The sequence below is a fragment of the Phocoena phocoena genome, chromosome 8, assembly GCF_963924675.1.
Source record: "Phocoena phocoena chromosome 8, mPhoPho1.1, whole genome shotgun sequence".
Classification (NCBI taxonomy): Eukaryota; Metazoa; Chordata; class Mammalia; order Artiodactyla; family Phocoenidae; genus Phocoena; species Phocoena phocoena.
The window spans coordinates 31,357,087-31,501,265 of record NC_089226.1 but is presented as its reverse complement, the minus strand read 5'-3'; the positions used below and the strand labels follow the sequence as shown (position 1 = coordinate 31,501,265).

Genomic DNA, 144,179 nt, shown 5'->3' with positions numbered 1-144,179 from the left:
AATGGATAATGCAGATGTGGCACATATATACAATGGAATATTACTCAGCCATAGAAAGGAACGAAACTGAGTTATTTGTAGTGAGGTGCCTGGACCTAGAGCCTGTCATATTGAGTGAAGTAAGTCAGAAAGAGAAATACAAATACTGTATGCTAACACATATATACGGAATCTAAAAAAAAAAAAATTGTCATGAAGAACCTAGCAGCAAGATTGGAATAAATATGGAGACCTACTAGAGAATGGACTTGAGGATATGGGAGGGGGAAGAGTAACCTGGGACAAAGTGAGAGAGTGGCATGGATATACATATGCTACCAAACGTAAAATAGACAGCTAGTGGACAGCAGCCACATAGCGCAGGGAGATCAGCTCAGTGCTTTGTGACCACCTAGAGGGGCAGGATAGGGAGGGTGGGAGGGAGGCAGTTGCAAGAGGGAATAGATGTGGGCACATATGTATAACTGATTCACTTTGTTATAAAGCAGAAACTAACACACCATTCTAAAGCAATTATACTCCAAGAATGATGTTAAAAAAAAAAAAAGAAATATAGGGTTCAACCAAGTTTCTAGACACTGATTAGCAAACAAAATCTATAGATCCCAAACACCAGGTAACAATCAATTATAAAGTGAAAGAGTAAAAAGGTTTTAATCCCTTTAATAACAGAAATACATGGCCCCGATGAAGAAATCTAAAAATGATATGCATGCAATGCTTGTACTTTAAATCCATAAATAAATGTGAATTTTACCAGGGAAAAAAAGGTGCTTTCTGGTATAAAATGTCATCCTTTTCATCTTTATGCTTTAAAGGAAAAAAAAAGGCCAAAAAAGTGTTTGCCTTCTGCCAGTCTAAATTCTTAATTCCAAATGATGATACACAGGACGCAGAAAATGGTTTCCTTGAAGGATTCAGCCTCTGAATGAAACAGGCTGTGCTCAAAGTCTGGCTAGATATGTCCCACACCGATTTCAATCCAATCAGTACCACCCCAAATCTAATACCCTCATATGCAATCAAAATCTCTAATTTGATCCCACATATTTTTCAAGTCCCTTCCAACTGACACACTCCTTACCCAGTTCTAGAAACCCTCTCATTCCCATTAGATCACAGTGCACTAAATGAGGTGCTTTTTCCTGAAAATCTATGTGATTTTTACCAAGAAAATATTAAGAAAAAAAATTAACTTCACAAGTTGGAAAATAGTTTAAAAATAAACACTCAAGGAAAGGATATCCCAATGTATAGTAGTACCCTCTCTCTCGCTCGCTCTCTCTATATGCATAGTGTCATTTTTTAAAACTTCTGGTAGGAAAATAACTCTTTTGCTCATAGGCACAAATTACAGAAATAGAGTGACCTACCTTCCACCAACAAAATCCTGATTCCAGTTGGAGATATTCAAGGACCCAGAGAGAGAGAGACAGTGTTCTCTGGGCAGCTGGCCTCCAAATGCAGACCCACGTCCTGATGGCTCTGGCTTTCTACCTGGGCAAAGGTATAATTTGATCAGCACCAGTCAACGGTAATTGCTCTCGTTGGTCAGCCCACTTTGTCTGCGCCCCTTTGAGTTTTTAAACCAGTCTTACAGCGAACTAGGAGGTTGAAAATAAAAGGAGTGGGAAAGTCAAACCAAGCAATTATTAAACAAAAGAAACCTGGTCTAGCAGCAATTAATATCGAATGTATTTATAAGGTAAAAGAAGGGCAGCTTTAGTTATGAAAAAGAAAACCTCCTGGGGAAGATTACAGTGATGCACTTTACGCACCTAGACACATAGCACTGAGACACAGAACTCAGAGACTGAGAATTACAAGGTAAAACTGACATATCTGCAATCATGGTGTGAGGTTCTTTCTTCAAACACCGTTCTTCCAGAAACTGATACATGAGGAGAGAAGAAAATTAATAATGTTATAACAGTATCAACAATAAAGTTAACAACTTTGATTATATTTCCTGCAGCAACCACATAGCAAAATGCTTTTCAACACATATAAAACATTTACAAAAATTTACCGCTGTTAAGAGCACATAATAAATCTCAATAAAAATTCCACAGAATCTATGTATCGAGTACCCTCTTGATCAATCTTTTATTTCAATCATGAAATAAAATTGAAAGCCAATAATGAAAAAAGGGAACACCACATATTTATTTAAAAATGAATATCCACATAACATCTACAACAATATCCATATAATAGCTAAAAATCTATTCATTTTTATGTTGTCTGCAAGTAGTTAGTAAAAACTAAACCAAAATACCTCAGAATTATTTCAAAGAAAAAAAAGATCAAAATGATAAAACAATTCAAAAAACAAAAGGGAAAACAACCATATACAAAAGTATAAATGATTAATAAAATAGAAGTCTGTTACTTAAAAAATAAAATAAAGAAAGAACTGGTTAATAAATTATATAGTACTCCGTGCTACAAGAAGAGAGTGCTCCTTGCGTGTGAGAAGCTGGTGCAGAGTGGCAAGTGGTGATGGGACTCCGGGAGGGGTAGTCATTTTATAGAGGTGGACCCTGCCAAAAACCATTTTCACCAGGTCAACATCAAGAGTCTTAAACTGGGAATTCCCTGGCAGTCCAGCGGTTACCAATCCAAGCTTTCACTACCTAGGGCCCAGGTTCGATCCCTGGCCAGGGAACTAAGACCCCACAAACTGTGAGGTGTGGCCAAAAAAAAGAAAAAGCCATAAATTACTTTGATGGTATATGTCCTTGATATGATGTGATTAAAATGTGACAAAATTCCCTCCATAATCTTCCTCCAAAAAACACAGAGAAACCCAAGATAATCATAATAAAAGCATCAAATTCCAATAGAGGGGCATCCCACAATATACCTGACCAGTATTCCCCCAGACTGTCAGGTTTCTATACAAATTTTTGGTCAAAAACAAGGAAAGTCTGAGAATCTGTTACAGCCAAGAGAAACTTAAGGAGACATGAAACCTAAATGTAGTTTGATATTCTACATGAGATCTTGGAACAGGAAACGGACATTGGGTAAAACGTGAGGAAATCTGAACCAATGATAGCCTTTAGTAGACAATAACATATTCACATTGGTTCATTAATTGTCATCAATATACCATGGGATTTAAGATGTTACTGATAGGGGGACATGGGAGTGGGGTCAGGTCAATACTCCCTGATCCATGTGCTCAATGTTTTGTAAATCTAAAACTGCCCAAAAATTTAGGTATTACTAAATATAATATTGTAAATAATAAACAAACAGGAGAAGGCATCAATAAACAATATTAGAATGAAAAAAATTTGAAACATAATCTGAGTTTTGGAAACAGTCTACCATACAGCACATTATAAACCAAATGATTCTATGAACCACTATGTGACATAATCCTTCAGAGCACTTTTTAAAATAGTTTAGATTATGAAATATAAAGTGTTCACAGAAATTTATAAAGCATATATGTACACTTAAATAACTGAGTGAGCAGAAGTGGAAGCACTACCCAAGTCAAGAAATGCAACATTACCAGGCACCTGGCTGCCTGACTTGTGCTCTTTTGCCCAGATAACAAGCCCCTCCTGCCTCCTGGACTGACCTTATCCTAACTATTCACATGGTAATTTTGGGTAACATTATAAAATTAAAACTCTGTCCATTTTTGAAATCATTATATAACCTAGAAGAAACACAATTGTATTTATGTCCTTTAGTGTATTTTTGGTGTAGTTTTTCATCACTTACGTCTTTGCATGCTGCTGGACTTTTCTGTTTCAGTGCTGTAAAGTATTCAACCATATAATCGTGTTGGGCCGGGGCCTGTGAGAAGGGGGTCTGTCGCGCTTCTGGGGTGTGCTCCCTCCTTCCGGAGCCCGATGGACAAGCCTGGGGGCGGCAGAGGTTGTGCCCCCGGCTCTGGCCGCGAACGCTCCTTTGGGCCGTGTTCGTACCCATACCACAGACGCCCCCCCCACCACGCCCAGTCGTGGACTGGGCGGCTCGTGGAGCGACTCCGTGGGCCCAAAGGGAAGAGTCGATGGGTGGGGGTGACGCACCGTCGATGAGAAAGACTTCTCTAGCTGTCCGAGAGGGAGCCTTGGGGTACCGGACCACAGCCGCTGCCCCTCTCAAGCGTGCGGTCACGGTGGCGACTGCCAGAGCACGTGGGCAGAGCCCCTCGCCTTCGCGGGAGGGCTTGCGCCGGCCCTGCGGTGGGGCCTAGCACCACTCTTTGCCTACCACAGGCCGCGCCTCCCGCTCTGAGTCGTGGGAGTGTCCCGCCAGGCCTGCGTCTGGCGCGGGGCCGCGCGTATGCGTGTGCGTGCGCATGCGGTGACCCCGGTGGCGAGCCCAAGGGGGCGGGGACGCCCGGATGTCCCGGCTCCCCAGTCCCGCAGCAGCGAGGAGCCCATCACGCCAGCCCTCTCCGCGAGTCCCAGCGGAGTGTAAAAGAGTGTAAAAACATAAGCATAGGGCTTCCCTGGTGGCGCAGTGGTTGAGTCCGCCTGCTGATGCAGGGGATACGGGTTCGTGCTCCAGTCCGGGAAGATCCCACATGCTGTGGAGCGGCTAAGCCCGTGAGCCATGGCCGCTGAGCCTGTGCTCCGCAATGGGAGAGGTCACAACAGTGAGAGGCCCACGTACAGCAAAAAAAAAAAAAAACAAAAAAAACAAGCATGAGAGAAAAGTACAAGCATATCATGTTATAATAAAACAGGGGACGCAGATAAAATTCTACCATTATAGAAAGAATGCCTATGTAAACAAAAGCAGGAAAAATGTACAGAACACAAATATACACATCCTTAACAAGCATTATCCTTAATGTGTAAATACTTGAAACATTGTGATTAAAATCTAATCATTAACTTTCATTGATAGACAAATTATTAGAAATATAGGGTTCACACAGAATGGGAGAAAATAGTTGCAAATAAAACAACTGACAAAGGATTAATCCGCAAAATTTGCAAGCAGCTCAACATTATAAAAACAAACAACCCACTCAAAAAATGGGCAGAAGACCTAAATAGACATTTCTCCAAAGAAGATATACAGATTGCCAGCAGACACATGAAAGAATGCTCAACATCATTTATCATTAGAGAAATGCAAATCAAAGCTTCACTGAGATATCATCTCACAATGGTCAGAATGGCCATCATCAAGAAATCTACAAACAATAAATGCTGGAAAGGGTGTGGGGAAAAGGGAACCCTCTTGCACTGTTGGTGAGAATGTAAATTGATACAGCCACTGTGGAGAACAGTATGGAGGTTCCTTAAAAATCTACAAATAGAACTACCATATGACCCAGCAATCCCACTACTGGGCATATACCCTGAGAAAACCATAATTCAAAAAGAGTCACGTACCAAAATGTTCATTGCAGCTCTATTTACAATAGCCCGGAGATGGAAACAACCTAAGTGTCCATCATCGGATGAATGGATAAAGAAGATGTGGCACATATATACAATGGAATATTACTCAGCTATAAAAAGAAACGAAACTGAGCTATTTGTAAGGAGGTGGACACACCTAGAGTCTGTCATACAGAGTGAAGTAAGTCAGAAAGAGAGAGACAAATACCGTATGCTAACACATATATATGGAATTTAAGAAAAAAAATGTCATGAAGAACCTAGGGGTAAGACAGGAATAAAGACACAGACCTACTAGAGAACGGACTTGAGGATATCGGGAGGGGGAAGGGTAAGCTGTGACAAAGCGAGAGAGAGGCATGGACATATATACACTACCAAACGTAAGGTAGATAGCTAGTGGGAAGCAGTCACATAGCACAGGGTGATCAGCTCGGTGCTTTGTGACCGCCTGGAGGGGTGGGATAGGGAGGGTGGGAGGGAGGGGGACACAAGAGGGAAGATATATGGGAACATATGTATATATATAACTGATTCATTTTGTTGTAAAGCAGAAACTAACACACCATTGTAAAGCAATTATACTCCAATAAAGATGTTAAAAAACACACACACACACATTCTTAAATTGCATCTACTAGAACTGTTACAATTAGAAAGACAGACAGTTTCAAATGTTAGCGAAAATGTGGAGCAACTGAAACTCTCATACATTCTTGTAAGAGTGTATAATTAGAGAGTCACTTTAAATAATTTCTTTGAAAAGTAATGTTATACAGAATTATGCCCTATGGCAGAACAATTACACTCCTAGGTATTTACCCAAGAAAGATGGAAACATATGTCCACAAAAAGACCTGCACAGAATTGCTCATAGCAGCTGAATCTAGGTAGCCCATATGGGACACAGTCCAGCTGTTTGTAAATAGGAGAATGAATAAGCAATTTGTAGAACAGTCCCATAATAGAACTCTACTCAGCAAGTAAAGGGAAGAAACTATTAACACACACAATAACATGACTAATCTCTAATCGTTGTACTGAGTGAGAGCAGCAAGGCAAATGATGAGGGAAAATCATAAATTTTTCTATGACCGGAAAATCAAACTAAGAAAGGAAGAAAATAATATGCCCGCTTTGTGGTAGGCCTTTCCCAATGTGCAATGTGCATCTGTATTGTACATTAACCAGACCTCCTCAAACAGGAGGATGTAATCAACCTTTAAGAAAAATGGCTGCTTTATTCAGACACCAACGTTGTAGTTTTAAGGTTATTTTAATTTCTTTTTCATCCCATACAGAGAGCTGTATTGACCAAAACATCTTTGATCAACTTTATGTAGAATGCTAACCTGTCAATATAACACAGAAATTCTTTGTCTCAGAAATATATAAAATTGCATCTCTAACCCCTGACCAATGGAACAGCTCTCAGAGCTTCTCCAAATCTGTTCCCTGGGTTATAATCCTCAGTTTGACTCAAATAAAATTCTCTTTTCTTTCTTCTTAGCTTGACTGTTACTTGATTTTCCACCAACACACAAAAGAATAGTTACTATCTGATTCCATTTATATGAAGTTCAAAACCAAACTAATCAATGATGACAGATATCAGGAAGTGGTTGCTTCTAGGGGGATATGGCAAAAATTGACCAGAAAGGGGCACCAGAGAACTTTCTGGAGTCATAGAAATGTCCTATATCTTATTTTGAGTGATATAGATACATGCAATTTAAAACATTTATTGAATTAACCTCTAACTTGTGCACTTTGTTACATGTAAACTCCACCTCAAAATAAAAACACATTTTCTCTCATTTCTTCAGATTTAAGAAAAATAAGAGCTATTTTTCCTTTTTTCCGCAAAAAAATAAATAAATTCAATTCTAAATGTAAATTTTTTACTTAGGATGTTTCTGATGATAGTCAAGCCCTTATCTCCCTATTGAGTGGTACTTCAATATGCCCAATTGTCTATTAGCAACTTCTTGGAATATATCCTAGGCACCTCAAACTCAGTATGTCCAAAACTGAATCTACTTAATGTTAAATATTATGGTAGGAGACATAACATTTTAAAAGACATTAATAAATTATATTCAACTCTTTCAAATTTAACTTTCTTATAAAAAGAAACAAAGTACTATGCAAGAATCTGGGGATTTACTGTAAAATCTCAGATGATAGTTATACACACTGCTTTATTATTATTATTATTTATTTATTTTTTTTAATTTTGCGGTACACGGGCCTCTCACTGTTGTGGCCTCTCCCATTGCGGGAGATACCTCTTTAATTATTGCTTGTATGTATAAGGAAGTTCTCTTTGTTATTTTTATTTTATTGCATGCATTTTTACCTCTGGCATACCTTGTGGAGAAAAGGCACTAAAAGGTGGAACATCTGAAACATTTTCATATCCTGGAGGAGGTGGTTCAAATAATGATGTGTTGAAAATCTAGAGAAACAAAATATAATAATCAGAGGCAAATCAGGTAAAGTTTCATTACTATAATCAAACAAGGAAATGTGTACTATCTCTTTCTGTCAGTAGATGGTTAATGAAGTCTTTGGTATTTTAAAGATACAGATCAAAGAGCCAGCACTGTGCTAGAGGCTATGAGGATTTCATGAGATGAATAAACTTAGAGACCCTTAGAGGATGCATAAGCACTAGCTTTTTTTTTTTTTTTTTTGCAGTATGCGGGCCTCTCACTGTTGTGGCCTCTCCCGTTGCGGAGCACAGGCTCTGGACGCGCAGGAGCAGCGGCCATGGCTCACGGGCCCAGCCACTCTGCAGCATATGGGATCCTCCCGGTCCGGGGCACGAACCCATGTCCCCTGCATCGGCAGGCGGACTCTCAACCACTGCGCCACCAGGGAAGCCCCAGCAGTAGCTTTTGATTTAGAAGGAAAACTTTAAATCTCAAATAAAAATAACAGCATACAGTATTCTTAGTCACTTGTAAAAATGCTAAGGTAATTACTTGGGAGCAAATTAATGTGAAATTCACTTTGAACCAAATATAATATAATCTTTTAAGTGTATCACTGACATGGCTAAGTAGGAATCAATTTTTTTCTTAAGGTTCCGAACCACTACCTCTAAAAGAGAGCTCCAAGCTTCAGGAAGAAGAAACTGACAGAATTCCAAAGGGAAATAAAAATAATCCACCACTATAGTGAGATAATCTAACATTCCTTTCCCAGCAATTAATAAAGATTGCAGACAAAATAAGACTACATCAAGGATAAAGGCGATTTTAGCCAAACAATTAACAAACTTGAACTAATGAACAAATATAAGATCATTAAACTCAACAACTGAATACATTTTTTTCAAATAAACACAGAACATTAATAAAAACTGACCACATAATAGGCTATAAAGGAAGCCTCAACAATTGCCAAATGACTAGTGTCATACAAACCACATTATCTGATCACAATGTAGTTAAGTTAGAAAATCAGATCAAACCGATAGTGGAATAACTTTTAAATTTGGAATTTTAAAAATACCCCTAAATAGCTCCAAGGCTCAAAGATGAAAACATAGAAATTAGAAAATATTAAGATATTAATGATAACTAAAACACTTCTCCAAACTTGTGAGATCTAGTTGAAGTGGCTCTTAGAAGGAAATTTATGGTTTTAAATACTCATATTAGAAAAGAAGAAAGGTTGAACATCAATAAATTAAGTATTCAACTGAAAATGTTACAAAGAAAAGCAAAATAGACACCAGGAAGGTAAAAGAGGAAATTATATTAAGTAGGAACAGAATTAATGAAACATAAAACATATATACAAGAAATGATTACCAAAGCTGAAGATTTATTCTTTGAAAATACAGGTAAAATTGACATATCTCTGTCAATGTCAATAAGAAAAAAATATGAGGTAAGCACAAATAAATAATGTTAAGAGTTGAAAAAAAGTCATATCTATAGATGTTGCACAGATTCAAAAAGGTAATAAGAAAATACTAGGAAGAACTATGCCAATAATTGAAAACTTAGATGAAACAGAAAAATGCATTTTAAAAAATTTATTAAAACTGACATAAGGATGCATTTTTTAAAATCTAAATAGTCCTATAACAATAATAAAAATTGAATAAGTACTTTAAAATCTCTCACAAAACAAAGTATCAAAACCAACTGGTTTTCCTTTGAGTTTGAAAGATGAAAGTAAAAGATTGTTTAAGTATAACACAACCTATTTCAGAGATTAAAAACTCAGCTCATTTTATAAGGCAGGTCTAATCTAGAAATTATACCCCAATAGGCAAATTGCAGAAATACAGGCCAAACATGCTATGAATATAAACTGAATATATATAGATATATGAGTTGAAAACTCTACTACTGACTAATATTACAAATTTCAAAAATATAAGATTAGTCTAATATTAGAATATCATTTAATATAATTATCATTGTGAAAAAGAAAAATTATATGCTCATCTCAAAAGATATCCAAAAAAAAGAAAAAAAGTGTTGATAAAATTCAACATAAATCCATGACAAATAGTCTTAGTAGACTTGGAAGGGAAGTGAATTAACGTAACCTGATACAAATATGAAAATTAAGGTGAAACATTAAAAACATTCAAGTCAAGGACACCTGCTATCACCACTCATTTTTCATGTTAAACTATAAGTCCTAGTCCGCGCAGTAATGCAAAGGGTTGTGGGAGATGGGGAGTGACTCTGAGCTGACATTATATTGTACTGACTAGAGCACCAGTTACCTACTTCTGATGCTGACAGAACCTAAAATGAAACCAAATCAACTACTACTCTTCAAAAATTCCCATATCTTCCATCTTTCCCATAATTTTTCTGGGGTCCACATAGGGTACAAATGCAGCTGAATCACTAGGAAAGATTATAAGAAAAACTATACAAAGTGCAATAAAAATCCATCTAGAGACAAAGTCACCCCATCAGCAAGTCTTTCAGCCAAGGAAGTACTCAAGCTTGTCTCACTTGATTTGCCTTTATGGTAATCTTCAATTTTACAACACCACTGAGCAGGTGGATTTTACATCAAGTTTATGAGTTATTCTAACAACTAGGAAAAGTTTCTTAAGGTGACGGAAAAGAGTCTTTTGGGTGACTTTATCAAAGGTAGACAATACACCAGTGAGCACTGCTCACTATCCAAAATTCACTAATATAGCCTCAAATTATGTATTCTGAGTATAACTAAAATAATTTTGGTTTACAAATTTCTATTTACTTTTTGTGACATAAAAAAGGCAATATATATAGTTCAATCCATATGGCACGTTATCCTTACGTAAACAAAGATACAATAATGCATATAGTATTAAAAATATTTCTTGCAGAATCTATAAAATGCTAATCATATTTGTTGCCTGTGGGAAGGGGAACTCCTCTGTGTCGTGCAGGAAAGTAAAAGTTTGCAGTTTACCACATAGCTTGGCTATGAATAGTCACAATAATTAAACTGGGAGATGGGGACACAGTAAAAGAGCATTAGTAGTTGGGGTGAGAATACAGCTGAACTGTCACAAGGTCAAAAGATAATGCCTGAATCTGAAACACAAGCAATGCAAGCATGTCATTTAAAGAAACAGAAGTAAATACCAAAAGAATCAACTCAGTGTTGAACAGTGATTGCCTCAGGGAAGGGGGATATAGAGGGGCCCTTTGGAGAACTGTGTGATTCTTTATGTGCAGGTAAAACTTGGGTAAAAATAAAAATGATTTAATGATATAACTTCCAAAAAAGTTAATAAGCTTTTGGCAGCTAACACCATTCAGGAAAATCTCCAAAATGAAACGTCTACAAGATAGGTTTATATTAAGTGACAGGTTTTAGAAATTTCATAAGTGCTTATAATAGCAAAAAGAAACAACGAAATGAAATAAAAGCAAAGGTACAGTCAAAATTGGAAGTGAAGAGGAAGGAAAAAAGAAGAGAATTGAAAGTTTGCTATTTTCCTCATTGCACACAATTGCCAAATTTGATAGATCAAATTTGGTTTAAGTATGTGTATTTTGTTAACATCACCAATATTTTATTACATCATTAAATAATCTTCCTAAATATACATTTAAAGACCCCTTAATACTTAATTATATAGATATGCCCCCGCTTATTTAATAAAGGTTATGGGACCATAGGAAGTATATCAGTATTCCCCATACCTACCTTAAAAATATTTTTTAAATTCTGAAATAGTTTGATAATATTTTTAAAAGTTAAACTGTATTAACTACTATAATTGAAAATAGAGAATATGGAAACTTTCAACTCATATCAGGAAATTTAGCATGGGATTACATCACTGACTGTAAAACAACATATTAATTATTAAGAAGAGGCTGATTCATTAGTCAATAAGCGGAGGTGATTAAAAATTTATATATACTTAAATCACATGACATTTTTAGTTGACTGATCAAACTGGACATATCTGAAGCTACATGCAATTTAGAAGGCACAGCTAACCATAGGACTGAAAGAAGCTATCCAGAGGAAAAGCGGCTACTTTAAAATGGTAGCTGTAAGGCAAATAGGGATGAATATTGAGTTATATTTGATGAGCTTTCATATTGAATATATATCGTGATAAGAAATACCTCAATTACTTGTATTATCTTCTTTCCCAAGTGCCCTAACTAGCAAAGAAGATTGTAAATTCTTTAGTGTAGATATAATTCTATAGTACTTCTCTCCAAATTCTCCTCCTTCCAAATGACCACACCCAACTTCTGGGCACAGAGCTGAACACATGATCATGTGAGATTTAATCATTAAGTACCAATAAAAACCTGCTAGCTCAAACAGCACTTCTCTGAATTTTCTAGCATCTTCAAATCTATGCATGATCTTTTATAGTCCGAACCTTTCAAAAATGTATCAATTTAGTTGATTAGAAGTTTACTAATATATCATATTTTACATTAGTGTACAATACTAAAACATAGAAAATAGCAAATGTCATCAAACATCAATTTTTCAGAATCTTTCCAACATCACATAAATTCAAACATCATATGAAAGAGTTGGCACCAGTATTAAGATTATAAAAGGCATCATTCACAAGTGTCAATATTGATTTCTATCAGTATTTGGAGATGGTAGAGAGCATTCTTTCACATAAGGTATTTCAAAATAGTAGACCAGGGGAGCTTATTTTTTCTTTCTTTCTTTTTACCTCATTTCCATCTTCATCAATTATTCAGATGTAGTTGGGATGAGTCTTATTTGGATAGGACAACAGGACATCGTAATGGGCTATCTCAACAGAATCCAGGCCAAATTCTTTCCACTGAGATTGAATTTGCTTTGCAAGCTGAAAGTTTTGTTCTGTTCCAGCTAAATGTGGTATCCGTGTAAAATTACTGTTGAACAAAAATTAAAGTGGTTAGAAATTTTTAGTCAGACTTTATCTTAAATCAACAACCAAATAAGGCTGATTTACATTAAAAAATACTTTGAGGTGTTATACTTTAAAAAAGCAAAGTGGGGGCTTCCGTGGTGGCGCAGTGGTTGAGAGTCCGCCTGCCGATGCAGGGGACACGGGTTCGTGCCCTGCTTCGGGAAGATCCCACATGCCACGGAGCGGCTGGGCCCGTGAGCCATGGCCACTGATCCGGAGCCTGTGCTCCGCAACAGGAGAGGCCGCCCGCAACAGTGAGAGGCCGGCATAACACACACACACACACACACACAAAAAAAAGCAAAGTGGCACTATTATTGCATCAAATAGATTTTCAAGTGTGTCTTGAAATTTTCATGCTCCAATTTATACTCATTCAAGAGAAAAATTAGAAAAAACTGATCTTTGTAGAGAATTGTTACATGCAGTCCTGTAGATGTATCTCTATATATCAGATGAGGAAAGTGTTATATTCTTTCTTAAGAAAGAATGCATGTTTGAACTTTCATGGAATCATATGTTTACTTCACCTTGTAAAATATAATTGGAAGATAAAAATATTTTCATCCAAAGATCAAGCTGTGACATGCCAGGAACTACTGATAATTACATTTATTTTGAAATACTGAAAGTTATAGCCAAGTGAGAAACCTTTTCATTAGCAACCATTTTAAAGTGCCTTCTTTAAGGAGTAATCTGAACATACTTACACAAGTTCAAACTGAATCTTTTGTACTCCATTCACCATATATACTTATTAAGTAGGTATAATACTTAAAATCAACGATGAGAATTAGTCTGACCACAAATATCTTTAACAAATAAACTATGTGGCTAAAATGTTAGCTACCACAAATACTTTCATGAATAGAGTAATTTCTCATTTAATATGTCCAGACACTGGTGCTTTTGTTTGTTTTAAATTTCTCTCTCTTGGAAATTTGTTGTTTCCCTGAAGATTCAGTTCATTGGTATTTTCAAACCCCTTCAAGAAAAAACAAAAAGTCCCATACGACCAAGCATCATGTAGCATGATAAGACGCTGATTTATTTCTAGCTCATGAACTTCTTGAACTTCATGAATTTCTGGTTCTAAATATGTAGATTTTTCTAAACTCAACATACTGCCATCCTGATGGTGATTTAAAAATAACTAATAGCCAGCATGGCTATGATGATCCCAATTTCAAATGTTTGATTCTATTGTGTATCTTTAAAAAAAAAAGAGGAGGGGGATTCTGGTGATTAATTAATAATTATATTAAAATCATTTACATTGTATTTACAAAAATAGTATTAAAATTCTCATTCAATAATTTTTTTTTGTTTTTGTTTTTGCAGTACGCGGGACTCTCACCATAGTGGCCTCTCCTGTTGCAGAGCCCAGGCTCCGGACGCGCAGGCTCAGCGGCCATGGCTCACGGGCCCAGCCACTCTGCGGCATATGGGATCCTTGCAGACCAGGGCACGAACCCGTGTCCCCTGCATCGGCAGGTGAACTCTCAACCACTGCGCCACCAGGGAAGTCCTCATTCAATAAATTTTTAGGGGCTTAAACCTTAGATGGGATTTCTAATATGTATTTACAAAATAAAGTAATGAAAAGAACACAATTTTAAGAGCCAGCTGAGGAGTCTGTATATCCCTTCATCAATGGATACCTGCAAAGAAAACAGAAAATAGCCAACAAGTTGCTATTTTCTTCCATATTACACAAATCCAAACTGGTAACAGAACTAGATGCAGATTATGCATATTTCCTGAAGTCACAGCCAGAACTCTATTCTTATATGAGAGAAGAATTGTTATGGGAGTCTTGAACCTGCTCACACACACACAGAGGAGATCATTATTAGACTTTATTATTGAAACTGAGTCCCCCTAAAACCGAGCTCCCCTGCCAAGTTTATGATTAACCTCTCTAGCCAAAGCTTTATTCTCTTTCTCATTCTGCCCCTGGTCCTCTCAGGATTAAGAAGTATCAGAGAAAAGGGGGGACTGAAACCAAGCAGTACCCTGCAGGCCCCTCCCAGGTACAAGAGCTCCTCAGTGTCCCCCGTTTCTTTTTTGTAGTAAAAGGCTTTAGTCTTCTAGGCCTTCCATGGGTTCCAAAGAGCAGACTCAAGCAGTAACTAATTAGGGAAGTGAGGGAATAGAGAAACAAAGGAAAAGCGGTCAAGCAAGACAGTAATGATAGCTTAAACAGTATAACAACCTGATGCACACCTTTGGGCTCTTCTGCAGAAACTAAGAACCCCACCCAGGTGGAGGATGCTGACTACATGCTGTCCACAATCACACAGACCCTAGACTAGTTGGAACCAGAAGGTTGGTGATTCAGATTTCGAAAACATCACCCTGTTACCTCACCACCGACCAATCAGAAGAAAGTCCATGAGCTGCAACCCTCACCCCAAATGTTGCCTTTAAATACCCTCTCCTTTAGATAGCTAGGAAGGAGTCGCATAGCACAGGGAGATCAGCTGGGTGCTTTGTGACCAGCTAGAAGGGTGGGATAGAGAGGGTGGGAGGGAGGGAGACTCAAGAGGGAAGAGATATGGGGATATATGTATACGTATATGTATAACTGATTCACTTCGCTATAAAGCAGATACTAACACACCATTGTAAAGCAATTATACTCCAATAAAAACATTAAAAAAAATCAAATGGGAAAAATATTTTAGGATCGTCTAAAGTATCTTGCCTATAAAAATAAAGGAGAGGGCTTCCCTGGTGGCACAGTGGTTGAGAGTCCGCCTGTCGATGCAGGGGACACGGGTTCGTGCCCCGGTCCGGGAAGATCCCACATGCTGCGGAGCGGCTGGGCCCGTGAGCCATGGCCGCTGAGCCTGTGCATCCAGAGCCTGTGCTCCACAATGGGAGAGGCCACAACAGTGAGAGGCCCGCATACCGCAAAAAATAAATAAATAAATAAATTTTAAAAAAAAGAGAGAAGGAATTATATATAATGCTTTAAAAAAAAAAACAAAAAAACCCTCCCTGAAAGCCACCTGGGATTTCTGGTCTTTTGAGCATAAGCTGTCTGTTCTCCCTATTTGACGCCCTACAGTAAATGCTGGACTCCTTCACCTCAACCTGGTGTCAGCAGACTGGCTTTGCTGCACAGCAGGCTAGCCCACCCAACTTTGGTTAGGTAACATTATGAGTGAAATTCCTGGTAAAAGTTTTGTCATTACCCACCAAGATGCAATGGTGTTCCATGATCAGGTTTAGAACCCACTCATCTGGAGCAAAGTTAATCCTGAAAATGATGAGTAGGAAAAAAGGTTTGTTTCCAAGGATAAGTAAATCAATTGGCTACAAAATCAGTGTATTACAGGTTTTGCCACTAACTTGTGTAATCCTGGCCATGTCTTCAATTTCTCATCCATACATGGGGAGAATATTGCTACCTCAATAATTCACAAAGATTTGAGGCTCAATTAGACAACTGCTAAGAAACAGAAGTTCATTTTTTTTTTGTTTTAATCAATTGAGAAGTGTGTCACACTGTCTTGATTCCATTAGAATATCCAGTTATTTTCTAATAAGAAGAATAATTTACAAATTATCCAAAATAGCGAACAACATGTATTAACAAAACAATTAGGCTCATTCATCTCTGTCTGGCTAGAAAAGTTTATATATGTTCCAAGTATCATTATGTTATCTCAATTAATAAAGGGAGCTATTGGTATTCCTGTTTTCATACATTGCATCTGGTTTACAAATGCACAGTGCTTGGAGAAGTTAGATGACTTAAAGACAGCCAGTGAAAGATGGAACTGGTATTCAAAAGTAGATCAGTGAAAGCTAAGACACTCTTCTGAAATAATCTTGTCTTTTAGAACAGGGTGGAGAAGGAAATTCCCTCTAAAGACATGCAAAATAGTGAACAGATCTGAGAATTTAACTAGATGTTACAAAACAAAAGGGAAAACATAGGACAACCTTGCACCCCAAGGGAGACTGAAAAGGCAGCCCCTACTTAACCCCCCAGCCCAGTCACTATTGAGGGTCAGGTGACTTAGAAGTAGTAGAGCATTTTTAGTAGTAAAGCAAAGGACTAGAAAGGGGAACAAGACAGAGGATCTGAGGCTTTAATGACCCCTAACCTAAGGGTCTAAATAGACTGAAAGCACTCTGAGGGACAAATGGCAAATTGGAATTCTGGAGAGTCCAGGAGGCTTCTGGAGGTTCTGTGGTCCTTGGAGGGGTGAGTGGGGGGTTCTGTTAATCTCTTTCTTTTGTTTGTTAATGATGAAAACCCTTGAGTTCTAAACAGTTAGAGGAGCTTGGTCAAGGCCATGGAGAATTAAGTAAGAAGCTGACAGCCAAGAAAGTGAGCTAGAGGAAGGCATTCAATTTATTTCTTTGCTGGTCACTCCATCTCACAGGTTAGAAAAGGAAAAATGAAGCAGAGGCAGGACCCCTGTCTAGCAGTAAAGATTATATCTCGCCAGACTTCCACTTTTATTATACCTATTATACATAATTATAGTAAAAGAAGTGCAAGAGGCAGAAGGATTTCCACAAAATTTAAGCTTCTGGGTCTCTCACTTGAAATGGCCCTTCCAAAGACTTGATAGGTGCCTTAGCAAATTTTATTCATAGTTTTAATTCTATCGTAATTAAATAGACATATGTGTTTGTATGACTATGTGCAGGTACATCTATACATATATATATATATTTTTTACTTGACTGTTTTTACATAAAATTATAACTTGTATTCACTAAGGAGTCCTTTAATCATTATCAGGACTTCAAGTATGTCACTTTGAAAAAGCTAAGTATTCCAATCAATTATTCAATAAAAGTGTTTTATTTTTAGCTGCCTTGCAAATACTTTTTATATTTACTCATTTACCTCTTTTTCCCTACACCAGGGATAGCTATTTCAGGAAATAGGGAGCTGGTGTTTACACTAGGTCACACATATGCTCTCTAATTTCATGCTCATCAGAACCATATCACTATCCCCATTTTATAGAGGTGAAAATGATGGCTCCGGAAGGTTAAGTATTCACTCAAAGTTACTTTAGTATCAGTGGGCGAAGATGGAATTTAAACGTGTATGTCTGACTTTGAAGTCCAAAATTTATTCTTTTGACTAAAATATACTATCTTCCTCTGAAACAGGAGTCAGCAAACTATGTTTCACTGACCAAATCCAGCTCACTTCCTTTCTTTGTACAGCCCACAAGCTAAGAATGGTTATCACATTTTAAATAGGTGAAAATAATCAAGAGGAATAATATTTTGTGACATATCATTTATATGAAATTTCAATTTCAGTGCCTACAAATGAAGTTTTATCGAAACTGTCACACTTATTCAATTACGTATTTACTATCACTTTTTTGGTGATAGAGCTGAGTAGTTGGGACAGAGATCAGCTGGCCTACAAAAGCTGGACCTTTATAGAAAACGTCTGCTGACACCTGCTTTAAAACATCTATCATGATAAAGTTCAGCTGAAGGTACAATCCTCTCCAGATGAAACATGATACAAGATCTTCCGTAATAAAACCTTTTTAAAAAGTCAGTTTCTGTTTATGAAATATTAGACCAAAACTTCTAAGCAGAATAGTAAACTTTTAAGTATATGCTTACTATAGGAACGTCTTGATGTTCTCTGCTTTCAACTCATCCAAAAATGCTTTCTTCACATTATGCTGTGGAATGTTAGTAGCTTCACTGGAGGATTTTATAAACCATCCTGTAAAATACAAACAAATATAGGAATGAGATATGAGCTTATAGACAGGGCCTATCTTTCCTTATTATTGTATTTAACATATATAAAACATAAATTATCAATGTCCTCTGGCATAAACTGAGATTTTCTGAAGTTTCATTGCTCTTGCCTACTTCCATTGGAAAAAAATCATGCAGACACTTAATTACAAATCAGCTGCAACATATTTTTTATTCCAATATCAATAAGTATTGCTGTTATTCTAAGAAATGTTTTATGAAATTAGCACTAAAATTGAAGATGGTTCAACTGATGGGAAAAATGAAGGCAAAGAGGAGATCCACCTTCTTTCTCCTTAAAGCTTCTATCCCCAGTGATGATGCCTCTGCTGACCCAGAATAAGCATTTAGTAAATGTCTGTAATGAATTAATTATGAGTATATTTCAAGTACATAAATTATTTCAAAGAGTTGAAGGCAATTCAGACTTGTAATTTGTTCTGGTTCGGAAACTAAAGCAAAATATGCTTAAATATTTTGTGCTTGCAGTTGAAGTAGGCTTCAAAAGTTCAACTTCAGAGAGCTACAGTGAAACTCCAATTCACCCAACATCTCTGCAAGACACACAGTGAACACAGAGACTAGAGGCAATGGGTAGCCAGATCGCATAGAGCCATTAGCCCAGGTAGTTGGCTTCGTGACATAGTTTATTTAGATAAATGATATGATCTGTGCATAAAATGGTTACCAAAATCACCCAGCTAGCTCTCATGGAGCTTTCCAGTTATTAATCACATACACGTTACACACATGCATAAATACACGCATATTGAAGTAAATGGTTGGCAGCAAATGGAAATACAGTTCCACCAGTATGTAAAATAAAGGGACGTGGATTAGACTGTAAGATAAAGGCACTCAGAGGATGAAATGCTTGAATCGAGATCTAAAAAATGAGCTGGATAAAGAGCACGGAGGCCTGTGGGAGGGAGGGAGCAGAGAATCCTAGGAAAAAAATTAACAAACATTAATAAAGAACCCACAGCCATTGAGCAGTGAATATAAGGATGGGGCTGAGGGCAATACTGGGACGAATAAAATGCTTTTAAAAGATGCAGAAGATCTTAATCCTCATGCTACCCTTGCCCATGTTGTACAGCTGAGAAAACTGAAACTCAAGTAGAAGTGTGCCCTTAACGAGCACACTTATCTAAGCCCCACAATAACCCTAATATCCACATGCTAGTTATGAGCAGTGTGGCTCAAAGGTTACACAACAAGCAAGAAGAGGCTGAATTTGAGCCAGCTTAGTTGGTCTATGCCCTGGTCTTCTAAATCCCAGAATGGGACCCAGAATTCAGAGTACGGCCGAACTACCAGGCTATACCTTAACGCTAGTCCTGTGCATTAATGTCCAGTTAGAAGCATCTCCTCACCAGGAAAGACTTTTTAAAAAGTGCCAATACCCCAGTACTGTGCCAGGAGCTTTAGATGCTATTTCGTTTATGATTCCCACTAAGTTACAGATAGTATTCTTACGAAGGTTGACAAACTGTGGCTCAGAGAGACTCGGTAACTTGCTCAAGGCCACAGAGAAGTTGCAGAGTTAAAATTAGAATATAAAAGAGTCTCAGCGAATCTGTGCTGCTCCCTGGTTATCATGGAGAGTTGGGTTAAGTCTGCAAATCAGTACACAGGGGAAAACGCTCAAGAACTGCTATTAAGGATCTGTTCAGAGCACTGACAATGTCAGCCAGTTAGCTCCTAAACGTTCCTCTTTACTTACTCCTCAGGACGAAAGAATGAGAGAATAGGGTTCCCACGCAGCAGTGCCCTGAGTTCTACCTACTGTATACACGAAGCAGGTCCAGGTACAGTCACTAGATAAAGACCCCAGACAGGTAAGAGTTGTTTCTGGCAAAGCTCCTTGGACGACCTAGCAAATGCCCCCAGAGATCCGGCGCTCCTGCTAAAACGTACCGATTGCTCGCAGGGCCTCAGCAGTTGGAACTTTCTCAAGTTCAGTTTGAGTCTCTCCGTTCTACTCCTTACCCTGGGTGACTGTCCTACAGTAGTCCGTCCAGAACCCAGCTGTGCACCGCCCCCAGCAACTCCCACCTAACTCGCGGGTGCTCGTCCCCACTTTCCCCCACCCCCGCGGGAGACCGGGAGACCAGCAGCTGCCCCCACGCGGCAGCTGGCCCGGGAATCCCGCGAACCGCTGAACAGCCGGGTAGGCTCGGGGTTGTACGTGGCGAGGGCCCCCGTACCGAAAAGGAAGCCGAGGACGAAGAGGCAGGCGGCCAGCACCAGGGCCCCAGCGCACAGCCAGCGCGGGCGGCGCCAGGCGACAAAGGTCGAGTTGGTTTCGCGCAGGGGATTCCACATCTCAGCGTGTGGCCGGCAGGCTCTCCGGGGACCGGTGCCTCTGCGTTGGCCACCCTGCTACCTCGCTGGCGGCGGGGCAAAGGCTTCCTCCTTCGAGGGCCACTCTTAGCAGTTCCGCAGCCTAGAGTCCACTCGCACTCCCGGGGCACTCCCAGTTTCTCCGCCCCTGAAAGTATTTCTAGTTTACTCTCAACCAATCCCGGAGAGCAAGAGGCAGCATCAGTCCCCAGAAGAAGAAAACCTGGCCCCTTCGGAGAGGTGCATAAAAAAAAAAACAAAAAACTTTAGCTTGAAAATTTCTAGCACTTATTTTAAAATAAAAGGAAAAGAAGGAAGAAAGGGAAGGAGGAAGCAAAGAACAAACTGTTCTCCTTTCTCCACTTCCAGACCACAATCCGATTCACAAAAAGAACACTAAGTACCCCGTAATTCAATAGAACGATCCTCTTTTGTCTGTCTAGGAAAATGCATGTTCCAGGAAAGTTGGTAGACTAAACTATTCCTGAAGAACTTTTTTCAGATCCAAATACTATTACAGCCCTAAAAAGAGTAAAATCAAGTAGAAAACGGTGGTGTCCAGTTCTGGCACTGCTTTGGATATTCAGGGAGTGAATTTTGCTGTCAATGTCAGTTACCACTGTGCTCTTTTTCCTGATGAAGATCATTGATACTTATCAATGATTAGGGAATTATTCCTCCCTTTACATAGCACAACCATTTCTAAAGAAATATTATTGGAATTTGCTGAAGGCAGAGAGTACATCTCTTTTTATATCAGAGCTGCCCTTGGCACTCTCTTACATTGTGGGTATGAAATCAGTCTTTGTTGAGTTAACCTGAAGAGTCAATCACACATAAATCTACCCCTGTTATAAATTCTTAAAAAAATATAACAATGATATCTAAAGGAGGACAATACCGACATGCTTTATAAAATCAACGATGTTCTTATAATCTGTAAGGGAGACTGCATGCATGGCCTCTAGGTAGGAGTGCTTTATGGAAGCATTGCATTTAAAAGAATCGTGAAGTACCAGCAGAGTTTGAACCAGGGGAGATGAGAAGAAACTTTGGGTCTGGGAGCCAGAGGGATAGTCAAGGAATGGCAGATAGTTTGCTTTGGGAAAGGGAGCAAACAGGGAGAGAGCGAGGAGACACGGGGCTACATCATAGAGAAGGTTGGGTACTTTGATAAAGAATTTCTGAGCTAAGTGAAGAGATGTGGGAAAATTAAAATGTTAACAGTGAACCAAGACAACTACTAGATAACTTAGGACAGGAAAGGAAGGAGTTTCTTCAGCCCTTTCTAACAATAGCTTATATTTATTAAATGTCTCCTAATGTTCCTATTGTTAAATCTAACCAGGAATGGTGGAAGAATAATATTTACTGAGCACTTTCTAAATGAGCCACTTTATATACATCAACTCGTTTAATCATCGGTACCCTTCGTGGTTGATACTATCACCCTTCCCATTTTACATGTAGGAAAACTGAAATTTAATAAGATGAATCACTCAAAGTCACAAAGCTAAGACACAATCCAAAGTGTGCCTTACTCTAAACCACTGTACTGCTTCCCTTGAGCATGGGCTGCATTTGCTAAGCTCTTTGCTTGTATTGGGAGGAACACTGGGCTTGGAGTCAGAAGACTTGTACTTAAGCTTTGGATCTGGTCCTGTCTAAGCCTTGTACCCTGGAGAGTCACATCTTCGCTTTACTTGAATGTATCTTCTCACTTGTAAATTACAGGATCATCTAATAACATTATTAAGTACCATCTGTTAATAAAGATGTTCTGAAGGTCAGATGCGAGTATAATTGAGGGAAATTATATTTATTAAATATAAGAAGGGTTTTGAACAATATTACAACTACCTAACAATTTAATTAATACCCTTATGGTGAGCTGGGCTACATTTGAAGAAATCAGAGAACAAATGAACATCTGTCAAATCTTATTGAAAGAATTCGTTCTCTCCTCATGAATCTTACAGTTTAGTGGGGAAAACATAGCTTTAAGAGTAATTAATGACTGATTAATATTATGAGCACATTCCACATGGCAGGCACTTGCTATATACTTTACAGAATTATTTTATTTAATTATCAGGATTTAGCTCAAAAGAATTTGAAATCTCTAACAGGTGGTTTTGCAAGCCACACTAGATTTTTCTTTTCTTTTCTTTTCTTTTTTAAGATGTTCTCTTTCTTTATTTTTTATTTATTTTTTTTGGCTGCATTGGGCCTTCGTTGCACGCATGCTTTCTCTAGTTGCGACAAGGAGGGGCTACTCTTCCTTGCAGTGGGCAGGATTTTCACTGAGGCAAGCCACACTAGATTTTTCTGTTCCTACTATTTCTCTTTTACAGCTGAAGAAACTAAGCTTTAATGAAGTTGATTAACACCCACCTTCCCCCAAAAAAACCTGACACATGTTTGCTTTGATAAGCATTAGATCACACTATACTTCCTTCTTCAAGTATTGAGGAAAGATTGTAGGTGACTCTTCATATAAAGACTTGTAGAAGAAGAATGCCAAACCCAGTAAGATATGTTATTTTTCTTGATTGAAACCTTTATCATACTATACTGTAACTGTGTTTACTTCTCCATCTTCCTGGATATTGTGAATTTTTTTTGAGGTCAAGGACTTTACTTGATACATATTTATACCCATAATTCCTGGCACAAGATAGGTAGGAATGGCTATTTGTTTCAATTAACGAACAGGTGAATGATTGAACAGAAGAACAACTTTAATGTTCGAAAGGAAAACTATTTGATTGATAATTCACTATGTATTATGTCACCTAATGACAAATGAAAAATCTGACATCCCTACACCTTGCCTGGGTTGCTATTTGAGATTTCAAAAGCATTGATTTCATACAATGCTCTCCCCAACCCTGCACCATTTACTTCCATCACACATTCATTATGATTCATAAACTCCCAAGGAAAAATGAATACAACATCTGTTTAATAATGCTTTATTTTTGAAAGTGTCCAAAATTGCAAATGTACTCGTCTATGTGGACATCTTATTTCCACTTTCATATGCATAACTTCTTATATGGGCGTATTATTTCCACTTTCATATGCATAATTTTTTCTCTCTTTAAAATCCTGCTTAAAAATACCTATGTTGTGAAGTCTTCTTGATATTCATAGACATTTGGTACTAATATACTGATCTCTACTTTTCCTTAATTTTGTGTCAGCCTTTTGTTACACATGTTACTGTCTTATTCCCTTTCAGATTTTAAGCTTCTTGGTGCCAGGAACCATATCACGTTCCTGTCTATTTTCCAGAGTTATCACAATGCCTTGCATATAGAAACCTCCTTTTGAATGAATGGATGACATTATGCTAAGTAAAGAAGAGATTATGAGGTATAAGAGATCATTACTGTTACTGAAGAACCTTACTCAAAGGGGGAAGACAGGACCTAAACGGAAAGATAAATAACAATACCAGAAAGCAGAGATTATGAGCCAAAAACAACAACAATAGCTTGTGTTCAGGAAAGCATTTTGGGCTCCTTGTTTGTACCTAATGACTCCTATTAACCTCATTAGCTTTTGTTTGAAGAACACCTTGAAATATTTCATACGCCCATCCATACACAAAAAATGTGTGACTTTACTTTGTAGGTAGGTAGATAAGGTAAAATGTGACCTGATCATCCTCTTCCTCTCCCAGTGCAGGAAATAATAGATTCAGAATAGAAATATTAATGAAAGGAAACATAATACACTTGTATCTGCTACTAGTTATCAGCTCTTACAGAATCTCTAGACTGAAAGCTCCAAAGAGGAAGGGCTGTGCCTGACAGAGCACTTGGCACATAATACTTATACGACAAATACCTTTAAATGATTGAACAGTACAGCAACTATTAGATGATGAATAGTTATTACCTGGTTACAAAACTCTTTTAAACAATAGAACAGTATAGTAGAAAATAAAACTATTTAACTTTAATTCAGTAAAGAGAGAAAGCATTTTTGTCCTTTACTAATATATACTCATTTAAATATTTTATTCAGTCTGAAAGGCATTTCTTAAAATTATCAACATGGGCCAAGTACTGGGCTGGGTCACAGAAACACCAAATAATAAGATCTTTTTGGCTTAAGCTGTGATTTCTGACTCTCTGAACTCTAAGGTTTGGTAAAAGCAGATGCTCAATAAATAGTAGCTATTATGATTCCCTACCTATGACTGGCTAGAATTGAGTATATATAAATCAGTACAAAATAGTTGTGCTGGCTAACCAGCCTTGGAGAGAATGTGTATAATCCAACCTTGTTAGGCTGAAATGATTTAATACATTCTTGACCAAGAAATCTTGGAATCTTGCTGTCAACTCAAGTGGGAGGAAGCTTGAGAGCTCAAACAGAACAATGTTGTCAGATTAATTTTCCAAGGTCTCTACTCTGCTTTTGATTTCCCAACTCAGAAACCTGAAGTGGAATCCAGTGCACTATATAGTGATTCTAAATTCCTTAACAAAGCACTGCAGGCTATCTAGATTTTGGATTCTTTTTGGCAACATCCTCCATTAACCTCCCTGTCATGTACTCTAATGTAATTTCCTTAGTCTTGCTAACCTTCAGTTTGCTCATCTATAAAATAGTAATAATACAAGTTCCTGTTGCATGCGGTGGTTAAAAAAGGTTAGCAGACAAGCCTGGCACTTAGATCACTGTAAGTGAATATGAGATGCTGTCGTTACATATTTCAAAAAAATCATGTAAAATTGTTACCTTATTTGATCAGATTATTTTAAGTAAACAACATATATGTACTTAGAAATCTCCTGTGTTTGAAACGAATACACTATTATTACGCTAACGTACACTTAAGCAAAAACTATTCTTATGAGAACAGTAAAGAAATATATTCCAAAGAGTAAAATGAGATACTCTATGCATAATAATAATATTTCTTTCATAAATTGAAAGTGATTAGATCAGTCAATATTGCAATAAGTACAGGATAAATCTGTCTTTGTACAGACATGAACTAAATCAAAGAATATTACACTCATCTCTGGAGTATGTTTGAAAGAAAACAATTAAAATTATTTTAGCTCCTTTATCCCCAGGCTCTAATATGTATTTATTTTTTAAAAATACTTTAATGTTCTAAAAAGTAAAATACTTTAATCCTCCATGACAAAGGAAACCATAAACAAAACAAAAAGGCAACACACAGAATGGGAGAAAATATTTGCAAATGAAGTGACCGACAAGGGTTTATTCTCCAAAATATACAAACAGCTCATGCAGCTCAATATCAGAAAAACAAACAACCTAATTAAAAATGGGCAGAAGATCTAAATAGACATTTCTCCAAAGAAGACATACAGATGGCCAAGGGGCATATGAAAAGATGCTCTAACATCTTTACTAACTATTAGAGAAACACTAACTAGAGAAATACAAATCAAAACTACAATGAGGTATCACCTCACACTGGTCAGAATGGCCACCATCAAAAAATCTACTAACGATAAGTGCTGGAGAGGGTGTGGAGAAAAGGGAACCCTCCTACACTTTTGGTGGGAATGTAAATTGGTACAGACACTATGGAGAACAGTATGGAGGTTCCTTTAAAACCTAAAAATAGAACTACCATATGATCCAGCTATCCCACTCCTGGGCATGTATCCAGAGAAAACCATAATTTGAAAAGAAACATGTACCCCAATGGTCATTGCAACACTATTTACAATAGCCGGGACATGGAAGCAATCTAGATGTCCAACAGAGGAATGGATAAAGAAGATGTGGTACATACATACAGTGGGATATTACTTAGCCACAAAAAAGAACAAAATAATGCCATTTGCAGCAACATGGATGGACCTAGAGATTATCATACTGAGTGAAGTATGTTAGACAGACAAAGACAAATATCATATGATATCGCTTATATGTGGAATCTATAAAAATGGTACAAATGAACTTATTTACAAAACAGAAATAGTCACAGATGTTGAAAACAAACTTATGGCTACCAAGGGGGGAAGGGGGGATAAATTGGGAGATTGGGATTGACATATACACACTGCTATATATAAAATAGATAATTAATAAGAATCTACTGTATTTCACAGTGGACTCTACTCAATTCTCTGTAATGACCTATATGGGAAAAGAATCTAAAAAAGAGTGGATATATGTGTATGTATAACTTATTCACCTTGCTGTAGAGCAAAAACTAACACAACATTGTAAATCAACTATACTCCAATAAAAAAAACCTTTAATAAACATTCTTGAACAAAAAAACAAAAACAGAAACAGAACTCCATGACTTCTACTTAATCTGTAAACACAGAACCCTTGCACTCTAAATTACACATTAAATAATGTAGCTTGGAAAGACAAGAACTCTCTTCTCCAAGTGATTTTGTATCTTTTTAAAATTTTCAATCTTTTAAACTTGGAGGGTGGTTACATGAACATATACATTTGTAAAACTCTTTTCACTATTCACTGAAAATCTGTGCATTTTATTGTATATAAATTATAAATCAAAATATTGATTTAAATAAAAACATAGGTGTACAGGTAAATGAAAATATTTCTTAATGATTCCTCTAAATTCCACTCTTTTCAACTAATTAATTCTCATTCTCTTAAACTAGGAGAATCTTTGCAGACAAGTTTCTTTGCTTTGAAGTTTTGAGAAACAGAATATTTAGCTTTTCAATCAAATGATAGAATGGGATTGTAAAAGGACATGTTTTAAGAAAAAATGTAGAGGGTTTCGGTTAAATTTTATTACTAAAATCAAGCATGTTTATCTTTTTAAGAAATGTATATAGAAGTATAGGAAATAAGAAGTTCAAAGTAATCTTTTAAACCCTTCTTTCCTTTGCTACACCATATCACCCTCCAGAGCTAAGTATTGTAAACATTTTAGTATTAATCCTTCCAGACATTTTTCGATGCATATACACAATACCTTTAAAAATACAAAATGACATCACGCTATGCATTTATTTGTTTTTTTATTTTAAGAAAACTTTCAATTGATGTGTACATACTTACAGAAAAGTACACAAATCATAATCGTACAGCTTCATGAATTTTTAGGAGGGACAAACAATGATAATTCAGCATCAGGATCAAGAAACAGAACTTTACCAGGAACTCCAGATGCCCTCCTCAATCCCCTTTACATCACTACTCCTCACATTGAATAATATCCACTATTCTATCCTGAATTCTAACACCAACGTTTAGTTGGTGTTAAATAGAATTATATAGTATATTTACTTTCATGTTCGGCATCTTTCACTCAGAATTACATTTGTGAGATACTTTCAGTGGTGTACTAGTAAATCAGATCTGGCAAGGGAGAGGAAACCCCTGACTTGAGGCATCTCTTAATTTCCATGATGCAAATACTCCCACAGCGGTAGAGTTAAAGCTAACACGTGATGTATGTGAGTTGGAAGGAGATGCCCATAATTGCCTTGTTTGGGGTTGCATTGGGTCTTTGTTGCTGCGCATGGACTGTTCTCTAGTTGCAGCGAGCGGGGGTTACTCTTTGTTGCGCTGCGTCGGCTTCTCATTGCAATAGCTTCTCTTGTTGCAGAGCACAGGCTCTAGGCACATGGGTTTCAGTATTTTCAGGGCACGGTCTCAGTAGTTGTGGCTCGTAGGCCCTAGAGCACGCAGGCTTCTGTGGTTGTGGTGCACTGGCTTAGTTGCTCTGCGGCATGTGGGATCTTCCTGGACCAAGGATCGAACCCGTGTCCCCGGCATTGGCAGGTGGACTCTTCACTGCTGCGCCACCAGAGAAGACCCCCATAATTGCCTCTTGTAAGCTAGTAGGAGCAGGCTCCAGCATACTACTGGACCATATTTTTTCCATGTACCAATCATTCACTCATTCTCTGGGCTATGAACTAACCAACTGTACAAATATGCCACCATCTATTTATCCATTTTCCTCTTGATAGGCATCTAGATCATCTCCAGTTCTTAGCTGTTAGAAACTGCTTCTACAAACATTTGGCGATTATATGTATTTACTTCTGTGGGTATATATCGAGAAGTCACTCTTACCAACAGTGTATGTGAAATTCTAATTCCTCCATATGCTTGCCAAATAAATTGTATTTCCCTGACAGCTAATAAAATAGAACAGCTTCTCCTAAGTTTGTTGGAGTGTGATTAGGATAGGATAAAGTAAAAATTGTTGAGATTTGTTTGCAATATAAAAGTAAGAGCTCAGCCAGAAGCTCATTAGGAATAACTATTGGCAAAAGTCACAGTTTTGAAGGTCTGTAGTGGGAATTCTGAGGAAAAATACATTATTAAGACCTAGACTAAAGAGAATTAAATTAGCAAGTGTCTCAAGAAATATCTTCCTCAGAGTTCTTGAGAACATATGGAGAATGGTAAACTAAAGATTCAATTAAATGAAATTTTATTGGGAGATGGGAGGAGTGTTGACTGGTGGGATGTTTCATTGTTTAAGCTAGAAACTAAAAACTCTGTTTTTTGGGATTTTGGTTTTGTTTGTTTTCTAAATGATTGGAAGTCTTTTACACTATTGTTGGGAGCACAAAATGGTGCAGCCACAATGGAAAACAGCACGAAGGATCCTCAAAAATTTAAAAAGAACTACCTTGTGATCCAGCCGTCCCACTTCTGGATATTTATCCAGAAGGATTGAAAGCAGGACTCGAAGAGATATTAGTACTTCCATATTAATTGCAGCCATATTCACATAAGATAAGATGTAGAAGCAACCTAAATGTCCATCAACCAATGAAAGGAGTTTTTTTAAATAAAGTAGGTATACATAACATATAATACTATTCAGCCTTAAAAAAAAGGGAATCCTGCAACATGTGACAACATTGATGAAACTTGAGGACATTATGCTAAGTGAAATAGGCAGTCACAGCAGGGAAATACTGCATGCTTCAACCTATATGAAGTACCTAAAGTAGTCAAACTTGTAGAAGCATAGAATATCATGGTGGTTGCTAGGGAGTTGCTAATGAAGGGCTGTAAAATTCTCATTCTGCAAGAGGAATAAGTTCTAGACATATGCTGCATCACATTGTGTCTACAGATAATACTGTGCAGAATAGAGAGCAGTGTTGTTTGGAACACTTAAAGAGCTGTTAAAAGGTCAGATACATTAAATATTCTTTCCACCATTACAACAAAGAACAAAAAAACTAGATGACAATTCTAAAACTAAAGGATGCTAAAAGGCCCCAAGTATAACCAAAACAATACATTAACAAAAATTTAGTTTTTAACATGTGGTATCTTAGATTCATTGAGAGTATTCACTTTGAAAATATTCACAAAAAATATTATTGAAAAGACACATTCACACATACAAATATGCCAAAGTACATATTTTCAAAGTCATGGGTTTGAAATCAGACATATTTGATTTTAAATCTACCTCAGGTGCTCACATACACAATTAAAGGTAAATTGTTCAGTTTTACCCCTTTTATAGTCTCTACCAACTCCACAGAAAAGGCTCTTCTCAAAGTTAGCAAGACAGTGGTCAATTCTCTTTGCTCCTCATTTTCTCTCTCTATTTCTCTCTCTCTCCCTGTCTCTCTCTGTCTGTCTGTCTGTCTCTGTCTCCCTCTCTCCCTCTCTCTCTTTTATTAGTGAGATGGACTCCACCTTGGCACTGTATAGCCATGAGTTATCTACACCCATACGGAAATCTGTTTCTACCAAATGGGAAAAACCTGACCAAAGTGTAGGTTTCCATTAAGATCAGAGTTCTTTAGACCTATGTAGGAAGAATTTTAAATAACATAAGAACCAAAAGAAAATTAAATCCAGTGATGTAACCACCTGAGTGAGGTTGCAGAGTCTTGTGATAAGAAAAATTAAGTCAAATCTAAACCCAAGCATGTAATCTCTATTGGTTATTAGACCTACAAGACTATTAAGTGAATTGATATAGTGACTACAAATAGGGCATCACAGGCATAGTATCTCTGGTCAGTATCTCAGGTAAATATGCCAAACATGTAAGAGAGTATCCTTGAAGACTCTTTGCGATGGCACAAATACTTCCTTTGTGAGAAAGCATATTTTTACTTCTAGAATATTTAAATTTAAACATAGAAATGTTTAGGTAATCAAATTAATTATTTATTATTCCATTAATTATTATTTCAAAACTGTGCTGTGTGATATTTAAGAGAATTTGGCCTATTCGATTAGACTTGATTCTAATATAAGCTATATAATGGAGTAATTCAGTTAATCTTTTGGGTTTTAAATTGAAATTACTTACTATATTTATATGCAGTTTTACTGAAATATGTAAAAGAAGTTAATATTCCCCATAATTATAAATTAAATTTTTTAGACTTATAAGAATTAATTTTAAGTACTTGATAAGGTTTGTCAGGTGATTGAATTGCTTAAAAATTAACAGAATACATTAAATGTATAAATGCTGTTTAAAATGTTTGATAGTGGGCTTCCCTGGTGGCGCAGTGGTTGAGAGGCCACCTGCTGATGCGGGGGACACGGGTTCGTGCCCCGATCCTGGAGGATCTCACATGCCGCGGAGCGGCTGCGCCCGTGAGCTATGGCCGCTGAGCCTGCGCGTCTGGAGCCTGTGCTCCGCAACGGGAGAGGCCACAACAGTGAGAGGCCCGCTTTCCGCAAAAAAAAAAAAAAAAAAAAAAAAATGTTTGATAGTATTTAATTAACTGTGTAAAATAAGACTAAAATTATGAAAGGTCCCAGGGTTCTTGTTAAAATTTACTTGATTTATTAATTGAATAAGATATATATACTGAAACTAAAGTTAAGAAAGAACAAGTTCTTTTTTAAATTTCAAACTTCAATCAATCAAATATAGATTTTAAAAATTAAAGTAAAATTCTAAATAGGTTTTTTTTCTGTAAAAAACCTGCCCTTAAGGATATTTGAAACAATTTTTTAAATGTTACAATACAGATCCTCAAATAGTTTAGTAAAGTGAAATGCTAGTTCCCCAATTAACACTTTCTCTTCCAGACCAGATGACATCACTTCTCTCAAACTGGCATTCCTTCTCAGTCTCCTTTGCCAGCTTCTCCTTTACCAGCCCTTTAAATGTTGGACTGTCTCAAGGCTCTGCCTTTGGCCCTGTGCTCTCTTCTTTCTATAGCATCTCTTGAGGTGATTTCAAACTCTAAGTATGATCCATGCTCTGGTAGAAACTGCTCACCAAACACATTTCCTGTTTCCTAGGCATACAGCTAGGCCAGAAGTTCTCAGTCTCCCTTGAAGTTAGGTAGGTCCACATTACTGTGTAAGAGTTAATAAAATATAGGAGGAAGTGATATATACCACCGCCAAGCCTAGCCTTTAAATACTTCCTACATAATCCTCTGTCTTCACTTCAATCATTTGGCTGAATACACAAGACCTAGGAGAGAGATCAGAGGCTCTAGGGGGCGGTATTGCCTCAAGATGGAAAGAGCATCCATTTCTGCATCATTACTTGGAGGAGTAACCAGCAATCAAGAGCGCTCACTGGATTTTATAGATGTGAAAAATAGACTTCTATTTTGTTTAATGCTATAGATTTGTCACAGAAGTCAGTGTCACTAATATCACTGATCTTGATAGAATCCTCCATTTTGTCATGTTTTTTGTCAGCCTAGACTTCACTCCTGGGATCCAGAATTAAACATCCAATTGCTTAATTGAAATCTCCACCTGAGAGTCTATCAGGCCCACCAGTATTAGTCAGGGTTCTACAGAGAAACAGAACTGATAGGCTGTATAGAGATATACAAAAGAGAAGATTTATTATAGGAACTGACTCACATGGTTATGGAGACCAAGAAGTCCCACAGTCTGCTGCCTGGAAGCTGGAGAGCTAGGAGAGCTGATGGTATAATTCAGTCCTCAACCAAAGGCCCGAGAAGGGGCGTGGTAGGGGTGTGTCTCTCGTGTAAGCCTTCAAGTCTGAAGGCCCAAGAACCACTTCCTCTGATGTCTGAGTTCAGGAAAAGATGAACGACCCAGCTGAAGAAGAGAGAGAGGAATCTCATCTTTCCTTCACCTGTTTGTCCTGTTAGGACCCCAATCACGTTGGTAAGGGCGAATCTTCTTTATTTAGTTTACTGAATCAGATGTTAATCTCTTCCAGAGACACCCTCACAGATACACCCAGAAATAATGTTCTACCAGCTCTCTGGGCATCCGTTAACCCAGTCAAGTTGATACATAAAAGTCACTTCACTACCACCCCCAACACATTTACTGTCCACTCTCCAGCCTCACCCCCACCTCCACCCAGCTTCCCTAACTGCCCTATCTGAATAAATGACACCATTCTCCATTGTTGTTCAGGATAAAAGCCTAAGGCATTCTTTATCCATTTACCAAGGAAATATTTATTGAGTCTCCTATGCATCAGGAACTATGCCAGGTGCAGCAGATACAATAGTAAACAAAGTAAACCTGGTTGCTGTTCTCTCTTTTAGTCATATCCAACCACCACTAGGGTCCTGCTAAAAAATAAATGTGATCATATCTGACTCTTGCTTGAAAATCTTTGCCTTTACTCTATTTACCTTTCAAAATAAAGTTGAATTGTTTTCATTAGGATATGCACATTTTCCCAGGACCTTATACTCATCTATTCTTGTAGTGGACATCTACCTTGAAAACCTCATGCCTCTGGGTACAGTTAGTTGAATGAAGAAAAGATACCGGATTCCATTTAGCAGACGGTATACTTTGCTGAGGTATTGAATTGTAGTTTGAAGTGGCTGGAAGTGTTACATATGCGACCAGTCAGCTTCTGCCTACCACATGGATACATTCACAGAGAACTGGGATTAACTAGAAAGTATAATAAAGCACGTGTCCAGAGAGGAGCAGAGATAGTATTAGAAATGGAGTACTCCCTTAATTCCTGACCTTGATCTTGATTCCAGGGTTTCTTGACACCCAGTGTCATTCCTACCCTTGGGTTCTATGAGATATTCTTGTGTCCTTGTAATAAACCCCTACCCCTTTGTCCATTCTCCCTTTTGCTTAAACTAATTTTAGTTTATTTTACTTGCAACACTGAATCCTGAATATTTAAGCTCTTCAACCTATCTCTCCTTCACCTCTACTCTCCCATTCTCTAATCCCATCATCTATCATAAAAACTTGTTACATAAAATTTCAAATGGTTTCTGAAACATTCTTGGCTGTTTTGTGGCATTAGGCTTTTATAAAATCTGTCTTGTGCCTCAAATGTCCATTACCACTTAACTTTCTGGAAATGTTCTAGTTGTATATTAAGGTTTTTCTCAAATATCACCTCTGCAGTTCACTTTCTCTGGATTTTGCCAAGAAGATGTTTTCAACTTCTGTGTTGCCATAGTACTCCATCTACATATCTGTTACAGCATAAAGGACATGAAATTACTATTGAGAGATTTTCTTCCACATTAGACTAACTCAAGTGTAGGAATCATCTTTAATTCTGAAAAGCATTTGGGTTAGTTTCTATATTTCTGAGAGTATACGTGATGTATAGAAATGTTTTGTCTTTAAGCCAACTAAATAGAATACTTTAAAATTTAACTTTGTCAATACCATTGGAAGTAGAAAACTACCACACACTGATACATACATAGACATACATAAACATACAGAGAGGCAAAAACAGAGAACTTATGGTTCTAAAATTTTCCCAAGAAGCAGATAGGGTAGGGGTCCCTGGAGAAAGAGAACCAGACATGGGTTTCTTGACATAAGAAAAGCTATTTTTTTGGCCTAAGCTATGTTGTGATCTTAGTCTGGCCACAATGCTTGTTCTTGAAGAGGTCTCGGTAATTAATGATCTTAAAAGAACAAAATAATTCAGGAACAGATGACTGTTATCAGGCAAGAGAAGTAACAATAACAAAGTTAATAAATCAGTTGTAAAGACTCCCAGTTCCACAATGGTAAAGATTAACCTGAAGAACATTTTCGAGCTGTTTCACAGAATTCGGACGCCCTTGAGCACTCAACCACCAGATCAGGCAGAACCTAAGGAATGATGATTGTTGACCTTTTGTGAATTCAATCAACTAGAGCTTGGACTCTGTCGAACTTTGCCCTAATTCTATACTGAATTCTCCTCTGCTCAAACCCCCTCATGAGAATGTATGTACACTTAGCTTAAAACTTCCCCCATGATGCTGTGCAGGGAGACACTGCTGTGGGAAAGATCCCAGGTCCACTCCTTACTTGCTGCAAGTAATACATCCTTGCTTCTCCTGATATTTGACTTGGTTGTGCAATTTGGCTGACTCCCACCAGGGGGCGAAGCCAGCTTTTTGGTAATAGTATAATAATACAAAACCCATAAGTTTAGAAAAGAGTGGTTGGATCCAAATTGTGTTTCTGGCAGATGCATAAGTTAAGTTTACCAGCTCAGACGGCACAAACTTTTTATTAATATTTGTGGAGAGTGTTAAGATTTTCCATTTCTTCATTTGCTTAGTTTCCAAAAAGGCTTTCCTCCTTTTTTTTTTCTTTTCTTTTTTCTTTTTCCTCTGATAAGAATTACCTCTCTGAAGTTTCTGTATCAAAGAGATGGCCCTCAGTTCCTACAGAAGAACAGGTAGAACATTTATGTCTCGAAGATACAGGGAATGAATGCAAGTTTCTTCAAGAAGGACTTTTGATCCTAAATCCAGAATTTTACAATACTTACAAGTCTTTTGAGATGAATAGGGGATGTTTGGCGATTGGTAAAAAGATAGGTGAGCTTTTAATTGTTTCTAGAGCTGCATTTCTGTTCTTGTAAAGACTTGATCTGTAAGAAAAATACAGTTGTTTTCAATTCCTCAAAGAATGGGTTGCAACCTAAACGACAATGAAGCTGACCTATCCATTCAACTACGTTACCTTCAATTTTCTTTAGGAAAATTAATAAACAGAAACCTCATTTAGAATGGAGTTGGGAGGCCAGAAGGGGGAGCTCTCATGCCCTACCACTTAATGTCAGTTGCAGACCCAACAGGAAGAAACTTACCTTTAGGTCTCCAACAGGAAGAAGGTTACTACTTTACTGCCCAGCAGGAAGAAGAAAGAATTTCTCCTTGCTTGGACACAGACCAGCCAATGAGAAACTGTCACAGCTTAGCCAATGAAAACTTCCAGTTCCTATAATAGGACTCTCTGTTTATAACAACTCCTTCACTTCTCCCTTTCCTAGCAAAGAACTTTCCTCTCCTTTGTCCTCCAGACTTGCCTGTGGTTCACCACCATAAATTGTATGTCCCAAATTGCATTTTTTTTTCTGTTCTCAAATAAACTCATTCTGCTGGTAAAATAACTGACTGTTTTATTGTGTAGGTCAACATTACTTGGTGTCAGAGAGTGGGGTCCAGAGAAGACCCACCAATAACTCTGAGGCTGGTTATTGGGGGTATTCTTTGGTGCTGGTACCCACAGAGCCCACTGAGCTCACTGGTTTCTTGCAGACCCTGGAGCTGGGTTCTGAATACTCACTTGGCACTTTGGCCTGACTCTTTTGAAATTGGGCTGTTCCTATTGGAAATGTGCTGCTAAGCCTTTGGTCAGATTCCTTTGGAACCAGCCTGTACCTATTGAAATTGTGCAGTTTATATTTTTCTTTGCTTTTCTCTAGAGTAAAACCTCTAAGAAATGGCATCCAAGTTATCTAAAAGTTTTGAGCATGCCCTCTCTTTTCAGAAACTCCAGCTGGTTTTATAAATGAAAACCACAGTCCCTCCTCATGCACATTTCTATCTAAATGGACCTACTTAACCAAAAGTAATTTAGAACACTGATGCCCATTACGGGGAACTTTTTGAACTCCCCAAACTTACTTTTCTTAAAATTGCATTGGACAGCCATGGCTTTAAAATTGTCAAAACTGAATGGGATACTTATTTCAATTGGTATTTTGAGGCTTTCAAGTGTTATCAGAAGTCTAAAATTTCTTCTCTGAAAAATACAATTTTTAAATAACTGAGGCAAACAAACAATTAACAAAAGACAAAATGGCTTCTGAGGCTGCTCTTTTTCTCCCCCAACATCCTAAGTCTTTTTAACCAGATGCATGGGAGCCATCCTTGTGCTCAGGCCCCACCTCCAGCGCCATCTTTCTCCTTCTGTTCTGCACTGCCTCTACCTCCCCTATAACCTCTGCTTCTCCATTCCAATTCTCTCACCAAACTTCCCTTTTTTCCTAAAACTTTCCACACTCTCTCCTCCTCTGAACCTATCAGAACCTGCCCCTTTAATGTTAAGTCTTCTGATGATACAAACAAACCTCAAGTTATTTACGTTCCCTGGACTAAGGCCAAATTGTGAGCCACAGTTAAAGAGTTTCCTAAAGTAACTAAGGATGACCCCCACCCCAGAGGTTTGCTGAAGAATTCAACATAATTATCAGACTTCCCAGCCTGGTTTTTCAGATCTATATCAGTTAGTTTACATGCTTGTTGGTGAGAGTCAGGCCAAACATTGGATGAAACTTGCCCAATGGGAACTCCCTGAAAGGGATTTAAAAAAACAGACTCCTAACTTTTGGCAAGAGGCTAGAACACTCGCTGTAGAACTCTGCCCAGCACTTACAGCAGCTTTTCTTAAGCCTATTGATTGGAACGAAATTCAGGCTAGCACACAAAAATCTGATGAACCTTTTCATGGCTATCATAATCAACTTCAGATTTTTTTCAAAGAAAATTCTCATCTTCCTTCAGATGTTGAATCTATTTGGGTAGCCTTTAACTCTATGCTTGTCAACATTTTGAACTGGTGTCTTTCTTTTTCAGTTAAAAGGACGAGGGTGGAATGAGAAACTATGTCCACTCCAGATTTAGTTAATTTGGCAAATCAGCTCACTCGCACCCTAGATGAGTTATCTAAAAGAAAGACTGCTAAAATTCTTAATTTTCAACTCCAGCTAATGAAGGTTCCCAAACAAAACAAAAGCCCTCCTAATGTCTGCTATTATTGCAAAGAGCCAGGACATTGGAAGAAAGATTGTCACCAACTTAAGTGCTTCACGTGTCTTTAGCCCTCTAATCACCTTTTTCAATGTCCTCTTCATTCCCAATGGTCTAAAGGGATGCAAAAGATACTATCCTCTCAATATCCAGAGCCACTTGTGCAGATCGGCAAAGGAAAAAATGGATTAGACAATTTTCCTGAGAGCTGGCAATAGTGGTAGGACCCTAACTGCAAATATGGTACAATGCACGTTTCTGTTCAGCCATATCTAGCCTCTAATAGGATGTAATCCACATTTATCTCTAGTCATATATTAGGGGTCCACAACCTGACAATTGTCAAGCCAAGTTCTCAGGACACAAAACAAAACAGACAAGAAGGTAATAGCTATTCCTTGGAGAGAAAGCGCAGACAACCAATGAGTACCTGAAAGCAAATTCATGAGTCACAAGTGAAAGATCTAATTCTTCCTTTTTTTTTGGCCTGGGAATCTGAATTTGGAAAGGAAGGAACAGCATGAAATTTACCTTCCTCTCTCTACCAAGCACCACAGATAGAGATCTGAGAGAACTGACTTTGGTAGGAATTCTCAGCCTTTGCTGGCTTCTGCCATTTTGCCCAGGATCCCATCTGCAGGCTCTGGAACGAGTGGGGTGTCCCAGCAGGTCCCATCTTGGTCACCAGGAACTGTAGCAGAGGAAAAATAATTTTCCCTATACCCTTTATGGTGAGTGCTTGGCTGAGACCTCATTTTCTCTAGGTTACCTCATATATAGATAAGTTTATCGAAGTTAAAATTTCTCCACTGTGGTCACTGAATTCAAAATATTTGTTGGTAAGGTTAACTTGCTTGTTCAGCCTTAGGACAAAATTTTATTTACCCGAGGCTTAAGTCAGGCCCAGTCCAAGCCCAGACCCAGTCCAGTAAGTCAAACCCAGTCTGACTCTGGCCAGTTTCCCGACCCAGTCTGGAAAAAGAAATGCACGAATAAATTCTGGAAGCTAATAATGTAAATGCTGCAGAGCTAGGATCCAAGAGGGATGTAGCCACCATCTCCAGAGGCATCGAGAAAGCAGGGAATTCAAGGGCTCAGCAGGTACATCTGCTTGGTTGCTTCTTGCTCCTGGGTGTTTAGGTGGAGGCTGGAGGGAGTCTCCTTTGGTTCCGCAGTCTGAAACCAGAACCATTAAAAGATAAACTCAGGTATATTAAATTTTTTAAAAGTTTATAAGAGCAAAAATGGAATGGAATTTGGCAACATCAAACCAGAAGTTGTTAGGAATGCTCCACTGACAGGAGCACAGGGAGGGGCTTTTCTAGAGAAAAATCAGGAGAAAAGTAAGAAAATTATTGATTGGGTATAGTTTAAAGCTTTGTTTTCTGTTTGTGATTGGCTGTGTTGAGCATTTTGATTACATAACATTAAGGCATTTATAGGGTTAGATTTGGGTTTGGTTACATGGGCTACCATGGCATTAGGGCCACACTATCTAATGGTTTCCTGCTTTAATTAATTTAACACTTCTCATTTATAGGTTCAGGGTTTTGGATTTTATCGCAAGTCCAGTGGGTATCAGGCAAGGATCTCTTGCCAACGATATCTCTAATGCAAGTTATTTAGGTTTATGAGGACTTTGTTGTTGTTGGAGTAGTAGCTTGTTAAGCAACCATTTGAGGGCTTAGACGAGGTTGTTTGTGAGCTATTTCACACTCTTCTGGTTTATATTAGGGTACTCAATGCCCTCTTGCACTAGAATACTTTGTAATTTTCTTCAGAAATGTCTATACTATGACTGTGTCCATTTCCAATATGTACTATGTCTTGGTTAAGAAACTCTTTCTTCTGCCAAGAACTGAACTAAGCAAGATGTATTTTAAGCCACTGGCCAACAGTATGCAAAAAAGTTCTTTTTTTTTGATATAAGTTTGCTAGCTAGAATGGCTTTGGAGGAGAAAGACCTCTTTACCCTTCAGAAGTGGCAGGAAAATCCAGCTGTTCCTCAGAATTGGCTCATCCACCTGTGACTCTGACATGATTATGTGAAGTGATATTAATGCAGGTTTTGCAATTCAGTTCACTGTTTCTGTCCACTCCGATGAGGAACTTGATCTGTTCTTCTGTTCCAGCTCTTCTCCTTCACAGCAAGTAAATCAAAGGAGAGGAGGGAGTTGTGGGCGGGGGTGGGGGTGGGGGGAGTGGGGGGTTATGAAGACCTGAGAGTGAGGGTTTCAAGGTGACATTCTCCAGAAAGAATCAAGAATTATGCCAACCAGTCGGAACACATTGTGGAGTTTGAATTTGGATTAGAATTTTTTTCTTTATGTCTTTTTTTTTTTTTTTTTTTTTTATGCGTTACGCGGGCCTCTCACTGTCGTGGCCTCTCCCGTTGCGGAGGACAGGCTCCGGACGCGCAGGCTCAGCGGCCATGGCTCACGGGCCCAGCCGCTCCGCGGCATGTGGGATCTTCCCAGACCGGGGCACGAACCCGTGTCCCCTGCATCGGCAGGCGGACTCTCAACCACTGCGCCACCAGGGAAGCCCTCTTTATGTCTTTTTGCTCCAGCTTTTTAAAAAAATTCTCCTTTAGAAATGTGTTATAGTACAAATTAGATTTTAAAACTCCACCTTTGTCCTAGCTGAATTGATAGGTTAAGGAACGCTTCCAGATCTCAGACATAAATGAGTAGGGGAATGGCTTATTCCTAAATGGCAAGCCAGTAAGGAGGGCCCTCTTTGGAAAGCCCAGTCACAAGAAAGTTGATATGAACTGGAAACCAGGAGTTTTTCTATAAAAATAATCCTTGGGCTTCCCTGGTGGCGCAGTGGTTGAGAGTCCGCCTGCCGATGCAGGGGACACGGGTTCGTGCCCCGGTCCGGGAAGATCCCACATGCCGCGGAGCGGCTGGGCCCGTGAGCCATGGCTGCTGAGCCTGCGCGTCCGGAGCCTGTGCTCCGCAACGGGAGAGGCCACAACAGTGAGAGGCCCACTTACCGCAAAAAAAGAAAAAAATCCTTTACCCTTCTGCCCATAAAATATATATATATTATTTAGTTTTTACAGTGTTGTAGGGATTTTCCAGCTACTGCTAATAGTGAGGGAGCAGATTTAGTCTCTGGACAAGGACAGAGTGAGAATTGCAGCATAGTTTCAGATTCCAGAAGAACCAGGGTTCCCCCCATGGATTGCCAAAATATCCATCTACAGCTGAGCTTCCGTTTAGATGATCGATCATCCCTGTGTCTCTTCGGTACTCTTCTTCCTGATCTTGGAAAGCTGCCCAATTCCATCTGGGTTTCTATCTGGATACTAGGCACATTATTTTCTTGTTATCATATACTACTCATATATAATTCAACTGGATTTTGCTGTTTAATACAAAGAGCACTAGACCAGGGATCAAGAGCTGTGGTTTAAAAGAAATGATAATAGAACAATGTAAAGTCCTCTTACTTTGTAACTATTTAGCTTTTAAAATTATTGAAACTGCTACAAAATTATTCATAGTACTTTCATTCTTAATTACTTTTCTTAACAAGCTGCAACAGCTGCTGTAAAAATTCTGGAATCATCTTTGAGTAAATAAAACAACACATAGTAAGGATAACAATTTTTTTAAATAAAAGAAATAATAATGTAATAATAACTAACAGTTATTGCTTATTTGCTATGTGTCTGGGATTGTGATAAATGGTTTACCTGGGCAGTTGAAACTAAATGAAATGTGGAGTAAGCAACACACTAGATACATATGATAATATTCAGTTTGGTTACAGAATAAAATATAAAATAATATCATCTATGGCAATCATTAGTGTGTTTTGTATTTAGGCATAAGTGGGAAGTATTTCAGACAATTTTTACAGCTAAGCCGAATAACTCAGTAGGAGAAGTCTGCCTTTATTATTACTACTTTTTGTCAAGCCTAAGCATCTGAATGTCTTACTTTCACTAGAAAGTTGCCTGGGCATTGCAAGACCAGTGTATTTACTATCATAGATACATAACACAGCTGAGTCATGCCCTTCATTCAGAAGCCCCAGGGGAACATGGTGCTATATAATGGGGTGAAATGAGAAGCAGGGAGGAGAGGAAGCATAACTTCTTTAGAGGTATGAAGCCAAGATTCTTAAGAGGCCAGAGTAGTTTTCTCATTTTTTAAAGTTTCTTTCTGTGCCTCCTTTCAATTGAAAAGAATTGAGGTCATAAACACTTTTTTCCCTTTCCATTTTCATTATTGACTTTACGTAAACATGAGGTAAGTTATACTGACAAAAACACTCTGGACTTTGTCATCCCAGATCAACTCTATCGTTCAATTAAAACTCTGCACACAGGAAAGTAATTTGGATTAATAAGCAAGTGGGACAGATGTTTGTGCTAGCTCATATTTCAGCAGATAGGACACCTCCAAAATCATCATCATCATCACTATTATAGCTTTGGGTTTGTACATTCTGAGTTCTAAAATTTTGACAGCAAGAGTAAGGTAACATTGTCCCAGCCCAAAATATGGAGGAGTTCTATAACTGAGGACTTTGAAATACAATTAAAGAATTCTTCTCTTTTGCATGGCCTGAATTCTGCAAATGCTCTTCTATATGTCTTCATATTCTGTTCTTCTGCATTGAGATGATTCTTTGTACTGAAAAGAAATTAACCATATATATGTACATCCTTAGTGTTCAGAATTCACTGTACATATCCAGGTGCATATGTGCAGTGTCCCTCTATTTCCCACCTCTGTCTCTGTTTCTCCCTGTGTGGGTTGACCACTGCCTGCACCATTTAAAATGCACTTCTCCTCCCAAAAAGAGTGTATTGTTCATGGAGATCTCAAATGAAAATGTTCCTTCGATTGGACAGAAATGTGCATAGAATATCTTCCTTTGGCTGAAATAGTTTAGAATTGTTATTGTTTAACCATTTTATGGCCCATAACATGTTAGGGAAGTATGCTTATTTAGTACATCTTCCCTATATTCTTGTTTATTTTTCATTCTGTAGTACTTTGTGAATCTGTTATAAGCCACCTCAAATCTTTCTTGGTGGGACTAAGTCTAGAAATGTGTCACTTCTATGCTCCAGCCCAATTTATATGTGCCTGTTCTAGGTTGAATATGTTTCCCCAAATTTTATACATTGAAGTTTTAACCCCCAGTACCTCAGATGTGACCTTCTTTGGAGAGGGGGTCTTTACAGAGGAAATCATGAGGCCATTAGAGTGGGCCATAATCCAATATGACTAGAGTCCCTATGAAAAGGGGAAATTGGTCATAGACGTTCACAGAGGGAAAATGTCTTATGAAGAAGAAGGCCGAGGTTAGGGTGATGCTTCCACATGCCAAGGATGCCAATCCTTATCACCAACAGAAGCTGCAGGAGGGACACGGAACAGTTTTCTCTCACAGCCCTCAGAAGGAACCAACCCTGCCAGCATTTTGATTTTGGGCTTCTAGCCTGCAGAACTGTACCAATGAATTGCTGGTGTTTAAGCCACCAGCTGTGGAACGTTGTTACATCATCCCTAGGAAACTGACACAGTGTCTCTAGTGAAACAACTGTCTTGTTAACCGCAGATTGTTTTCTTTGGCATTTCTGTTCTATACTGGAGTAGGCATTCATCAGGAGAAGTGAATTTGCTTGTCACATAATTTACTCTGTGGTAGTTTTGTAAGGGATACAAAATATAACATGATTCCTGCCTTAAGATATGAAATTTATTAATCAAATATCTATTGAGTGCCAGGTGTAATTATGTAACAGGCACTCAGTCAGGATATGGATCTCACAGTGGTGAGCACAAGAGCTGGTGACCCCTACTCTTATGGAGGAAGTAGTCTGGAAGATGGCAGTGGGGTGAAGCATTAAGAACATACACAAAATAAAATAATTGCACGTTATTATAAATAGTTTGAAGGCAAAGAAGGAAAATCACATTTTTATAATAGTAATTTCAATGCATACAAATACGTGATCATTGCCAAGTAGGAAAGCAACAACTGTGCAGAGAGGAGGGAACAGTGATCATCCTTGGCTGTGAGATGGTCTGGGAAGCCCTGCAAGGGAGGGCATTTGAGCTCAGCTTACACAGAGCAGTTGACTTTGATAGAAGGTAGGGACAGACCCCATTTACAGTTGATGTACACTTGATTACATATGATTCCCAAGATGGGAATAAGCATGAACCTCTGGGTCACTAGTAGTCCACTTGTCTGGAACATAAAGAAATAGAATAAACAGAATGATATGGTAATCATAGCTATTATTATTATTTAATGCTTATTAAGTGCCAGGAACTGAAACAAAGGTTTACGTTATCTTATTTACATTCACATTTTTTATGAGGTGGCCTGTAGTTGTCCCAGTTTACAGATGAGGATGTTGACGTTTGCTCAGCCATGGCTTTGAATTCATGTTATTATACCACACAACACACCACCAAGACTGATTCACAGGAATAGCTGTGATTTGGAATGAGGTCTCTAACTCCAACAAACTGTTTATTCCATGAAAGAGGACTCTGTCCCCACCTACAGTCAGAGGATGGTTTGCAGGCAGATTCTAGAATACTTTGTATTCCTAGCTAAAGACTGCAAAGTTTATTTTAGAATAAACAAGGGGAGAGATAGAACTTTGGCAAAGTAGTTACATGAAATGAAATGTGTTTTAGTATATACATGCTAAAACGTTGAAGCAGGAAGAAATTGGGGAATATAGAATCCCTTAGCCCTTAATAAAGGGAAGATCCAGATGAGAAATAGAGATGTTTTATTAGGATGGCTTAATGTGCACAGGAAGCATCTGAGGTGCCTCTTAATAATCCCTCTTTCCAGGCACTACCCCAGGGGAGTGTTGATGTGAGGAAGCTTGAGACAATATTCTGTTCTCACTCAGCCAAAAGGTTAGGGAAGCAACGTGAGCCAAACTTCCTCCTTCACAGCAAGCCTTTGGCCTGCAGGGACCAGAATTCATTCATCTTTTCATTCCTTTTCCCACTAGGACCTGAGATCTTGCTCATAATAAGCATGTGGATGAATTGAATTGAACTGTTGGAGCGAAAGACTCTTCTCAAAGGAGAATCCTTATGATTGTTTGAATTGAAAAAGAGAACAAATTCAAGAAAACACGATTTGTAAGTCTATAGGAGAGAACACGTGGGCGTACAGGGATGCTTATATGTGACCAACAAAACAAAATTAAATGAAATCTCTAGCCTATTATATCTGAGTGATCTGCTGCTTAGGGTACGTGATTAAGTTCCTAGCAGGTTTTATGTCTGTTGGGTACTTTTCCTCTACAGACTCTGAAAGCACTTTGAAGAGGCTGCGTCACCATTAGGAGGCAATATAAAGCACCATTTGATTAGAACCTCCTGCTCTGGAAACAAGCAGGCAGCGTTTTTCTGCTGAGTGCCAGAGAGGAAGCAGAGAACAGTTTTTGTCCATTGAAGTAGCAGGAAGATATGTAGGGAGGCACAATATTGTTTTCCGAGTTGGAAATTGGCTAGAACATAGACATGTGAGTGCCCATCTCCTCTAAAACACGCTGGATTCCAATACATATGAATGGGGTGAAACATTAAAATAAATGGCAGGCTCAAACGATTCTAAAGCCCTTATTTATGAAGTCCTCATTTATTGACCTGAAGGTAGTTGGCATTCCAATAAATATCTGTTGAGATAAAAATATCAATAACAAATTTAGGGCATACGTGCCCTCAAGGGGCAGCTGGCTTGTTTCTCATACCTCTTCTGTTGCTGGACCTAGATGTAGAAAGGTTGTCTGTCCTTCTTTCTCCTAGTTGTCACTTCCAGATCATTTTCCTTCTGTCTTCCTTAAAACTCCCCCAGCATAATGCTCATATCATTAGATTATATTACTTATTACTCTTATTTATTGCTTTAAGATTGTATCATATATGTCTTTACAGCACTCCTGTGTGGCGTATAAGTTTTTCTAACACTCCTGTCATAACTCATGATAAATGTCCATGGATTAAATTTACAAAACCCTGACCTCTCTTTCAGAGAACTTCCATTCTACTTCAGCTATGCAGGTCCTTGGTTGTACCCGAGAATAATCCGTAGTGAGCTCCTCTGTCCTGCTGCCACCACATCAACTAACCTGTTCTATCTGCACATGAGTATGCTCTCTTCTTTCATGCTACTAGGAATGAACTAACCATGATCCTATATGCTAATACTTGTACACTGGGTCTCAGTCCCTTTCACTTCAGCAGTTAGACTCTCTCTCTCTTCTGTATGCAATATTTCTCTGTCTCAACCAGCCCATTACCAAAATCATGCAAACATACTGTAATATCTTTTTTCAATCCTTCTTTAAATAATCTCCAACTATTACCTGATTTCTCTGCTTCCCTATGTATCAGAATTCCTTGAAAGAAGTCTCTTTTACTCATTCTGTCCCCTCTCTCTCTTCCAGTTCTGTCTTGAATCTACTCCAAAAGGTCTCCACAATAAACAAAAAGTAGTCCTTCTCAAGATTATGAATGATTTCCATTGTGCTAAAATCATTGGTAAACTCTCAGTCTTTCTCTTGGTTAATTTCTTCATAGCTTTGAAAAAAATTTTTTTCATTGAAGTATAGTTGATTTACAGTGTTGGGTTACTTTCTGGTACACAGCAAAGTGATTCAGTTATACATATACATATTCTTTTCCATATAGGTTTTTACAAGATATTGAATATAGTTCCCTGTGCTAAACAATAGGTCCTTGTTAGTTAGTTATTTTATATACAACAGTATATATGTTAATCCCATCCTCGTAATTTATCCCTACCCCGCTTTCCCCTTTGGTAACCATAGTTTGTTTTCTATATCTGTGAGTCTGTTTCTGTTTTGTAAATAAGTTCATTTGTATCATATTTTAGATTCCACATATAAGTAATATCATATGATATTTGTCTTTGTCTGACTTACTTCATTTAGTATGATAATCTCTACGTCCATCCATCTTCCTGCAAATGGCACTATTTTATTCTTTTTCATAGCCATGTAGTATTCACATATATATGTATACTACATCTTCTTCATCCATTCATCTATCGGTGGACATTTATGTTGCTTCCCTGTCTTGGCTATTGTAAATAGTGCTACTATGAACATTGGGGTGCATGTATCTCTTTGAATTACAGTTTTCTACAAATATATGCTCAGGAGTGGGATTGTTGGATCATATAGTAGTTCTATTTTTAGTTTTTGAAAGAACCTCTGTACTGTTCTCAATAGTGGCTGCACCATTTTACATTCCTACCAACAGTGTAGGAGGGTTCCCTTTTCTCCACACACTCTCCAGCTTTTACTGTCTGTAGACTTTTTAATGATGGCCATTCTGATTAGTGTGAGGTGATACCTCATTGCAGTCTTTATTTGCATTTCTCTGATTATTAGCGATGTTGAGCATCTTTTCAAGTGCCTATTGGCCATCTGTATGTCTTCTTTGGAGAAATGCCTATTTAGGTCATCTGTCCATTTTTTGATTGGGTTGTGGATGACTCTTTCCTTGAAATACTTTCTTCACTTGGCTTCTGGAAGCTTCCCTCTCAGTTCTCCTATTCCCCTTGGTTGTTTCTTCTAGCTCCCATTGTTGACTCTTCTCATCTCTCCACTGGGGTTCACCGGGGTTTGGTTCTTAGATCCCTTCTCTTCTGTAACAACACTCATTCCCAAGGTGATATCACCCACTCTTATGGCTTTAAATATTATCTGTATGTTGATGATGTTCAAATGTTCTTTCCCCTGAACTTAAGATTCTATTCAACTGCTCCTGGACATCCTCACTTGCAAAGTTAATAGACATCTCAAATTTAATACATCCTGAGTTGGACTCTTGATACCAGCTCCTCCAAACCTGATCTTTCTGTACATTTCCCGATCTCATTTAACGTCAACTTCTTCTTCCAGTTGCTTAAGCAACTTGGAGTCACCGCCCCTTCCCAAGTGACTTTTCTCTTTTTCTCATACATATTCGATCCATCAATCAATACTGTTAATTATACCTTGAAAATGTATAAATAATCTAATTATTCCTCTCCCAAGGCCAACTCCTCCAGGTGGCCTTGATCTGTTTCCTGGGTAAATACAATACTCTACTTTTGGTGTCTCTGATTCAGCACTTGCCTCCCTCCTATGGTCTGTTCTGAACATAGCAGCTAGGTCAGATTGGATAATGTCACCCTTGAACCCTAAACTCTACAGTGGTTTCACACCATCCTCCTTACAGTGGCCAACAGACCTGCGTGATCTGGCCACCATTTTTTTCTTCAGACCTAACTTATCCTTCTCTTTTCAGGCCTCATTCATTAATCACACTGTCCTCCTTGGTGTTCTTCACACTCAACGCGTGCTTCCAACACAGAGTTTTATTGTGCCTTTCCTTGGAGCACTTTCCCCCAAATACCCACATGTCTCCCTCCATTCCCTCTCTCAGGTCTTTGCTAAAATGTCAGTTTCTCAGGGAGGCATTCCATGACCACCATATTTAAAATTATACTCCTCCCAGCACTATCTATCCTCCATCCCTCATCAATTGAGGAAACAACTCTAGGGAGCTTTAGAGATTTATACAAGCTCACATGGTGTTAGTGGAAGCATGCTAAGTCTTCTTGTTTATATATCTTTTCAGATAAATCATATTATACTTGAAAGTAGAGTCATTTTAAAATTCGGTTTAGTTCAGAAAGTTTGCATGAAGTATGTAGTTGCTTGTTATAATATTTATATTGTTACAATTTATTTTATCTATAATAATTCATCAAATCATTATAAGCTTACTTTACAAAGTAATTCCACATTAATTATTTTGTTTTGTCTTATTCATACTCATTTGAAGAACACAGGTAGATATAACTCTATTATTAATCTCATGTCCCAGATGATCACATTGAAGTTCAAGGATTTGTGGCCTCGCTCAATGTCACATAGCTAGTAAAAGTAGGTGCCAATATATAAATACAGGTCTTCTGATTCCAAGCTTACTCCAATCCACCAAAAGTATTATTTAAATCAAAGTATTAATTGTCTACAGAAAGTAAACTTGAAGAAATAGGTTAGTCAGTTTTAAGCTATTTCTTTGCTTGGAAGAAGAGGTGATAATTTTCATTCTCTTTAAAGCACTCGTTGATGGTGAAACTGGACACTTCCTGTGTCTCCTGAATTGAAATTTCATTATTTAATTTGAAGTATTGTTAATCCTCAAGACATTAGACACAGTCATGTTTACGCATAATTTTGTAAGCTTAGTTCAGAGTTAGATGTAACATAATTGTTTTTAGGTTCTCTGTGCTAATGCTTCTATCCATCAGAGCAGATAACTGAGGAATCCTCTATATGTATCATATGCATGGACTTCCTCAAATTATCAACATGGCACTTAGGTTTCTTATCTTGGAAATCTCTTAGCTCTTTTACAATATTGCAACAGTAAAACTTCCAGAGGAAAATGTCATTTTGATCATTTTGTGTTTTTATGAAGAAATAATGATTATTATTAAATGTTGGTTCTATTTATGTTGAGTTACTGTTAAAATGTCATATAATGACTATTTAATTATATGCTACTTCCTCTTAAAAACACTCAAAAATAGGATCACATATGCTATAGATTAATAATATATAAGTATATATATATTACTTATATATTACTTATATATTTCTTCAACCACGGTTGAAGAAAAATCAACTGTGGTTGAACAATGATACACGATGCTTGAAAAAGAGAAGAAAGAAGGAAAATTTCCCCAATTCAGCATTTCTAATTTTTCTACAATCATATTCTTTTCTAGATCAAGAAGCTTCTTGGAATTTGTATTATTGAATACTTTTTTTTTAAGCTGAGGAAACTACAGATCTAAGTGTTGTGCCAAAAATCACACAGTCAATTGGTAGCAGCACAAAAACCAGAACATAGTTAGTTTTCAACTATGTGCCAGAATCCCCCCAGCACCTGACTTCCTTAATAACGTATTACTTAATAATTTAATTTCACTTGACCTTCTCCTTGGTAATCCCCAGAGTAGATTATAATACAAAAAAGAGAAAGTTCTGAAAGAACACATTTATGATCAAATTTTAATTTTCCTTTTTTATATAGCATATAGCAGTGTGCTCATCCAATGTGCACTGCAAATAACTATCATAAATATTGTAAATACCTGATTAAACTTTCTCTTTTATCAGTCCATACAAAGACATAAGTAGGGGACCCATGCGAGCGTCTCCTCACACCACGTTTAGATTATTGGTTAGTACAACTCTGAGCGCTTCTCCCCACTCCCAATCATTCCCAGCCACCATATCCTATGCTTTTCCAATCCAGCTGACAAGACCATCTTCCTAAAGTCTTTTAAGTTCTCAGAACAAAATCCTCAGTGATTCATTTCAAGAAACATTAAATCTAAATTTCTCTAACAAGGTTCTACAAATCTAACCCTATTCACTAGTATTGTGATGGAGAGGGAAGGTATGCATGAGGCAATTTTTTTTCATTTCTTATTTTTAAAATAATTTTTATTGGAGTATAGTTGCTTTACACTGTATTAGTTTCTACTTTACAGCAAAGTGAATCTGCTGTAGGTATACATATATCGCCTCTTTTTTGGATTTCCTTCCCATTTAGGTCACCAGAGAACACTGAGTAGAGTTCCCTGAGCTATACAGTAGGTTCTCATTAGTTATCTATTTTACACATAGTATCAATAGTGTATATATGTGAATCCAAATCTCACTTCTTTTTAAAAGTTTTATTGAAATACATATAGTTGATTCACAATGTTGTGTTAGTTTCAGGTGTACAGCAAAGTGGTTCAGTTGTATAGATAGATATAAAAATATATATATTCTTTATTTACATTTGCTTCCATTATAGGTTATTACAAAGTATTGCGTATAGTTCCCTATGCTATACAGTAGATCCTTGTTGTTTATCTATTTTACATATAGTAATGTGTATATTTTAATCCAAAACTCCCAATTTATCCCTTCCTCCCCTCCCCTTTGGTAACCGCAAGTTTTTTCTATGTCTGAGTCTATTTCTGTTTTGAAACTAAGTTCATTTGTATCATTTTTAATATTCCACATATAAGTGATATCATATGATATTTGTCTTTCTCTATGTGACTTACCTCACTTAATATGATAATCTCTAGGTCCATCCATGTTGCTGCAAATGGCATTATTTCATTCTTTTTTATGGCTGAGTAATATTCCACTGTATATATGTAACACATCTTCTTTATCTATTCCTCTGTCAATGGACAGAGGTTGCTTCCACGTGTGTGAGGCAATTTTTAAAATTTTAGGCTGTGGAGGAGTAAGAATTCCTTTTGTGTAGGGGGGGTTGATCTTAATATTGAAGTCAGAGGCATAATCCATGAGGACAGAGGGCAATCAGAAGCAACAGAGGCAAGAGGCAGTCTTTCCCGCAGAGAAGAAGCTTGAGCTGTCAGAACACTCCTCTTGGAGGAAAAAAGCACAGGTGGAGGCTCCCAAGAGCTCTTTTCCCTATAGTGATGAGGCCACCTGGCAGTTCCTGAGGACTGGGACCCTGACACCTCAGTCACATGCAGTTGTCCCATGTAAAATGCACACTTTACATTCCTTCTTAATCTCCAGAACTTTCCTGAACAAGTTTCACTGAATTCTTGATCGGTAACAGTTTTAGGCTGTTTGAAAATTTCCTCTTGATCTGCATACTTCTTAATGCAATATTAAGTAGAAGCCACCCCAGTTCAATCTTTTACCGTGAGACCAAACATACCTTTTTTAGGTACTTGTTGGGATGGTTCTTTGCACAAGTCAAAAAAGAAGGATGCTCTCGGAGGTTACGAAGACAGTGCAAGTGTGGCAGGGACAGACTTGTCGGAATGAACACACTGTGGCATTCTGAACTAAACTCAAGGTGATCTCTATTCAAAGGCACTTTAAGAATTATGCATGACAATCAATTGTAACGTAAAAGGAATCTCTTAACACTTTTGTTAATAATTATTTTATCTAAAGTTAAAATAAAACATGATTTAGGCTTATTCATATTTATATTAACACAAATGTATATGTTAATATCACATGTGTATAATATGTATTTCTAATGTATGAACACATATGGATGAATGTATATATTCAGTGAATATACATATTGTTCATATATTGGAAATACACTCACCAAAATTTCCACTGATGGGTTGAAGCATTGAGGAAGTTTGAAAACTGCTTCTCTAGCCCTTCTCCTCGTCTGCTTATGAAACCTGAGGAGCTATTCACCTCAGTATTTTGCAGTGAGACAAGTAGGTTAGAGATGAATTTGTTTATCCCCCCAGAATAGCTATAAATGTGGTCGTAGAGACAATGTGGGTTTTTTGTAATCAGTGAAACTGAAGGAGCAAAGAGAGGATGCTAAAATGTCTTGCTTTTGTCCTAGAATGTTGTCCATAGACAACAACAATTTTTTAAAAAGGGAAAACTGAGGCCCAGAGAGGTTTATTAAATTGCTTAAGATAACAGATCTTATTACAAGCAAAGTAAGCATTTGAATTCAGGACTATTTGCCTTTAAATCTTGCCTCTTGCTATGAGAACTTGCTGCATTTGTTCTTTTCTTTATATTATTCTCAGAACATCATGGCCTTTTTCTCCAGCCTTTCCTTTATCCAAATTCTCTTTATCCCTCAGGACTCAGCCCCCATCTCTATGAAGCTTTACTGATGATGCCAGTGCTTATTAATCAAGCTCTTTTCCAAACTCCCGGTGTGAGCCTCGTTTGCTGAGGGTTTACTCTGTGTCAGATATACAGACATTTAAAAGTATCTCCCCTCACACATCATTATGAGTCATTGTGATAGGCAGAATAATGGCTCCCAAAGACGTCCCCACCCTAATCCCTGGAACCTATGAATATGTTACATGGCAAAAGGAATTTTGCAAATTAAGGTGATGGACCTTAAAAAAGAGGGGTTATCCTGGATTATTTGGCTGGGCCCAGTCTAATCACATGAGCCCTTAAAAGTGGAAAAAGAAGACACTAAAGGCAATCAGAGATGTGACAGAAGAAGATGCAGGAGAGATCCACAGCATGAAAGGGACTTGACCCACTGTTAGTATCTTTGAAGATAGAGTAAGCGGGGCCACATGCCAAGGAATATATCTGGTGTCTAGAACCTGGGAGCAGCCCTCAAATGACAGCAAAGGAAAGAAGACCCTAGTCCTACAACTGTAAGAATCTGAATTCTGCCCATATCCTGAATGAGCAGGAATGCATTCTCCCTTAGAGCTTTTAGAAAGGAATGCAGGCTTGTGGACACTTTGATTTCTACCTGGTGGGATCCGGAGCCCAGAATCCAGCCAAGCCCACCTGGGCTTTTGACCTAGATAACTGTGAGATAATAAATGTGTGTTGTCTTACGTTGCTAAATTTGTATAATTTGTTACAGCAGCAGAAAACTAATACAGTTGTTACCTACAATTTCCAAGTAAAAATTTGAGCCATAGAAGAGTTATGCTCACACAACTCCCAAGTGTCTGAACTGACTCAAATATGCCCTACTTCCTCTTGAATGGGCATGTTACATAGTCTCTTCTACTCTCTACGCAAGGGAGAGACCCATATCTTAAATATTTTATGCATCTATCTTCTCTATATTACCTGCTATAGTCTTGGACACACAGACATCCTAGAGGGTGGACATTTGATGAGCTTTCCAGATGCCCCATCAGTGAAGGACTCAGTACCCTGACAGCTGAGAGGGTTGTCAGTCGTGACCGTGAATCACAAGCCCCTTCAGAGATCATCCCAGCTATGGCGCCACCTTGCCCAAACACACACTCTTTGAGGGGTGGCCCACATGAAATGTCTAGTACATATCAGGGCATAAAGATCTGGCTGTGTTGACCCCCCAAGTTGGGACAATGCTGAAGGATCCTTATAGCTACAGAACTCCCCATGGGGTCAGCTGAGACTGTTGTTAAGCTTACCTTGTACATCCGTTACTCCCCACCCCATCCTGTTTCCATCTCCTTCCTTCCACAGGCCCATAGGTGTGGATCCCAAGGGTACTTTCTACTAAACATTTTGCAAGTTAATCTGCTTCCCAGGGAAACTAACCTGTGACATCTAACTTTTGGGTGGTTAGCGTATCTAAATGCTAGATCAAGTTTATTTTACCTGTTAATTTAGGTAAAATATTAGCTCCTTGCCACAAATTTCCAAAGTGTGCAGAAGACCTATTGGAATTGTTCTTGTAACTTCTATCCCTCATTTGATGAATCTGAGGGCTGCAGATGGCAAATTTTATAAATGGCCTCACTTTGGTCAGTGTTTTAATATGTACGTGTAATATAATAAACTAGGGTGCAATATAAGAAACGAGGCAGTATTTTTTTTAAAATTTTTATTATTATTATTATTTTTTGTGGTACGCGGGCCTCTTACTCTTGTGGCCTCTCCCGTTGCGGAGCACAGGCTCCGGACACGCAAGCTCAGCGGCCATGGCTCACGGGCCCAGCCGCTCCGCGGCATGTGGGATCCTCCCGGACCGGGGCACAAACCCGTGTCCCCTGCATCGGCAGGCGGACCCCCAACAACTGTGCCTCCAGGGAAGCCCCACGAGGCAGTATTCTTACACGAGGCATGCATCAGGCACTAGAGGGATAGAGGTACATTAGCATGCTTAAACAAAAGCCACAAATTTCATGATGAGCTGGGAGAATTATATACAAAGTTCATGAATACCTACCCTAATTTCCTCCCTGCCTCTGCAGCCTCGCTGCCATGTTCCTGGCCTGTGAGTTAATTTACTTGGGAGTGTTAAAACCAAAAGGTTCTTCAGCTGTGACTTTTTTCTTTCTTTTAGAAATCACCAGAGCCGGGCTTCCCTGGTGGCGCAGTGGTTGAGAGTCCGCCTGCCGATGCATGGAACACGGGTTCATGTCCCAGTCCGGGAAGATCCCACATGCTGCAGAGCGGCTAGGCCCGTGAGCCATGGCCACTGAGCCTGCGCGTCCGGAGCCTGTGCTCCGCAACGGGAGAGGCCACAACAGTGAAAGGCCCGCGTACAGCAAAAAAAAAAAATAAAAAGATTATTCACTGGAACTCACACACTGCTGGCTGGAGTGTACATTAGGACAACCCCTCTTGAAGATAATTTTTTGGTATATATTATATATTAAAGCTGAACATATACATAGATTATGAACCAACCATTCTACTCAAAGTTATATAGTCTTTTGTTAGTTTAAAAGATCACTGTCTTGGGAAATATGTTCCAAGTTCTAAAGAGCCAACTAACAAAGTTTTGAAATACAACCTAAGTATAACTTGAGGACTATTTTATATTTTATTAATAATGCTGTGGTTTGGTACTCTTTGGTACTTAAATTCCTGAGCCTTACTGGCTTGAAGTTTTTGGCATTCTGTGGTTAGGTTAGTCACATGGTCATGTTTTGGAATTTGGGGCTCTGTTATTAGAAGAATAGTTACATCTTGGGTTGACTTGAAATTGACTTGGAATTGGCTGACTTCCTCAAATAGACAAGAGTAAGTCCCATGATGCTAGGCCACTAGCAGAGTTTCTCGGTGTGACAAATGTCACATTGAAATGCTTGACAATTTTCACCATTGAGGACATTATTACTTGTGTAAAAACTAAACTCTCATCAAACTCTTACTTGGTGAGATTATACTCAATGTTCTCTTATTCTCTCCTCAGTAGAATTTTCACACTTGGTTGTAATGTTTTATGAATAAAGCCTTGTTGAAATACATTTTGGTGTAAGTATGAAATTGTTGGCTCATTCTACTTCTCTTCCTACCACTTTCCCTCTTCCTTTGTATCTCCTCTGTAATGTTTTTCGATATCTCATAAATATAAACATATATTATGACATACTTTGCAGATGACTTTTAGTTTGAAAACTTGCTGAATGACATTGTTGATATGATAAAAAGTTTGAATTTAAGGCACATCATTTTGAATGGCTCCATTCTATGGACCAGGGCTACCCAAAATGTGCTCCACAGGGCAATGCCGGTCTGGGATCTGCTTGCTACCAGTCTGATGACATGCATACAGAACTTGAGGGTAAGCATTTATAAGCTTATATAAGCAATTTCTCAGAGTAATTTTACATCTGTTGAGTATGTCTGTAATAATATCTTCCAAAGAGAAGCAAGTGGTTTGTCTCATGCTGTTGCTTCTCTTCCTCTTTTTCTTCCTCCCCACCTTCCTTCTCCTCCTCCTCTTCCTCATCATCCTCTTTCTCCTCCTCCTTCTCTTCCCCCTCCTCCTTCTTTCTTTTCTTCTTCTTGTCCTCCTTGTCCTTCTCCTCCTCTAGATATAAAAGTCCATGATATTTACGTAAGGTACATAAACAATTGTTCCTCTCAGTCAATGCAATGGTAACTTAGTTTAAACCATTGTTGGAGGAGGTCATGAGAGGACATGACTGCTGGTTGACCCGTGAACTGGACCTGGGCAATCAGAGGATCCTCACTCCTCCCCTGTCCCTGGAATGTATGTTCTGCCCACTGCTCCCAATGCTGGAGCCATTTTCAAGGATGCAGCCTTGAGAGAGCCTGTGCTGTTGAGATCACGTGGACTGGATATGTGAGTTTGACTGAACCCAGTTAAGACCTCTGTATAAACAAGGTTCTGGGGGCAGGTGCAGAGATCTACTCACCTTGCGGTCGCCCAAGACAAGCCTCGTATGTAAGTTCCCTTGCTTATCAAATCTGCCACCTACCAGTCTGGAGTGATCTTCCTTTCTTCAGTCTCTCTTTGCTTTCCGTGTGTGGGAGCCAGTTTCAATTTTCACCCAGGGAACTCCTGAGGTTGTGAACCTGTAACAGGGAAGAACCAAATCTGACTACATGTTGGATCTGTTTCTTTTACTTTAACCTTTGCTTTCCACTGCTTTTGTTCACTAAAAGGATACTGTCTATACATAATGGCCTGCCTCAGGGGAACACTTCCCCTTTGCCTGAATGTTAAACCAACGTGCCTTTGTTCAGGGAAGCATCCTGACCCTGTCCACCTGTGGATGGCTGCAAGAAAGAAGAAATTAACACATCCCCTTCCCGAGGCTGGCCATTCTAGGGGACAGTTGCAAATCTTATGCCTTTTTTACTTTCCTTCTTCATCTGCCCGTCTCTGTTCTATAAAAGGAATTGACATCAAATCCCGACAAGATGGTTTTTTGGAGATACTAGTCTGCCATTTTCTTGGTCTGTGGGCTTTCCAAATAAAGCTGTATTCCTTGCCTCAACACCTCATCTCCCGCTTTACTGGCCTGTCGTGCAGCAAGCAGAACGAGCTTGGACTCAGTAACAAACCAACAACCATTATTTAAAATACCCCGTTTCCTCTGTTGCTCCATTAAAAAAAATTCCGTTTTGCAACCTGCATTCTTCATTGAATAAAGTCCAGTTCTTCAGCTTGATCTCCTGGATCTTTCATAACATAGCCTAATATAAGTCTGAACTCATAATTCTCATAAAAAGTTATATAATTTCTCCTTATTGTCTTTTTAAACCATTTCCGTTCCCAGAATGTGTTCTCTGCTTATGTATTTATTAATTTATTCACTCATCTAATGAATATTTATTTAGCATCTACTAGATGCTAGGCAATGGGTTCCTGCCACTCAGTAGTTTAATAACTAGTACTTCAAATACGTACCTGTTTTTAGGGGACTAGCTCAAGTCTTGCCTTCTCCATGAGGTGCAATTAGAAAAAGTACTGCCTATCATCAGAAAAGTTGAGAGTCAGAAGACTTGGCTGTAAATCCCAGCTGGTCAAGTTACTTTACTCCTTGAGTCTCATTTGCATATTCACCTGTGAAATGGGGATGATAGTGATTTTTCTTCATGTAGATTTATCTTAAAAAAAAAGATTATGTGGACTAATGATGTAAAAATGTCTGGCATAACACGAAGTCACTCAATGCTATTTTCCTCTATTCTCCTATGAAAAATTTTGCTTTTTATTAACTCTGCCACCAAAGGCTTTTTTTTTTTCTGCCCTCTACATCATACACATTCTAAATTAGTTCCTTTAACTGGTACTATCTTTCTATTCCAACTTCCCCTTTTGCTGGAATCCTCCCCCACCCTCCCTTCCTTTCTCATCTGCCCCAATTCTATATATTTTTTCAGGATGGGATTCAAAACCTCGCTCCTCTGTAACTACTCACAGGTCCCTTGACTTTCTGGCATTTTCTTATAGAACTCCTTCAGCTCTTAGTCATGTTATCTTGGGTGTTGTTGGCCATCTTATTAACTCCATCTTGTCTGTCTAATGAAAATAAATATTCTTTGATGGCAAAGAGAATGTCTTATATGTTTATATTCTTCTACTCCCTGGAGTACAGAGCATATGATAGGTAGTTTAAAAATCCAGCAGAACCTTGACACTGGTGAAGGACATTGATTGGTAAGCCACGCTATAATGCAGATGCCCAGTGGCTACCAGGATCTAGTGCTCAAGTGCTCCTCTCATGCACACCATCCTCACAATGCCACTGCACCCAGTTTTTCCCTTAGCAAAATAATGAAGCCATGACCTTGGACATTCTGTGCTTGCAAGAAGCTGAAATTTCAAGAGTAAAAGCTTCAGATTCCAAGGGTATCTTATGCATGGAAAAATTCTTATTTGGCCAATTATACTGGCATTGTACTGCTTCAGCAAGAGACATATCTCCAAATACCTGTCAAGTGTGGGTTGAAAGCCTGGTTGCTGGGTAAATATAGACAAGGGAATAACTGCTAGTTCCTGCCTGGAGGCTCTGGACCTGCCTGCATTTTCCCAGCTCTGAAGGAGCAGATGCCAAGCACTCCTTTAGGTGCTCAGTGAACTTCCAGAGGCCACATCAGCTGTCTTCAAAAGTCCCGCTCCAGGAAGTGTCCTTTCTCAAATATTCCATCTTTCAGTAGCTCTACCCAGTAACCAACTTTCTGAAGAATAGTGTCTGGCAAGATGGAAGGATAAAGCAGTGTTTTGACCTAGAAAGCTGTCTTGTATTTAATTTGAACTTTATTTATGTTGATTTTATTTGTAAAAATTACTTCAAAAGGAAAGAAAATAAATTCAAATTTCCACCATAATATTAGGAACTAATATTAGAAATAACATTCAAATTATGGCTAACCCTAATGGAATGCTTATAACGTACCTGTATAGATTTTCTTAGCCCAGATAGATATATGAAAGCACACTGCAGGCTCAAAATCCAGCTGAAAAAAGAATTAATTACAGATAGCCTCATCCACCAGAGGGCAGACAGCAGAAGCAAGAAGAACTACAATCCAGCAGCCTGTGAAACAAAAACAACATTCACAGAAAGATAGACAAGATGAAAAGGCAGAAGGCTATGTACCAGATGAAGGAACAAGATAAAACCCAAGAAAAACAACTAAATGAAGTGGAGATAGGCAAACTTCCAGAAAAAGAATTCAGAATAATGATAGTGAAGATGATCCAGGACCTTGGAAAAAGAATGGAGACAAAGATCTAGAAGATGCAAGAAATGTTTAACAAAGACCTACAAGAATTACAGAACAAACACAAACAAACAGAAATGAACAATACAATAACTAAAATGAAAAATACACTAGAAGGAATCAATACCAGAATAACTGAGGCAGAAGAATGGATAAGTGACCTGGAAGACAGAATGGTGGAATGCACTGCCATGGAAAAGAATAAAGAAAAAAGAATAAAAAGAAATGAGGACACCCTAAGACACCTCTGGGACAACATTAAATGCAACAATATTTGCATTATAGGGGTCTCAGAAGGAGAAGAGAGAGAGAAAGGACTCGAGAAAATATTTGAAGAGATTATAGTTGAAAAATTCCCTAACATGGGAAAGGAAATAACCCCCCAAGTCCAGGAAGTGCAGAGAGTCCCAGGCAGGATAAAGCCAAGCAGAAACACACTGAGACATATAGTAATCAAACTGACAAAAATTAAAGACAAAGAAAAATTATTGAAAGCAACAAGGGAAAAATGACAAATAACATACCAGGGAACTCCCATAAGGTTAACAGCTGATTTCTCAGCAGAAACTCTACAAGCCAGAAGGGAGTGGCATGATATATTTAAAGTGATGAAAGGGAAGAACCTAAAACCAAGATGACTCTACCCGGAAAGGATCTCATTCAGATTTGATAGAGAAAACAAAACCTTTATAGACAAGCAAAAGCTGAGAGAGTTCAGCACCACCAAACCAGCTTTACAACAAATGCTAAAGGATATTCTCTAGGCAAGAAACACAAGAGAAGGAAAAGACCTACAATAACGAACCCAAAACAATTAAGAAAATGGGAATAGGAACATACATATCGATAATTACCTTAAATGTAAATGGACTAAATGCTCCCACCCAAAGACACAGATTGGCTGAATGGATACTAAAACAAGACCCATATATATGCTGTCTACAAGAGACCCGCTTCAGACATAGAGACACATACAGACTGAAAGTAAGGGGATGGAAAAAGATATTCCATGCAAATGGAAACCAAAAGAAAGCTGGAGTAGCAATTCTCATATCAGACAAAATAGACTTTAAAATAAAGACTATTAGAAGAGACAAAGAAGGACACTACATAATGATCAAGGGATTGATCCAAGAAGAAGATATAACAATCGTTAATATTTATGCACCCAACATAGGAGCACTTCAATACATAAGGCAAATACTAACAGCCATAAAAGGGGAAATCGACAGTAACACATTCATATTAGGGGACTTTAACACCCCACTTTCACCAATGGACAGATCATCCAAAATGAAAATAAATAAGGAAACACAAGCTTTAAATGGTACATTAAACAAGATGGACTTAATTGATATTTATAGGACAGTCCATCAAAAAACAACAGAATATACATTTTTCTCAAGTGCTCATGGAACATTCTCCAGGATCGATCATACCCTGGGTCACAAATCAAGCCTTGGTAAATTTAAGAAAATTTAAATTGTTTCAAGTATCTTTTCTGACCAGAATGCTATGAGACTAGATATCAATTACAGGAAAAGATCTGTAAAAAATACAAACATATGGAGGCTAAACAATACACTACTTAATAACGAAGTGATTACTGAAGAAATCAAAAAGGAAATAAAAAAATACCTAGAAACAAATGACAATGAAAACACGATGACCCAAAACCTATGGGATGCAGCAAAAGCAGTTCTAAGAGGGAAGTTTATAGCAATACAATCCTACCTTAAGAAACAGAAAACATCTCGAATAAACAACCTAACCTTGCACCTAAAGCAATTAGAGAAAGAAGAACAAAAAACCCCCAAAGTTAGCAGAAGGAAAGAAATCATGAAAATCAGATCAGAAATAAGTGATAAAGAAATGAAGGAAACAATAGCAAAGATCAATAAAACTAAAAGCTGGTTCTTTGAGAAGATTAACAAAATTGATAAACCATTAGCCAGACTCATCAAGAAAAAAAGGGAGAAGACTCAAATCAACAGAATTAGAAATGAAAAAAGAGAAGTAACAACTGACACTGCAGAAATACAAAAGATCATGAGAGATTACTACAAGCAACTCTATGCGAATAAAATGGACAACCTGGAAGAAATGGACAAATTCTTAAAAATGCACAACCTGCCAAAACTGAATCAGGAAGAAATAGAAAATATGAACAGACCAATCACAAGCACTGAAATTGAAACTGTGATTAAAAATCTTCCAACAAACGAAAGCCCAGGACCAGATGGCTCCACAGGCGAATTCTATCAAACATTTAGAGAAGAGCTAACACCTATCCTTCTCAAACTCTTCCAAAATATATCAGAGGGAGGAACACTCCCAAACTCATTCTATGAGGCCACAATCACCTTGATAGCAAAACCAGACAAGGATGTCACAAAGAAAGACAACTACTGGCCAATATCACTGATGAACATAGATGAAAAAATCCTCAACAAAATACTAGCAAACAGAATCCAACAGCACATTAAAAGGACCATACATCATGATCAAGTGGGGTTTATTCCAGGAATGCAAGAATTCTTCAATATATGCAAATCAATCAAAGTGATACACCATATTAAAAAATTGATGGAATAAAACCATATGATGATTTCAATAGATGCAGAGAAAGCTTTTGACAAAATTCAACACCCATTTATGATAAAAACCCTGCAGAAAGTAGGCATAGAGGGAACTTTTCCTCAACATAATAAAGGCCATATATGACAAACCCACAGCCAACACCATCCTGAATGGTGAAAAACTGAAAGCATTTCCACTAAGATCAGGAACAAGACAAGGTTGCCCACTCTCACTATTCTTATTCAACATTGTTTTGGAAGTTTTAGCCACAGCAATCAGAGAAGAAAAGGAAATAAAAGGAATCCAAATCAGAAAAGAAGAAGTAAAGCTGTCACTGTTTGCAGATGATATGATAGTATACATAGAGAATCCTAAAGATGCTACCAGAAAACTACTAGAGCTAAACAATGAATTTGGTAAAGTAGCAGGATACAAAATGAATGCACAGAAATCTCTGTCATTCCTATACACTAATGATGAAAAATCTGAAAGTGAAATCAGGAAAACACTCCCATTTACCACAAAAAGAATAAAATATCTAGGAATAAACCTAAGGAGACAAAAGACCTGTAAGCAGAAAATCATAAGGCACTGATGAAAGAAATTAAAGATGATACAAATAGATGGAGATATATACCATATTCTTGGATTGGAAGAATCAACATTGTGAAAATGACTATATTACCCAAAGCAATCTACAGATCCAATGCAATCCCTATCAAATTGCCACTGGCATTTTTCACAAAACTAGAACAAAATATTTCACAATTTTTATGGAGACACAAAGGACCCCGAATAGCCAAAGCATTCTTGAGAATGAAAAACGGAGCTGGAGGAATCAGGCTTCCGGACTTCAGACTATACTACAAAGCTACAGTAATCAAGACAGTATGGTACTGGCACAAAAACAGAAAGATCAATGGAACAGGATAGAAAGCCCAGAGATAAACCCACACACATATGGTCACCTTATCTTTGATAAAGGAGGCAGGAATGTGCAGTGGAGAAAGGACAGCCTCTTCAATAAATGGTGCTGGGAAAACTGGACAGGTACATATAAAAGTATGAGATTAAATCACTCCCTAACACCATACACAAAAATAAGCTGAAAATGGATTAAAGACCTAAATGTAAGGCCAGAAACTATCAAACTCTTAGAGGAAAACATAGGCAGAACACTCTATGACATAAATCACAGCAAGATCCTTTTTCACCCACCTCATAGAGAAATGGAAATAAAAACAAAAATAAACAAATGGGACCTAATGAAGCTTCAAAGCTTTTACGCAGCAAAGGAAACCACAAACAAGACCAAAAGACTACCCTCAGAATGGGAGAAAATGTTTGCAAATGAAGCAACTGACAAAGGATTAATCTCCAAAATTTATAAGCAGCTCATGCAGCTCAATAACAAAAAAACAAAGAACCCAATCCAAAAATGGGCAGAAAACTAAATAGACATTTCTCCAAAGTAGATATACAGACTGCCAACCAACACATTAAAGAAAGCTCAACATCATTCATCATTAGAGAAATGCAAATCAAAACTACAATGAGATATCATCTCACACCAGTCAGAATGGCCATCATCAAAAAATCTAGAAACAATAAATGCTGGAGAGGATGTGGAGAAAAGGGAACACTCTTGCACTGCTGGTGGGAATGTGAATTGGTACAGCCACTATGGAGAACAGTATGGAGGTTCCTTAAAAAACTACAAATAGAACTACCATATGACCCAGCAATCCCACTACTGGGCATATACCCTGAGAAAACCATAATTCAAAAAGAGTCATGTACGAAAATATTCATTGCAGCTCTATTTACAATAGCCCAGAGATGGAAAGAACTTAAGTGTCCATCATTGGATGAGTGGATAAAGAAGATGTGGCACATATATACAATGGAATATTACTCAGCCATAAAAGGAAACAAAATTGAGCTCTTTGTAATGAGGTGGATGGACCTAGAGTCTGTCATACAGAGTGAAGTAAGTCAGAAAGAGAAAGACAAATACCGTATGCTAAAACATATATATGGAATTTAAGAAAAAAATGCCATGAATAACTTAGGGGCAAGACAGGAATAAAGATGCAGATCTACTAGAGAATGGACTTGAGGATATGGGGAGGGGGAAGGGTAAGCTGTGACAAAGTGAGAGAGTGGCATGTATATAGGCATGTATATATATACACTCCCAAATGTAAAATAGATAGCTAGTGGGAAGCAGCCGCATAGCACAGGGAGATCAAGTCAGTGCTTTGTGACCACCTAGAGGGGTGGGATAGGGAGGGTGGGAGGGAGGGAGATGCAAGAGGGAAGAAATATGGGAACATATGTATATGTATAGCTTATTCACTTTGTTATAAAGCAGAAACTAACACACCAGTGTAAAGCAATTATACTCCAATAGAGATGTAAAAAAGTCACCTTAGGGGGAAAAAAAAAAAGACAAGGAAGGACACTACATAATGCTAAGGGAACATTCCTAGAAGAAGATATAACAATTATAAACATTTATCCACCCAACATAGGAGCACCTCAGTACATAAGGCAACTGCTAAAGCTATAAAAGAGGAAATCGACAGTAACACAATAATAGTGGGGGATTTTAACACCTCACTTACACGAATGGACAGATCATCCAAACAGAAAATTATTAAGGAAACACAAGCTTTAAATGACACAATCGACCAGATAGATTTAATTGATATTTATAGGATGTTACATCCAAAAACAGCAGATTACACTTTCTTCTCAAGGGCACATGTAACATTCTCTAGGATAGATCACATACTGGGTCATAAAGCAGGCCTCAGTAAATAGAAGAAAATTGAAATCATATCAAGCATCTTTCCTGACCACATTGCTATGAGACTAGAAATCAATTACAGGGGAAAGAAACGTAAAACACACAAGCACATGGAGGCTAAACAATATGTTACTAAATAACCAAGAGATCACTGAAGAAATCAAAGAGGAAATCAGAAAATGTCTAGAGACAAATTAAAACGAAAACAATATGATCCAAAACCTATGGGATGCAGCAAAAACAATTCTAAGAGGGAAGATTATAGCAATACAAGCCTACCTCAAGAAACAAGAAAAATCTCAAATAAACAATCTAACCTTACACATAAAGGAACTAGAGAAAGAAGAACAAACAAAACCCAGTTAGTAGAAGGAAAGAAATCATAAAGATCAGAGCAGAAATAAGTGAAATAGAAATAAAGAAAACAATAGCAAAATCAGTAAAACTAAAAGCGGGTTCTTTGAGAAGATGCTAAATAAAATTGATAAATCATTAACCAGACTCATCAAGAAAAAGAGGGAGAGGACTCAAGTCAATAAAATTAGACATGGGGCTTCCCTGGTGGCACAGTGGTTGAGAGTCCGCCTGCCAATACAGGGGACACGGGTTCGTGCCCTGGTCCGGGAAGATCCCACATGCCATGGAGTGGCTGGGCCCGTGAGCCATGGCTGCTGAGCCTGCGTGTCTGGAGCCTGTGCTCTGCAATGGTAGAGGCCACAACAGTGAGAGGCCCGTGTATCGCAAAACAAAAAAATAAAGTAAAAATAAAAATAATAAAATAAATACAATTAAATAAAAATAAAATTAAACATGTAAAAGGAGAAGTTACAACAGACACCACAGAAATACAAAGCATCCTAAGAGACTACTACAAGCAACTCTATGCCAATAGAATGGACAACCTGGAAGAAATGGACTAATTCTTAGAAAGGTATATCCTTCCAAGACTAAACCAGGAAGAAATAGAATATAAGAACAGACCAATCACAAGTAGTGAAATTGAAACTGTGATTAAAAATCTTCCAACAAACAAAAGTCCAGGACCAGATAGCTTCACAGATGAATTCTATCAAATATTTAGAGAAGAGCTAACACCCATCCTTCTCAAAGTCTTCCAAAAAGTTGCAGAGGAAGGCACATTCCCAAATTCATTCTATGAGGTCACCATCACCCTGATACCAAAACCAAAGATACTAAAAAAAATTACAGACCAATATCACTGATGAATATAGATGTGAAAATCCTCAACAAAATACTAGCAATCAGAATCCAACAACACATTAAAAGGATCATACACCATGATCAAGTGGGATTTATCCCAGGGGTGCAAGGATTCTTCAATACATGCATGTCAATCAATGTGATACACCATATTAAGAAATTAAAAATAAAAACCATATGATCATCTTAATTGATGCAGAAAAAGGTTTGACAAAGTTCAACACCCATTTATGATAAAAACTCTCCAGAAAGTGGGCATTGAGGGAACCTACCTCAACATAATAAAGGCCATATACGACCAATCCACAGCAAATACCACTCTCAATGGTGGAAAACTGAAACCATTTCCTCTAAGATTAGGAACAAGGCAAGGATGTCCAGTTTAGCCACTGTTATTCAACACAGTTTTGGAAGTCCTAGCCACAGCAATCAGAGAAGAAAAAAAATAAAGGGAATTCAAATTAGAAAAGAAGAAGTAAAACTGTCAATGTTTGTAGATGACATGATACTATACATAAAAAATCCTAAAGATGCCACCAGGAATCTGGTGCCACCAGGAATTCATAGAGCTAATCAATGAATTTGGTAAAGTTGCAGGATACAAAATTAATGCACAGAAACCTCTTGCATTCCTATATTTTAAGGATGAAAAGAAATTAAGGAAACACTCCCATTTACCATTGCTACACAAAGAATAAAATACGTAGGAAGAAAGCTACCTAGGGAGACAAAAAACCTTTATGCAGAAAACTATAAGACACTGATGAAAAAAATTAAAGATGATACCCATGGATTGAGAGATATACCATGTTCTTGGATTGGAAGAATCAATATTGTGAAAATGACTATCCTACCCAAAGCAATCTACAGATTCAATGCAATCCCTATCAAATTACCAATGGTATTTTTTACAGAACTAGAACAAAAATTTTCACTGTTTGTATGGAAACACAAAAGACCCCAATGGCCAAAGTAATCTTGAGAAAGAAAAACTGAGCTGGAGGAATCAGGTTCCCAGACTTCAGACTATACTACAAAGCTACAGTAATCAGGACTGTATGGTACTGACACAAAAACAGAAATATAGATTAGTGGAACAGGGTAGATAACTCAGAGATAAACCCAAGCACATATGTTCACCTTATCTTTGATAAAAGAGGCAAGAATATACAATGGAGAAAAGACAGTCTCTTCAATAAGTGATGCTGCGAAAACTGGACAGCTACATGTAAAAGAATGAAATTAGAACACTCCCTAACAGCATACACAAAAATAAACTCAAAAAGGATTAAAGATCTAAATGCAAGTACAGACACTATAAAACTCTTAGAGGAAAACATAGGCAGGACACTGTGACATAAATCACAGCAAGATTCTTTTGATCCACCTCCTAGAGAAATGGAAATAAAACCAAAAATATACAAATGGGACCTAATGAAGCTTAAAAGCTTTTGCACAGCAAAGGAAACTATAAACAAGATGAAAGACAACCCTCAGAATGGGAGAAAATATTTGCAAATGAATCAATGGACAAAGGATTAATCTCCAAAATATTTAAACAGGTCATGCAGCTCAATATCAAAAAAACAAACAACCCAATCCAAAAACGGGCAGAAGACCTAAATAGACATTTCTCCAAAGAAGACTTAGAGGTGGCCAAGAAGCACATGAAAAGCTGCTCAACATCACTAATTATTAGGGAAATACAAATCAAAACTACAGTGAGGTATGACCTCACACCAGTTAGAATGGGCATCATCAGAAATCTACAAACAACAAATGCTGGTGAGGGTGTGGAGAAAAGGGAACCCTCTTGCACTGTTGGTGGGAATGTAAATTGATACAGCCACTATGGAGAACAGTATGGAGGTTCTTTAAAAAACTTAAAAGAGAATTACCATATGACCCAGCAATCCCATTATTAGGCATATACCTAGAGAAAACCATAATTCAAAAAGACACATGCACCCCAATGTTCATTGCAGCACTATTTACAATAGCCAGGTCATGGAAGCAACCTAAATGTCCAATGACAGAAGAATGAATAAAGAGGTGTGGTACATATATACAGTGGAATATTACTCAGCCATAAAAAGGAATGAAATTGGGTCATTTGTAGAGACGTGGATGGATCTAGAGATTGTCATACAGAGTGAAATAAGTCAGAAAGAGAAAAACAAGTATCATATATTAACGCATATATGTGGATCCTAGAAAAATGGTACAGATGAACCAGTTTGCTGTTCAGAAATAGAGACACAGATGTAGAGAACAAACTTATGGACACCAAGGGGGGAAAGTGGCAGGGGGTGGGGGGTTGTGGTGTGGAAAAAAAAGAGAATTAATTATATAGGCCTTAATAAATTGATATTGGAAACTTTTTTTCATTACTTATTTTAAATTTCAAAAACAATTATGAGACTTGAAAATCGAGAAAAAAGAGAGCACTAAGTATTCTTTCAGTGGACTGGTCCTTAGTGTTCTCTAGCTGATCCTCCATGGATTATTTGGTTGTATTTGATTATTTCACTGTCTGGTTGACTAATCTATTTCATAGCTGTTTAGGGATAGAAACTAAGTTGTAGAAAACCGATAACAATCTATGTTTTTCCAGTCCAGAGTAATGCAAACAGTCTTGTCCATAGAAATGCAAAGACTCTAAAAAACAAAACTAATGAAGAGGGGCTTCCCTGGTGGCGCAGTGATTGAGAGTCCGCCTGCCGATGCAGGGGACACGGGTTCGTGCCCCTGTCCGGGAAGATTCCACATGCCATGGAGCAGCTAGGCCCGTGAGCCATGGTCCCTGAGCCTGCGCGTCCGGAGCCTGTGCTCTGCAACAGGAGAGGCCACAACAGTGAGAGGCCCGCGTACTGCAAAAAAAAAAAAAAGAAATGATGAAAGAGTCTCATAGAAACAGTGAATAAACTGGTGGTTGCCAGAGAGGAGGGGGAGGGGCTTTGGACCAAATAGGTGCAGGGGATTAAGAGGTACAAAACTTCCAGATAGAAAATAAATGTCAAGGGGATACAATGTACAGCATATGAATTATAGCCAATAATATTTTAATAACTTTGTATGGTGAGAGATGGTTACTAGACTTATCATGGTGATCAATTCATAGTGTATATAAATGTCAAATCATTATGTTATACACCTGAAACTAATATAATATTATATGTCAACCATACTTCAATTAAAAAAATTAAAAAAAAGGAATGCAATGGCATATTGTCTCATAGAGATAAAACTTTTAAATGTAAAATTTATATTTAATTGACCTATAAAATTTTAACCAGTTTTGCGTTTATTAACAAAATCACTTCAATATTCCTATTTGCCCATATATATTCTCCAAAATCTCTTACTAGTACACTCATTAATTAATTGAATAAACAAATTCTTTGACGTATGTTTATTTTATGTTTGTTTGAGAGTCATAATTTTACCTTTTAGAAAATTATAGTTTGGCAGTTTGGGAGGTTACACTGAGAAGCCCAAGTGGGCTGTCTTGGCAAAGTATCAAGTAATCCGCATTTCTGGAGAAGTTCACTAATGTTTATATAACCTGGACACATCCTTTCTTGGCCTCCAGAGTGAATTCCAAGTAATGATAGAATTTTAGCTTTGCTTACTCTGTTTCTCTAGTTTTTCTTCTCTGTCTACTGATTTTTTTTTCTGACTTTCCCATAGTCAACAATATATTCCTAAGTGGTTGCATCAGTGACTGGAAATTTGGTTTTATAGCATAACCATTTGATGATGTTTCTAGATGATGCAGATGAATTCTCTGTTGTGTGAGAAACAACAGAGAAACTGATTGGTTAGTCTTTTTTGTTTGTTTTTCTGTTCATCTATATTTTCGTGAGCTCACATCAATTCAGAATTTTGTGCCCCCTGGGAAAGAGGATAACTCTTTAAGATCGAGACCAGTTTGTCTTTGTATTTCTGTGTTTATCCTCGACTGGGTTGAGGTGTGAGACTGAAGCCATAAGTTCACACTCTTCCCATCCTTATTTCTTCTTTCCTTCATGATGTGCAGCAGCAGGTAAGAGATCTCTTGAAGGTTACTCCAAAGCCCATGGAAGGGAATGTTGTGGTAAACCTCGGGCTCTGCTGATGGGGGCCGGGCCATCTAGGAGCAATGTTGGCACCAGGCTTGGTCACCTCTCTACCACTTGTGGCGGCTAAGTACAGACAGAACACAGGTAGCTTCCCAGGAGGAAGCTCAGCACCACAACAAACCCCAACAAGAAGACAATCCTTGGGAAGTTCAGGAACAGGTGCTGAATAAGAAAGACAGTGTCAACAACCTGCAAGTGTCCAAGGTCATCAACTTAAGTCACCAGGTACAAGTCAGACACCACCAACTGGACCAGAAACAGTGCTCTCCACAGCCGTGGTGGCAGCTTAGGCTGTCACCATCAAGAGAAAGAAGAGGAAGTACCTGGTGTTCCAGGCCCCAATGCAGTTGTTCACCCACACACAGTGATGGTCAAACTGATGTACACACCAGTTATACATGCTGCTGTGCTTGGATCATGCTGGTTTCCTTAAATCACATGTGGAGCGCTTCACGTTCTTTGGGAACATCACTTCATCGAATTCATAAACTTGAAGAAATAGTAATTCGTTTGCTTTTGTTATGGTACCAGGGTTGGTTACACAACTTAGGGCAAAAACAAACAAACAAAACAGGTTTACAAAGAGCAGCAGATAAGGCAGAAAAAGGTAATACAAGGAGAACTCCAGCTCTTGACAAAGGCAAAATATTTCCCAGGTGTATTTGGCATAAACTATCCCTTGCAAGATGAGATGCAGGATAACGAAGGTGTGGTTCCATGTATGAAAGTGGTAATGAAGCAATCTCACTATGGCTGTCCAAAGGCATTCTGGAATCATACAGGAAAAAGAATCTGTGCTCCTCCTCTGACCAGGCCTTTCAAGCAATGGGTTTTTGAGCAGATGCAGATTGTAACAACACCAATCAGCACCAAAGCCAGGTAGAAGAAGAAGAGAACCAGAAAGTCCATCCTGGGGGAGGTGATTCAGGGTCCCCAGCCTACATATATCTTTTGTTTGGATAGTTTTCAGCTGGTAGCTCTGGCATTCCTCCTCCAAACATTCACAGAGAATTCAAATGGTGTCTCCTCTTGTGCAGTGGCATCTGCCTGGCACAACAGGTGGCACCCAAAGCTGCAGGACATGGTTCCTTTAAGACAGCGGTCCCTAACGTTTTGGCACCAGGGGCCAGTTTCGTGGAAGACAATTTTTCCACCGACAGTGGGAGAGTGGTTCAGGAGGTAATGTGAGTGATGGTTCAGGTGGTGATGTGAGGGTTGGGGACCTCTGCTCTCGGATGCTGGATCTGGCACTGGGATCCTTACATAATCTTAATATGTCCCAAATTCACAGAAAATGAGAAAAGTAGTTTTAATATAGTAAATGTATTATTTTTTTAAATTCTTTTTTACAGATACTATTAACTCAGAAACATCTTAAGAATTTAAGTTCACATAATAATGGTAAGTCTCTGGCAAATCAGAATGGTTTAATAATCTTGGTTTTATGAAAAAACCTAAGTCTTCTCTGAGTTATTAGTGTTAAGTATAATACAAGTATACACTTTATTTTATTTTAAAATAAGAAGTGAGTTTGTTTTCTCATGAACATACTACTTAATTTGTACTTTCTCAGTGAGTCCTTCCCTGACTTAGAACACTTCAAGTTAAGAACTACACCTTAACCCCTGATTCCCAATTGCCTGACACTGCCTTACAAGTATTTTTCCTATAGAACTTATCATCTTCTAACATACTATATAATTTAATCACTTATTATGTCTACTGTTTATTGCCTGTCTTTCTCAGGCACATGGGAAGCTCCATGAGGGCAAGGGCTTTTGTTTCATTTGCTGACATAATCCAAGAGCCAAGTAGATGCTCAATAAATATTTTTGAATAAATTAATATGGAATTGAGGCTGAATGCCAGCAAAGATGGGAAGTCAGTAACAGGATATATAGTCAGCCTGACCAGTTCCTGAAAAATAACTTCTCTCACTCCTCCCCAGACTAGACACTAGAAAATTATAGAAATAGCATCAGCCCTCAGAAATTCTCAGAACCTGATGTTGAATTTCTGAGGTGTCCCTGAGGGGAGGATCCACTGATCAGGTTGAGATATGAGAGTGGCTGAGTCCAGACTTCCAACACCAAGCTTCCTGTCCTGAGGTGCTTCAATTTCTTCCTGGCCCCTAAACTAGGCAAGAAGGCACAAACTAAGATGAAGGCCCTCATCCCTCCCCCAGCTAGGGACACTGATAATCCATGAAAATATGAACTCACAGAGCAAATAAGTGAGGCATCTGAGGAGAGAAAAGATGTCCAAAAGAAAGTTCACATGCTGAAAACCTATGTCTGTGAGATAGGCTGGGACCTGGGAACTGGGACCTTTACTGGAGTGCTTGCACCTGGGAAAACGTCTCCTCCAGTAACAGAATACAAAGAAACCTATAAGGGACTAAAAATAATTGCTTGCATGTGCAGTTGGGGCAAATTATGAACAATAAGATACAAAAAGGCCAAAACCCAACTGCCACTTCTGAGGTGTCGGGAGCAAAAGCAGGGTACTGTGCATGATCCCTGCACACAGCATCACCAAGACCACATAGAGAAATATTGAAAGACCCCAGAATCAGATTGCTAGAGTTTTTCATGTGATATACTTTCCAGAACAGCCTTTACTTTCTGTAGTAGTTTGAAGCCTGCTTCAAATACAGTGAAATTTCCGTTCATATGCATGTAACCTATTTAGGTTTCAGGCTTTCAAACTAAATTTGATCTGGCTGAAACTTATTCACATATTTTTGTGACTAGCCTGTAATTAGCAAAGAGCGAGAGTAGGGGGAGAGAGGGAAGGAGAGAGAGATACAGAGAAGGAGATTGATTATGTAGTTGTGTTTATGGGACATGAAAGTCCTGGTAGTTAAACCTAACCACTTTAGAGTATTAATATTATGAAAATAACAGAATTGAACTTCAGGTTCACTTGTAGGAAGGAAAATCTGAGACTCCTTTCCTCCTTTTTTTTTTTCGGTACGCGGGTCTCTCACCACTGTGGCCCCTCTCGTTGCGGAGCACAGGCTCTGGACGCGCAGGCTCAGCGGTCGTGGCCCACGGGCCCAGCCGCTCCGCAGCACGTGGGATCCTCCCGGACTGGGGCACGAACCCCGTGTCCCCTGCATCGGCAGGCGGACTCTCAACCACTGCGCCACCTGGGAAGCCCCTCCTCTTTCCTTGTTTCTTGCCACCTTTTCCTTATTTGGGTTTCTGTAGCATGTGTGGTTCGTGCTACTTGCTTGGCAATTAGTTAGCATTGATCTTACTCTCTGTACACATTCATGTACATTTCTAGTCTTACCCTTGTGACCGTGGAAGTAATAATACCTCTCAGGGTTACTGTAAGTCTCAAAGCAGATTAGATATGTAATGATGCTTGAAAAACTATGGTACTAAATATAATTCTAGGACACCAGCCAAGGGATCTGGGGGTTCAGCCAAAGTAGGGTTATGAATCTGTGTACTGGGAACAAACACTGAGACAAGGGCCTGTTTGCACACACTGGGTTAGGCAGAAGAAGGTGTACATCTCTGGGATTCATCCTAACCCTTGGTATACTGGCCCACTGGAGAGCAAGACTGGCCCTTCTGATATGAGCGCCACTGACGGCTGGACTGAGGTTCCAGGCATAATGGTTGTTTTGAAGATTGACTTGGGTACTGGGGAAGGCCTTGTCTGAGGTAAAGACAAAGTGACTCTGGCTTTCAGGCAAAGACAGAAGAATGTTGTAGAGAACTTGCTAGTCACTTTCTCTGTAAGGCTTGGTAAGATTAAAAATAGAAGTGTTTTCACTATAAGAACAAAATGGAGTTTTTAAAAAAAATCTTGAAACTTCTTTTTTAACCTTTTAAAGAAAGTCCTAGGCTACCAACAACTTTCTTGCAGAAGAGCAATCCTTAAGATTTTGTATTTTCTTTTGTGATTTATTGTTTGATTTTTGTACCAAGAAATGTAAATATCAAGGGAGAAAACCCCTCAAAACCTAGAAAATTCTTGTTGAAAATTAAACCACGTTCTTGAAGAGGAGAAGAAGAATGGATTAGTAGACTGAGCACTGGATGGTGATTAAAAAACTTGAGATCTTTTTATCAGCTTCCATATTCTTTTATAATCCTTTTCCCCCGAGTTTCCTGGTGGAAGGGGGCTCAAAACATTGTAGATAACAATATAAGGGCTATCTATGACTCCCAAATTTCTAGCTCCAAATTCTTCCTTGAACTCCAGCTTTTATATCTACTACCTAATTGGACATCTTCTCTTGGATGTGTAATAGACAACTCAAACCCAGCAAAGTCAAACTTTCCCTCTTGATTTCCAGCCCTCATAAACCCATTCTTCCTCTAATCTTCCTCATTTCACCACCTTTCTCCCACTTGCTTAGGCCGAAAACTTTGGAGTTATTCTTGACTCCCCCCACCATCTTTTTTCCCTAAAATCCCACAGGCACTTCAGGAACAAATCCTGTTGGCTTTACCTGGAAGAATTTCCTCGATCTGACCATTCTTAGCATCTTCATTGCTCCTTCCTTGGTCAGCACTGTCATCATCTCTCCCTTGGCAAATGCCACAGTCTGGTGTCCTTGCACCTGCTCATAAGCTTTTACAATCTCTTTGCCACCCGGCAGCCAGACTGACCCTTTGAAACCTAGCTGAGATCATGTTATGTACCTGCTCAAACCCTTCTCATGTCATCAGCATGAGGTCGATCTCCACAGGTGGCCTGCAGGCTCTGGGTAGTTTGGCTGGCTTTCTCTCAGACCTCACCTCCTTCTACTTTTCTTCTCCCTCGCTGCCTCCAGCCATACTGGCCTTTCTGCTGTGCCTCAAATGTGCCCGACCCCTTCCTAGCTCAAGGCCTTGCACTTACTGCTTCCTCTACCTGAAACCCAGAGACACCATGTCTCCTTCCTTCCCTCATTCACATCTTTGCATAAATTTCCCTGACTCAGCATAACCTTTCCCTACACATGCTTTTATAAAATGGCACTCCAACACCCTTTATCCCCTTCCCTGCTTTATTTATTTTTCACATCATTTTTAATGTCTTTCATTGCATCTAGATTTATTCATTCATTTGAATATTGAATGTCTCTCCCATTAGAATGTAAGCTCCTTGAGGGCAGTTTACACTTGAAAGCAGCTGAGCCTAGACTGGTGTCCACATAAAGTAGACACTTAATAAATATTTTTTCATGCATTAAGAATGAGTACTGAGGGTGATGGTGGGATAGCTAGGGCCTTCAAAAAAGGCTGAATTATTTGTGGAGATAAAACTGTTTTAGGGAAGGGGTGAAGTCTTTCAAAATAAATGGTCAAAAATTTATTAACTTCCAGAAATTGTCAGTTCTTACATGCAAATATGCCTAAAGTTTAGTAAAGTGACACACTACAATTGTTGGGCAGCCTGCGATTCATGTGGAATGTGCTCGAATAGGACTTTTGACATCCCATCCTCTACCGAGGCAGCTGTGAACAACCAACCTCCAAAGCTCATATTATTTACATTGCATTACAGGCCTGGGCTTTTCCAAGAATAAACAAGTTGCTAACTATTTACACAGACTTGCTTTTTTTCCCCCACTGCAGATGAGCTAAAATGGATTTGAATGTTACATTTCTCAACTGGTCTTTTGCAACAGTTTTTTTTCATCCTTCTATCCTTATCTTTTCTGATCTCTCCCTCTACTCTTGTAGGAACAACATGCTGCATTGTGCAACAAAGGTTTAATATTATCCCCAACCATTTAAAATGATATATTGAATGAAAGGAAAGTGTGTTGGATTAAGATTAATGGAGAAGAGAGTAACATGAGGATATGTGCATTAGAAGCATCCTCTTTTGGGCTCCAAAGTCACTCACTAATTTCCTACTCTAACTTATTTACCAGCAGGCTTCCCAATTCTGCTCTATTTCAATTCCAAGAGTCTAAGTGGTGAAACCAAGGCAGAGATTATGGCATTTTGAGTATAATAGGATGCCTTTTAGTCTTGCCATGTTGACAAGCCACTTGGGGATGGGAATGAGACCAAAGACAGGGTCAGCAGATGGAAGATAATCAGAAGATGCTGTTTAGGCCTACTCAGGACTGTAGGAGAGAGATACAGTGAATCTTTTGACCTAGACTTTTCTATGATCCATTATGGGAGTCTAAAACTCAACCTGTTGACAAACATTATGCATTTCCTCTCAAATGGTACTTTGCTGGGTAATTTGGCTATAAATATTCACAAAAAACCTTCAATATCATTGTAAATATAAATGAAAGCACTTGAAGACCCTGTGATATGTTTTAAACATATCACACAGAATTCCAAATAAAAAATGGTAGTTCATTTGTGATCTACCATGTGAAATGGAAGTCCAAGGTGTTTCCAAAGAAACATTTGAAAAAGAACAGAGGACCTAGAAAGGTGGGTCTGCCATTTCACACCAGGCTAACTGGAAGAGAGCTTGGTCCAGCCACAGAAAATTTAAGGCTGAGCTGTTAGGGAAGCTCCTCACCTAGGTGAATTCATTTGTCCTTCAGTAGCCTTTCTGGTACTTTCCAAATAGTTATCACTGAGGTTAATAGAACAATACACAGAAGTCATCAGAAAGCAAACTCTGTTCTGCTTCCTCTTGATCTCAAAAGAATCAGTCAAACCACGCTTTGTTCAAAACTGTTATTTAACTGGATATTTTTGCACTGTTATTCTGAAAACAAGTGAGGAGCATATGTTATAAATTACAAAATATGTTATAAATGCACAAAATTCCTCTTTCAGATGAGCATATAAATGCTCTGACTGAGTTCTGACACAAACAAAATCACTATTTCTTGTGCTTTAGAGAGACTATATCTTTCCAAAATACATACAACTATATCTGGAAGCCAGTTCTCTTACTCAACAAAGGAATAAGGATTTGTAAGAATTACTTTCGGGGAATGGAAGTTAACCACAGTCAGTATATTGTTTGATTGTTGATATAATTTGGAATTTGGAAAAGAAAAATTTCAGGTCACTGGTTATCAATCCTTGTGGTACTATAGCTCAGCTATCTCAAGGGATATACACAAATTCTCCAAATCATCTCAAAACAAAATTAATTCTAATTGCTTCAAAAACAACAATTATAGAACCCTTATAAGGTACCAGGGACTATCTAGAGTTCTACATATTTTGACTCATTATATTTAAGCCTCTAAATATCCCTAGGAGGTAAGAACTATTCTTACTGTAATTTTACAAAGGAGGAAACTAAGACAGAAATTAGGGAACTTGACCAACCTCACAAGGCTAAAAATAGCAGATCTGGGGTTTGAATTCAGTCAGGCCTCAGAGCACATGCTTTTTGCATCCAGTAACATTCATTTATTTAGTGAAGTGTTTACAGTGGACATGCCCCTTGGCTAGCCCTGGACATAAGGAGGACATCTGGCTGGTTGTGCTCGGCACCAGATACCTTCAGGCTGATGTTTCATTGCTATGGGGTCCCTGTCACAGCTGACCAGATTGCACGGCCTGCACAGATAATTGCACCACCTTGATCTCCTTGCTTATTATTTAAAACAAATAATAGGTTTATTGAAATATAATTCACATACCATACAATTCCTCCATTTAAGGTGTACAATTTAATGGCTTTCAGTTATTCACAGATCACCTTTAGCATGTCATCCATCACCTTTAGCCATCATCACCTTTAGCGTGTCATGCCCATTAGTAGTCACAGCTACCCCCTCCCTCCAGCTGCTGACAAGCAGTAATCAGCTTTCTGCATCTATGGCTTTTCCTATTCTGAACATCCCATATAAATACAATCATACAATATGTGGCCTTTTGTGTTTGACTTCTTTCACTTAGTGTAATGTTTTCACATTTCATTCATGTTGTAGCATGTATTAGTCCTTTTCTAAATTGCCAAATAATGTTCCAATATGTGAATTTACCAGGTTTAAAAAAATCCATTCCTCGTTTAATGGCCATGTTTCTACTTGTTGGCTATTATGAATAATGCTGCTGTGAACCTTTGTGTGCACTTTTTTGTGTGGACATATGTTTTGATTTATCACAGGTATATACCTAGGAGTGCAATTGCTGGGTTATGTGGTAACTCTATGTTTAGTGTTTTGAGGAGATGCCAGACTGTTTTCCCTCGTTGCTTATTGATACTAAGAAGTTTTCCTCAGCTGACTGTTTTTGCAAAAGTGACTTTTCTTACTCTGTAGAATCAGTTGACATTGGAAAGCAGGGATGCCAGATTTTGTCTTCAACAGTCAAAATTCAACATCTGGTTGGCTGTAAATAGCCACTTTCAGTAACAGAAACCAAATGGAAAGTTTAGAGTAACCTTGAGTAACTGCTCCATCCTTTTTTTTCCCAACATTTTATTTTTTAAAAAATAATTTTCTACTTCTTATACTTTATTTATTTATTTTATTATTATTATTATTTTTGGCTGCGTTGGGTCTTCATTGCAGCGCGTGGGTTTTCTCTAGTTGCTGTGAGCTGGGGCTGCTCTTTGTTGTGGTGTGTGGCTTCTCATGGTGGTGGCTTCTCTTGTTGTGGAGCACAGGCTCTAGGCACGTGGGCTTCAGTAGTTGTGGCACGTGAGCTCAGTAGTTGTGGCTTGCTGGCTCTGGAGCGCAGGCTCAATAGCTGTGGGGCACGGGCTTAGTTGCTCTGCGGCATGTGGGATCTTCCCGGACCAGGGCTCGAACCCGTGTCCCCTGTATTGGCAGGCGGACTCTTAACCACTGCGCCACTGGGTAAGTCCCCAGTCCCTTCCTAATACTGTCTTTTTAGTGAGTGTATGAAATAAATTTAATAAATGATGGTAATAATTATAGCTAATATCTGTTGAACACTGTAGATGTTCCAGTCTATGAAATATGTTAAATGTATTTTATCATCTAATTGTAGAAGTACTGAAAATTTATTTTAATTGAAATATAGTTGATTCCCAATGTTGTGTTAGTTTCTGGTGAACAGCAAAGCGGTTCAGTTATATGTATACATATATATATGTTCTTTTTCATATTCTTTTCTGTCATGGTTTATTACAAGATATTGAATTTAGTTCCCTGTGCTATACAGTAGGTTCTTGTTGTTTTCTATTTTATATATAGTTGTTTGTATATGCTAATCCCAAACTCCTAACTTATCCCTCCCCTCCCTTTCCCCTTTGGTAACTATAAGTTTGTTTTCTATGTCTGTGAGTCTGTTCCTGTTTTGTAAATAAATTCATTAGTATCATTATTTTAGATTCCACATGTGACATCATATGGTATTTGTCTTTCTCTTTCTGACTTGCTTCACTTGGTATGATAATCTCTAGGTCATTCCATATTGCTGCAAATGATATGATTTCATTCTTTTTTATGGTTGAGTAGTATTCCATTGTATATATATACCACATCTTCTTTATCCATTTTTATGTTGATGGACATTTACGTTGCTTCCATGTCTTGGCTATTGCGAATAGTGCTGCTATGAACATTGGGGTGCATGTATCTTTTCAAATTAGAGTTTTCTCCGGATATATACCCAGGAGTGGGATTGCTGGATCATATGGCAACTCTATTTAGTTTTTTGAGGAACCTCCATACTGTTTTCCATAGTGGATGCACCAATTTACATTCCCACCAACAATGTAGGAGGGCTCCCTTTTCTCCACACCCGCTCCAGCATTTATTATTTGTAGACATTTTAATGATGGCCATTCTGACTGGTGTGAGTGATACCTCATTGTGATTTTGATTTGCATTTCTCTAATAATTAATGAAGTTGAGCATTTTTCATGTTCCTTTTGGCCATCTGTATGTCTTCTTTGGAGAAATGTCTATTTATGTCTTCTGCCCATTTTTTGATTGGGTTGTTTGTTTTTTGTTATTGAGATGTATGAGCTGTTTGTATATTTTGGAAATTAAGCCCTTGTCAGTCTCATCGTTTGCAAATATTTTCTCCCAGTCTGTATGTTGTCTTTTTGTTTTGTTTATGGTTTCCTTTGGTGTGTAAAAGGTTATAAGTTTGATTAAATCCAATTTGTTTATTTTTGCTTTTACTTCTATTGCTTTGGGAGACTGACTTAAGAAAATGTTGCTATGATTTATGTCAGAGAATATTTTGCCTATGTTCTCTTCCACGAGTTTTATGGTGTCATGTCTTATATTTAAATCTTGAAGCCATTTTGAGTTTATTTTTGTGTAGGGTGTGAGGGAGTGTTCTAACTTCATTGATTTACATGTGGCTGTCCAGCTTTCCCAACACCACTTGCTGAAGAGACTGTCTTTTCTCCATTGTATATTTTTGCCTCCTTTGTCAAAGATTAATTGACTGTAGGCATGTGGGTTTATTTCTGGGCTCTCTTTTCTGTTCCATTGAACCATACAACTATTTTATGCCAATACCATGATTCCTGTAGCTTTGTAGTATTTTCTGAAGTTTGGGAGGGTTATGTCTCCAGCTTTGTTCTTTTTCCTCAGGATTGCTTTGGCAATTCTGTGTCTTATGGTTTCATATAAATTTTAGGATTATTTGTTCTAGTTCTGTGAAAAATGTCATGGGCAATTTGATAGGGATAGTGTTATATCTGTAGATTGCTTTGGGTAGTATGGCCATTTTAACAATATTAATTTTCCAATCTAAGAACATGAGATATCTTTCTATTTCTTTGAATCATCTTCAATTTCCTTTATCAATGTTTTATAGTAGAACTACTAAAATCTAAGAATAAAAAAAATAAGAATGACAGACAGCTGTATTTTATCTGTACTAATGAGTAGGTAGGAAAAAAATGGTTTAGCTTGAAGTGAGAAAAACTAAAACAAAAGATAAACTTCCCTAAATGGAAAGCTGTTCAGAAGAGACTCACTTAGATGGGTTAAAGATAGTTTCATTGAGGGCATTTTATTTTCGGGAAGAAGGAAAAAGAGTGAATTATGAGTATTTTTTCTGGGTCTGCATACTCATGATACTATACCAAGGTTTGAGTTTTCTATAGGTACGCAGAATTTGTTGCCAAAGTGTGATAGAAGCTAGTAAACATTAACGAAAGAGAAATGAGGAACTATTCTTATACAACATTTTTATTGGCTTTTGTTAAAAGCCTTTCTGTTGTAAAGCACCCACCTCTTACCTAGTATGAAAATCCATTTGAGTAGGTTTGCCCACTGTAACCTACTTCAAAGACCAGTGAGCACACATAGAGTCAAACAAACAAACAAACACAAAAACAATGAGAAACAAAACTTATACAGTATGTTGTCTGTGATATGTTTAAAGTAAAGGCAGATACATTTATATTCATCATAACAAATGTTAAGGCCAAAAAAGCCACTGCTTGTAAAGAATTATTATAATTTGTATAGTAATGCTATTTCCTATTAAAAGAATTATAATACATGTCAGGGAGTCCACAAGTAGGCTTCTTCCTGGAAATGAAAACCAAACTTATCAATTTGCCTCAGTGTATTAGGTAAGAAAAAAATGACCGGTGTCTAACTGAAGCGTGCATTGTATTGATTCTGATTTTGTGTAAAACTGACCATATAGGAATTTTCCATTTGGATTAAAATTCTGAACCCAAAACTAAGAAACAGTTTAGAAGCATAATTATTTTCAACAAATTCAACAAATATTTCCCTTAGAATTGAAGGCCATGGGAAGAATATGTAACCTGAGTTCTGATTTAGTCCTTAAGATCCGGTTACCAGCTGCTCTCGGTCATCTTCATTCTTTAGGAAAGACTAGACTTTTCTATTTAGCAACCAATCCAGGAACTAGATTTCAGCACACTAACCACATCTTCCTTCTCTGTATCATACTTGTATGCTTTGGGTCCTGAAAAGAAGTAAATGTAGCCTAAAAGAGACAAAGTTGAAATTATGATTACTGAAAATGACTTGCAAATTTATAAATGGGATTGTCTTGTAGTTGTAACTTTCTTGAGGTAGCACCAAAGGGGGACTGAGAACGTGTCAGGTGGCAGTTAGCTAATCCTCTTCACAGCTCTCTCTGAGCCCTAGAACTTGACACCCCTAACATGTTGATCATCTCTCATCTCTCTTCTCATGCCAGAGGTGGTTTTTGCTTCTACTCAGGCTGCTCCCCTCCAGGAAATCCAGCCCCCGCTGCTTTCTTTCCCTAATCAAACCTCTAGCCATTCTTTAAAACCCAGCTGAAGTCCCACCATGAAATCTACAGCACCTGATGCCCGTTTTGATCTTTTCTTCCTCAGATCACCTCTTGCAATTATTGTGAAGGCTACCACACAATTCAATACTAAATTATAGATTGTCTTGTTTTCTAGTAATTTCATCTGTGTTGGATAGAGGGTCATTTCCCAAAGAGAATAACCATTCCACAAGCGCAGAGACCATATCAAACTGTATTTGCATTTCTGAACAGTGTCCAGCTCTGTGCTATGTACTCAAGAAGAATGTTTGGACCGATTCAAAAGATCCAATTAAACTTATTCAACCCAGTTCAATTCAATTCAACTTTCCCAGCTATGTGTTAAATTTCAGGAGTTGGGTGATGGTGTGGGGAAAGGCCCTGGGAAGGTTGAGAGTATGTGCATTTTAAAGATGAAAAAGGTAATTTTGACTGGATGGCCTTTATGATGTAGCTGACTAATGCACTGAAGCTATACTTTTAAAACTTTCCATTTGTAAAGAGAGAACCATAATGACAGACTTTTTATACTCTTTCTGGTGGTTAATCTTTTTAGCTAAATTTATAAGGGATTCAGGGACAAAAAAATAAGAACCAAGGACTCCCATTTGGAAATCCATCTTCTTCTATGTTACAGCAGAGACCAGATTTCTTGTTACAATTTCTACAAAGAAACTTTACAGTGGAAACACTCACCATTTAACTCCATAGCAGCATCTATTTGGCCATTAACTCCTGAAAATTCTTCTTCAGTATTCTTTGGATAGTTTTTTTCCATTTTCCTTTTTCGTTCATCATAGCTGGAAGAAATATTATTTCATAAATAATATAAACAAGAAGTATTTATCGATTGTAGAAGACACTGCGCTAGTCAGGCATATTTAGCCAGGGCTGATTTATGGTTTACTTTAGATCTCTCTCTCTCTGTCCCTCTGTCTTTCACACACACACACGCACACACACACACACACACACACACATTCTGCCATTTCTCTCCCAGTTTCCAGAGATTCTGGGAACACTAGTTTGGGAGTCATTTGCTGTAAACATTCTGTTGTTAAAAAATTTGCCAGATACATTGTTTAGAAATAGTTATATTGTTTAGAATTATAGGATCATATTTCTATAATTAAAAAAATACTACCTTTCAATGGGAACTCTGCATATATTTTTAGTGCTTTATTTACTGTTGCAATTTCTGTCTCTCTTTTGTTCTCTATGTATGAATTTCTTGGCTTACCAAACAGTTAAAAGCCCTTCACAGAGGCTTTCATTAATGAGCTTCTTACTGTGTACCCATAGAGGAGGGATTGAACAAATAATGCACAGTGAATGAATAAATACATGTGTGAATGCTCAATAGATAAAGACAAGAAATGAGAAAATCTGGAATAATGGAGACTTTGCCTTTCAAATTGTTTTAATTGAATTAAAATTTTTGTTTCCTAGAAAGATTATACAACTGACCAAAGAGTAGATTAAGTTTTTTTTCTGAATCCACAACTACCGTGCAATGATAACTCTGAAGATTAGTTAATACCTCTCTTTGTGATCTAAATTACCCCTTGTAGAAAAGACTGTGACTTGTATGAATCAGTATGACTTGTATGAGTTCAGCATGTAGGCAGGGCAGACTCTTTTCCCTGCAAGAAGTTTTCATTTAAAGCGTGAGAAAGTCCCTTCTTCATTAGCATAGAGCTCCCAACGCGGACATTCCCAAGGTGGACACGCCACTGCTTTCCCACCCAAAGGTCAATTTCTCCTGTGCCTGGGCCACTGAGAGTTTCCTGCAGCAGCAGATCACATCCACCTTCTCCTGAAATGTGCCTTTCTTGTAACTATGACTGCACAGGCCAGGGGACAGATCTCTCATGATACTGAGCAGATCAAATGTTGGGAAAGAAGTATTCAGGCTGAAACTGACTAGTGGACTGAGGTGCTTTATGGGGTGTTGTGGATAGGAGTGGAAGCTAAATCCTAGAAGTATCAATAGGAGTCCAAACTCCCTTTCCAGGAGAGCTATTAGAATCTCCCAAGTAGGCCAAGGGGAAAACCAAGCTATATGAGTTACTGTAAGCACAAATAAACATGGAAGCCATTTACCATATTTTGTTGTCATCAGAAGTGCCAATAAAGAGTGGGGACAGGACACCTGTATGGTATTAGAAGCAGTGGTTGCAAGGTATCAGGACTGTAATGAGGGAAAGACTGGAGAGAAAGAACAGCCAGGCATATTGCCTCTCCCATGGCTTAGACTTCTTTTGTTCTGAAATCTAGAGTCAGACACTGAAAGTACAGGTTGTTTACATATTAATATTTGTTCACTAGGTTTTCTTCTCTCAATTCCCTGAGGCAGTTGTACTGGGAAAATGGATGCTTTGAGTGAAGGGAGTGAGGAAGATAATTCCAAAGCTTAAAATATTTGGGGAGAGGGATGCAAAAGGAAGAACAAAGAAGTGACCAAGAGACATTTGGTGTCTGTAGATATAGAGGGAAATGTGGTGGGGGGATGCCAGAAAACATGACATTTTGAATTCTTTGCTTAATGTTGACCCCTAAGCTCAGGGAAAACAGTGAAAAGCCTTTCATGTCTTTAGCCTCTTTTGTCTGCTCTGAATAGAGGATTAGAAGCTGAGCTATTATAATTAGAGCTATGCCTTACCTTTGTGTTCATTAAACATTTATGAGTGATTTTGAGAACTTAATCACCATTTATATTGTTTTATGGCAAAAGGTGTTCTCCAAACAAGTGACTGACTAAAGAATATCTATAGGGAAACCTATTACAAGTTGGGATCTGCTTGTATGTATTATATTTAAATTGGATTGAGAAATCTAGAAAGTATGAAAGGAGAGAGTAAAGATCTTTTCTGAGACTATAAATACTGTTTAAATACTGTTTAAATAATATAGGAATAAGTTTTAAAGAGAAAATGATGACTATTAATCCAATAGAAAAATCTGAAAAAGAAATCTTTCTCTTTTTATCTGTCTGTTTAGTTTGCTAAGGTGGGTGATGGTGACATCTAAAATCTTACATTTTATATATATATATATATATATATATATATATATATATATATATATATATGTTCAGAGGATAATGGAGGTAATAATATTATATGTAAATAAAATTTCAGAAGAAATTTTAGAGATGCAATGTCTGGCTGAGAATTTTAATTTTCAATTGCATTTATAAAAATGTAGGCAAAAATTTTGGCAAAACTATGAAATCATTTTTTTTCCTCCATCCCTTCTACCACTTATGTATTTAATAGTCCCTCTCCCTTTCTGCCAACCCCCTCTCTGCCCTCTTGTCTCTTATCCTATAACTGCTTTCCAAAGAGTATTACTCTCAATAAAATCTATCTCAAAGTATCAGTCTGACACATAAGTCACCATTTTCAGATTAGCTGATAACATGTATATTTCATTTGGACCTTTTACATAGTCACTGTGTAGATGGGCCTACATAATTAACATAGGGTTACCTACTTTTCATTTTACCAAGTAAGAACATTACCATCAACCCTCAAAATAAAAATTACCACCTATTTTCATTATCATTTCACAAAGAAAAGAAACTTTAATACTAAAAAACTGACCCCGACCACACCCCCCTTTATTTTTATATGTTTATTATAGTGTGTTATATAGTATATATTATATATAGTATAATATATATATTGTATATATAGTGTATATATGTGTATATATAGTATATATATGTGTATATATAGCATATATATAATAGTATAGTGTATATATGTGTATATATATGTGTATATATGTGTATATATGGTATATATATAATAGTATAGTATATAGTATATATTATATATAGTATAATAAACTATGTTTATTATAGTGTGCTATTTTTATTTTTCTGTGGACTGCTGAAAACTTTGTGATGATCTAGCCCTTGGATTTTGGACAGATATTTGAGGATTTCTGTTATAGAGCAAAGAGTGTATAGTCAGATGGTTCTGGGTTTGAGTTCTGACTCTGTTACCTGCTGGCTCTGTGATCAGGGGAAAGTGTTCTGAGCTCTGAGCCCTGGTTTCCTTATCTGCAATACAGTAGTCATGAGGATGAGAGAAAACACACACACACACACACACACACACACACACACACACACACACGTGCCTGGTACATGTCAACATCAAGGTCTGACCCAAGCTATAAGACTTTGTAGTTTATTTTGGCCCCAAGAACCAATAACTGACTGGCTAGTATGACATTTAGTGAATGTTGCAATTTGGTCTGGGATCCTAAGTCACCAAAGAGTTTAGTCTTTACCTAATTTTTTAAACACACTTCATTAGGATAACATGCAATAGTAGGCAAGGTTGAGAAGAGGAGAAAGGAGGGCTAGAGAATGTTGGAGGTAGTCCAGAGACCTCAGCAGAAAGGGGTTAGGAGGTGTACTAGTATGTTGAGGATTTGGCTGAGGGTAAAAGAAAATTAAATTATATGACAAGATGAGAATTATGGGCATGGGTATTTTAATTGACAGTAAATAAATAAATCAATGGTGAAGAGAATAAAAGGTGACTACGTATGGTAGATAGGATGGATCTCTGTATTTGGATTCAGAGGGCATAAAATATATCCTCAGATGGACAATTTTTAGCTGTGTGACCTTGATCTAATCACTTAATCTCTTAGATGCAATATTTTCAACTATGAAATCGAGATAGCAATATCTACTTCTCAAGATTGTTGAGAAGGCAGATGGGAAAATGAGAGAATATGAGAAAATACTCAGTGTGATTCCTAACACATAATAAACCATCAATATTTGAATACTAAGAAAATATTTATTGTAAATATACTGGAAACCTGCTAAAATCGTTGCATACGTTTTCTCATTACTGAGGTCTTTTATGTGAAATCTATATATCAACTAAAAATGATTGACCAGTAACTATGTTTATGTCCTTTAAGGGTATTTGTTTAATCATTTAATATTGATCAATGGGTATAGATATTAACTAACTCATTACTGACAGTGACATTTTACTAGTGATATTGCCATAGATATCTGATGTGGTTTTTCATATATAGTATCTTACTCTCTACCTTTGTAATCTAAGAATATGGGGACTGTATTGGTAAAGTACTTGCATATTGTTTAACTGTATGCTCACACCTTAGATTTGTTAAGAATTTCTGGTGTTTTCATTGTGATGATTTCTAACTTATGTCAGTGGCAAAACTTAACTCAATTCTGCCTTCTTTGAAGTACTGAATAGGGAGTTCAGTCTGCGAAAAGATGCTTAAAGAAAATGTGAGAAAGGATGGCAAAAAGAGGAATTTATTGATAAGTATTTATGGTATATGTTTCAGGAAGTTTCTTCAAGGAGACCTTTCTAGTGAAATCTAGTGGAATTTCTAGTGGAATCTCCTTTGAAGTTAATAATCCACTCCTAGCCAGGAATCACATGGCTTTCACGGAGGAAGGGACCTTTGTGATCTCACTAGAGAGGGCAGCCGGGAGAGTGGTCAGGAATGAAGAGAAGGGAGAAGAGTAAGAAGCTGCCATGTACCATCCTAGATAAGGGTCAGGAACCAGGTCCCCATGAGGAAAGTGACTGTGAGAAAATTCTGAAACAAAGAATTAATAACAATGTTGAAATGTATTGATGGTCTCAATTACTATCTTACTGTATGATGAAATGCAAATTTATATCTCCAGCCTGAATTCTCTGAATTCAAGACCTGTATTTCCAACTGCCTTCCAGACATATCCATTCATCGGTCTCACTAGCATTTCAAACTACATATGTACAAACTGGAATTCCTGTTTACTCCTTTAATTTTGCTTTACTTCTGAATTTTATTCTTTCCCTATTGAATGGCCTTAGCTTCCTTGTAAAAAATCAACCGAGCATAGATATATGGGTTTATTTCTGGACTGTCAATTTTATTCCATTTACCTATATGTCTATTCTCATGTTAGTATCACATTGTCATGATTACTTTTGCTTTCTAGTAAATTTTGAGATCTGAGCTCTCCAACTTTGTTCTTCTTTTTCAAAATATTTTGGCTATTCTGGGTCTTATGAGTTTCCATATAGATTTTAAGATCAGCTTGTCAGTTTCCCTGAAGAAACCAGTGATATTCTGATAGGGATTGTGTTGAGTCTGCAGATCAATTTTGGGAGAAACTCCCATCTTAAAAACATGAAGCCTGACCCATGAACATATCTTTCCACTTAGATCTCATTTAATTTCTCCCAACAATGTTTTGTAGTTTTCATATTACAAGTTTTCTACTTGTTCTCTTAAAATTTATTTCTTAGTATGTTTTTCTTCTTGATGTTATTGTAAGTGGAATTGTTTTTTTAATTTTATTTTTGCATTGTTCATTGAAGTGTACAGAAATACAATAGATTTTTTTTCACTTTGAACACGTACTCTGCAAACTTGATGAACTCATTTATTAGTTATAACAGTTTTTTTTCTTTTGAGGATTCTTTAGGCTTTTCTATGTAAAAGATTATACGACATACAGATAAAGATAATTTTACTTTCTTTCCAATCTTTTCTATCATTAATTTTTTATATCATTCATTCTTGCTTAATTGCCCCACTAGAACCTCCAGTAAAATGTTGAATAGAAGTGGTGAGAATGGAAATTTTTTTCTTGTTCCTGATATTAGGGGGAAAGCATCCAATCATTCACCACTGAGTATGATATCAGCTGTGGGTTTTCATAGATGCCTTGTATTAGACTGAAAAATTTCCTTCTATTCCTAGTTTGTTGAATGTTTTTATCATGCAGTGGTGTTTGATTTTGTCAAATGCTTTTTCTACATCATCTATTGAGATGATCATATGGTTTTAAATTTTTTAATTCTATTGGTATGGTGTATTATATTAATTGATTTTCAGATGTTAAACCAACCTTGCATTCCTGGGAAAAATAATTTCCCCTTGGTAATTCTTTTTATATGTTTCTGGATTTGGTTTGCTAGTACTTTTGGAGGGTTTTTGGATCCACATTCACAATATATTGGTTTGAAGTTTTATTTTCTTGTGGTGCCTTTGTTTGGTTTCCATAGAAGGGCAATGCTGGCCTCATACAATAAGTTGGGAAGTATTCCTTCATCTTCTATTTTTTGGAGGAGTTTGTGAAAAATTGGCAATAATTCTTTAAATGTTTTGGTAGAATTCACCAGTGAAACATGTAGGCATAGGTTTTTCTTTGTGGATAATTTTTTTAATTATGAATTAAATCTCTTCACTGGTTATACATGTATTCAAGCTGTCTATTTCTTCTTGACTCAGTTTCATCACTTTGTATATTTTTAGGAATTTGTCTGTTTCATCCAAATTTTCTAATTGATTGGCACATAATTGTTCATTCCTTTATAACCCATTTTATTTCTGTAAGGTTTGTAGTAATGTTCCCTCTTTCATTTCTGATTTTAGTAATTTTGGTGTTTTTTTTACTAGGTCAATTTAGTGGGCAGTTTGTCAATTTTCTTGACCTTTTCAAAGAACCAAATTTAGTTTTGCTGATTTTCTCAAATTGTTTATATATTCTCTACTTCATTCATTTTCACTGTAATCTTTATTATTTCCTTTTTTCCTGCTTATTTTAGGATTAATTTGCTCTTTTTTCCAGTGTCTTAAGTGGAAAGTTAGGTCATTGATTTGAGTTTTTTCTTCTTTTTAAACATGGGTATTTACAGCTAGAAATTTCCCTTTGAGCACGGCTTTAACTTCTTCAATAAGTTCTCATATGTTGTATTTTAATTTTCATTCACTTTTACGTATTTTCTAATTTCTCTTGTGATTTCTTCTTGTCCCATTTGTTGTTGAAGAGCATGAAGTATAATTTCCACTTATTTGTAAATTTTTCAGTTTTCCTTCCGGTATTGATTTCTAGTTTTATTCCAATGTGATCAGAGAAGGTATTTTGTATGATTTTAATGGTTTTAAATTTACTGAGGCTTGTGTTTTGGTCTAACATATCATCTGTACAGGACAATGTTCTACATGCACCTGAGAAGTATGTGTAGTCTTCTTTTGTTGAGTGAAGTGTTCCATAGATATCTGTTAGGTCTAGTTGGCTTATAATGCTGTTCATGTCTTCCTTTCCTAATTGCTCTTGTTGTCCAGTCGTTCTGTCCATTACTGAAAGTGAAGTATTGAAGTCTCCAACTATGATTATTTCAGTTGTGGTTTTCTCCCTGCATTTTTGTCAGTGTTTTTGCTTCATCCATTTTGGGGCCCTGCTGTTAGGTTGTCTTATATTCCTGGTAGAGTAACCCTTCTATCACTATAAATTATCTCTCTCTATTCCTAGTAATACTTTTTATTTTAAAAGTATTATTTTAATGTGTTTTGTTGCCTGGTATTAGCATAGCCACCCTGGCTATCTTATGGTCATTGTTTGCATGATGTATATTTTTTCCATCCTTTTACTTTCAGTCTATTTGTATCTTTGAGTACACAGTGACATCTTGTTTTTTTATCTTTGCAATTTGATTAGATTGTTTAATCTATTCACATTTAATATTATTGATATAATTAGATTTATATCTGCCATTTTGCTTTCATTTTCTACAGGTCTCATATCTTTTTTAGTTCCTTTTTCCCTCCTTAATGCTTTCTTTTGCTTTAGTGAAGAATTTCCAGTGTACCATTTAAATTTCTTTTATGAGGTTTTTACTTCATTTAATAAAGTTATTTCCTTAGTGGTTGCTATAGAGCATACAATATATATTTTTTAACTTAACATAATCTGCTTCAAAGTTTATATATAAATGTATATTATATTTCTATATGTTATAAGCCCAGCCATACAATTATATATATACATATATATATATATACACACACAGCTTTATACAGTTAATTTTAATTAATTTAAAAATCAGTTAAGAGAACAAATACACATTTATACTATCTTTTATAATTACATAATTACATTTACTGGTACTCTCTTTTTATGTGGATTCAAAATTTCAAATAACTGTTTGGGGTTACTTGCTGAAGCCTGAAGAATTTTCTTTAGTACTTCTTGTAAGGAAGATGCTAACAACAAATTCTCTGTTTTTGTTTATCTGGGAATGTCTTTATTTTGCCTTCATTTTTGAAAGATAGCTTTGTGCAATATAGGATTCTTGGTTGAGAGTTTTTTCTTTAAGCACTCTGAAGATGTTCCCACTACTTTCTGGCCTAACTGGTTTGGCTGACTTCCAGTCTTGTCCCCCTCTAATCCAGTCACACTGCTGCCAGAGTGATATTTTAATAACACAAATCTTAATGGGTTACTTCCTTGTTTAAGACATTTAGAGATATCCCTCTTTTCTATAAATTAACACTGATCTCCCTAGAAAGGCATAGGCCCTCCATGATCTCCATCCTTGGACCAAATCTCTCATTCTAGCCCACGTTCTAATCATACTGAACTGCTTGAGGTTTTCCTCCTATACACAGGCTTTTTTATGCATCAGTGTTTTTGCTTCAACTGCTCTCTCTGCCTGGAAGCGCCCTTCCCCTCCTGTTTGGGAAACTCCTACTCAACTCTCAAGATGAAGCTCAGTCACTGTTTCCTCTAAGAACCCTTTCTTGACAATTTTGCTAGAATTGGCCAATTCCTCTTTGTTTTGCCCCATTGATCCCTGTGCAGTCTTTTACGAGGCCACCTGGATTGCTCTTAATTACTTATCTATACATTTACCCTCAACTGTAAGACTTGTTGAGGGCATTAATAACACCCAATATGAACTGAGTACTTACTATAGGACAGGCATTTCACATTTTTCTCATTCATTTCCACAACTCAATGAAGTAGTTACTATTTCTGCCTCCATTTTGAAAATGATTAAACTAAAACAGAAAGGTGATCCAGGTTGCCAGATGACTGCTGTTAGAGTTGACATTAACACTCTCTTACTCTTGTCTACACTCTTATAAACAGCAAACTTTGTGCCTTCTCATGTGTCAAGGTCCTAGTACAGATCCTGACATGTAATCATGCCCAATATATGTATGTTGAATGTGGTAGTTTGGCAATACATTAAAAAAAAAAAAAGATTAAAAAACCAAGATTTTGAACTCCACCCATCTTTTAAATTTTTATTACTTATTTCTCTATGGTGACTAACTATAAAATCCTTAAATAAACAGATCCAGTTCCAGTATTCTTGGGGTATCTAGGAAGGAAAGAATTTAGAAGACTGTATCCTATTTTGCATCAATCATGCCTCCATATATATAGAAAGAGTGATTTAGGAGTGGAAAAGTGCTGGAACCTGTAGATTTGTAAGTCACTTTACACAAAATTTAGAAAACACTGACCATGTCAAAGAATGATGGAGTTGATAGCGCCTCCCTGTCCCCCCACCCCCACCCCCACCCCCACCCCACCCAGTTCTCAGGAACTACTTGGTGTAATCACTGCTCTGGTATTAGTAGGCAAGGGAGAACATCTATTGGGAGAAATTAACCATAGGTAGTGGAAGTAATGTAAAGAAAAAAACTGGCTGGATCATTTAGGCCTTCTAGGAAAAGAAAAGGAAGGAATGAAAGCAAACAAATGTATGGGGAAGTAGCCCTTGTTAGTAAAGTTTAACCAGTATGTCACTTGGTAATGTAGCATATGATGGCATCAGCATGGCAGAACCCCCTTTTGGATTTCACTTTGTAGTTCTGTGAGCTGCTCCTCTGTAAGTTACTATCAATATTACACTGACATGTGGGTTCTTACTCTTACAACCTGAATCAACCTAGCCCCAAGCCAACACTCAAACCTCAGTGGAGGAATTCTTCAGTAGTTTTCTCATGCCATTTCATTCACTAAAACGGGTCCCCAGCCCTAGGGGTTCATGGAGAATTTCCCTGACAACCTGCACATCCAGAGACTTTTCTTCCCTTGGCACATTATTTGTGTCACAGACTGAACTAGCATGAGGACCAAAGAAGAACCTGAGGAATGACTAAGGAAAATAAATCCTAACACAATGTCAATGGGTGTCAATAGTAAAATTATTCGTCTGTAACCTGAGGCTTCTGTATTTTTTGAGTGTGTCCATGTGCTTTACCTATAGAACTTCATTGCTTCCTTTGCTTTTTCCTTCCAGCCCTCTTTCTTCCTATTTAGAACAGGATGTAATGGCTGAGGCGCCATTGACCACCTTGAATCCTGTGGCAACTATGAGAGTGGAAGCTACCTGTTAATACTAGAGCAAAATGTCAGAAGGAACTTGGGTCCCTAATGGCCATGGACCCACCTTACCAGCTCTAAATCTGATAAACTTCAGACATTTTACATATATGAGAAAGAAAGACCCTTATGTGTTTAAGTCACAGTTATTACTAGGTCTCTCTTACTAGCAGCTGAACATAATTTCTAACCAATATAGGCTTTACAAGACAATAAGATGTCATACTCATGTGTGAAATGTGTGGAATTCAGGGGGATTTATTAATAAAGATGATATGTTAGCTTTTCCTGAATTTTTTTTTTTTTTTTTTTTGCGGTATGCGGGCCTCTCACTGTTGTGGCCTCTCCCGTTGTGGAGCACAGGCTCCGGACGCACAGGCTCAGCGGCCATGGCTCACAGGCCCAGCCGCTCCGCAGCATGTGGGATCTTCCTGGACCGGGGCACGAACTTGTGTCCCCTGCATCGGCAGGCGGACTGTCAACCACTGCGCCACCAGGGAAGCCCTTTCCTGAACTTTTGAGGTTATTTGAAAATAACCTTTTCAAGGTTATTTGTCTTATTCCTTAGTATGTAAACTAGTGTCTGTGTTGGAGAGTATGAAGTAGAAGACTCTGATTGCTGAAATGACTGTCTCTGCCTTGCCAAAAGCAGAGATTTCAGTGCAATTTCAGGGCCCTTCAGTATTGAAAAAGGAAATCCCCTTTGACCAGCTCTTTGACTGGATTGCTATTTATAAGAATACTGAAGTTTAAGCAATCATTTGTTAATTATCACAACTTTTAAAGCAATTATTTGCTAATTACCATATAAGTTCCTACTGTTACTGAACAGTCACTCTTTTTGAGCACCTATTATATGCCAGGCACTGTGCTAGGTATGTACATGTATTATATCACTTAATACTCTCAATAACCTGGGGAGGTTAATATCAAAAGTGCCTACTGCAGTTTCTTTTCCTTTCCAGCAAAAGGAGCTCTTTAATATTTGTATTAGTGTCCTAGGCCAACTTTTTAATGAATTTGTTTTATCTAGATTACTAAAGACTTTTCCTTAATAGACACTCACAGAGGTTCAGTTGGAAAGGTTCAAAATTATTTCCTCAGGGGGATAAGGCATCATTAAAATCAGGGACCCTCCCCTCCCCATCCCTAAATTTATGGAGTATTATAAACCTCTCACCAGGCCCCTTGTGTTAGCCGTTAAGCCTCAGTCCTGCCTGGTTGGAGGTCCATGCTTTACTGCGGGTGCTGGTGGGTGGTAGATTAGTCCAAAGACCAGGCGATGAATGGAGAATAGAAATAATAAGAGAGTGGATAATCCCCCCAAGGAGAATCGGGCTATGAACAGGCTTTGACAAATAACCAAATAATCATAACTCATACTCTCACACACCTGCTCATACACGCATCTCTGGATGCCATTCTCTGAAAACCTAAAATGGGAGTTGGATTTCTCAATATCTATCTTCCTGTATGTCAACATGGTGATTACAGCCACCTTACCTTAAAGAAAGACTTTGGAGAATATGCCCAGCAGATATTAGGGACTTAATAAAGAAATAAGTATTGCTATTTCATAAAGGAAGTTCTGAAAGAAAATTTGCTGGCTTAGTGGTTTAAACATTGGACTGGAAGTGACAACTCATGACAGCAAGTAATACTTTGAGCAATGCTACCAGGGCTCTCAGTGGTCCAGAAAAGTCAGCAGGGTCCACATTTTGACATTCATTTTTATGAAATAAATTTTTCTTTTCATGAAGTATATCTGTGCTTCAGTTATATTACTTTCTCAGCTCTAAATTGAAGAAGATGACAGATATTTATTTATAAATTTATTTTATGCCACAGAAATGGTTATTAAAATAGAAAATAGAATGAAAACCTTTGGACCAAAGCTGGGTCCTCTGCCAACCAGACCCTAATAGGGACCTAAAGTGTTTAGCACAGTCACCTGTTTAGAGTCTGTTTTGGTTTCTTTCCTATAGTTCAGAAAAACAAGCAATGCCAAAGTGAGAACTGTGAATAAAGAAGGAGCAGAGGCAGCGCTTGACAAAGAGCTGCACTCAGTTCTCTAACATGAGTCAATTAAAGTGGTAAGATGAGGCAGGAGAGATGAGGTGTGACCCTGTGTGCAGTGATTGGATCTGCTTACAATAACCTCCTACAAGACGGGCATGGAAATGATATGTAATCCTCCTTGGATAAGAAGAATCTTCATGTTCTGGGTTAAAGGACTTAGCAATAAGGCCTTTGCCTTTCAGTAAAAATTTCCTTCAAGGAGCCCCATAGTCATGACCACATTCATTTTGCACAAAATCACAGACTATGCTGGAATGCATAGATACTCAAGAGGAAATCAGTTCTTCTTTCAGGCATTCCCATTGGGTAATTATATACTGGGAGTGCTACATCCACTCTTTTAGGCCACTGGGGGTCCAGTTAATGAGTGATTTGAAAGCTTTGGATGATTCATGTGCTAAAGACCAAGCAATGGGATTATTGAATGAATGTTTCACTTATTTGGACGGTTCAGTACCTTGAAGACAGTATCAACCATCAGTAAATGACACCCCAGTGGCTGAGAAGAGTCAATGGGCCTATAGCAAACTTGCCTTGCATTCTTTTCTGCAAAAGGATTTTTCCTTCTCACTGAATACATCTGGACAATCAAAAGGAGAAAAGCCATACCTGTAGTATTCATCTCCCACAAAGAAAAGGGTCTTCTGTGCATCCTTGAGATAGACGGCAGCATCTATTCGCTGCACGTATCTTGGGAACCCAAAGTCATAAATAGTCCGAGGAGTACCTTGCATTTGGAATCCTCTTGTTATCCAGTAGTGGGGTCCTGGAAACAGAAATTAAAATTTACAAAAACTCTGTACCATTTAGTGATGCTCTTTACTCATGAGGATTTCTATGCAGGATCACAAATAGGGCTAGTTTATCGGATATTTACCACGGCTAAAACCTAGTAGGAGATAAAAGCCTCTATTCAATTCAGTAAAAGACTTAAAACTTGCTCTGGAGGCAAAATCCCTAGTGATGCCTTAAGAAAGCAAGAATATTGATACAATTATGTTTTAAATTTAACACATTCAATTTTTCCAAGATAACTTTCATCTGTATAATCTCATTTCAGTCTCATATATGTATGAGAGACAAGGGGCAAGCAACTCACAAAAGCTGATTCTTGCTTAAATTGGCACTAACCTTCTACCCTTAGCCCTCAGCATCAAGAAAATACAAGCTAAAACTGATAGTTATCACTTATTGGACAACTTCCATTGGCTAGCCATTGTCATATCTTCAAGGTTGTTATTATTATAATTATTTTGCACAGAAAGAAATGAAGACTGAGAGCAGTTAGATAACTTCCCAAGTCACTCAAATAGGAAAGGTCTGGAGCCAGAGACATATTGTGTGCGTCCACCTCCTGAAGTTGCAGGTGTCTCTCCTCTCCCAGCTGCTTGTATTGTTCTCCTGAGGGTTCCATGCTGATTTTTGTGAATTAGAGGCTCTCAGAAGAGTATACCATGTCACTCAGAGCAGAGGTCCAGGGGACAGGGACTAGGTTTCTACCTCCCTGGACACTGTCACTTATCACAGTGCCTCACTAGATGACATCTTTGGCTCTGAGAAGAGTTTGATAGTCATTGTCACTCCTGTCATGGTCACAGGACAGAAGAGGGGTTTTTCATCCCCAATCTGAGGAGGAGTGACTGGAACATGCTCTGTGATAGTTAACAAATGCTGACAGTACTAGGTGTTCCAAACACACCAGGCACTGTACCCTGCCACTTCTTTCTTTGAGGGTTCTTTAGGGTACCTTTAAAGAAGTAAGCTGTGCCCCTCTCAGCCACTTCATAAGCTGCATCCACATTGGACATAAGCTGGGGAAAGGAGCTGGTGATGGTGTTGGGCTGGATCCCTGACATCAAGTGAACCTGCCGACGCCAGAAAATCCTATTGGGCAATGGAAAAGAAATCAAGATCAAGGGTTGACTTAGATCTTCAATTGAACCTGGGCTGAAATATACTGCAAACCACACTTCAGAGGCCATTTCTAAATGCCTCTTGCTCTTGCCTTGTTTTTAAGGAGAACATAATTTTTTTTTAACATATCTGGGACAGTCATAGTCTAACCAAGTTTGTTTTATTTATTTATTTTTGATTTTTTTAAACATCTTTATTGGAGTATAATTGCTTTACAATGGTGTGTTAGTTTCTGCTTTATAACAAAGTGAATCAGTTATACATATACATATGTTCCCATATCTCTTCCCTCTTGAGTCTCCCTCCCTCCCACCCTCCCTATCCTACCCCTCTAGGTGGTCTCAGAGCACCGAGCTGATCTCCCTGCGCTATGTGGCTGCTTCCCACTAGCTATCTATTTTACGTTTGGTAGTGTATATATGTCCATGCCACTCTCTCACTTTGTCACAGCTTACCCTTCCCCCTCCCCATATCCTTTCTTGACTTTAGTAAACAATTTCTTCTCCCTTTTCATTCTTTTAGTATCTCTGTAATCCTCTCTCCTTCATTTATTTAAGGATGTTCAAAACATGAAAGGATAGCAAGTGTTGACATCAATAATTTATACACTTAAGCTGTGCACCTTCCTATTCCAAGTATCATTTGCTACAAATTTCACTTTCCACTTCTGATCTTTTAAAAATTAAAATCTCATAAAGATAAATACCATCCAGGTGCACTTTATGGATATTATATAAATGAGCCAAACTTTTGTGGTTGGAAGAGGCTAATTATTTCCTGTAAAAACAGCAAAACCATTAACAATTATAAATGATGTTGCCTATGTATTTACCTACTGAAAATGTTTATATCTTTGGACCTAATGGCTACTTCAGAGAAACTCTGGTACACACACATTAACTTAAGATTTATCAGCTCAACCACCTGTCTATCCAGTATTATTTACATAAAATTGTGGGAGTATACAAGAGGGTACTGGGCTGAAACCTTCAATGCAAATGAAGTCCACTTTGAATTTTGGAGAAGAAAATCATTCTTATAAAATACAAATAGTTTACTTGACTCCACAGAAGCTAGAATCAACTCATAAAATTATTTGCAGACAGGGAAATTGTAATAAAGTTCTGACATTTAATTTTCCATATAGTAAGTTTAGGCACTCCTCAAATCTTATGTTGAGTTTTAGTTAATTTAACAAATATTTATAGAGCACCTATCAGCAGGCACTGAGGTAGACGTCAAGGATGAAACACTGAACAAGACTCAGGCTCTGCCCTCAAGAAGCTATAATCTAGAGCATTCATGGAAGATGGCGGAAGAGTAAGACGCAGAGATCGCCTTCCTCCCCACGGATACACCAGAAATACATCCACACGTGGAACAACTCCTACAGAACTCCTACTGAAGGCTGGCAGAAGACCTCAGACCTCCCAAAAGGCAAGAAACTCCCTAGGTACCTGGGTAGGGCAAAAGAAAAAACAGAGACAAAAGAATAAGGACGGCACCTGCACCAGTGGGAGGGAGCTGTGAAGGAGGAAAAGTTTCCACACACTAGGAAGCCCCTCCGCAGGCGGAGACTGCGGGAGGCGGAGGGGGGAGTTTCGGGACCGCGGAGTAGTGCACAGCGACGGGTGCGGAGGGCAAAGCGGGGAGATTGCTGCACAGACAATCGGTGCCGACCAGCACTCACCAACCCGAGAGGCTTGTCTGCTCACCCGCTGGGGCGGGCGGGGCTGTGAGCTGAGGCTCGGGTTTTGGTTTTGGACGGAGCTCAGGGAGAGGACTGGGGTTGGCGGCTTGAACATAGCCTGAAGGGGTTAGTGCACCACGACTAGCCGGGAGGGAGTTCGGGGAAAAGCCTGCACCTGCCGAAGAGGCAAGAGACTTTTTCTTCCCTCTTTGTTTCCTGGTGCGCGAGGAGAGGGGTTTAAGAGCGCTGCTTAAAGGATCTCCAGAGACGGGCGCGAGCCGGGTTAAAAGCGCGAACCCCAGAAACGGGCGCGAGCCGCGGCTAAAAGCGCGAACCCCAGAGACGGGCGCGAGCCGCGGCTAAAACCGCGGACCCCAGAGACGGGCGGGAGACGCTAAGGCTGCTGCTGCCGCCACCAAGGGGCCTGTGTGCGAGCACAGGTCACTCTCCACACCCCTCTTCCGCGGAGCCTGTGCAGCCCGCCACTGCCAGGTTCCCGGGATCCAGGGACAACTTCCCCGGGACAACGCACTGCGGGCCTCAGGCTGGTGCAGCGTCACGCCGGCCTCTGCCGCAACGTCACGCTGCCTCTGCCGCCGCAGGCCCGCCCCGCACGCAGTGCCCCTCCTTCCCCCATCCCCCAACCCCCGGCCTGAGTGAGCCGGAGGCCCCGAATCAGCGGCTCCTTTAACCCCGTCCTGTCTGAGCGAAAAAACAGACGCCCTCCAGCGACCTACACGCAGAGGCAGGGCCAAATTCAAAGCTGAGCTCCTGTGAGCTGTGAGAACAAAGAAGAGAAAGGGAAATCTCTCCCAGCAGCCACAGAAGCAGCGGATTAAAGCTCCACAATCAACTTGATATACCCTGCATCTGTGGAATACCTGAATAGACAAGGAATGATCCCAAATTGAAGAGGTGGACTTTAGGAGCGAGATCTATGATTTTTTCCCCTTTTCCTCTTTTTGTGAATGTGTACGTGTATGCTTCTGTGTGAGATCTTGTCTGTATACTCTTGCTTCCACCATTTGTCCTAGGGCTCTATCCGTCCATGATTATTTTTAAAAAATTCTTTTTCTTAATAATTAAGTTTAATTGTAATAACTTTATTATACTTTACCTTCGTTCTTTCTTTCCTTCCTTCCTGCCTTCCCTCCTTTAGACAACGAATCACCCCAAATTGATGAGGTGGTCTCTGAGAGCAAGATTTATGATTTTTCCCCCTTTACCTCTTTTTGTGAAGGTGTATGTGTATGCTTCTGTGTAAGATTTTCTCTGTATAGCTTTGCTTCCAACATTTGTCCTAAGGTTCTATCCGTCCCTTTTTTTTTTTCTAAATATTTTTTAATTCAATAACTATATTATACTTTATTTTATTTTTACTGTATCATCTTTCTTTCTGTCTTTTATCCTTCTTACCCTCCTTCCTTCCTTCCTCCCTCCCTCCCTCCCTCCCTCCTTTCTTTCCTTCTTTGCTTCTTTCTTCCTTCCTTCCTTTCATCCTTTCCTTCTTTCTTTACTCATACTTCTACTAATTCTCTCTACTTTTTCTCCCTTTTATTCTGAGCTGTGTGGATGAAAGGCTCTTGGTGCTCCAGCCAGGAGTCAGGGCTCTGCATCTGAGGTAGGAGAGCCAACTTCAAGACACTGGTCAACAAGAGACCTCCCAGCTCCACATAATATTAAACGGTGGAAATCTCCCAGAGACCTCCATCTTAACACCAGCACCCAGCTTCACTCAACGACCAGCAAGCCACAGTGCTGGACAACCTATGCCAAACAACTAGCAAAACAGGAACACAACCCCACCCATTAGCAGAGAGGCTGCCTAAAATCATAATAAGGCCACAGACACCCCAAAACACACCACCAGACGTGAACCTGCCCACTAGAGAGACAAGATCCAGCCTCATCCAGCACAACACAGGCACTAGTCCCCTCCACCAGGAAGCCTACACAACCCACTGAAACAACCTTAGCCACTGGAGACAGACATCAAAAACAACGGGAACTACGAAAGTGCAGCCTGCAAAAAGGAGACCCCAAACACAGTAAGATAAGCAAAATGAGAAGACAGAAAAACACATAGCAGATGAAGGAGCAAGATAAAAACCCACCAGACCTAACAAATGAAGAGGAAATAGGCAATCTACCTGAAAAAGAATTCAGAATAATGATAGTAAGGATGATCCGAAATCTTGGAAGTAGAATGGACAAAATGCAAGAAACAGTTAACAAGGACCTACAAGAACTAAAGATGAAACAAGCAACGATGAACAGCGCAATAAATGAAATTAAAACCACTCTAGATAGGATCAATAGCAGAATAACTGAGGCAGAAGAACGGATAAGTGACCTGGAAGATAAAGTAGTGGAAATAACTACTGCAGAGCAGAATAAAGAAAAAAGAATGAAAAGAACTGAGGACAGTCTCAGAGACCTCTGGGACAATATGAAACGCACCAACATTCGAATTATAGGGGTTCCAGAAGAAGAAGAAAGAAAGAAAGGGACTGAGAAAATATTTGAAGAGATTATAGTTGAAAACTTCCCTAATATGGGAAAGGAAATAGTTAATCAAGTCCAGGAAGCACAGAGAGTCCCATACAGGATAAATACAAGGAGAAACACGCCAAGACACATATGAATCAAACTGTCAAAAATTAAATACAAAGAAAGCATATTAAAAGCAGCAAGGGAAAAACAACAAATAACACACAAGGGAATCCCCATAAGGTTAACAGCTGATCTCTCAGCAGAAACCCTACAAGCCAGAAGGGAGTGGCAGGACATACTGAAAGTGATGAAGGAGAAAAGCCTGCAACCAAGACTACTCTACCCAGCAAGGACCTCATTCAGATTTGATGGAGAAATTAAAACCTTTACAGACAAGCAAAAGCTGAGAGAGTTCAGCACCACCAAACCAGCTTTACAACAAATGCTAAAGGAACTTCTCTAGACACGAAACACAAGAGAAGGAAACGACCTATAGTAGCGAACCCAAAACAATATAGAAAATGGGAATAGGAACATACATATCGATAATTACCTTAAATGTAAATGGACTAAATGCTCCCACCAAAAGACACAGATTGGCTGAATGGATACAAAAACAAGACCCTTATATATGCTGTCTACAAGAGACCCACTTCAGACCTAGAGACACATACAGACTGAAAGTAAGGGGATGGAAAAAGATATTCCATGCAAATGGAAACCAAAAGAAAGCTGGAGTAGCAATTCTCATATCAGACAAAATAGACTTTAAAATAAGGACTATTAAAAGGGACAAAGAAGGACACTACATAATGATCAAGGGATCGATCCAAGAAGAAGATATAACAATTGTAAATATTTATGCACCCAACATAGGAGCACCTCAATACATAGGGCAAATACTAACAACCATAAAAGGGGAGATCAACAGTAACACATTCATAGTAGGGGACTTTAACACCCCACTTTCACCCATGGACAGATCATCCAAAATGAAAATAAATAAGGAAACACAAGCTTTAAATGATACATTAGACAAGATGGACTTAATTGATATTTATAGGACACTCCATCCAAAAACAACAGAATACACATTTTTCTCAAGTGCTCATGGAACATTCTCCAGGATAGATCATATCTTGGGTCACAAATCAAGCCTTGGTAAATTTAAGAAAACTGAAATTGTATCAAGTATCTTTTCTGACCACAACTCCATGAGACTAGATATCAATTACAGGAAAAGATCTGTAAAAAATACAAACACATGGAGGCTAAACAATACACTACTTAATAATGAAGTGATCACTGAAGAAATCAAAAAGGAAATAAAAAAATACCTAGAAACAAATGACAATGGAGACACAACGACCCAAAACCTGTGGGATGCAGCAAAAGCAGTTCTAAGGGGGAAGTTTATAGCAATACAAGCCCACCTTAAGAAGCAGGAAACATCTCGAATAAACAACCTAACCTTGCACCTCAAGCAATTAGAGAAAGAAGAACAAAAAAACCCCAAAGTTAGCAGAAGGAAAGAAATTATAAAAATCAGATCAGAAATAAATGAAAAAGAAATGAAGGAGACGATAGCAAAGATCAATAAAACTAAAACCTGGTTCTTTGAGAAGATAAACAAAATAGATAAACCGCTAGCCAGACTCATCAAGAAAAAAAGGGAGAAGACTCAAATCAATAGAATTAGAAATGAAAAAGGAGAAGTAACAACTGACACTGCAGAAATAAAAAAAATCATGAGAGATTACTACAAGCAACTCTATGCCAATAAAATGGACAATCTGGAAGAAATGGACAAATTCTTAGAAATGCACAACCTGCCAAAACTGAATCAGGAAGAAATAGAAAATATGAACAGGCCAATCACAAGCACTGAAATTGAAACTGTGATTAAAAACCTTCCAACAAACAAAAGCCCAGGACCAGATGCCTTCACAGGTGAATTCTATCAAACGTTTAGAGAAGAGCTAACACCTATCCTTCTCGAACTCTTCCAAAATATAGCAGAGGGAGGAACACTCCCAAATTCCTTCTATGAGGCCATCATCACCTTGATACCAAAACCAGACAAGGATGTCACAAAGAAAGAAAACTACAGGCCAATATCACTGATGAACATAGATGCAAAAATCCTCAACAAAATACTAGCAAACAGAATCCAACAGCACATTAAAAGGATCATACACCATGATCAAGTGGGGTTTATTCCAGGAATGCAAGGATTCTTCAATATACGCAAATCTATCAATGTGATAAACCATATTAACAAATTGAAGGAGGAAAACCATATGATCATCTCAATAGATGCAGAGAAAGCTTTCGACAAAATTCAACACCCATTTATGATAAAAACCCTCCAGAAAGTAGGCATAGAGGGAACTTTCCTCAACATAATAAAGGCCATATATGACAAGCCCACAGCAAACATCATCCTCAATGGTGAAAAACTGAAAGCATTTCCACTAAGATCAGGAACAAGACAAGGTTGCCCACTCTCACCACTCTTATTCAACATAGTTTTGGAAGTTTTAGCCACAGCAATCAGAGAAGAAAAGGAAATAAAAGGAATCCAAATTGGAAAAGAAGAAGTAAAGCTGTCACTGTTTGCAGATGACATGATACTATACATAGAGAATCCTAAAGATGCTACCAGAAAACTACTAGAGCTAATTAATGAATTTGGTAAAGTAGCAGGATACAAAATTAATGCACAGAAATCTCTGGCATTCCTATATACTAATGATGAAAAATCTGAAAGTGAAATCAAGAAAACACTCCCATTTACCACTGCAACAAAAAGAATAAAGTATCTAGGAATAAACCTACCTAAGGAGACGAAAGACCTGTATGCAGAAAATTATAAGACACTGATGAAAGAAATTAAAGATGATACAAGTAGATGGAGAGATATACCATGTTCTTGGATGGGAAGAATCAACATTGTGAAAATGACTCTACTACCCAAAGCAATCTACAGATTCAATGCAATCCCGATCAAACTACCACTGGCATTTTTCACAGAACTAGAATAAAAAATTTCGCAATTTGTATGGAAACACAAAAGACCCCGAATAGCCAAAGCAATCTTGAGAACGAAAAAAGGAGCTGGAGGAATCAGGCTCCCTGACTTCAGACTATATTACAAAGCAACAGTAATCAAGACAGTATGGTACTGGCACAAATACAGAAAGATAGATCAGTGGAACAGGATAGAAAGCCCAGAGATAAACCCACGCACATATGGACACCTTATTTTGATAAAGGAGGCAGGAATGTACAGTGGAGAAAGGACAGCCTCTTCAATAAATGGTGCTGGGAAAACTGGACAGGTACATGTAAAAGTATGAGATTAGATCACTCCCTAACACCATACACAAAAATAAGCTCAAAATGGATTAAAGACCTAAATGTAAGGCCAGAAACTATCAAACTCTTAGAAGAAAACATAGGAAGAACACTCTATGACATAAATCACAGCAAGATCCTTTCTGACCCACCTCCCAGAGTAATGGAAATAAAAACAAAAATAAACAAATGGGACCTAATGAAACTTCAAAGCTTTTGCACAGCAAAGGAAACCATAACCAAGACCAAAAGACAACCCTCAGAATGGGAGAAAACATTTGCAAATGAAGCAACTGACAAAGGATTAATCTCCAAAATTTACAAGCAGCTCATGCAGCTCAATAACAAAAAAACAAACAACCCCACCCAAAAATGGGCAGAAGACCTAAATAGACATTTCTCCAAAGAAGATATACAGACTGCCAACAAACACATGAAAGAATGCTCAACATCATTAATCATTAGAGAAATGCAAATCAAAACTACAATGAGATATCATCTCACACCAGTCAGAATGGCCATCATCAAAAAATCTAGAAACAATAAATGCTGGAGAGGGTGTGGAGAAAAGGGGACACTCTTGCACTGCTGGTGGGAATGTGAAATGGTTCAGCCACTATGGAGAACAGTATGGAGGTTCCTTAAAAAACTACAAATAGAATTACCATATGACCCAGCAATCCCACTACTGGGCATATACCCTGAGAAAACCAAAATTCAAAAAGAGTCATGTACCAAAATGTTCATTGCAGCTCTATTTACGATAGCCTGGAGATGGAAAGAACCTAAGCGCCCATCATCGGATGAATGGATAAAGAAGATGTGGCACATATACACAATGGAATATTACTCAGCCTTAAAAAGAAATGAAATTGAGCTATTTGTAATGAGATGGATAGACCTAGAGTCTGTCATACAGAGTGAAGTAAGTCAGAAAGAAAAAGACAAATACCGTATGCTAACACATATATATGGAATTTAAGGGAAAAAAATGTCATGAAGAACCTAGGGGTAAGACAGGAATAAAGACGCAGACCTACTGGAGAACGGACTTGAGGATATGGGGAGGGGGAAGGGTGAGTTTTGACAGGGCGAGAGAGAGTCATAGACATATACACACTAACAAACGTAGTAAGGTAGATAGCTGGGGGGAAGCAGCCGCAAGGCACAGGGATATTAGCTCGGTGCTTTGTGACAGCCTGGAGGGGTGGGATGGGGAGAGTGGGAGGGAGGGAGACGCAAGAGGGAAGACATATGGGAACATATGTATATGTATAGCTGATTCACTTTGTTATAAAGCAGAAACTAACACACCATTGTAAAGCAATTATACCCCAATAAAGATGTTAAAAAGAAAAAAAGAAGCTATAATCTAGTAGTAGAGGCAGATAAGTGATTAGACAATTATAATTCAGAGCAATTTGTGCAATGAAGAGTCAAGTTCATGATGCTCTGAGAACATAGAGTGTATTCCACAGGAGGGATGTGTCATTCCATCTAGGGGGCTGGCGAAGCCATCCAGGTGAGGCACTTTAAGCTGATGACAAAATCTAAAGGAGAGCTGTACTGAGAGAGAGAAATACTTCATGTTCCTAAGCAACATCAAGAGGCAAAAGGAAAAGCACATCATGTTTTAGAAGGCTGTAAGCTGGAGCTGCAATTCCAATGCTGACCAGTATCTCCAAGTCTGTTTCATAATCTCTCTCTTTTTTTTTTAGGTTCACTAAATTTATTTTAAAAATCATAAAACGTTTCTTACAAAAGAGTATTACATTCTGCACACTGCTCTGAATAGATGCCAGGGACATATGGACTATTGTTACTTTTCCTCCCTGTCCCCCCCACCCCCCAAATGTTACAGTGACCACAAAGCAAAGTGTTCACAATAATTACATGGGGGGATTTTTTTTTATTTTTTCAGTACACGGGCCTCTCACTGTTGTGGCCTCTCCCTTTGCGGAGCACAGGCTCCGGACGCGCAGGCTCAGCGGCCATGGGTCACGTGCCCAGCTGCTCCGCAGCATGTGGGATCTTCCCGGGCTGGGGCACGAACCCGTGTCCCCTGCATCGGCAGGCGGACTCTCAACCACTGCGCCACCAGGGAAGCCCAATGGGGGGATTTTTTTTAAACCACCAACAATGAACAAAAATTAAAATTCACTCACTCTGCTGCTGTTTCAAAATTTCAGTGTTAGTTTCTGCACACCCTCCCCCACCCCCACCCCTGTTTGTAAGGAACTAAAACATTACATCTGGTGAACAGAAAAGATTTCACTGCATCTCAAATGCAGAACACCTATGAAGCAGAGGAATGTTGGCTTTTTAAACAGAAGCAGATAAAAAAAAATGATGCAGGACTCCTTCAGTTCTTCACTAGTCTTAGATAAACTTTCCAGAATACTGCTTCACACTATAAAAAAGAAAAAAATATCTTGCATTAGAATGCTTCAGCATCTGCATACTGCTTCACACTGTCCTGCAGCAAATATTGTGCATTCTGTATCTGGTCCTGTGTTCCTATAATGGTAATGATCTGATCTTTGGACCCTTCTAAAGGCTCATCAATTTTGATCGAAGCTCCTGACTCATGACAGATTTGTTTAATCCGCTTACCAATTTTGCCAATAATAGATCCAGCCATAGATCCAACTATATCTTTGGGAATAATTACTTGTATAGTAATAATAGGTCCACCAAGAGCACCATATGAGTCACGACCCCCTGCATAGGAATAATCACATCCAGAGCCACCCTGTGGTTCATAAGCCATCTGCCACTCTGATGGGCTCCATGTATCTATTGCAGAGCCCCAGGTTTCATCAGCACTGAAACCAACCATGCCATCATAACAGTCTCCAGGTCTTCCTCTTCTGTCATAGGCCATTAGATCTCTTCCTCTAGGTGGCGGTGGAGGAAGAGGAAGATTCTGAGCTCTGCCACCACCCCGGCCCCCTCGTCCAGGAGGAGGTCCTCGACGAGGGCTCCTATCATCATAATCTCTTCTGGATGGAGGCATGTGACGCCCACCCTGACCAGGAGGCATTCTGTCAAAACCACCTCTTCCCCACATGGGAAATCCCATGGGACATCCGGCGGTCATTGAACATCATTGTAAAACCATCATAATCATAGGTTTCATCGTAAAAATTGGGATCATAAGGCTGAGCATGTCCTTTGATGGGAGACTCTGATATAAGATCAAGGATGATTTTTATGCACTCTACAACCCTATCAGGTTTTCCTCCAAGAAGAACAACTCTGTCAGTGGATTGAGGACAACATTCCTGGAAAAGCTTGATTGTTGTCTGAGTGTTCTCTCGAAGTTCTTTGATTTTAGCACCTTTGACCCCAATAATTTCTCCAGCCAGACTCTGATGAATCAACAGTCTCAACTCACAGTCAAAGTCGCTTCCTTTATAGTGTTGGTAATTTAAGCATTCCACAGCATCAGATTCGAGCAGGAACTGGCTGGTTGCAGTGGGTGATGGCAACTGCAGGCCCTCTTCCAAGGTACGGATGATTTTCTTCAGAATTTCTCCAATTGTTTCAATATCAGCACTGATACTCAATATTTACTCGGGGCCACTGCTGTCTGGGACTCAAATACTGGCATTGTAGTCTGTACAGAGAACCTTAATATTCTTGCCTCCTTTTCCAATCACTGCCCCAGCATTCTTGCTCTGAAGCAGAATGTGTATTTCAACCATCTCATCAGTGCTTCTAGATCTTTTAAAACTTGTTCCTCTTCCATATCTTCAGGAGGGCATTTACCAAATTTGCCATTGGTTTCAGTGTTGGGAAAGGTTTCCTCTGGCTGTTCAGTTTCCATTTTCTTGTATTAAATAGACATACCAATCTATTATTAAATATATCCTTGCAGGGCAGAACTGAAGTGTTCTGCTGCAGTTGCCAGGCAAGGCTACCATCCCTATGCCACCGTGCTGCCTCAGCCCTGTTTCATAATCTCGTAAATGCAAATAATAATAACTGGCCTATCTCCTGAGATCCTTATGAGGATCAATTGAGATAAAGCATATGAAAGTGCATTATAAACTGTAAAGTGCCACTTGGCTGGATATTGTCCATTTTTAAAATTATTATTTGGGCATCTACCATAGACAATACTCAGTGTGGCAGGAGGCCATTGAGGGTACACTTCCTCTCCCCAAGCTTTACACATCACAGCCTTATCTAGACCATATGTATTAACAGATGGAAAACTGAGACCCAGAAAAGCTGATGGGCCCAAATGTCAGCAGTGGTTAGGGGCAAACAGAGCCGATTAGACTCCAGCTATGTTGATTTTCATCACATGCTCTAACTAATTTACTTGCTCCTTCCCAGACTGTGACCTCCAGTTTTTCTCTGTTTATAAGTTGACCCCTTACCCAATGAGACCTAGCCTTTGCTGAAGGCCAGAGGGACTGCTTTCCCCCTCTCCCTTCTCTTCACCATCACAGAAAGAGCACAGGTTTGGGTATCCAGAAGAATCAGGTAATGAAAATAGAAAAAGAGATCATGTCAACAGTCCATAATCTCATCTTTGATAAGGAGGACAAAACAATGGATTAACTGGGAACCTGATGAAGCATCCAAAAAGCAAGTGTTTTACAATTAATTCAATTTAATACATACTTCTGAAATGCTGACTCTGCTCAAGTCACTGTGCTAGATTCTCATTAAGGCACAAAGCGTGGCTTTCAGGCAATTATAATAGTGGGGATGAAGAAATGAGAAAAGTGGGCAGGGGGAGCAATGCTACTGGAGTCTAGTGAAGACAAGGGGTGACATTTTAGTTTACATCCTACAAGGCACAGGACAGCCCAACATGACAAAGACCAGTCTGGCTCAAAATATCAGTAAGTGCCAAAGTTAAGAAACCTTAGTTAAAACACTTAGACATATTATAATGTATATACTGTATGTATAAGGTAGTAATAAACTCTACCTATATGTGATATATGTGTGTAAAGTATCACAAATTCCAAAAGAATCTGTACTCATGAAAAATTTCAGTACATTAATGAAGAAAAATTATGTCTGCTGGGTAATAAAGCAATAGAACACATATTCAGAGGATTTACAAACTTAGAGCTATAGATTACAATAATTAATAAATTAAAATTGACAAAAAATGTATAGCAAGTAACCTCCTAATACAGCTGTAAATGGATTTAAAATATAAGCAAAATGAAAATCTATAAAACTGTTGTAAAGGAACAGCTGAAGGGGGATGTAAAAAGGTATTCTATGCAAATGGAAATCAAAAGAAAGCTAGAGTAGCAATACTCATAAGAGAAAAAATAGACTTTAAAATAAAGACTGTTACAAGAGACAAAGAAGACACTATGTAATGATCAAGGGATCAACCCAAGAAGAAGATATAACAATTGTAAATATATATGAACCCAACATGGGAGCGCCTCGATGTATAAGGCAAATGTTAACAGACATAAAAGGAGAAATTGACAATAACACAATAATAGTGGGGGACTTTATTGCCCCATTTATGTCAATGGACAGATCAACCAGACAGAAACCCATAATGAAACACAGGCCTTAAATGACACATTAATGACAGATTAACTTAATTGATATTTATAGAGCATTCTATCCAAAAGCATCAGAATACACATTCTTTTCCAGTGCACATGGAACATTCTCCAGAACATCACATGCTGGGCCACAAAGCAAGCCTCAGTAAATTTAAGAAAATTGAAATCATATCAAGCATCTTTTCCTACCACAATGCTATGAGATTAGAAATCAACTAGAAAAACACAAACACGTGGTGGTTAAACAATATGCTACTAAACAACAATGGATCACTGAAGAAATCAAAGAGGAAACCAAAAAATACCTAGAGACAAATGAAAATGAAAACATGATGATCCAAACCCTGTGAGACTCAGCAAAAGCAATTCTAAGAGGGAGGTTTATAGTGATACAAGCTTACCTCAGGAAATGAGAAAAATCTCAAATAAACAACCTAACCTTACACCTAAAGCAACTATAGAAAGAAGAACAAACAAAGCCCAAAGTTAGTAGAAGGAAAGAAATTATTAAGATCAGAACAGAAATAAATGAAATAGAAAGGAAGAAAACAATAGCAAAGATCAATGAAACTAAAAGCTTCTTTGAAAAGATAAACAAAATTGATAACCCTTTAGCCAGACTCATCAAGACAAAAAAGGGAGAGGGCCCGAATCAATAAAATTAGAAATGAAAAAGGAGACGTTACAACTGACACCACAGAAATACAAAGGATCATGAGAGACAAGCAACTATATGCTGATAAAATGGACAACCTAGGGGCTTCCCTGGTGGCGCAGTGGTTGATAGTCTGCCTGCCAATGCAGGGGATGCGGGTTTGTGCCCCGGTCCGGGAGGATCCCACATGCCGCGGAGCGGCTGGGCCCGTGAGCCATGGCAGCTGAGCCTGCGCGTCCGGAGCCTGTGCTCCGCAACGGGAGAGGCCACAGCAGTGAGAGGCCCGAGTACCGAAAAAAAAAAAGGACAACCTAGAAGAAATGGACAAATTCTTAGAAAGGTACAATTTCCCAAGGCTGAACCAGGAAGAAATAGAGAATATGAACAGATCAATCACAAGTACTGAAATTGAATCTGTGATTTAAAAACTCTCAACAAATAGAAGTCCAGGATCACAGGTGAATGACGTCACAGGTGAATTCTACCAAACATTTAGAGAAGAGTTAACACCTATCCTCAAACTACTCCAAATAATTGCAGAGGAAGGAACACTTCTTTTTAAAATTTTTCTATAAATATATAACTATATTTATTTTGAACATTAAATAGTTTTTAAATTACAAGAAGTTTATTGAATCACACTATGCATCAATATACAGTAAAAATCTTACAATTTAAAAATGTACACGATTTAAACTGAAAGTTCATTAACTATTATATTGCCGTGAACCTCTTACAAATGTGTTAAAGCACAACAGGGAAACCTCGGAGGTGGGATGGCCCCACATGTCCTCATTTGTGGCTGGAATGAAGCAGTGGGTACTCACAGCAGGCCGCTGTTACCGTCTATCTACACCCGTGCCAACTTGAACTTAACCATGTTCCAGCCCTTCAAATAACAGGTTGTTGGCGATTCAATACTGTCCACACATCTTTTAAGAATTAATTTACATACTAAAGAGTGTTTTACTTTTTGATAGCCTAAGCTTGGGCCAACCCCGTTACTAAGGAACGTTGTTTTTGAGACTTACACCTGAAGTAACTGTGTACATCCATTCTTATTTTAAGGCTACTTCTCCTAAGGCTAATATTTTGAAGACCCTCGTAACTGAAGCCCGGCATCTCCAGCCTCACACTTGGTTCGCTTCTGGAATTTTCAGATGATGGGCTGAGTAGAGTAAAACCAGGACCTGCCTCCCTTGCACCTGGGCCCTCAGGACAAACGTACAGAAAGTCATTAACCCCACGAACACCCTGTGGAAAGTGTTAATAAAAGAAGGAGGCTTTGAAAGGGGATTCAGGGCAGCAAGACATACCAAGACCTTTCTTAGATAAACCCATTTTCATAGAAACAATCGCCTGTACACTCAAAAATAGAACAGATACTCTCTTCTCCATTCAGCTGAACTCATTCTATGAGGCCACAATCACCCTGATACCAAAATGAGTAAAAGATACCACACAGAAAAGAAAATTATAGACCAATATCATTGATTAACATAGATGCAAAAATCCTCAACAAAATACTAGCAAACCGAATCCAACAATACATTCAAAGGATCATACACCATGATAAAGTGGGATTTATCCCAGGGGTGCAAGGAATTTTTGATATCTGCAAATCAGTGTGATACACCACATTAACAAATTGAAGAAAAAAAATCATACGATCAACAGACGCAGAAAAAGCTTTCGATAAAATTCCACATCCATTTATGATAAAAATGCTCCAGAAAGTGGGCATAGAGCGAACCTCAACATAATAAAGGCCTTATATGACAAACCCACAGCTAATAACATCATACTCAACAGTGAAAAGCTGAAAGCATTTCCTCTAAGATCAGGAACAACACAAGGATGCCCACTCTTGCCACTTTTATTTAACATAGTTTTAGAAGTCCTAGCCATGGCAATCAGAGAAGAAAAAGAAATAAAAGGAATCCAAATTGGAAAGGAAGTAAAACAGTCACTGTTTGCAGATGACATGATACTATACATAGAAAATCCTAAAGACACTACCAGAAAACTATTAGAGCTCATCAATGAATTTGGTAAAGTTGCAGGATACAAAATTAATACACAGAAATCTCTTGCATTCCTATACACTAACAACAAAACCTCAGGAACAGCAATTAAGGAAACACTCCCATTTACCATCACATCAAAAAGAATAAAATACCTAGGAATAAACCTACCTAAGGAGGCAAAGACTTGTACTCCAAAAACTGTAAGACACTGATGAAAAAAATCAAAGATGATACAAACAGATAGAAAGATATACCATGTTCTTGGATTGGAAGAATCAATATTGTCAAAATGACTATAATACCCAAGGCAATCTACAGATTCAATGAAATCCCTATCAAATTACAATGGCATTTTTTGTAGAACTAGAACAAAATAATATTTTTTAAATAAATTTATCTATTTATTTTTGGCTGTGTTGTGTCTTTTTTGCGGTGTGCAGGCTTCTCACTGCGGTGGCCTCTCCTGCCGCACAGCATGGGCCCTAGGCGTGCGAACCTCAGCAGTTGTGGCGCACAGGCTTAGCTGCTCCATGGCATGTGGGATCCCCCTGGACCAGGGCTCGAACCCACATCCCCTGCACTGGCAGGCGGACCCTCAACCACTGCGCCACCAGGGAAGCCCAGAACAAAAGGATTTAAAAATTTGTATGGAAACACAAAAGACCCAAATAGATAAAGCAATCTTGAGAAAGAAAAACAGAACTGGAGGAATCAGACTCCCTGACTTCAGACTACTACAAAGCTACAGTAATGGTACTGTTACCAAAACAGAAATATAGATCAATGGAGCAGGATAGAAAGCCCAGAAACAAACCCATGCACCTATGGTCACCTTATCTTTGATAAAGGGGGCAAGAATATACAATGGAGAAAAGACAGTCTCTTCAATAAGTGATGCTGGGAAAACTGGACAGCTACATGTAAAAGAATGAAATTAGAACATTCTCTAACATCACACACAAAAATAAAGTCAAAATGGATTAAAGACCTAAATGTAAGACTATAAAACTCTTAGAGAAAAACATAGGCATAAATTACAGCAATATCTTTTTGGATACATCTCCTAGAGTAACAGAAATAAAGACAAAAATAAACATATGGGACCTAATTAAACTTAAAAGCTTTTGCACAGAAAAGAAAACCATAAACAAAATGAAAAGATAACCTACAGAATGGGAGAAAATATTTGCAATTGATGTGACCAACAAGAGATTAACCTCCAAAATATACAAGTATTTCAATATTAAAAAAACAACCCAATCAAAAAATAGGCAGAAGATCTAAATAGACATTTCTCCAAAGAAGACATATAGATGGCCAAAAGACACATGAAAAGATGCTCAACTTTGCTAATAATTAGAGAAATGTAAATCAAAACTACAATGTGGTATCACCTCACACTGGTCAGAATGGCCATCATCAACAAGTCTACAAATAATAAATGCTGGAGAAGGTTTTGAGAAAAGGAACCCTCCTACTCTGCTGGTAGGAATATAAACTGGTACAGCCACTATGGAGAATAGTATGGAGGTTCCTTAAAATACTAAAAATAGAGCTACGTGTAATCCTGCAATCCCAATCCTGGGTATATATCTGGAGAAATCCATGATTTGAAATGATACAAGCACCCAGCGTTCATTGCAGCACTATTTTCAATAGGCAAGACACTGAAGCAGTGTAAATGTCCATGGACAGACGAAAGGATAAAGAAGATGTTGTATATATATATACAATGGAATATTACCCAGCCATAAAAAAGAATGAAATAATGCCTTTTGCAGCTACATGGATGAACCCAGAGATTATCACACTAAGTGAAGTAAGCCAGATGGATAAAGACAAATATCATATGATATCATTTATATGTGGAATCTAAAAGATGATACAAATGAACTTATGTACAAGATAGAAATAGACCCACAGACACAGAAAACAAACTTATGGTTATCAAAGGGGAAAGTGAGAAGGGATAAATTAAGAGTTTTAGATTAACATATACACACTACTATATATAAAACAGATAACCAACATGGACCTACTGTATAGCACAGGGAGCTATAGTCAAATTTTTGTAATAACCTATAAAAGAAAAGAATCTGAAAAAGAATAGATATACATGTGTGTATAACTGGATCACTTTGCTGTACACCTGAAACTAACACACATTGTAAATCAACTATACATCAATTAAAAAAAAACAGCTGCAGGATGTATTGGAACTGGTAATGAAAATAAACAGATCATATCAACAGTCTGTAACCTGCTCTTTGATAAGGAGGGCAAAACAATGGAGTTTATTGATATTATAGACCTGCTGATAAATATTTAACTGCACTGTTTATCTTTGTGTAGCCAGGAGCCACTGCTGTGCCTGGCAGATAGGGCTCAATAAATATCTGTTGGCTAGATAAATGGGTGTCAGAGGGCTGTGTAGAACTCATCTAATGATCAGTTTTCGTATTCTCTGAAATTTTCATTCTCTTTTACTAAAGAACAGCAATTAAATCATCAAGTTTGAGATGAAGTCACTGGTAACATTCCTGAACCTCTTTGCCAGTCCTGTGAGCTCCTTGGAGCAAGGTCATGTATGATTCATCTATGTATTCTCAGGCTTAGCAAGTGCCTGGCACATCTGGGACTTGATTCATATTTGTTGAACTTTTCTTTTTTTGTTTTTACCCCACTGTTTTCACTCCCCATCTGCCTAAACCGATCCCCTCAGTCTTTCATTTTCAGGAGAGACATTCACCTCTTCTTTGCTGACTGTCAAGGTAATCCAGCAGGAGCTGATGGGTGCTTTCATTTTCTACTGTCTTCACCCTTTACTCTCCTTGACTCTCTTCTTCTCTGTCACCTTCTTCTCTGTCACCTTGTTCCCTAGTTTCAGGGGAATAGGTGTCTTTCTTCTTTTTATCATTTTGATGCTCTCAGTTGAACTGATGCTTCTCTCCCCTGAGACTGGACACTGTAGTGCAGTGAAAGAAGAAAGGGGTGCTGGAGACCTTGTTTTATTATTGGATGTGATACCTTGTATGGGTTACTTAATTTTTCTGGGAGTCAGTTTCTTTCTGTCAAATAAGAATGATAATAATAATAAACCTGAGCTAATATTTCAAAGGATCAATTGAGACAATGCATATTAAAGCATTTTATAAACTCTGGACTACTTTTACAATTATTTGTAAATACTTTAAAGAGACATGTTTTTACTCTACAAAATTTTTAATTATGTAAAACTTAGAGTTTATCAGTAGAGATAAGTTTCCTTCTAAATTTGTCTCGCTGATATAAAATTTTGTCACTGGAAAATTTGAAGTACAGACAGTCACATCATTGGCCAAGAAGCCATTCATTTGAGGGGAGCTCACTAACCAGGGCTGTTTATTTATACGAGGATGTTTCAGAGGCCAAAAATCAGACATGACTCATCCATCTCACTGAACCCAAGAGAAACAGAGCTTATAAAATTAAAAACCCACATGTAGACAGTGGTTAAAATAGCCAAAACTGTGCACAGTGTCCTTAAATTAAGTGTTTATACCCATCTGAGGAGCCTACAGAGATCCATATTTATAAGCCGTAACCTGTGAAGATGTAAAGAACCTCATGCTTAGTCAGAAGGAGGGTGTTCAGAAGAAATGGCAGTGAATCAGCAATCTTAGTACACCTTCTGCCTCTTTGTCTGAATTTGTAGTACATAACAGAGAATCAGTCTAAGTAAATACAATGTCTGTGTTGACTTTCAGTGATGCAACCTTATAGCCAGAAAAGAAAGATCCCCAGGGAGACTGAAGGAGGAAGACTTCCTCTTTAGCTGTGCAAGCTTTCCTCAAGCCCACGGAACCCTGGGAAATGCTAGGTTCCAATGGTGCCATCTAATAGCAGAGGTTACTGATTTTATTGTCCCTCCTTCCCAAAGTGCTTTGCATTCCTTTTTCTTCATTGGCTCATTTTCATGTCTTCAAATGCGCCCAGGTATTTCTCATCTTGAAAAAAATCCTCATTTAACCCTGCTGCCTCTTCCAGCTATTATCTTAACTCTTTGTTATTAACAAGATTCTCAAATGAATGACCTACATCTACCATTACCCTTTGCTCCACACCATTTGCCTTTTCACTCCTTGGGATCTGGGTTCATTCCTTACTACGCCACTAAAACTACATCCCTTCATCATCCTGGCCAGTCAGTCCCGTTCTTCAGTCCTCAATCTGGTGACCTCAGCAGCATTGTCCACTATTGATCACTTACAGAAAAGATAATTCTCTTTTCCCTGGTTTATCTGGGGCTCCATTATAGGGATTCTGCCTCTGAAGTCAAGTAGACCTAGGTTAAAAATTCTAGCTGGGAAAAAGAACAGTGTGGATTAAATGAGCAGATGTCTATAAAATGCTTAGCAGAACACACAGCATATTGTAAATGATCATAAAATGTCAGCTATTGTTATTATAATTATTAGAGTTTATTTTCAAATCTTTCAGTGCCTCCTCCATGTGGGAGATTCTAAACCTATGAAGCCTCCGACTGTGATCTCTCCCCTGAGCACTGGCTTATTTCTATAAAACCGCACTACAATTGTCATCACCTTAAATTTGACACATCTAAAATTGAGTTTTTCTTAATTTGTCCCATAAGTCTTTTGGATTTTCCTATCTATGTGGGCCATGCTGCTTCCTTTTCCATTGTTCTCACCAAATCAGTGTCCAAGTCCTGCTGGTGACTCCTTCAGGATGCCTCTTACATTCGCCCTTCTCTTCAATCCCTACTTGCATGTCTCTTAACCATATGTTTCTTTCCATTCGAATCTAGTATACATAACGTCTTTCAAATGTGACAATTAGTGATTGACAGTTGTTTTTAAATAAAGAATCCTATTTTGAGAATAAAACAGAATGTGGAGAAGCCTAGCAAACATTTTTGGGAAACCTGGATAGTCTAGAACCTCCTTCTTCTTTACCCTGAAGATTGGGTAAAGATTGTGGCTCTTTACCCAACCCGCAGGCCAAGGGCCCAGGAGCACAGGAGCCGCCCAAAAGTGCTTTTCCTACTCACTCCAAACGCATTCCAGTCAAAGAGCATTCATTCATTCCAGTCAAAATTCAGTGTTCTCTTCGAAGTTCCATTGCACAGTCAGAGGTTATCTATGTGAGTGATAAGATAGACTCAGGATCATGAGTCAGCAGACTCAGGTTGCAGTGGAGGGTCTGCTGGGCCGAGAGACCTGGGCCTAGCTTTCCTATCTCCAAAAGGAAGGATTAGGACATGATCAACCTTTATGCTTATTCCATATGTAAAATGCTATTATTCTTCTAAGGTCTATAGCTGATTGTGATATTCTTGATTTTATCGTTAAATTATATCATGTAAAACCCAGAATAATCAGAGAGATGCAAATATTTGGGTATGACTGGAGTTCCAGTCACCTCGAGGAAATCTGGGATAATTTTAATATTTTGTCACCTATTATAAAGAGAAATCTATATGAATTAAACATATACATATATTTATATATATATGAAAGTCATATATACTTATGACTTTCAACTTATTATAGCTGAAGTTTATTTCTCTTCAAACAGAACATTTGAATGTACCAATGTACATTTATACACTGCAACAATCTCACGGTGACTTTAAAAGACACTGCATTCCATCTTGCTTTGGAAACAAACTGTGTGGTTATTACATCCACAGCCTGAAATGTCTCATCAACAGGTTATTGTTGGTGATGGGGAATTCCAGGCTGGCAGGTGGGAGAGAACAGACTGGGAACTCTTTCATCATGGCCCCCAGGTTGCCATGATGGCTGTGGCTTGAAAGAATTCTTTGTTCTTTGTCCAGGCTTAGCAAGCACTTGGGGACTTTTGGTGACAGCTGGTAGGAGATCAGAGCCATGGGATTCTAGCTCTGGACAGCACCTTAGGAGGAGGTTAGGCAGGGAGGTTAGGAGCATGGGCTCTAGCAGAGGACAGTGTGGGTGTGGGTGTGAGCTTGAACCAGTTATCTTTTCTATGTATAATAAAAAAGGAATAATAATCCATACCTTACATGGGTGTTGTAAGGAGTTGACAACAAAGAGCTTAGCATAGTAAGTACTGGACACACTGAAGTCGCTATGAATATCAGACAACACCTCATTTTAAAGAGGAGAAATAGAGGTTCAAAGTCCCAAGTTGGGTCAGTGGCAATTCCAGTGTTGAAAGGGTACTACTGCTGGCTCCTTCTAGCTCCTCCTAGACCTTTGGTATTACCTGCCCTACCACAATAGCTCATCAGATCAGAAATGGGAGAAGATGACAAGGTGATGGCTGAGCAGATACAAGTTCGCTTTCTTTAATCCCTCCCCTAATCACTCCTTTCTAAATGTCCCTTCTTATATCTATGTTTCCCTTTCTATTCTGTTACCACCCTCAGTATTTACAGTCAAGATTTTGTCAAAGGATGTGTTATCTTCACTTAGTCATGGCAATTTTTGAATGCTCACAGTTTGATAAACAGGTTAAAAAATTTTTCTTTTGCTTTTTTTTTTTTCTTTGCGGTACGCGGGCCTCTCACTGCCGTGGCCTCTCCCGTCGCGGAGCACAGGCTCCGGACACGCAGGCCCAGCGGCCATGGCTCACGGGCCCAGCCGCTCCGCGGCATGTGGGATCCTCCCGGACCGGGGCAGGAACCCATGTCCCCTGCATCGGCAGGCGGACTCCCAACCGCTGCGCCACCAGGGAAGCCCTTCTTTTGCTTTTTTAAGAAAACAATTATAATTGCATGAAAGGGCATAATACCTTTGACTGCACTGTCTCCTTGCCTCTATCACAAACATTGATATTACCAAAAGAGCAAGCTGTGTGCTGCCCTGGGGCACAAGTGCTACATGAATTGTATGGGCAGCAGAGTCTGACAAGGTTATCCCTCAGATGAAGCTGATGTCATCTTGCACGGTGTCCAGGCTTCCTGCTCTGCACCTTGCCTATCACTCCTGGGTCAACATTTACCGATTCCCCTTTGGTTTACTTTTTGGTTATAAACAATAAAAGTAAAGTAAATAATCAATAAGGCTTAATATAAAAGATAATAATTAAAAATACCTCAGGTTGTTTCTAATCCCTAATCTGTTGTACATGTTTTTTGATTTCCACTCTTAAATATAGTAACTGCCTTTTATTGAGTGCTTACTGTGTGTCTGGCACATTAGTTGCCCAGTGTCACCTGATCAGTAAGAAGCATGGCCAGATTTAAACCAACTTAGCCTAAGTCTAAAGCCTGAGTTCCTGGGCTTTCCTTTCATTTGCCTTTAAAATCAGATGCCCATTCATTATTGAAGCTGTTCCTAATTTTTAAAAATCAGAAACAATCCAGATGTTCATTAATTTGGGATTGGTTAAATAAGTTAGGACAGATCTATATATTAGGATAATATATACATACATAAAATAAAGATGAAAATTAAAATTCATTGACATGGTAACATGAGAGATTATTGAGTGAAAAAATGTACAAATCAGCACATCCAGCACATTACAAGATCCCACTTTTGTGGACATCACTGTCTCCCTCCCATATTTACAATAAATCTCTACCCAGAGAAAAAGTCTGGATGGACATCCAACAACATGTTTAACAATGTGATTACTCTGTGTTATGAGCTGAATGTTTGTGTCTCCCCGTAATTCATCCCAAACCCCAACGTGATGGTGTGATGGTATTTGGATGGGACCAGTGAGAGGTAATTAGGGTTTGATGAGGTCATGAGGGTGGGGCTGATGGGATTAGTGCTCTCATAAAAAGAGACACCAGGGCGTTTTCTCTCCGTCTAAATGTGCACATGAGCACACAGCGAGATGGCAGCGCTGTTTGAATGTCCCTCTCCCTCATCTAACCCTGAAGTATACAAAAGCAAGGGGACTATTGATCCATCTTTATAGCTCCAGTCACTACAACAGTTTTTAACACTCTGTATGAGCTCAACGACCACTTTTCCAATGAAGAAAAAAGAATTAAAAATAATGTCACACATGCATATGCCTGAGCCACCTCTGCCTATTCTGATGTGGTTGAATTTAGTCCCCAGTAAGGGGAGGAGTGGAGGTAAGAGTTGGGATGTTTCTCTTGCTGTCCAAGGAGAGAAGTAATTATGCTCCCTGAGAAGCCACAGAACGAGGAAACAAGGAACAATTTAATTTAAACTCATGAGATTTCCAATACATCTTCATGCTTAACCTTGGTCATTATCTGCTTCTACTAAGGGGGCTTCCAGTGTGGCCTCGCCCACGACTTCCCTCAGCCGCAGGAAGCCCAGCAACAGCCTCAGCATCATTCAAACACAAGAGTTGAAACCGGTGTCTTTTTACTACTTTGTTTTACCATGGATAGAAAATAATAAAACTATTCAAAACACTGGCACTCTGTCTAGGTGCTATCGCCACACTAATTAGTCACAGCAAAATGACATCAAGCAGACTGTTGTCTTCTCTACTTCAAGCCAGTTAGGCCTAAGAGTTACCATTGGTATTACCCAACCACACTTAGCATCCTTCACATCTGCACACGTGTATTTTTAATTTCCATGTTATTTATATGCTCTGGGTCTATTATTCATAACTTAATGAACGAGACACCTGAAAAATAGGCAGCTTATTCAGAGCTTTACCCTTTACTTCAACCTCACTTATTATCAGAAGCCTAGAACTCACAGGTAGGCCTTCCCTTACAGGCTTTTACTCCAAAGGCTTAATTAACAAACTGCTAACACACTGTATACCAATTTCTGAGCCCTATTATTTACTCTTGTTGCTACTTCCCTAGCAGCTGCCTATAGTGTTCAAATTATTTTCTTCACCTGTCTAGCACAACCTCATTTTTCAACACTAATTCTAATGAATGAAAATAATCCTCTCCTAATCGATTCTATTAAACACCTTTCAATCAGAAGCATCTTCACTAGATTTTTTACTTCCAACAAGATTACCCCAACAACTATGCCCTATGACCTAAAATGAGCAGCTCTCCCTGTAGCTGTTTCAGGTTTTATTCTAGCACTTGAACTTAACTTTGTAACACAAAACCTAAAATTTAATTCCCCTTTGCACCTGTATAAAATTTCCAACCTCTTCAGGGTTTTTCCTATTATTACTCACTGTCTGTCACCATTCATCAACATTTCAGCAAGCCAAAAAGCTAGCATCATTAATATTACATTTAATTTTGCTAGAAAACTTTATTCCAGAAACTACTTATCTTCAGATAAAAACTTCCACATTGGGACTTCCCTGGTGGTGCAGTGGTTAAGACTCCGTGCTCCCAATGCAGGGGTCTGGATTCGATTCCTGGTCAGGGAATTAGATCCTGTATGCAGGCCGCAGCTAAGAGCTTGCATGTCACAACTAAGGAGCTGGCAAGCTTCAACTAAGGAGCCCACCTGCTGTAACTGAGACCCGGCACAACCAAATAAATAAATATTAAAAAAAAAATTTCCACATCAATTTCAAACCAAAAACGTTTAATTTTCCTCTTTTTCCTTATTACACTAATGTTAAACTTACTTATTTTACTTTTGATGAATAATCTCCATAACAATAAAAATACTAAAAAATAAAGATCAACCACCTACCACCACTAATCATAGCTGTATCTGATACTATAGCTACTCCTATAACTCCTATAGTATCTTCACTAAAAACCCAGGATCTCTAGTATCATAAATTACTCAATCTCCTATGCTATTAAAGTTAAATACCAATGCTATCTCATCATTCTTTACAACTCACAGAACTACTGAAACTTCTATTAGTAAGCCCAAAAGAAACATTCCTAAAACAACAGTAATAGAAACTCAAACCTCAGGGTATTCTTGAGTAACTAAAGCTGTAGTATAACAAAAACCCACCAATATTCCCTCCTTCTCTGTGCTTTCTGACAGCTGATAGTTGAAAAGTCAGGAGGCCTTGAGAAAGAAGGGTTTAGGAAAAATACTAGCTTTAGAACCATCCACCCATCTATCTATCCACCTGACTATCCATCCACCCATCCATGAATCCATCCATTCTTGCAACAACCTCTCTGTCCATCTTTCCATCTATCCAACCCCCATTAACAAATATTTATTGAGAATATACTATGTGCTCTCGCTAGGGATACAGTGGTGAACAAAACAGACATCAGATAAATCTGGGCTGGTGTCATAACTCAGCCACTCAATACAACTGTGTTACTTTGTGAAGTTACATGTTCTCCTGAGCTTCTGTCTTCATCTGTGAATTTGGGATTCTAACTCTGCTTCACAGTGAAAAAGGTTGGAAGAAACTCTGTACTCATACTGAAAACAGTACAGTGGCAAGAGCATAGTAGGTGCTCTTTGGGTTTTGGCAGTTCCATATCTCCCCAAAGACTCCTGCCTCCCATCCAGATGCCACACAGGATATCACTTCTGCATGATTGCCACCCATGGCAGCAACAAGGTCCTCTAGAGTGACGTGTGTCTGGATACGGAGCTGAGGCCTGATAAGAGTTGGTGGCATGTCTTAATGCTTACCGGTCCCTGAAGAACAGGAGCTCCTTTCCCAGCATTGTCACAGCATCAAAGGCTGAGCTGGAGTCACAGAGTTCGGGGATAGAAGGATTATGAGGGGGGCTGTGGGGCACAGTGGGCTTCCCTGGGAATGTCTTCCGAGGTCCTAGGATTCAAAGCAACTTGGTCAAAATGGTACCAGGAGTGTAGAGTCTGTGCACTTCTGCTCCAGGGACCTGCTTTCACTGTATATGACAAGGTAATAAAGAGCATGGCTGTCGATGACAGGCAGACCTGGGTTTGAATCCCGGCTTCATTAGTTGCTGACTTGTGTGATACAGGTGAACCTCTCTAAGCCTCCGTTTCCTCATAGTAGAATGGGGCAATAATGGTACCTACCTCAGAAGGTTTTTGTGAGAATTAAATAATGTCTAAAAAGCACTTAGTGGAGTGCTGGGCATATAATAAAAGTTCCAAAAATGGTAACTATTATTTCATTACTATGCATAATTTCTTTGATAGCTATGGGTGTTTCAAATTAGGAATCTATTTTGAAAATTACCTCTGATTTTTTTTCTTTTTGATAATTAAGTACTCTTGTTCTCAATAAGATTATAACTTTCTTGTGTGTTTTCTTATTATTTTCAAACAACTTCTGGGTGTCCTTCCCTGTGCACAAGCCTTTTCTTAGGCACCCAGAAGAGACTGAGCAAATTCTTGGGGCACTGAAGTACCTTGGAAGTGTTTGTCATTTAAAGTGATCTTCTGGTGGACACTCTTGGAATGTAGGACCCGCCCTTTGGGAGAGGTACTGGTGAGTTTTCATCCCCCATTCTGTTCCTGAGGACTGTCTGCCAGCTACAGAAGAGTGAGCTGGGGCTGCCTGAGCCACTGCCCCTCTCAGGTCTCTGTGCTTGATGGAGTCTTGTTGTGACCAGAGCTGAGGATCAGGGAAGGAGTGAGGCACAGGGAAGGGTCCACTAAGAGTGAGAGAAGGGTGAGATCGGGGTGGAAGAGGGTCAGCAATGGGGCGAAGATCTCAGGTGGGGTGCAGCTTTGGGAAAAGATCAGAAACTGGAAATCGGTCAGATCAGAAGTGTGCTGCCAGGCACTCTACCAAAGATCAGGGTGCTCAGGTGGTCAGGGGTGGCTGATGTGTGTGCTTCTTGGCAATATAAAACCATGTTTCTGCATTTTGTTCACCTGTGTAAAAATGGCCATGTCAAAATATATGCTGCAGCTCCTGGCCGAGTAAGAGTGGCCATCAGATGGTGGTGACTCTCTAGTGCACAAAGACCCGTAAAGGGCAGGCATGGATTTGGAGTGGGTTCTTCTTGGTGGCCACAGGAAGTGTTTCACATTGGAGTCCTAGGGCCAAATGTGTTATATGGAGAGATTCACAGTATTTTTTCTTCTTGTCAATCAAGGCCAGAGCAGGACTGCCATATACCCCTCTCTGAAGGGATACAGCTGGCCGAACACTTTTGGGGATGAAATTTGTCTTTTATGCCTCAGGTAAAATCTGACTGCCCATTTCTGTGTACCCATTTCTGACTGCCCAAATCTGTGTGCCCATTTCTAAGCAACAGATGGGCTGGCTGGCATGCAGGAAACATGGGCGAGCTGGGCTCTACAGACCCTTTTCTAGGCTGAGAGGAAGAGGAGGGACTCCTATAACTAAAGCCTGAATAACCAGGCTCTGAAGCTTAAGGAAAAGTCAGTTTCCTAGATTCTTCAGCTTTTATCCATCAAACACAAAAAAATGTAAAGGTCTAATGATGTTTCAAGATTTCATCTCATGGATTAACAGATTTTTCTTTCTGTTAAGCAAAATTGGATATAGAGTTCCTAATAATCCTTTATTACCTTTGAAAGAATGTTAACGCTTGAGATCGTTTTGAATATTTTGGGATAGTTACCGTCTTTGAGCCTCAGCTTTCTCAACTATCGAATAAGGAAAACATTTCAACCCCACAGGCTGATCCTGAGGATGGTATGGAGATGACTCATATGAACATGATTTACAAACTGAAGATTGCCTATCTGACTGAATGGTACAGTTATTACCGTCATCATTGCTATTTTTAGGAAGATAAGGTCACTTATCTGCAAATGGATAAGCATGATATATATGAACTATAAAAAATATCCATCCTCTCCCAATGTCTGACTCCTGATCGACACTCAAAATACACACAAATGATTGTATTTTCTATGGCCATCAAGGGACCAATATGCTCTGGAGGAAAGATATAAAATTTAATTGTACATCTTACAAAAGAAACCAATACTCATATCTGGTAAATAAGCTCTTCATAAGAGGGCATAGCTGGGGTGGTAGTTTCTAGCTTAATCTTCACTTATGTAGGTAACTTCTGACAAAGTATACTTTCTTTAACTTGGAGACCAAATGCCTGTCACTTTCAGGGTTTGTGGTCAAAAAAAGTGTAGTGATTGTACCGTACAGTGCCTGGATCCCTTTCACATCATCCTTGGGAAGGTGGAATCCATAGGGATGCTGATACTTATAAGTTGGGTACATCAGTGCTGATGGGTCTGTGGAATGGGCCAGGCCCAGTGCGTGGCCAAATTCATGAGCAGCAACGGTGAATAAATTGAAACCTAGACAATATGAGAGAGAAAAAACCGCATCAGCACAAGGTTTTATGTTCAACATTTCCTGTCTTCACAGGAGAATTTATGCCCAAATCACAGTTTATTCATTTTCTTTTCATAACTGGGTTATTCAAAGGTTGTTAGGTTGTCCTGGCACTTAACTTTGCTGACTTTAGTCCAGTCCTCCCCACCTTGCTAGGAAGGGCTTGGGGGTGGGAGAAGATGGAAATGTAAATCAGTTCATTTTGTTCATTGTCAATGGTGCTCAGTAGATTGATAAAGAAGGGCCTTAGAGCTAACAGTGGCAATAATACCTAGATTCAGGCCACAGATGCCTTACTAGTTCCCTGCCTACTCCCTTTTATCCACACAAGTTTCACACTGAAGATTTCCACATGACATGCATGATGTTCTAGAACTTTTATACCCATCCCCATCGTACTTCTCAGGAAAGTACTGACTCCCCTCAGGTCATTTCTGAATATAGCCTATTTCCAAGTACAAGTAAGGATCAAAAAATATTATGTAGTTGAAGAAAAATTGAGCTGTGTGTTGAGTAGGGGATTGCTGCTTCTTGAGATTATACACTATGAACCAGAGATCAGAAAAGTCTACAACACGTTGGAGGGTGGATCTTTTTCCCTTACGGTGTTCCCTTTTGGATTTTTGGCTTACTTGTTTTTCCTAGCCAGCCCCCCTAGTTAACGGGTGGCTTGGGACGTTGAACCTCAAGGTTTCATGATGGAGGCCCAGAAGAAGGTACAATATTTTCCAGGTTATGGTGAATTGTGCAAATATACCATTCGTTCCCATAGTCCACTTCTCAGCATTGTCGAAATGTGTATCTCCTCCCAGGCCTTCTCCAGGTGCAAATGCATGGGCTAGAGTCCCCCGAGGCCCATCGAATGGATAGGAATCCCCGTGATCTAAACAAGTGGGGAGAAACACCAACAGGATTTAGTCTTTCTAGCAATTTTTGAAGGGTACCTAATATCACAGTGAACAGAAAACTTTTTCAATAGCATTGACACTTCTCATATAAATAGGTTTACTTTTCAATATTCATTTTTTATAAGAAGAAGCTCACATGCCAATGAGTAACCTATCCATTAAAAGAATAAAAGGGATATTTTGTATTTTAAAGATAGTAAGCATTAAAAATAAAAAATGTTCTTTTGATATTGTATTTGTTGCAATGTCTATTAATTGGCACAAGGCATACTGTAGACTATGACCATGCCACAGATTACAAAAGGAGAAAGAGTGGATGGTCATTCAATCACAACCTCGTCCACTGACTGGAATGTGAACATGTTGGCAGAGTGCTTTCAATGTATGATTCGGGGTTAGGTGGGGAGGAATAAATTAGGAGTTTGCGATTAAATATACACACTACTATATATAAAATATAACCAACAAGGACCTACTGTATAGCACAGGGAACTATACTCAATATTTTGTAATAACCTATAAGGGAAAAGAATCTGAAAAAGAATGTATATATACATATATATATATATATATATATATACACACACACACACACACACACACACACACACACACATATATAACTGAATCACTTTGTTGTACACCTAAAACTAACACAATATTGTAAATCAACTATACTTCAATAAAAAATAAAATTAATAAGAAAAACAAAAAACCAAACAAAAATATGATTTGACTAAGACAATTATAGTAAATTGAACAAGTGTGTGATTTCTGTTTCTAGAGCACAATATAATTTAAGGAAGCATCAAAAAAAGAAAAAGAAAATTTCTCTGTAATTTTGATATACTTTCATGCATAAAATTCATGAAAGCAATAAAGGTGTTTATAAAATTACAACTTTCAAAGCTTAATATTCTTTTGTATTATTATCTACATTTAATTAAAAGTTCATTACAAATATAATAGAAAAGGAGGAAGAATAAAACGAGAGATATTATAGAAACTACATTTCACAGTTTTTCAGGATTTTCGTGAGCATATCTTTTTTTATTAAAAACCAACAAAACAAATTCTGGTGTGCCATTCCCCGGGTTTCAGTGCAGTGTTGTTTAATCAGATTACATGCCCTGAAGTCCTGGTTAAAAGGCAGCACAGTCCCTAGTTAACTCTGTTTTAGGGAACAGAGCACAAGCTTGGAAGATCAAGAGACAGCCAGATGTTAACTCCATCACCTCCAGAGCTGCCCTGAGCCCACTGCCCTGCTAGTTCACTGTGGGGTGGCTTTGGTCCTCTGGGAGAACAGGATCTGCCATGGACCAGGCCACACCCAGGGCTACCTCTCAAGGGGTCACACTCAGGACTTACTTGATCTTCTCTCTCCTAGCTTCTAAGCATGTATCTCCCCAGTGATATCAGATTAAAATTAAGATAAGGACTGAAATAGGACATTTAGAAATGTTATCTGTGAAGGGGAAGAGGCAGTGATACTCACCTTGACTCTGAGGAAACTGAGAGGGGAAAGGAATTACATGGCCTTTCCATCATCTACTACTAGACATGCTTCTCTGAAAAGGGCTCCATTCCTCGCTGCGGGGAGTTGGGGGATGGAGAAGTGGGCAGGTTGGAGGCAGGCCTGGCATCTCCAAAAGGTGGTATGCAAGTGTGGACAAGACGGCAATGCCAGTCACTCTCCTAAACATTGCTGCACGGGAAAGCCGTCAGGGCTCCTGTGAAATTAATCCTCAGTGAGGATTCAAGGTGGGACATCCTTGGCTAATATGGGAGGGGGTATATGGCGATGGGCATCATCATGGGAATAGAATGAGGTCAGATGACCTTCTAGCCAATGGGAAAGTTAAATCTGACAGCGTTTGTCCCTGCTGGGGCAATACCACTATGAAAGCTGATTATGCTGAGTCCATTCTACAGCTCAGTCTACTGATGACAAGAAATGCTGAGAACTCCTCTGGTTTTATATTCTGGCCAGACAAAGATTGTGACTTTGCCATGACCTTGTCCTCTGCCCTTCACAACTGTGTGAAGGAGGATTGTGTTGATCACATGGATTAAATACTGTAGAAGGAAAAGTGTTGAAACATTTCTCCTCTGATTAGTAGACAAAATCTAAGAAGCACCACAGTACCTCCAGTTTCAAAAGATATCATAATATCTGCTTCTCCTGAGTTTATTCTGACAAAGCTCAGAGGGACGGCGCTACTCCAGGCCTGCAGGGCCATCTCCACTGCTTTGTCCACTTCTGCAGAAGTCATGGAAGGTGTGTATTTGGATATTCTGTGAAAACAGAAAGAACATGTTTTGCTTTCAGTAAGTGCTCCTAAGTGAAGAAAGCAAGAATTACATCAAGGTTGTATTAAAAATAAAAATATTGAACATAAATCTACAACTTAGATTTTTTTCTCCAAAATAATAATTCTTATTTTGCTTTCATATTTGTTAAATTACTGAAACATGTTAAGCAGTAAGAAAAATGAAGGAGAGAAATGAAAGAGTTGAGATAATCTGGTGCTGAAACAGTTTGGCTTTCATTGTTATTATATATCACTAACTTTAAAGAACAATACCTTGTGTAACTTTAAGAGTAGCCGGAAGTCCATTTTCCCTAAAGTGGTTTTAACTGAGAAGGGACCTCTTTCCCCAAAAGGTACTGCAAATTTTCAATTGTAAAATATAAAAACACAGAGTTTTGAGGGTTTTCAAATTCTTGTTCAGAGACCGTCAGGATTTCCCCAGGGCCATGGGGGAATGTTTTTTCTTAAAATAATATGTATCTTAAAGGGGAAGTGCTAGCTCCTCACAAGGATGCTCACTTGAACTGAAAAAGGCTTGAGTCTTTTATCAAGTCCTGGCCTGGCAATGACATCAGAAGGCAGAAAAGTACAGACCATTTTGGACAAACAGTGGGTGGAGACAGTTGGTGTTTTTCTAGGACATGCCATGCTGGAGGCCAGGGGCTGGGGGTTCTTGGCAGCATGGAAAGGAAGGGCGGGAGAAAGGAACTGCCACCCAGAACCTTGGACTCAGATGGAATCATGGGTGCAGAGTTAGAAGTGAATTCTGTGAGAGCCAATCTTGAGAGCAGACACCTAGCCAACTTTCTCTTTCTACAGCTCCTAGTCCAGGCCCTTGCACATAGTAGGCACTTAGCAAACACTTGCTAAGTGGATGAACTAATGAATAAAAGCTCGTGTTTTTTAGGGCCTACTCAGTAGTTCTCAAAGTTTAGGACTTGTGATAACTACTTAGGAAACTTGTTAAACACACATGTATGATCCAGAAATCTGCATTTCACAAGTATTCTAGGTTATTCTGATGCAGGTGGTGCATTCTCAGCTAGAAACCAACAGTGGTTATCCTGGGGGCCCAAAAGGAAGGGACCATGTCCCACAGAGAGGATGGGAAATAGCTAAACCTCAGTAATGGAGAGGGAAGGATCAAGGAGATCTCTAACTCCAGGGACTGGGGCCAAGAGGAGGGACGTAGGTGTCCGGGGGGAAACCAGAAGGACCCTTGAAGGGACCATTTAGTGTTTTCAGAATATGCCACGCCCACTGCATAATATGAAACTGTGATTTATCATGGCTCTGTGTAGTTGGTATCTCGAAGTTCGCTCACATTATAGACAAGCTATCCATCCCCACAGAGCTGCCTGTGTGTTGGGCTGGAGAAGACAGAGATGGAGAAGGGATGACACCAGAAAGGAAGAGCACACGGACAGAGGTCCTGACCCAGGGTCTGGAGACCGACACAGCAGCAGTGATGACAGCTAATGTTCTGTGAATACATACTACGTGCTGGACCTTGTTCTAGGCACTTTTAAATGTGGTACACACTCTAGCCCTCACAGCAACCTTCACAGATAATAGTAACACTCTACGTTTTATGACTAGTCAGGACTTGAGCCCAGTTCTTTACGACTCCAAAGCCTATGCACACAAGCACTATGCTATATTTTGTCTTTTGCAGTCCTTTGGGCTATGTTAAAAGGAGTTATTCTGAGATCCAGTAGCTATATAGACAGAGTACTAAGATAGTCTCTAGTTCCTTTTTGGGTGGGGTGGGGGAGAAGGAGAGTTGTTTGGGAGCAACTGGATGGGCAGTGTGGAGGGTGCTTTTGGGACTGCCCAAAATATTATCACAAGAATATTATATTTCTTTCAGTCCCAAATTAGCTTGATCTCTCCCCTTGTCTTTGCTGTGCATAATCACTGATTAAAATTCTATGATACAGTTTATTTTAAGAAATGGCAGAAAAAACTTCATGAGTTTATATGAAATATTTCTGTCTTGCCCTTAATCATCTCATAATCTTTTGGGTGTTTAATTCCTTATAGGGTGTTTCTTCCCCAAATGCTTTGATTTTTGTGGAATTCTTACGCTGGAGCAGAGGCTAATAATTGTGTTCAGCACCACCTTAATGGACTCTTAGGCTCATAGCAACAGACAAGTGGCCTAGAGGAATCATCTGATCTCTCTTTGGGTTTGAGCCCCCATTTGATCACAGGGAATCACTGGTGTGCTGCTACAGTTTAACAACCAGTTCTATGACCAAAACTCCTCGTCTGTAGGGTTTGCTGATTTCCATACTGTAAGTACCCTCACTATGGCTAATTTCAACAACCAACTTGCCATGAGTGAATGTAAAGTTGGGAGGAGATGAGTAGCAGCACATCATTTCCATCATACAGATAAGAGATGTAAATGACCTCGTGAATATAGATAATAGTAAAATGTAGTATAATAATTAGGAAGCACCATGGACGGTCCAATGGAGGAGGGTGGGCCAACCTGGGAAGGAGGCCTGTACTGGCCCCACAAATGGATGCAGGCTGAGGGGCTGGAATTCTGGCCTGAAAACCCAGAGTACAGTGAGGGTGTAGATTCTGGTTGAGTGAATGAGTCCTCTTGGATCATGCGGAATCCTTGTTCCACCTGGGACAGGAGGAATCCAGAGGATGGCCAGGCTCAACTGTGGAGGTGGAGGGGGGATAAGGTGGGAGATGGGAGAGCCTGGGGCTAGGGGCTGACTGGCTCCTGCTTTGCCTACAAGTCAGGCTCAGATGTCACTGGCCAGTCCCTGGGTGACTTGGTAGCTCCCTCCATGTGCTGCCACAGTTCTCTGCTTAGACCTGTAGTTTCACACTTCTCACCCGGAGCTGTGGCTGTTTGTATGCGTGTCTCCCCCAAAGAAGAGGAAAGGTGATCTACTCACCTTTACATCTCCAAAACTGAATGCCTATGGTAGACATTTAATAAATTGTCAATAAATTATTATTGGAATTAATAAAAAATTAATTTATTAGTAGGTGAGTTTATTTACTTCTGATTTAGAAGATTGTTTTAAGAAAACTGGCTGGTACCATCAGGTTATTAATCCTAGACTAGTTTATTTTTCTTTAGAGAAAAATGTGTTGTCTCTGAAAAAATTGTAATGCCTAAAACGGCCAGCCATTATGATACTCTTGAGATCATATTTTCTAGTGAATTCTCCACTGTCATTTTCTAAAGATTAGACCTAAAAAGTTCTTATGCTCTCTTATGATTGTGATGAGTCATGATTTTTTTTTTTTTTTTTGCGGTACGCGGGCCTCTCACCGTTGTGGCCTCTCCCGCCGCGGAGCAACAGGCTCCGGACGCGCAGGCTCAGCGGCCACAGCCCACGGGCGCAGCCGCTCCGCGGCATGCGGGATCCTCCCGGACCAGGGCACGAACCCGCGTCCCCTGCATCGGCAGGCGGACTCTCAACCACTGCGCCACCAGGGAAGCCCGAGTCGTGATTTTTATACAGATCAGAAGGAAGATAATTTTTAAATGAAAAGAAAGAAGGAGAGAAAGGCTCTTTCTCTCTGAATTTGGAAAGACTCGATCTCATTACCTGTATGTCAAAGTATTTTTTTTCCATTTGGGTTCACCTGGGAAGAGGCGATAGTTTGCCACATCAGGAACTCCACAGCGAGGCCTCTTGATCACATCCATGGTGGCCCGGTCTAACTTCCCGGTGACTCGGAGGCCGAAGAAAGCCTGCAGCTCCTTAATGTTTTTAACCATGGAATTGCCTCCTCTCGCAATCATCTCACCAATCTGGTGCCCTCCTTTCTTTGTGTAATATTTGTCAAGGTATGCCTGAAATGGAGAGGCAGGCTGACATCCACAGCACAATCTCTGAACAACACTTATGCTCAGGTAAGACAGGGACGGTATTCTTGATATGCTAAAGATAGTGTGCAGAGCATATTCCCACTTCTGAAAAAATTAGATATATTTGCGTAGATGAAGCTTAGACAGATATATGCCAAGTTATTAGCAACAATTGTCTTTGGGCGGTGGGATTTTAGATTTTTTTATGTGCATGCCTTTTATACTTTTTCTACAATGAATAGTTGTTTGAAGAGAAAAAAATAATGGAAGGAGCATAATGTGAACATTTTCCCACGGACCATTTATTTGTCATTGAGGTCTTTACCAATTTGTAAAACAAAGACTCTCCTATTTTTCTAGTAAGCAGTTATTTGTGTCGTATTTTCATTATACATTATGCAAGATCAGAATGTTCTTAACTCTCTACGGCTTTATATTGCAGCCTCTCATCTTATACAAAGGCAGCAGGTCAATCTGTTTCCCAGCTGAGACTTTTAATTAATTCAGGTGTGTTCAATACATGGGGTGCAAATTGTTTCCAAGGGGTATGTTTCCTAGGACTGGCTCTTTGCCCCTTGAAGCAAATGAAATTAGCCATAAATTATAATGCTTTTACTTGTGCTTAAAGGCTTAAAATCCTAATGTACCACTCAAAACACTCTGTATGACTTCTTGGGTGAAGTGAGTGAGACAGGGTCGTGAAAATGCAGGGTCAGAGCCTGCTGTTGGCCCAGGAATTTCACCCACCCAACTTATTTCAGGAAAACAAAAAGCAGCTAAATCTTTATATCTATATTTTATTAAATATAAAATTTTATATTTGTATATTATTATAAAGTACTTATTTGTTGTATATAAATAATATTATTTATATATTTTTGAAAAATATTTAATGGCATGGAGTAGTGAAGTCAATATAATGGCAATATACTGAGAAAGGTAGAAGTAAAATATTTATACATAATTTCATAAATAAAATCGTATAATGTAAATAGATTATATTCATGTTTATTATATCTGTATATTAATATAATCATGTTAACATCTATATTAACACTTAAAATTAAGACATTAATCAAGACATTGATAATTAACATATATATAATTTATAATGAACATAAGTAACATAAATAATGGAAGGAAATAAGTCTGAATATTAATCTTGTTTATCTCTGGGTTTTAAAATTATGGGTGACAATTTATTCTTTATCCTTTCCTATATCCCAAAGTTTTCTGCTATGAACATGAACTGTAATTGTTAAGGAAGAAAGAAAAGGAGTAAGACTCGCTCACTTGTTTGGACAAGGTGTTCTGTGTCCTTACTGTGGGGTCAACCAATCCTTACTCCTTGCCCTGCTTATGAGAGGAGCTCACTTCCCTGGTGGTCGTTCTTTGTAAAAATCTTACTGAGATGAGAACCCAAGAGGAGGAAAAGGGCGATGGAGCCCTGAAACAAAGCCCTGCTCTTTGTTTCAGGGCAGGTGCCCTGAAACAAAGGTGTAACTATTTGCTTTCATTTCCATGTCTGGTTAGGCCATTTTAAATCAACATTTTATGTTCCTGATCTTTTTGGCAGGATGACGTTGATTCTCTGAGCCATTCTGTTTGCTCAAGCTGATGCTGTGATAACACTATGCTCATGGTAAGTCTGAATTACTCTCTTCAGAGGTGAGCTCTGTGTGGAAAGCCAGATGCTCCATATTTTCTGAGGCCATTTTGATTTCAAATATTTTATTCCCTTGTTAGGTTATGTGTTACACTTACACTCTAAATTCTAATTTTGGTTTTATGAAATATGGTCATATAAGAAGATGCTTCTGATATATTAAGTGAAAAGAGGTTTACAACTATTATTATAGTACAAGCCACCTTTGTAAAGAGAAGTCTGTGCATATTAATACACACAGATATATAGTCCTAAACTAGGACTAGGATGAGGAAGTGGGTGGGGGGTTGCCAAATACTCAATGATCAAGAAAAATAATGTTTAATGAAATGTTTTTGGAAAAAATAAAAATTAATGCATAAAATCTATGATGGACAAAATATCAACATTTTAAATAAAGACAGGGTCCAAGCTTGTGTCACTCCTTCATGTTAGTACCAGCACTGAGTCATAGAAAGGGTTTTGAAAAATGTAGACTAAGGGATTAACAGTGGTTATATTTTAGTGATGGAATTGAGAATAATTCATTTTTAGTTATATATGTTTTATATATATATTTTTCAAAATATGCTTAAGATGCTAGACCTGCAACTCAAAAGGTTTAAGGCAAGTCCTAGTAAATAGGATTAAAACTATCTTTAATGGAGTAAAGATAAAATCCAAAATTATTTCTACTTAAAGAGACCACAGGATTGGTTACTGCAGTGACACAGGTGAGTTGCTCCCTACTGGGTGCTCCCACGGAATGTGGTTCTTAGACTAGTGAACACCTGCCACCTTGTACCACAGTCTACCGGCTTCTCATCACTCTCACCTCTGGTTTCTCAGTCTGGGGATCGTGATGCCTTCACAGATATGGCCCTGGCCTGACCCAGTTCTAGGTGCAGAGTAGATGTTCAGTTACCATTTGAGCTATTTTTCTTTAGGTAAAATATAGAAAATATGCTTCTTTGAAGAATTATCAAGCTCTCTGAAGTACAGAGAGCCCAAATTATTCTGTACACTTTCTTGCCAAAGTTATTGATGAGGTTTTAGCATACTTTTCAGAGTCAAAATGTTCAGTTAGGCACAAAGATGCCCACTTAGAACTGTGTTTGTGTTCTATTCTAACACTTGTGTGCTGTTGGCTCAACACCTAATTGTGGGCCTGGGTCAAAGATTTCAGGACTCACCAGAATTGTCCTACGTGCCTCCCCACCCACCGTACTCCCCCACTGTTGAAACCACAGGAGTCTAGGGTTGGCAATATGGTGGTCCCCTCTCTGTGTCTCCAACAATATTTGACAGATAAGAATAGCAGAGGCCTTGAGGGCAGTCCCAGAAGCTAGTGGCCCAGGTCCCCCTCCCAACTCTTCTTTCAGTGCACTTTCCTAGTGCCCTTCCTGAGAGTGAAGAGCTTAAAGTTCAGATTTAAGTGTGCTTCAGGACAAGGTGAAGTTCAAGATACGGTTCTTCAATATTTCTTTCTGTTTTGGCTAAGTCACAGGAATGGAACTGTGGGAACTTTTTGTTTTGTGACAAATCCTAGGTTCTAAAAATCTTGGGCAATTCCTTTTGGTGTCAGGTTTCTCGTCTATAACATGGGGTTGGTGTCTATCCTACCCATACCAGTATGAGGATCCAATGAGATCCTTAGTGTGAAAATACTTTGAAATGTATCAAAAGACTTTAAAATGTATATACCTTTTTACTCATTAATTACACTTCTGGAAATCTATCCTGAAAAAAATAATCCTTTAGATTAGGCTGATGTACAAAAATGTTCATAGAAACATTATTCATAAGGAAATATTCCATGTATCCAACAAAGGAAATGGCTAAATAAATTATAACTCACTTATATTCTGAAATATTTGTAACTTTATAACATGATCTTTATGAACATAGTATAAAATCAAAATTTTGTTGTGTTATAATAATAAGAAAGGTAGGAACCAAATTTTGAGTATAATGACAATTAAAAAATATCTTTATGCACAGAAAGTCAAATGGTAGTAAAAGTACCTGAATTTAACAGTTTGTATTTGGAAGGTTTTTTGTTTATTTTCTTTAATTATAAGCTCATAATAATGTGATAATAAAATCTTATATTATTTTAAGGACAATTTAACAGCCTGTATTAAATGTTGTATTGATATTATTATTTTAAAAAAACCAAAAAGTAGAATAAAACTCTGGATTATGAGACTAAGTATTTCATCATTTTCCAAGCCTTTATGATAATTAGCCAATCAGAATTTAAAAGATACAAGTGGGCATTAAATCAACTAAAAACCTGTTTATCTTTTCAAGCATAGATTATCGTGTTCATGGGTTTAGGAAGAAGTGAATAGTATTTGGAAACGTTTCCTGCCTCGAGTTTCCAGGCACAGGAAACTATTTGTTATCTCTTAGTGAGCGATCTAGAAAGAAGAGAGTAGTGTAGAAGGGGCTTAACCTGACCTGGACCCCCAGGCCCCAGGTGTATGCTGGCCTGGCCTGACTCTGAGACTCAGCCAGTATCTTCTTGCCATGGTAGCCCGATGCTCCAATCCAAGTTCTTTCAGTCCCCGGCTGCTGCACTCGCTCTTTTCTCTGCCTGGACTGCTCTGTCTCCAGATCTTCACACGACTGTGAAGTTCAGGTTCACATAGCTCTTTATCTCAAATATCACTTCCTCAGAGAATCCTTCCTGGACTACTCAAGTGAAAATACCCCCCAGGGTCCCAGTAACTCGCTATCATCCTAATTTATTTTTTAATGTCACTTGGGGACTTATTGATTGACTTGTTTGTCTCCTCCCAGCATCTTCCCACTCCTCCATCATCCCCATGCCAGCGCCATAAGAACAGGGACTTGTTTTGTTCACTGATGTTTGTCCAGTGCTTAGAACAGGTCCTGGCACATAGCATACAGTAAACTTTCAATAAATAATTGCTGAATGAATGAACTTAAGCTATTTTTATGAAATAAGTCTATTTTCATGTCATTTCACTTGTTGTACTGTAAGGCTGCCTAAGTTGTTAAATATTTCTATAAACTATAAGATGGGACAGTAATTCTTTCTAGGCACTGGGATCCGCTTGAGAGGTTTGCCCTGATCATTCCAGCTTGCTGCCATGGCCTCAGTATGACCCTCCTTCTGGAAGTCCCAAAGCCTCTAGTTTCTGAATCAGGGTGGCATGAGGCTGGGTGATAGAAGATTACATTTGGAGAGAAGAGATTCAAAGCTTGGTGGCACCAGCAAAATACAATTTGAAATAGACCCCCAGTATTGTGAGATATGTTATTTGGAATTTAGTTCATCTGAAAGTGGGCTCAAGTCAAAGGAAGTTCAATTCAACAGGTCTGTGCTTGGCATCCACTGTGCTGTTTACATGCAGGGCTGATGTTCAAAATGTTTAACGACTGGTGTGGCAGGGGGATGGACCAATTAGAATGGAAGAGTGGTGTAAACAGTCAGTAGGGACACGCAGGTGTGTACAGGTGACAATCAGCTCTGCAATGTGTACCCAGGTGTAGCCTGGCAGGTAGGAAAGCAACCCTGAGGCAGGGTTGGCAATCACAGATGTGCTATCATTTTGACAGACACTTGAAACAAAGGCCCTGGTGCAAAAACATCTCACTTACACACCTTTCATGAATGTTGGAAATTCCTTCATTGAAGACTTGTTTCTTAAGGTTAAAGTTCGCCACTTCCCTTTAAATGTTAAAAACAAAACACTTGGAAGCAAATATACATTGAATCACTTTGAGTCACACTTAGTCTTTGAAGAAATTCTGATATGTATTATTTTATCAGATCCTTTCCGACAGTCAGGGAAGATTTTAAAGGAGGGGAAGGTACAGAAATTGTAAGTAAATAAGGTACTTGGTGAATATGTTTTAGAGAGGAGAGACCCTCACATGAGAAGCAGGTAGCTACCCAGCAAAAACTTGGTTCACTTCCATTTTTTTTTTTTTTTTTTTGTGGTACACGGGCCTCTCAGTGTTGTGGCCTCTCCTGTTGTGGAGCACAGGCTCCAGATGCGCAGGCTCAGTGGCCATGGCTCACGCGCCTAGCCGCTCCGCGGCATGTGGGATCTTCCTGGACTGGGGCACGAACCCATGTCCCCTGCATCAGCAGGCGGACTCTCAACCACTGCGCCACCAGGGAAGCCCAGTTCACTTCAAATTTTGATCAAGTTTGCCCTGAGTACAAGAGCCATTTTTCTAAAAAGTGAACACAGGAAATCTTTCTGTTGCGACTGTTAGGAATCTTAGCACTAAGTTTCCGACCCACCTCTACTGTGCAAATCTTACACTTTGATTTTTATTTTTCTGCCCTTATTTTTCCTCCTACGTTGCTCCTCAAATACTTCTTTTGTCTTTTTTTGTAATGCATGTATTTTTGCTAGCCGCCTCAAATTCTGTGTGCAGCAAGATACCTGGATAGACATTCATTCATTTATTTATGCAATCATGCAACACAGGCACTTAGTGTGTACCAGACACCAGCCTTAGCTGTACAGGGGATCATATCCATTAGACTTTAGTGGACTTAGAAGATGATTTCAAAGCCATAATAGATTTTCCTTATTTTCTCATTATCCCCTTTAGGTTTTCTGGGGCAGGAGGGGGAAGAGGGAATTGTGCAAAGATTCACAAACCTGTGCGAGGTGGTAGCTGTTCCTTGAGGTCCTGGGGGTGGCTGCAAATAGGGAGGGGGCTGCAGTGGAAAACTTCAGAGCCGTGACGAGGAGGACAGCAAGGCCAGATGCAGGGAGCACCTTCATCTCCTCCTGGTGGCTTGGTAATTATAGCAGCCCGGGGGATGGCAGACAGTGCACGTTTGCACTTCGACCTTGAGCTGCTTTTATAGAGTCAAACAGGTCTGGGCCCTCAGAGCAAGGATGATTCATGTCTCAAAAGGTAATTATACAGCTCCTTTCTCCGCTGATGACGGGGTAACACAGCAGTACACAGGAGTCAGGGAGCCTTCACTCTTTGCAATTTACCAAGTGGCAAAACGAGAAAAACAGTCACTTTTAATGCAGTTTTCGGCTACTTACATGAATTGGAGTAAACGTGATTAATTTGAACCCACATCAACTGAAACATTTGATGAGTCTCAGTTTGGGGCTTTTCCATTCTGCTGGCAGAGAAGGTAAATGAGTAGAATATACTTTAACTTGTCCTCTACCTCTGGGCTCCCCACACATCTACCCCATTCACCTTCTTCTGTATCCACTTGGACATTTCTCAGAAAAAAATGCTGTTTATAATGATGGTTCTGGGACACGTAAGATCCTGAATCATCAAGGAAGCATTACATTATACCATGCTGACTTAGGGTGGAAGGTGCACTGGTAATTGTTAGAAAGCTTTTGAATAAGTTAACATAAGAGAGATGTTCTTCATTAACCGAAACCGTCAATTCCCCATTCTCTGTGCACTCTGGTTAACTGGAGTCATACTCTTGTTCCTGGCTCTGATTTGGATGGATCCTGATTTAGAGATAGCACGGAGAAATGGTGTTGTATGGTGGAAAAAGTACTTTGGCATCAGACAAACTGAGATTAAATTTTGTTTAAGATACTTCCTAGCTGGGTGACTTTGGGCAAGTTATGTAACCTCTCTGAACATAATTTTTTTTTAATCTGCAAAAGACTGACAGTAATACTGTGTGTAAGCCCCTCATGTTACAGAGGTAGCAGAGCATGTGACATGGTGTCTGTGGGTGTCACTTGCATCCAGTAGACCTGGGTTCAAGTCCTAGTTCTGACACTTGTCCATATGACTGAGCAGGTTACTTAATCTCTTTCAGCTGTGGTAATTTTGCCTGAAAAATAGGGGAAAAGGTACCTACTTTGAAGAATTGTCATAAAGGAGTAAATCAGATCATAACAAAGCCCTCAGCAGAGTGCTCAGTAGACGTCAGCTCTTACAGAATAATGTTCAATTTATCTTTTTACTTTATTAACCAGGCACCAGGTAGACTTTTTTAAAAAATGAATTAATTGTTCTTAAACTATTTCACTCTGGAGTTTTTTTTTAATTTTTGAAATTTATTTAATTAATTAATTTATTTATGGCTGCGTTGGGTCTTCGTTGCTATGCGTGGGTTTTCTCTAGTTGCGGTGATCAGGGGCTTCTCTTCGTCGTGGTGTGCAGGCTTCTCATTTCAGCGGCTTCTCGTTGCAGAGTACGGGCTCTAGGTGTGTGGGCTTCAGTAGTTGTGGCATGCGGGCTCAGTAGTTATGGCTTGCAGGCTCTAGAGCGCAGGCTCAGTAGTTGTGCCGCACGGGCTTAAGTGCTCTGTGGCATGTGGGATCCTCTGTGGCATGTGGGATCTTCCCGGACCGGGGCTCGAACCCATGTCCCCTGCATTGGCAAGCAGATTCTTAACCACTGCACCACCAGGGAAGTCCCACCAGATAGGCTTTTAATTAATGTTTTTTGAATGGATGAGTGGATGACTCAATGATTCTCAAAGTGTAGTTCCTGGACTAGCAGCATTACTATTACCAGGAAACCTGTTGGAAATACAAATTCTCAGGCCCCACCCAGACTTACTGGATCAGAAACTGTGGGAATGGGGCCCAGCAGATGCATTTAAACAAGGCTTCCAGGTCATTCTGATGCATGCTAAAGTTGGAAAACCACTGGAGTAGATGAGCAAACAGAATTATGAAGTATGGGATGAAACGAAAATATATACAAAGTGCCAAGAACATCCTGGTCACAGAAAGTATTCAGTATTGCCCTTGCCATCTACAGCAGTGTGTCTTAGTGGTGACATACCTGGTATTTAAAGTCATTTGTGAAGTCTGTTGCAAATAATTTAATACTATTATTTGTTAAATGATAAAAATACGTAAATGTCTTACTTCGCACTTAGGCTAGATTCAAAGTTATTACTATAGTGATCTCTCTCTCTCTTGCTCTGTTTGCATGCTGACACATTTTCCTGCATGAAGAGAAAACAGTGGGGTTATGGCCATGTATGGTGTCTAGTGAATAACGCCAAGTACTCAACGAGAGTTTGTCACACATGTGACCATCATCTCTGATATATGCTGTGAGGCACACAAAACATGATCCTCAGAAGAAAAAAGAAAGAAAACCACAGACCTAGTAGACTAATTCAACTAACTGAATTATAAGTTCCTTGGAGAATGAATGATATAAAAGTCACGTAAGTTTGTTTTATAAATGAATGAATGAATGTACAAACATATACTCATTGTCTCTTTTTGGTCTAAGTAAAGGAAAATACTATGAAAACAATCTTTCAAAATTTGCATTTATATGTTCTCCTGTCCTCTGCAGTGCTACTACTACACTTTCACAGCAGCTGCCCAATTGAAAAACAAAGAATGAGTCCTTGAAATTTCCCTCTATTTGATCATCTCATTCCCCCAATTTCTCCCCAAACCACTGTTGCAATTCATCGTGATGGCCCCAATGCAGGCAGGGAGTGAAGGAACGATAGCAAGAAATTCTCGGACCTATAGAGAGAAAATACTCTCACCTCCAGAACTCCAAAGAATTTGCTAAGTCCCATTTTTGGAAGTAAACTGAAGTAAATAACTGCTTATAAGGTATGATCTAGATATTTCTAGAAGATTCCAGTATCCACTCTTCAATTGCGTGAATGTAATCAATCCCAATATTCGATTGTTAAGCGCAAAAACTGAAGAGGAGTAGCAATTTATGTTCTTATAAGTCACTGACACATTAATGTGAGTAGGTATTACCTCAAGGCCAGTGCTAGGCAATACCTTTGACCCTTCCAAAGTGACAAACTCAAACTGGTAATTTCTCACTAGGTGTTTTTTTGTCCTGACTTTCTCTCTTCACAGGGGAGCAAAAGTTTTCTTTCTATCATCCTTGTGTCAAATCTAAACTAAATCCAAATCATTCTAACCTAAAAAGATCATATCAAAGCAAGTCAATGACTAAAAGGGAATGGAATGAGAGTCCGTATCACAGAGAAATGTGGAAAGCATAGTATCTGTAGAAAAATCAGATTATAAAAATAATACACATGAAACAGGAGGTTGGTAGCCTCTGGGAAGGGTTGATGTTTTGGGGTCCTGCAGACTTTGTAGAACTTTACACAGAACTAAAGTTTCCATGTACCACTAATGTAAGAGGATAAGCATTTTAAATTACAGAATCAAGTTTACTGCAAAGAACTGCTTTTCTCTAGGCCCTAGCTGAATTTGATTCCATAGGGGTTTTAGTAAATCCTCAACATTGAAGTTGCTGAGATGGTGCCTGCTGTGCATGTTATGCATTGATGAATAATTGTTGAAAAAATTACTGATTGCCCAGTTGACTTATTAAAGGGCTCTGTATTTAGACAGACCTAGAATTAAATATTGACTTGGTCACTTTCTAGATATATTACTAGTTAGTGTTATTATGTTTTAAGCTATGAAAACAAGTTTTGGATAATTTAAGAGAAAACATTTTTTTTTTAAAGGATATCAGGTAGCTTAGAGAACTGCCAGGAAGCCTGGAGCATCAGGCTGGAAGAACCAGCAGGATTAAGGGCAGAAGAAACCAGAGCCAAGGAATGATCAGTTGTGGGACCCTTGTCTCTTACTACTGGACAATGTTCCAGATGGACAGTCAAGGCTACTGCTGCTCTTGTTTCTATGTTTTTTCTCACTCCCTCAGCATTCAGAGTCTTTAATGAGAAATTCTATTGGTTGGGCCTAGGTCATGTGCCCTCACCCTGATGTCCAGAGGCAAGAAGCAGGCCTCCATACTAAGAGGCAGGACAGCTTCCATAGAGACCACCAATTATATATAGATAAATAAATAAATATGAAATGGGAATATCCCCCAGAGAGAAAATTGGCGCTGGGCAACCAAAGAACAAATCAAAACCAAACCCAGAAAATGTCTACCACAATCTGTGAAACCTCCTAAACTACTCCTGCATTGTCAAATGGTGTGGGGGCGAGGTGGGAATAATACCTATGTCAAGGGATGTTGAGAGGATTAAATGAATGCTTAGTGTTCAGTCCAGTTCATAAATAGGAGACTACAGAATTGCTTTTTGCCATGATTTTCAAAAATTCCAC

General features: G+C 38.7%; 1 protein-coding gene and 2 pseudogenes across 1 annotated transcript; all 3 read right to left on the bottom strand.

The window, feature by feature from the left end:
- Nucleotides 1-69,881: 69,881 nt before the first annotated feature.
- LOC136126887 (palmitoyltransferase ZDHHC4 pseudogene) lies at nucleotides 69,882-71,034 on the bottom strand (annotated as a pseudogene).
- A 10,830-nt stretch (nucleotides 71,035-81,864) lies between these two features.
- Nucleotides 81,865-139,877, bottom strand: MMP20 (matrix metallopeptidase 20). The gene is made up of 10 exons (XM_065881384.1): nucleotides 139,752-139,877; nucleotides 133,195-133,442; nucleotides 129,445-129,593; nucleotides 127,148-127,273; nucleotides 126,192-126,353; nucleotides 123,756-123,897; nucleotides 97,289-97,425; nucleotides 96,151-96,307; nucleotides 82,974-83,077; nucleotides 81,865-81,965 (listed from the first exon to the last, which is right to left on the bottom strand). Exons 1-10 carry the CDS (start codon nucleotides 139,875-139,877, stop codon nucleotides 81,865-81,867), a joined length of 1,452 nt encoding a protein of 483 aa, XP_065737456.1.
- On the bottom strand, nucleotides 107,433-108,824 carry LOC136126324 (heterogeneous nuclear ribonucleoprotein K pseudogene; annotated as a pseudogene).
- Nucleotides 139,878-144,179: the final 4,302 nt, after the last annotated feature.

Excerpts from the sequence above, each read along its gene's own strand:
- MMP20 (XM_065881384.1), bottom strand. The coding sequence starts at position 139,877 with ATGAAGGTGCTCCCTGCATCTGGCCTTGCTGTCCTCCTCGTCACGGCT. Across the intron at positions 129,594-133,194 it reads AAAAATACTTTGACATACAG|AATATCCAAATACACACCTT; the intron begins GTAATGAGATCG and ends CTGTTTTCACAG. Across the intron at positions 81,966-82,973 it reads TGCTGCTATGGAGTTAAATG|GCTACATTTACTTCTTTTCA; the intron begins GTGAGTGTTTCC and ends TGTCTCTTTTAG.